The sequence below is a fragment of the Urocampus carinirostris genome, chromosome 11 (genome assembly GCF_059441175.1).
Source record: "Urocampus carinirostris isolate Australia breed hairy pipefish chromosome 11, RoL_Ucar_1.0, whole genome shotgun sequence".
NCBI lineage: Eukaryota > Metazoa > Chordata > Actinopteri > Syngnathiformes > Syngnathidae > Urocampus > Urocampus carinirostris.
In genome coordinates, this window is record NC_142359.1 from 4,479,906 (window position 1) to 4,624,084 (window position 144,179).

Sequence of the window (144,179 nt, forward strand, 5' to 3'; positions counted from 1 at the left end):
TAGTCTGTAGTTTGCAACAATCTGTGGTCTGTGCAGCCCTTTGAGACTCCTGGTGATTAAGGGTGTCACAAATAAACATGACTTGACTCGAGTCATCCTGAGGTTTTTGAGTTTTCCTTGCCCTCATGTCGGTTTTAGATCAGGGGATGGTGTCATAATAGTCTGTGGTTTGAAATAATCTGTGGTCTGTGCAGCCCTTTGAGACTGATTAAGGGCTATACAAATAAACATGACTTGACCTGCCATCTAGTGGTCAAATATTACACACTAGGGCTTTAAAATATCATATGGAACACTAGATGTCGCTGTTTTGTGTAGTAAAACAAAAACGACATATCCTCATCATGCAAATTGCAAAAAGAAAAGCACATGACGCAGCTTTCAGGCTAAATGCAATCGAGCAGTCCGATATAGAAGGAAACAGAGCTTCCGCACGCAAACTTTAATTTGCGAGCGTGAATTTGAATAAGGGAGCGTGGGACGACGTCTAAATGACAAGGTCTCTTTCCCATACTGAAGGAAGACGACTTTGATTATAAGAAGGAAGATGAGGACGGTTTACCATGTTTGCTGCAATAACGGTATGTTTTTTTTAACACAGCTGTTTACTGTGTTGCGAGCGTGTTGCTAGTAGCGTTTTGCTACCCTTCACAGGCACGGTTTGGGATGAAAGTTATATTATTAAAGCTTTGAAAACTCTCTCGGTGTACAGTCTTTCTTTGTAAATATGTGTAACCATGTATAATATGTATTTGCAACTGTATATTTTTGTAATGTATTTATTTGAGAAACTTATTCTGATATGTTTTGTATGAGAAATAAGGAGCGGGGCAAACACGGGCTGATGGGAAGTGGAGTAAAGGTGAGACGTGTTTGTGGACGCGGCCGACAATAGTGGATATATATTTTTCCCACCCTTACCTTTGGAAATATACACTTTTTTCCTTGGATTACTTTCAACGGGCACCCGGACTCTGCAGGTCTGCGTTTAATTTAAGTACCGGTATCATTTTACGTTCATTTTGCCAGCTGTGTTTATTAGACTGTATCGGGTTAAATTAGTGTTTGTATTGCCTTTTTTCAATGTGGGCGAATGCGGCTAATATACAGGTGCGACTTGTGTATGTATAAAATCGGTTCTCCTCCCGAAATGTGGTGGGTGCGGCTTATAATCAGGTGTGCTCTATAGTCCTGAATGTACGGTATATATATATTTTTTTTTTATTTTTTTTTTTACCTCGTATTCAAACTCATGTTTTGTTATTCTTACTAAATAAAAGTTTATATGTAACACTACGAGGCACTAAATATTACACACCGTCCCTTTAAATGTTCCCATACAAAAACCTACACGGCGTACACCATTTAAAATCACAAAATAGAGGGAAAGCATAGGGTAACTGTTACAATTCAATCCCTTTTTATTTTCCCAGCATTAAAATATAGAATGAATAACATACATAGGCAAAGAAAACAATGACATTCCACTGTACAAATTCATATAAAAATACACATTTACAATACTCGTTTTGCAAAGGTTGTCCTAAAAACATTCAGGTAAAACATTTACAGTGCAGGCAGCCGTTATCACAAGAAAAAAACATTATTTAGTTAGTTATTCTGCTAAAGTGTCTTTGCATATAAAAACCTATTTGTGGAGGGTTAAAATGCTAATGGCAGGTAAACCTTTATATGAGTTTTTTTTTGCCATTGAGCATCTTTCCATTGTTGTTGACCGCCAACGTAGGCCTGGCTCGGCTGGGTTGCAGGTGCTCGCTCATCAGTTTCTCGTACGTTTGGTGACTGGTCAACACTCGCACCAGCTCATCTGAGGAACGAGAGATGATCCAAAAACTCATTAATCTAAAGGTGGAGAAGAAAAGTTGTGTAGATCTGCAAATTATTTCATTAGAACATAAAAACTCCCATTAAAGGGGCAGCAGGGCGGCGCAGTGGTTAGCGCGTGTGCGGCACAGTTCTGAGATCATGAGATCGAACCTCCTGTGTGGAGTTTGCATGTTCTCCCCGTGCATGAGTGGGTTTCCCCTGGACACTCCGGTTTCCTCCCACATACCAAAAACAGGCTAATCAGCCGGTCCTAATTGTTCCTAGGTGGGAATGAGCAGGGTTGGGTAGGATTACTTTAACTCGATTACTTTCATACTTTTGGATTATTCCAATACCAAATATACCAATAAAAGACAAAATAAACTAAATATGAATAAAATGACTAAATTTTGTGCAGGCTTGGGGAGTAACGGAATACATGGAACGGCAAAAATTATGTTGGCAAGATTTATTTTCATTTCATTTCTGTCGCATTTTATGTTAGTTTTGCCGGTGATCAAAGAGATCAAAGCCAGGAGAGAAAGCTTACCACGTGTTGTGAGTCATCATTTGATTCATATTTAGTTTATTTTGTCTTTTATTAGCATATTTGGTATTGGAGTAATCCAAAAGTCATTGAAAGTAATCCAGTTAAAGTAACGCTACCCAACCCTGATTATAACATAAAAACTCCCATTAAAGGGGCAGCAGGGCAGCGCAGTGGTTAGTGCGTGTGCGGCACAGTTCTGAGATCGAACCTCCTGTGTGGAGTTTGCATGTTCTCCCCGTGCTTGGGTGGGTTTCCCCTGGACACTCCGGTTTCCTCCCACTTACCAAAAACATGCATGTCAGGTTAATCAGCCGGTCCTAATTGTCCACAGGTGGGAATGAGCGAGCGAGTTGTCTGTCCCTGTGTGCCCTGCAATTGGCTGGAAACCAGTTCAGGGTGTCCCCTGCCCACTGCCCGAAGATAGCTGGGATGGGCTCCAGCATCCCCGCGACCCTACTGAGGATAAGCGGTGCAGATAATGAATGGATGGACGCTGGATAGTTTCACCAGTGCACAGCACCTAATCCCAAAATAAATTAAACCGCTTAGTGCACTGCGTGGAGGGTAAATAAAAACAAAACACTATGCCTCTGAAAACACCACTGTCCCCTTGTGTATTGGAGTTTAAATTGCACTTGATTCTAGGAAAAAAAGGGGCGAAAAAAAGAAAAAAGTTCCTCGAAGTCAAACGTGCCGGCACGCCTCCAGGGGGATAGGTCCCACTATTTGAGGACCACTGCTGTTACTTTAATATTATTTACTTGCTGACGCCATCTTTTGGCTGAAATAATCATTGCAGCCTCTTTAAAGCTGCTTGCTTTGCGCGTGCAGGTATGTGCTTGAATAAACTCTTATTATCCACCTATCATTGTTCTTAGTTTTTTTTTCTTTGTGGTGGATCTGCGTGATGGCAAGAAGGGATGGAATCCATCACGTAGATCCTACACAAAGAAAAAGAAACAAAGGACAGTGATGGATGGATAGTTTAAAAAAAAAGTCAGTGAGAGAGAAGCCCTCCACTTCCCAAGTCCTCACAAATAAAATATGAAAGTTTGAGTTTGCTTTAGTCTTATACTTGTGGGCCCAGGTTGTGCTGATTTTTTTACACCCAATCTTATCTCTAGGCCTTATTAAGTTACCTTGATTTAACCAGCCGTTCGTGGAGATTTCACGGTAGAGTTCTTCTGTCTGATTCTGACGTAGGCCCAGCAGCGCCCCCATCAGGGAAGATAGTTCCTCAGCACTTAGGCTTCCTGTCCCGGTTTCGTCAAACAACTTGAAAGTCAAAGGACAGTCATTAATAGCACTGAACGTTTGTTTTGGGAATGTATTCATGCACTAGAACTACCCTTATAGTGCCATAATTGACATACAAGTAGGGCCGCAACTAACGATTATTTTTTTTTTCTGAGTAATCGAGTAAACCGATTTTTTTTTTTTTTATCCTATTTTTAATTTCCTCCTCCATTCAAATATGGAAGTTTTGGACGGATAGAAAATTAGAATATTCCATTTTGTGCACTATCATTAAAAAACAAGTGTTTGTCAAGAGGCAAACAAAAACACTACATAAAAATGTACGCTATACACCTGCAGATGTGTGTAAATAGTTGGTTTCTTTTTTATTCGTAATTAACGATGCCGTTTTTTGTGTACTGTGCCCAAATAAAAGCAACAAGCCTCTAAACTACATATGTCAAAACTGCCTCTCTTTAAAGTTGTAACTCCTGGCGTTACAGGTAACTTTTTATACGTTGTCTTATTGTACATTAAATGTTTTAATACAGCACTTTGAGTTGTATTTCGGTGTCTAAGTGCGATATAAATACATTTGGATTTGGATCAAGATCTTCATTTTCCTCATGTTGAGGTTTTTGAGTTTTCCCTTGCCCTCATGTAGGTTTTAGATCAGGGGATTGTGTCATAATAGTCTGTAGTTTGCAATAGTCTGGTCTGTGCAGCCCTTTGAGACTCCTTGTGATTAAGGGCGTCACAAATAAACATGACTTGACTTATCCTGAGGTTTTTGAGTTTTTCCTTGCCCTCATGTAGGTTTTAGATCAGGGGATTGTGTCATAATAGTCTGTAGTTTGCAGTAATCTGTGTTCTGTGCAGCCCTTTGAGACTCTTTGTGATTAAGGGCCAAACAAATAAACAGGACTTAACCACGTGCATTAAAATCTGGTTTCGGAGCGCCCTCTGCCAAACCAAAGTGCTACTACAAGTTTGTTGCCAGATTAGGAAGAAATTCAATGCGCTTTCTTATTTGCATTTGAATAATAGGCTGAGTGCCGCACAAATAATTTAAATAAATTGCTTTCAATAATCGATTTTAGCGATTAGTTGTTGCAGCCCTACATACAACTAGTGCACGGATCGCAATGTATTGAACGTACTTACATTAAAAGCTGTGCGCAGGAGCGACTTGATGTCCACCAATCCAGAGACGGCGGCCATGTTCAGATAGATCAGTCTCAGGTCCACAACGTTTTCCTGAGAACCACAAAACAGGGCAACATACACGTTAAACAAGGGGATCGATTGCCTGAGGTTAAGATTGTACTACTCTGTCCGTTGTCGCAGCGGACAATAGTGGATATATATTTTTCCCACTCTTAACTTTGGAAATATACATTTTGTTTCCTTGGATTACTTTCAACGGGACCCGGACTTTACAAGTCTGCATCATACGTTAATTACGGGTATCATTTTCCATTCATGATGCCGATTGTGGTTATAGGATTGTGTACTACTGACTTTTGGATTGTGTTGGTAGGAGGCTAGGATCTTGACTCAGCCTCTTGGCTGGGCACAAGTGTCTTGGCCTATTGGCTTTGTAGTGTATTATGTTGCGCTCTATAGTCCGGATTTTACGGTAGTTCACCCTGTTCATCCTGGAAGGGGGAATACCACTTGTGAGGTCCCTTCTCAAGGTTTCTCTTTTTCCTCACGCTGAGGATTTGAGTTGTTCCTTGCTCGCATGTTAGTTTAAGACCTGGTGATTGTGTCATTGTAATCCTGTACAGTCCTTTGAGACATTTTTGTGATTAAGGGCGTCATAAATAGATGTGACTTGACTTGACTTGATATGCATGAAAAATGTATTACAAAAGACTGTTTTGGGGTGTCCTTATAGTCCAGTGCGCCTTGTAGTGTGGAAAAACATGTTTCGTTTGATTTAGAACATCGTCTTGCTATACTCTATTTTCCTCACATGGCTGAAACTTCTCTCATTGTCGGCATTAAAGTGATGAAGGAAGAACACAACTATCAAAACATGCAAAAAAATGATTGCTTTTTACAGCAACAAATCAAACTTTTGGTACCTCAGAGTAAAGGTTGCAGATACTCTCTGCCGTCTGTAGGTGGGCTAGTCCCAGAATCTCGCCCAGATCTTCTGCTCCCACCAACAAAGGTCCCGTTTGACACCGGTCACTAATTCTGTCCAGCGCGGCTTCCAGGTCACTCCCTTGAAGACTGATGTGCAGAAATTGCAGTCGGTTATTTCTACTAACACGAAATATTCAAAATTTGTGTTCTCTTACCCGGCCTTGCGCAGTAAAGTCAGCGCTTCCCGGCCCGGTGACGGTATCGGGATGGAGAGACATCCGACTTTTTGTACCGGCACGCCACCCTCCATCACGTAGTTTGTTGGCGGAATTGCAAGAGCTCTGAAACACGGTGCAAAAACATTTTATTTTTATTTTTACAACTGCCAGATACGGCATTACTAATTACATTTGCTTTTATTTAGCGGTGGGTAGTACTGCATTACATTGACTCAGTTACATTTACTTGAGTACGTTTTGGGACCTATTATACTCCTACGAGTATTTTTTCAATCACTATAACTTTTGCTTTTACTATAGTAGGTGTGTGAAGAAGAGACTGTACTCCTACTCTGATACATTGAACCTGTTACTTAAATCCCCTCCACGGAAGTAGGCATCTGCTTGTCTCTGCATTTATTGTCAGAGACCTTGTTTTTTAAATTTTGATTTGATCAGTGACCTGAACAACCACCAGGTGGCGGTTGTGATCAGGATTGAGGAAGTTGGTTTTTTTAGCGTTCTGTATGCAGTGTATATAGCTGTAGCCTCACATTCATACATACATCTACATATATGCAATTGTGACATCGTTTTAAAATAGTCGCCCACTTTCTTTAGAACAGGGGTCCTTGACGTAGTGCCCAAGGGCATCAGTCAAGAACACCCGACGAACCCGTAGACAGGTTCTAAAAACGAAATTTCATTCCCAACTAGCATGATGTTTTAATGGATGACCAAACCCATTTTCATTGAACTTCTAATAATTACAACCCGGTAATAACAGTATTTAACTGTCATGAACCAGAACAGGATCAGGACGCAAACGCATGACGCTCTCACACAAGCCTTTTATTTTACGGGAAATGGGGAGTCAGGCACGTTAGACACCAGTCTGGTGTAGAAAGACAGGAAGCAAGAGGCCGACGAGATCGATACCAATTGCCCGAGTAGATATCAGACATATGGGGTCGATACCGGACAGGACGGACAGACAGGATTGATAATGAAACAGGATATTGAAAATAAACAAAACAAACAAGACGGGAACAAAAACTGAACAGACCGGATCTTGGGCGCACCCCCACCTCGTTCCTTCTATATAACTTGTAGTAAACGTTACGCGAGTGGGTTCTGTTTCTGTTCTGGTCCTGACACACGCATCGTATTGTTAATACAAAAACTGGAGTCGTATCATACAAAACTACCCCACTACAAAGTCATTGTGTTAAACCCAACTGCAAAAAACTGTTTTACACCAAAATAATCTAACTGCTTAATCAGTATATTTAGGCCCCGACTTAAAACGATAAAAGCCAATCCATAAACCAGTGAGCGTAAATAGCTGCGCAGCTTACTTGGCCATTAGCTTCTGGACATTGTCAGCATACAGGTTCGGGTCCTTCCTCTCATCCGGCGATGGATTGTAGACAGGCAGGAACTGTAGCGTAAAATATTTTGTTTTTATATATATATATATATATATATATATTGAAAAATGAAAATATGACTACAGTAATCCCTCGCTGTATCAGTTTTGTTACTTGGCAAATTTTCATCAGGCATTTTGCGCTGTACAGACTCTCCCCTACTTACGAAAAATACTTGGACAGTGCTGGGAGTTAGATTTTGTATTGTGCACCTTTTTCAGAGTACAGGACAGTACTGTAGTGATACTTTCCGCCACTACCGGCGTGTGGCGCTGTGAGAGCTCACCCAACATCCACCCCGAAGAAGAAATCCACTTCCTCTTCCTAGTTCGTGTATAAACATACTATACTGTATCTCCAGTGCGCTAAGAACTTTGACGTTTTTATTATTTAATATCTCGTGCATCCATTCAATATGGTTGGTGTAAAGTGTAAAGAAGAGGCGAGCCGTTCCTTTTGAAATAAAAATGGAATAAGAAAGCTTGATGTGGTTGAGAAAATTGTTGAATCGCTTTTTTTCGGCCACTCTCTAACACGGAGGAGGACATCTTGGAGCACATTTTCCAAAAGTAAGTTAAACTCAACTTTATATATCTTTATAGAGCATAGTTTATAAAATGTTTATTTTTTAGTACAAAACAATACAGGTTACTTACATAAACCTTAAACATACAAAATAAAGCACTGAAACAATTTACGAACAAATGAAACTTACAAACGATCGTCCGGATTGTTCGTAAGTAGGGCAGCGTCTGTATTCTGATTGCCTAAACAGTCTTTGTTTATTTTTCTTTGTGGAGGATCTGCACAGTGCAGCATGCTCGTCGTGTGCGGCCTAAAATCCCCTCTCCTCCTCCTGAATCCTCAGCAATAAAATGCTTCAGGTTCAGTCCTTTCAAATCAAGTTCATTTAACTGGCTTGTGCTGGACTTTTTTAGGTTTGGTCTTATCTCTAGTTTCAATACATACTACAGTATTCAATAAACAAAGGTTTGTACTTTGCAGGTTTCGACTATCGCGGGACATTTTTGAAACGCAAACGCCTGCAAAAAACGAGGGATTACTTTTATCCCCCTCACTCTCACCCACCTCCACAGTCATGTTAGTGTAAAATTGAGAGGTAGTGTGCCACAGCGCCTCCACCCTGTTGAACAGAAGACAGAAATCAGCGTCAGCCCTAAGAATCTGCATAATATCCATTATCTGCACTGCTTATCCTCAGTAGGGTCTCGGGATTGCTGGAGCCTATCCCAGCTATTCTCAAGCAGTGGGCTCATTCTCACCTAGGGACAATTTGGACCGGCCAATTCACCTGACATGCATGTATTTGGAATGTAGGAGGAAACCGAAGTGCCCGGAGGAAACCCACGCAAGCACGGGGGGAACATGCAAACTCTACACAGGAAGGTTCGATCTCATGACTTCAGAACTGTGCCGCACACGCTCATTATATTAAAAACTCACCACGTCGTCCCTTTGTACGTCCAGCGGACGGTATCCTGGAAAACAAAAACACATTGAATTGAATCTTTTAGAAAAGCTGTTCAGGGTGGAACACACTAGGTAGGAGGAATGGAAGGGACGGCGTGGGGTGGAGGGTAACGTCATGGTAAAAGAATGAAAATGCCCGTTTCAAGTACAGCCCCAACGGCAACACAAACCCCAAGAAAGATGAAAACTATGATAATTCAAGCACGTCCAAGAAATGCAAGTACTTGCACACGCGATATAGGGGCTTGACAGAGGCTGCAATAATTACACAAGCCAGGAGATGGCAGCAGCATTTAAAATATGTTCCAAATTCCCTACAGCTCTTTAAAATAATGCTAATTTGTATGATAATTCATGTTATTTTGCTTATTATACAAATAATATATTTTGTTCAATAAATTAATAGGGGGCGCTATATAATACACAATATCCAAACTAAATGTGAAAAATTAACAAAATATTTAAAATATATAAACAATTATAACTTAGTCCCATGCACAAGATAAATCAAGTTAGAGGCAAGATTGAGGCCTGCGGGTATTATAGCCCGAACCTGACAAATTAACTTGTTTTGCAGGACTGAGCCTGAAGTAAACCCCAAATTTCGTATTGTATTTGGGAGGACTCAGGAGGAGAGGTGATTAATGATAAATGAAAGCTCTTCGTTTGTAATCTAAGTTAAACACATCTGTGTCGGCAGTATCTACAAGTATTTTTTTATATTGTGTTAGTTTTTTTAATAAATGCGTTATTATTTAGTATACATTTTTATGAACAGAATAGGTTTTATGTGCGATATCTGCCGGTGGCGTCCCGCAACTGCGATCCACGAACGAGGGAACCTTCCAATATTTGTTTCTTTACCCTATGCAAAAGTCAATCATATTTTTTTTGTTTTTAATTAAAAAACAATTAAAATTGGCAACATTTTCTGATACAAAACCTAGTATATTAGGGCAGCATAAGCTCAGGAGGTACAGCGCTCGTCTTGGGATCAAGAGGTCGCAGGTTCGACACCCGGCCCCTCCGTGTTATATGCTTTGGGCAAGACACTGAATCCCTAATGCCCCCGATAAGCAGGTTGGCACCTTGCATGGCTGCATGGCCGCTATTGGTGTGTGAGTGTGTTTGTGAATGGGTACTGACAAAATTAAGTACTCACAAAAACTGGCATAAAAAATGCCCATTTCTTTTCAAATCAAAAATCTCATCGAAATTGCAATACTGGTTCCCGGCTCCTCCGTGTTATATGTGGAAGTGTCCTTGGGCAAGACACTGAATCTCTAATGCCCCCGATAAGCAGGTTGGGGCCTTGCATGGCTGCTATTGGTGTGTGAGTGTGTGTGTGAATGGGTACTGACAAAATTAAGTACTCACAAAAACTAGCATAAAAAATGCCCATTTCTTTTCAAATCAAAAATCGCATCGAAATTGCAATACTGGTTCCCAGTTCCTCCGTGTTTTATGTGGAAGTGTCCTTGGGCAAGACACTGAATCCCTAATAAGCAGGTTGGCGCCTTGCATGTCTGCTATTGGTGTGTGAGTGTGTGTGTGAATGGGTACTGACAAAATTAAGTACTCACAAAAACTAGCATAAAAAATGCCCATTTCTTTTCAAATCAAAAATCGCATCGAAATTGCAATACTGGTTCCCAGTTCCTCCGTGTTTTATGTGGAAGTGTCCTTGGGCAAGACACTGAATCCCTAATGCCCCCAATAAGCAGGTTGGCGCCTTGCATGTCTGCTATTGGTGTGTGAGTGTGTGTGTGAATGGGTACTGACAAAATGAAGTTCTCACAAAAACTAGCATAAAAAATGCCCATTTCTTTTCAAATCAAAAATCGCATGGAAATTGCAATACTGGTTCCCGGCTCCTCCGTGTTATATGTGGAAGTGTCCTTGGGCAAGACACTGAATCCCTAATGCCCCCAATAAGCAGGTTGGCGCCTTGCATGTCTGCTATTGGTGTGTGAGTGTGTGTGTGAATGGGTACTGACAAAATTAAGTACTCACAAAAACTAGCATAAAAAATGCCCATTTCTTTTCAAATCAAAAATCGCATCGAAATTGCAATACCGGTTCCTGGCTCCTCCATGTCATATGTTGAAGTGTCCTTGGGCAAGACACTGAATCCCTAATGCCCCCAATAAGCAGGTAGGCGCCTTGCATGGCTGACTCCCTATTGGTGTGTGAGTGTGTGTGTGAATGGGTAAGTGTGAAGCACATTGTAAAGCACTTTGGTAGATCTTCATTGACTTGAAAAGCGCTATAGAATTGCAGACCATTTACCATTTAACAGTTTTTCAAAAGTCAGCGAGAGAGAAACCCGCCCATGAATGGTAACAAATGACAATGTAAGCCCAACCCGGGCTGAAATTCAGGTCGGGCTTGAAGAACTTTCCTCGAAAACCAAGCACAAGTTCAAGTTCTACTCACCAATTTGTTGGGGTAACGTAGCAAAACTGGTTGGACCGGCACTCCGCATAAGAAAGCCCCTGTCAGGAACAAGAAGGAATGAATGGAGTGGAACATTCAACAAACACTGCGCCCTTTTCCCTCTTCATGCCAATCATTCCAGACCAACGCTCTCGGGCGTCGTCGCACAAGGACCGGATCGACCCGAACGGCTCGCCGGAATCTCTCCTTACCGGGTTTGAACTTGATCAGAGCGCTTCCGTTGGTGGTGGTTCCCTCGGGGAACATCAGCATCTGAGCAAAAATGGATTTTGAAGACGCTCAAAGCTTTCGAGTTTTGAGGGAGTCTCACCTGAGGCCAGTAGCCGTCGGATGTGATCCTTTCTGTGAGTTGGGCCACGGCCCTCTTCCTGGAATCGGGATCGCTCCTGCTCACCAGCACGGACTGGTTGAACTCCAAGAGCGCTAACACAAGAGAAACGTGGTTAATTTCAAAGAGTCCATCACAGTTCACGGATCCCTGAACCGCCTGGATCGTCAAGACACCACTATGGACACAACTCTAGAAAGTTTTCTTCACCCATGATGGTTCCAGCTCGTTTGTGTCGTGGTGATAGATAGATGTCTAGGTAGAGATGGATTGGTGTCTAGATAGAGATACATAGAGATAGATCGATGTCTAGATAGAAATGTCTAGATAGAGAGATAGATGTCTAGATAGAGAAAGATAGATAGATAGATGTCTGGATAGAGATAGAGATATAGATGTCTAGATAGAGTTAGAGATAGATGTCTAGATAGACAAAGATAGAAATAGTGGTCTAGATAGAGATAGATAGATAGATGTCTAGATAGAGTTAGAGATAGATGTCTAGATAGACAAAGATAGAGATAGATAGATAGATAGATAGATAGATGTCTAGATAGAGTTAGAGATAGATGTCTAGACAGAGTTAGAGATAGATGTCTAGATAGAGAAAGATAGAGATAGTGGTCTAGATAGAGAGAGATAGAGATGTCTAGCTAGAGATAGATAGAGATGTCTAGCTAGAGATAGATAGAGATGTCTAGCTAGAGACAGATAGAGATGTCTAGCTAGAGACAGATAGAGATGTCTAGCTAGAGACAGATAGAGATGTCTAGCTAGAGACAGATAGAGATGTCTAGCTAGAGACAGATAGAGATGTCTAGCTAGAGACAGATAGATGTCTAGCTCGAGATAGATAGATGTCTAGATAGAGAGATAGAGATAGATAGATGTCTTGATAGAGAGATAGATGTCTTGATAGAGATACATGGATGTCTAGATAGAGAGAGATAGATAGATGTCTAGAAAGAGTAAGATAGATAGAGATAGATGTCTAGATAGAGATAGATAGAAGTCTAGATAGAGATGTCTAGATAGAGATAAATAGATGTCTAGATAGAGAAGATAAAATAAATAAAATAAAAACAAAACAATATCGATTTAAATAAGCAAAATACACGAACCATGATATGTGTATTTTTTTGTAAAAATACACCTAAAGGAAGCTCACATAATTGTGGGCCATCTTGCAGCTACGGGTATCCAAAAACATCAAAAAGGCTAAAACAAAAAAAAAGGGGGAAGAAAAATAGAGCATTTTGGTCACTGAGTCTACGTAGTTTGTATTCTTCCTTGGGTCCTTGGGCTTTTTAGCACTCGTTTTCAGTTGCAATACACCATACACTGACATCTAGAGGTAAAAGAATACACACTGTCTCTTAAAGAATCATTATATAAAAAGTGTGCAAGAAATCAAGTTTTTTTTATTTTGTAGTAGTAAATTAACAAGAGTAATGTATGAATGATATGAGCCTTCTTTAAAGTAATTACTTTAAGATCATCTTGGGAAAGGAAATTTTATATACCAATAGTATCAGTATTCATAATTTGAGTTTTTAATTGATCTTGACAAAAAAAAAAAAAACGTTTTTAAACAGCCCTATTTCATTGTCAACAAACTACATAATACTATGCCTTACTAACTAATAGCAGCTGCCGTTAATCACAAGGGAAAAAAAGCAATGGCAAAGTAAAGCCATTAGTGAGCAGTGTCGACGCCGTTTTTAAGTAGAGTTGTTCGGAAACATGGCAACAATTTCAAGCATTTACAAGCACTTCATGTGCAAATGTGTATCTTTCGACTGATAACTCAAATACTGTGATATACTACTGTAAAATCTTGTGTATAACGCCCATAAAAATCTGGGTTCTTGAGGGTAAGTAAAATGCATAGTACATATAAATTCATGTGATATAGGCAAATAGTGAAGGCAACTATTTGGTCTTTCTTTGCAGCCTTGTACCAAAAAACCCAGGACCGGGTACCGGTCTATGGCCCAGTGGTTAGGGACCACTCTACTCAAGGGTATGCACACTTATACAACCTCATTTCAGTTTTACTCCTTCCAATCAAACTCACCTCCGATAACCGGCAGGCTTGTGTTCTCCGAGCGCGACACAACTGTCGGCAACTGGGTGCAAACCAAAACCAGCATGTCCAGAAAGGTACTGTGGGGTGCCACCACCAGTACGGGGGCTTCCTTCAGGGTGGCCTGCCGCCCTTTAACACGGAACAAAACAGATTTTTTTTCTTCAATTAAGGAAAATTTTGTCTCAAAAGGTGACCCATCAGACTCATTTACTATAGAGATGTGACGTCATTGAAGGAACACGAGAAAAAAATAGCGAAATCCCATTAACACAACATGTGAGGCTAGCTCTGAAACAGCGATTGTGGTGAACAGAGTTTCTCTGACCCCAATTTTTTGGATGATTATCATGAAAAAATATCCCTGACAGATATGCGATAAAAAAAAATAATTTGAACCAGTGGATATGCGAGTGATGAGGGCAAACTTGACATTTGCGATGAATAGAGGAGTGATTGTTTCCTGAACACTGACTAATAGCTCAAATTTTGGGACCTTCATCCAGAGCTAATTACCAGTCTCTATCCCTTTTTGCAAATAATTTTTGTTAAAAAGTGCAGTTTACTTGCCAGACGGGAACACCCCGGGCCATACTAAAGACCGAGTGAATATATTTACTGCAGTAAAATAGAAATGTTGTGCAGCAAATATAACAAACCTATTTTAGTTTAGGGCTGCACCAACCAATTGATAACATTGATTATTAAAATCAAAGAATTTCATAATTTATCCGTTGTGTCGCACGATTTATCCAAAACTCGGCGTATTACGAAATGATCAATTTACAGCACTTGGGATTCCCAGGCAGTCTCCCGTCAGAGTCCTAACCAAGCCCAACCCTGATCGGCGGGTTTATAGCGTATGGCATCGGTATGTGTTTTGGTTCGTTGTTAAGCTATTTGACAAACCCTTTGTATTTTTCATTGTTTTCTATTATAGAATATTCTGTTTTGTGCTTCATTTTAGATTCAGATTTGAGGGTGGGTGAAGAGTGTAAGGCAATGGGTGTGCCGAGCGGATTGTTCAAACGGAAGGATGCAAAGCGAGCATTGTATAAGGATGTGGTGGTACCGACAGTGATCTAGGGCTCAGGGGCGTGGGGTTTGAGAGTAAATGTCTTTGAAATGAGATGTTTGCATTGTATGTGTGGAATGACATGACTGGTTAGGTGAAAGAATGAGGAAGCGAGGAGAATAATTGGTGAAGTGAGAGAGCTTGCTGAGAAGGTTGATGAAAATGTTCTGAGTTGGTTTGGAGATACGAAAAGAATGGATGAAAGCCATTTAAATATAAGTATCTAATCAGTGTCTGAAACTCATGACGAAAAGTTAGCGGACACCAGGGCAGACAACTCTGAAAATAAAGTTGCCTGCCCCATTTTTAACAACTTGAAACACAATAAGACGACTCATCGCAAAAAAAGCCATTGTTGCGAAGTATTCAGGATGGATCATCAGAATATATAACAGAGCAACACTTTAAAATTAAGTTTATTATAAATCTACCGTAAATTCCGTACCCTAAGTCGCTACTTTTTTCCCAAATGTTCAGCCCTGCGGCTTATCTAGTGAAGCGACCAATTTATGTCATTTTTCTAGCGGCCGCTTATGATTTAGACCGGTGGAACACGTGCGTCGAGGACTTCAACTTCTTAGTTTATGCAAAAACTGTATATATGACCGAGGTTCTTTCAGATGGCGAGAATACGCCTCTTATTGCGACAGTTATAAGGAGGAAGATGAAGACGGTTTACCGTGATTTCTACATATACGGTATGTTTTTTTAACAGACCCGTTTACTGTGTTGCGAGCGTGTTGCTAGTAGCGTTTTGCTACCCTTCACAGGCACGGTTTGGGATGAAAGTTATATTATTATTATTAAAGCTTTGAAAACTCTCTCGGTGTACTCTTTGTAAATATGTGTAACCATGTATAATATGTATTTGCAACTGTATATTTTTGTAATGTATTTATTTTTGTATTTGTTTGAGACACATGCGAATTTTCACGTGCGAATAAAGAAAGAAGGGGCGGAGCAAACGCGGGCTGATGGGAACTGGGGACGGGTAAAGGTGAGTGTTTGTGAACGCGGGAGACAATAGTGGATATATATTTTTCCCACCCTTACCTTTGGAAATATACACTTTTTTCCTTGGATTACTTTCAACGGGTACCCCGATTCTGCAGGTCTGCATCAAATGATAACTAGCTTGCTCTGTTCTCTTCAAGTATCGGCCCGAGATCGCAGTACCTCCGGGAACGGTGCAATTACTCTCATAGATTCTTGGCGCTTAGGCTAGGACCTTGACTCTGTCCCTTGGCTGAGAGCAAGTATCGCAGCCTATTGGCTTTGAAATGTATAATGAATTGATTATAGATAATTGATAATTGCTAAGGGTTATAGAATAACAAACCTATACACCCCCCCCCCCTCAATAAAATTATTCAATCAAATTAAATCCGCTATTTAATGTGGACGCATGCGGCTATTATACCGGTGTGGCTTGTGTGTGTACAGAGTCGGTTTTCCTCCCGAATTGCGGTGGGTGCGGCTTATAATCAGGTGCGCCTTATAGTCCGGAATTTACGGTACTTATAACATTCATTGCATGTATATGACATCGCCATCTGTACCCGTCATCTTCATTCATGCCATGTTTGCGTTGCGTCGTCTGCTCCAAGCCACGTGAACTCCTCTTTCCACCATGCTTCTAATGTACGTTTACCTTTTGTAGCGTCATCCATTTTGTTACCTTCTTTTGAATCTTTCTTCTGGGGCTGAGGTTTTGGCTTGATTCCTAACCACTTCTCCATTTTTCTTGTGTTCTCTGTGCGTCTACTTTGGCAAATGCACGACCTTATCACGCTCGGGAAAGTCCGGAAGCCGAAGTTGTTGGATGAAGTCTTCTGATTGGGTGCCAAGTATGCAAATTGCTAAACGAACCGAAATTCCGAAATTTCCAAAAAGAACGAAGATTTTTATTTTTTATAAAGTTGTCGGCCGCCCGGGCAGAGACATTTTGTAAATTGTACGCTCGACGTAAAAGATGCACGTCGTTATTTCAGACACTGATCCAATGAAGAAGTGGTGGGAAATAGAATGAGAGGAAGGCCCAAATATGGTTGGATGGATGGGGTGAAACCTGCTCTAGATGTGAGTTTGGTTAATATAATGGATGCTAGAGTGTGTGCTAGGCGTAGTTAAGAATGACTAATATCGACGCAGTTTGAACTGGCTAACCTGGGCTGCCGGGTGGCCTGCTTGGGGAAGCGTGGGGCAATGTTCCCTGTAATTTTCCCCGGGTCTGAGCGTTCACACAAAGTCGGTGAGCAACGCTTGAAACAACAGTGAGCAACGGCAATCCCATGTGTGGCAACTAAGTCATTATCAAACATGTCCAAAACTTGACATCAAGTTACATTTTGCTGAGTTTCCGGCAATGCAAAATGATTTTTCTCTTTTGAATGAATTGACTCGTGTACGATTGCAAAGGTTGTACGGCCTACAAACGTCGTTTGTTCTTACAATTCTTTCACAAAACATCCATTTCTTTTTATTTACTGATATATTTTGTCGCATAATATTAACATTTTTGGGGGCTTATTGAGTCGGTTGTAAGATACAGAACTGTACTTAATCACATTTTTGAGTGGAAGTACAATGTTGGCAACAAGAGTCACTTCTTTTTTCCGTGTTTTTTTCTACTTTTTTTTTAATTCCTGTAAAAAAAAATCTCATCGTGTTTATTTTTCTTTTTGTTCTCTATTTACTTTTTTCCTACATTTTTCGTTTTTCTGGCTTTTTTCTAAATGTTTTCTTCTTTTTTTCCTTTTCTTTTTGTTTCTTTTTTTCTCAGCTTTTCACTACTTTTTCATTTTGGTATTTTTTTCTTTTTTGTTCTATTCACCCCTTCCTTTAAGTCATTTTGTGCATAATTTTACATAATTCTTGGTCACGTTGGGATTAAAGAAGCAAAAACAACTTGAAGAGCCGTTTAGAACCCAAAAGAGCCGGTTCCTTTCAGTGAGCCGAGCCGAAGAAGCCGGTTCCCCGACAAACTCTAACTTTACTCGACTTCAAAATACCACATTTAGGACACAACGTCAGGGGAACCCGTGTATTTTGACCTTCATGCACTGTAACTTTGACTTCTTAATGAGTAATTTTGAGCCCTGATTTTTGTGCGCTGGCTAGATTTTCTTGTGCGCTGAGAATGGCGTGGGGCATCGAATTGTATAATGCAGAGGGGGCAAACCAGCTTAAAACATGTCACCATATTTAGTACTCTGGAATATTCTGCAGCTCTAGCGACTAGCTTTTTCAGCTGATAGTGTTCCTCTCAATACGGCTCAGTTCAGGATGACATAAAAACACATTCCGTTTACAAATCGCATTCTCAAAAACGAATAAAAATATACCTATACAAAATATATACATTTTATGCAAAAAACACTATTTTCCTCTCATTTTGCATGTTTAAGAATTCAGGATTACCTTTAACCCGGACCCACATGAAGCCCAGAGAGAAGAAGACCGCCCGGCTCAGGAGCCAAACGGCGTGATGGAAAAGCCAATAGCGCCATCCGGTGACAGGTCGAGCACGATCCTTCGCAGACAGTCCGGCCAGGCGTAGGCGGGCCAGGGGCCACATCAGCAGGAAGAACAAGGTCACCAGGACTAAGCGAACTGGGAAGAGGAAGGCTCCTAGGACCAGACCCTTGGGTAGAGAGCCATCCCAATGACAGTTTAGGACTCTCATTTTGTCGTTATGAGTATTTAAGGTTGCAGTGACTAATTGACATTGATAAAGATTGATAATAGAAATAGTCGACAATGAAATCCATCCAAGCTTTTCCTCTATTACACAAAGAGAGGAAAAGGAGAGGGATGGAAAAGGAGAGAGGGCCAAAGAAAGAGAGGGAGGGAGCGTGAGAAACAAAAGAGATAAAAAGAGAAGTGGTGAGAGAGGGGGAATGAAAGGGAGCGGAAGAAAGAAATCCAAAAAGAAATAGAAAGACAGAAGTAGTGAAAAGAGAAAAGAAAGAGAAGGAAAAAAGGAAGTTAGAGCAAAAGAAGTTTAAGACACAGAGAAAGAGACAAAGAGCAACAAAGGAAGAGAAAAAGAGAGACACAGAGAGTGAAAGAGACGGAGACAGAATGGGAGAAAAGGGGTGGAAAAGAGTGAGAGAGAGTGAGAGAGAGAAAGAATTACAAGTACAGTGTCTTTGTTTGAGGCATCTGGCTTTGGCAACATCAAGTTGACACATGTCAACCTGCAGCTTGTTTTTCTCTTGTGCTTCTCTGAGTGTTGTCTCGCGGGCCGGATTCAATCCCCTAGCGGGCCTGACCTGGCCCGCGGGCCGCCTGTTTGACACATGTGCTCTATTATCTATATTTCACGTTGATCGTGTCTGTCTCATGTCCGTTCATTCTCATCATGCTGAAAATTTTGGACGTTCCCTTGCCCTTGTGTGGGTTTTAGATCAGGGGATAGTGTAATCTGTAGAGCCCTTTGAAAACTTCTCGTGATTAAGAGCAGGGTTGGGTAGGGTTACTTTAACTGGATTACTTTCAATTACTTTTGGATTACTCCAATACCAAATATGCTCATACAAGACAAAAGAAACTAAATATGAATAAGATGATTACATTTTGTGCAGGCTTGGGGAGTAACGGAATACATGGAACGGCAAAAATGATATTGGCAAGCTGTTTGGATTTATTTTCATTTTGTTTCCGTCGCATTTGATGTTCGTTTTGCTGGAGATCAAAGAGATCAAAGCCAGGAGAGAAAGCTTACCACGTGTTGTGAGTCATCATTTTATTCCTATTTAGTTTATTTTGTCTTTTATGAGCATATTTGGTATTGGAGTAATCCAAAAATAATTGAAAGTAATCCAATTAAAGTAACCCTACCCAACCCTGATTAAGAGCTATGCAAATAAACAAGACTTGACTTTAACTTGTCGCCAGACACGTTTTTCCAACAGAGTGGGGCATCTCTACACATATATATTATCTCTGCAGAGTCACACAAATGCAATAGAGAATGTCTCAAGTGGTAACATGCAGAAGTGATAGCGTCAACATCAAGTACGCGTACCCAAACTTCGGAAGCATTTAAGCCTGGATACGGCCAGTAAAACGACAATTTGCAAAGTTTACGAAAAAGATTTTGCATATCATGGCAGTACTCCGGTCACGCACCAACATTTAAAAGGAAGTATCGGACAGTCAAGTCCTGTTTATTTATTTGGCCCTTCATCACAAAGGTCTGCACAGATTATTGCAAACTACATACTATTATGACACCATCCCCTGATCTAAAACCTACATGAGGGCAAGGAAAGACGAGAATGAGTCTGACTCGCCTCGGTAAGATTCTAGTAACATTTAAGCCAACAGTTTTGATGACGTGATTTTACATTTCATACACATATATTCGGCTATAAAAGAGCTTAAAAGTCATGCCAGACTGTGCATGACAAAATTTATTAAATTAAATGTGTGCAGTCCGAAGAACCAACGTCAATTGTTAAAACATTAAAAGCGACAAATCTCACTTGTTGGAATCGTCTGATAATCAAACTGTTGAGAATCGTTTAGTACTTTTGTTACGGACGCTGTCTCATCTCATCTCATTAGCTGCACCGCTTATCCTCAGTAGGGTCGCGGGGGAGCTGGAGCCCATCCCAGCAATCATCGGGCAGTGGACACCCTGAACTGCTTGCCAGCCAATCGCAGGGCATACAGACATTGCAGTTGATCATATTTGTTTGATGAACTGAGTGTCGGGCCAGTTAAAAACTCATTTAAAGTGATTCAAGATCATTCAACAGCGTCACTTACCATTTGTGAACATCACATTACAGTTTGTAGTGAGCAGAAATGCTATGAGAGAGACAGAGACACACAGAGAGAGCCAGAGAGACAGAGACACACAGAGACAGAGACAGAGACAGACAGAGAGAGAGAGAGAGACAGAGACAGAGAGAGAGAGACACAGAGAGAGACACACAGAGACAGAGAGACAGACACACACAGAGACAGAGACACACAAAGAGAGACAGAGACACAGAGAGAGAGAGAGAGAGAGAGAGAGAGAGACAGAGACACACAGAGACAGAGACACAGAGACACACAGAGACAGACAGATAGATACTTTATTGATCCCCATAGGGAAATTCACAAATTCACTACGCCATGCCCAGTTTTTACTCATTTCTAATAGAACACACATAGCTAGCTAAGCTAGCTAGGCTGATCATCGTTGCATTGGAAATAGTCAGTTATTTCATCATTATTTTGAAAAACTCCTTGTTTATTGTGTCGATATTCTTTCGCCGACTGCTGTAACAAAAGAAATGTCCTCATTGTAGGACGAATAAAGAATCATCTGATCTCGATTCAGCTAAAATGAGAACTAATATTTGTTGATAAGAGTCATGGAATTGGGTGGTAAAAGGGTTGAATAACATACATTGGAGTCCCCACAGACTCTGCCGCTATGCTGCAAGTGACACTAGCAGAGCAACAGAGCAGCAGAAAAGGCAGGGGTGCTAGGAATGAACTGGACTGAACCATTTCAAGATAGTGGACCATTCCCGACGCCGCATTGTTTTTTTTTCCTGCACAATGATGACTATGTTTGCACCAATGCATATGTTGACTATTTTTTATTTTTTTTTGCACTATGATGACTTTTGCACCAAATGAAAAATTGCACGGTACCAACTGTATCACGATACCAACTGTATGTAACATCCTACATGCCGACATTTCTTGTGTAAATATCATGTAAATTATAACTATAACCTTATCTGTTCCTTTATCTTCTTGGCTTTTTATATCCTCACTGTGAATGTGTGAAACTGGAGTGTCATGGCCAATTTCGTTGTCACAATAGGTTAACCCATTTTGTAACAATGACAATAAAGGTCTGTTCTATTCTATTCTATTCTATTGTTCCCTTTTCTGTTTTGAATCATATTTAAGGCTATCCTGTCCTTTATTAAAGAAAAGTCTAATGGCTTGACTTTGCCATTGCGTTCCTTCCCTTATGATTAACGGCAGCTGCTATTAGTTTGTACGGCATAGTATTATGTGGTTTGTTGACAATAAAATAGGGCTAGTTTTTAAAATTCTATATTTTTCATCGGCTGGTTCTTGGTTTACAGGGATGAAACATGTTCACTTGAATTTATTTTTTAGTGTATTTCCCCGTCTCTAAAATGAGCAATTATTTATACTGCATTACCGAGCACCTCGTCTCCTTGGTTTTAGATAGAGCGTTTTTTGGATGCATTTTTTTAATATACCCATTTTTCTTGCGTGTTTTATCTTTTGCCCAGTCGTTGAATCAACTCCATGCTAAATTTAGGATACATTTTTTGGGTTTGAACAATTTTATTGACATTTTTAACAGCAAATAAACAATGTGAGGTTTGAACAATTTTTCTCGACACTTTTAACAGACAGAAGGGATCTTTTCTTCCTCATGCCATGAGGCTCTTTAACTCTACCCGGCAGAGTAAAAGCCCACATTAAACAACACCACCTACATTGCATATTACCGAATTTTATTGCAATATGTGTTCTGTGTAGCACTATTTAGATATTCTATATAACACGCTACAGTGGGCATTTGCACGTCACACCGGGTATTTGTATATTGTATTCTTTTTGCTTTATTATTGTATTGTTCTCAGCTCAGGGATGCTGCTGGAAATGTGAATTTCCCCCCGGGGATGAATAAAGTATCTATCTATCTATCTATTAAGCATATTCACAATTTCGTTATATCATTTGGGTGGTAAAAGGGTTGTTCTACTGAAAAACATACAATGGAGCCCCCACAGACTCTGCCGCTTTGCTGCAAGTGACACTAGGATAAATATCTGTCATGATCTGATTTTTGGATTAATCGTTTCAATAGTAGGTAAAACTATCATGAGTTGCAGCCTTTCTTAAATGACGCAAATAAGAAACCAGTTTTACTTAGAACGTGTCAGGAGTGTATTTGATTTGTTTTTACCCGGATTCTTTGGAATCTGCTCATCGTCACCCGGTGAAAGAAAGGATTTTTGGAGCCATGATGGGACTTGCGGCGCTCAAACTCTTCCATGACAAAATAAAAAAACCTCCAATTAAAAAAAAGGACACATTCGAGAAGAAGAGTCCAACAAAGCTTCGGTTTACGAATAATGAAAGCTTCCAGAACTCGTCAAACAAGCCAAGGGAACGTCGGATGACGACAACAAACACGTGTGAAATGAAAGGTGCGAACGCGCTGATGACGAGGGCGCGGAATACGCGGTCGTGGACACGCCCCTTTTCTGCGGAGTGGCCACGCCCCTCCGATGTCGATCAAGCGGTCGGACCGGTCTGAGGGAGTGGTCGGAAACCACCGGCCCGCGGACAGATACCGCCACACGGGAAGAAATACAAATTGGCTTATGCAGTAATTCATACGCTTACAAACTGTGGTATTTTCCCTTACAAAATACAAAATAATCTTACACCATATTTTTTTTCAAACGTGTTTATTTATGTAGTTTAACTTGTTATATTGTATATGTGTTTCGTTATGTCATATATATTGTTAACATTTTGTTGTGAGATACCGAGTTGCTCGACATGAATGAAATGACCTGCATTTATATAGCGCTTTTCAAGTCAATGCTTTACAGTGTGCTTCATATTTCCCAATAGCGGCCGTGCAGCCATGTAAGGAGCTAACCTGCTTATTGGGGGCATTAGGGGTTCAGTGTCTTACCCAAGGACACTTCGACATGTAACACGGAGGAGCCGGGATTCGAACTGCGATCTCTTGATCCCAAAAACGAGCGCTCTACCCCCTGAGCCACTGCCGCCCCTAAGGACTTGACTTGACATGTTTTTGAGTTTTTCCTTGCCCTCATGTAGGTTTTAGATCAGGGGATGGTGTCAAAGTAATCTGTGGTCTGTGGAGCCCATTGAGACTCCTTGTGATGACGGTCGTCACAAATAAACATGACTTGACTCATCCTTAGGTTTTTGAGTTTTTCCTTGCCCTCATGTAGGTTTTAGATCAGGGGATGGTGTCATAGTAATCTGTGGTCTGTGCAGCCCTTTGAAACTCCTTGTGATGACGGGCATCACAAATAAACATGACTTGACTTATCCTTAGGTTTTTGAGTTTTTCCTTGCCCTCATGTAGGTTTTAGATCAGGGGATGGTGTAATAATAGTCTGTGGTTTGCAGTAATCTATGGTCTGTGCAGCCATTTGAGACTCCTTGTGATTAAGGCCCAAACAAATAAACAGACTGAGCTACTTCCCCCTATGTACCAATCTGGAGCCGTCGTTCGGAAACCCCTGTTCTACTAGTGATCCCAAGAGCCAAGAAGAAATCCGCAGTTTCGATAGCGTTCTCCATTTGGGCTCCGGTGCTGTGGAATGCTCTTCCCCCTGAGATTGGATCTGCAACCTCAGTGGAAATGTTTAAATCTAAGCTTAAAACACACTTCTACTCTATAGTCAAGTCATGTTTATTTGTATAGACCTTAATCACAAAGAGTCTCAAAGGGCTTATGGGCTGAATGGGTAGAACTAGCTGGGATAATCTGTTGCCTCGTTAGCGATGCTACCGTGCAAAAAGGATTTCGGGGTTATTCTTTTGTGCCGCAATCACCTTCGAAAAATAGGCTGATTTTGCAGAGGCAAGGGCTGCTTTATACTTTAAACAAGCTGTCGCACCAGGTTTGACGGAAAACCTCAAGCTTGGTAGCGCGCTATTTTCTGTCAGATTCCCTGCAGTCTTGTTTAAGCGATCTAGTTTCATCAGTAAACCAAGGCATGCGTCTTTTACGTCCTGATTTAAGGGTTATGAATGACCTAGGTTCCCATCTCATCTCATCAGCCGTACCGCTTATCCTCATTAGGGTCGCGGGGGGGCTGGAGCCCATCCCAGCCATCTCCGGGCAGTGGGCAGGGGACACCCTGAACTGGTTGCCAGCCAATCGCAGGGCACACAGGGACAGACAACTCATTCGCTTATTCACACTTAGGGACAATTCGGACTGGCCATTTCACCTGAAATGCATGTCTTTGGAATGTGGGAGGAAACCGGAGTGCCCGGAGGAAACCCACGCAAGCACGGGGAGAACATACAAACTCCGCACAGGAAGTCTGGAGCTGGATTTGAACCCACGACAGGTTCCCATGACATGAACTGTGCCGCACAAGCGCTAACCACTGCGCCGCCGTGCTGCCCGACCTAGGTTCCATGTTGACAAAATCTTTGTGTTGTTTGATAATGCAACATCCATTTTGGCCTGTTCATCTTGGAAGGGAGACGACCTCATGTGAGGTCCCTTCTAAAGGTTTTGTTTTCCTCATGTTGGGGTTTTTGAGTTTTTCCTTGCCCTCATGTAGGTTTAAGATCAAGGGATGATGTAATAATAGTCTTTTGTTTGGCCATCCTTGCGATTAGGGCTTTATTAATAAACATGTTCTCCTTGGAAGTTCAAAATCCATTGATGTTTTTTCTCCTTATTTTGAGTGCCTACAAAGTTATTACCATGTCACTCACTAAAACCCTCCCCAAAACAATAAGAACAAAAAAGGATTCGTTTCAAATCAAAGATTTATTCCACATTTTATAAATTAAAGGTTTAGTGAGACATCGTTGACTGCTTTGCTAAAAAGATGTTAATGCCGGAAAATCGAAAATTGTTTTTGGAACGTGAGTCTACTAGCCAAAAAACAGCAGGTGATTTCAATCATTTTAAACATGCAGACAATATAATCCACCGTGGTTATTTGTTAATATCAAACACAAGACAGAGGAACACATGGCCAAAATACGCCATAATCCATGGAAAGCTCGGTCCTGCACCGGGGTTGTCTCAGAAGGCGGGACTTTTTAAGAGGGAGGCACGTGCGTCGCCTGCCTCACAACACCATTCCTCCGCCCATCATCTCCATCCTCTGTGAAAACACGAAAACATGAGCTTCAATTTGAACACCTCACGAAGTACACTTGTGTTCATATGATACAATCCCAATATTGGAGAAGTGTTTTGCAAATTTGACATTTAATTGTAATCATACAAAATATAAGGCTGCAACAAGTAATCGTGATTTCACTAGCATGCCCGTGGTTTTCTTTTATCCTAGGATGAAAATGGTGAAAGTAAGAAAAGGCCTGTTTCAAATACAGTCCAAACGGCAACCCAAACTTAAGAAGATGGAAAAAAAAAAGAGTTTATTCGAGCGCATCTAACATGGACACGTTCGTGCACGCGGCACACAGACAGCTCGACAAAGTCTGCAACAAGTAGTCGATTTTGTCGGCAACAATCGTGATTTCACATGCGTGCCCGTGGTTTTCTTTTATCCTAGGATGAAAATGGTGAAAGTAAGAAAAGGCCTGTTTCAAATACAGTCCAAACGGCAACCCAAACTTAAGAAGATGAAAAAAAAAAAGTTTATTCGAGCGCATCTAAGATAGACACGTTCGTGCACGCGGCACACAAACAGCTCGACAAAGTCTGCAACAAGTAGTCGATTTTGTCGGCAACAATCGTGATTTCACATGCGTGCCCGTGGTTTTCTTTTATCCTAGGATGAAAATGGTGAAAGTAAGAAAAGACCGCTTTCAAATACAGTCCAAACGGCAACCCAAACTTAAAAGATGAAAAAAAGAGTTTATTCGAGCGCATCTAAGATAGACACGTCCGTGCACGCGGCACACAGACAGCTCGACAAAGTCTGCAACAAGTAGTCGATTTTGTCGACAACAATCGTGATTTCACATGCGTGCCCGTGGTTTTCTTTTATCCTAGGATGAAAATGGTGAAAGTAAGAAAAGACCGCTTTCAAATACAGTCCAAACGGCAACCCAAACTTAAAAGATGAAAAGAAGGAGTTTATTCGAGCGCATCTAAGATAGACGCAGACAGCTCAACAAAGGCTGCAATGAAGATTTCAGCCAGAAGATGGCGTCAGCAAGTAGAATATTTTGAAGTTACGGACACCGCCTTCAAGTGAAAAAAAAAAATGGAATAATCGTATGATTATTAATCGTTTCAATGGTTAGTGACTAGTCGACTATTAAAAAAAATCAATAGTTGTTTGATGTGTTGGTATTTTCTGTGATTAAAAACAAGTTTAAAAAAAAAATAAACTTGTAAAAAACGTTTTTTTACTGTAGTAGTTAAATCATTTCAACCACAACTTAATTGTAAAGGTGGGGTGCTTTGTTTGAGGTGTGCTTAAAATGGTGAAAGTAGAATATTTTCTCTATAAAGTATGTGTTGACCAAACTGAGTTCAAAGAGCCTTTATAATTGTTGACCACTGCGCCTATCTGGTTTGATCCTACATTTACCAGAGCTGTTCAGGACTCACAACATATTAGGAAGCAGGAAAGCGGCAATGGATAAGGCTTGTGATTTTGTGCCTGTGCATTTCTGTTAGTGTAGCATGAGAGTGGTGAAAGTAAGAAAAGGCCTGTTTCAAATACAGTTCAAACGGCAACCCAAACTTAAGAAAGTTTATTCGAGCGCTTCCAAGATAGACACGTTCGTGCATGCGGCACACAGACAGCGCGACAAAGGCTGCAATAATGATTTCAGCCAGAAGATGGCATCAGCAAGTCAAATATTTTGAAGTTACGGACACCAAATTTGAGAAAAAGAAAGTAGAAAAATTGGATAATTATTGTTTCAATGGTCGACTATTAAAAAAGTTAATCGTTGCAAACCCTAAATTTCAGTTGAATTACTCTGCTTGATGTTTTGAAATTTAGTGTAATTAAAAATAAGTAAAAAAAAAAACGTGTAAAAAACGTTTATTTACTGTAATAGGTAAATCATTTCAACTATATTGTAAAAGTGGGGTGCGTTGTTTGAGGTGTGCTTAAAAACGTGACAGTAGAATATTTTCTCTATCAAGTATGTGTTGACCGAACTGAGTTCAAAGAGCCTTTATAATTGTTGATCACTGCGCCTATCTGGTTTGATCCTATTTTTATCAGAGGCGTTCAGGACTCACAACATATTAGGAAGCAGGAAAGCTGGGAGGGGGGCAAGGCTAGTGCTTTCTTGCTTGTGCATTTCTGCTGTGTAACATGAGAGTGGTGAAAGTAAGAAAAGGTATGTTTTAAATACAGTCCAACCCAAACCACGAATTAAAAAAAAAAAAAAAAGTAGAGTCTATTAAAGCACGTCTAAAAATCCACTCGCCACACAAGCTGCTTGACAGAGGCTACAACGATGATTCAGGCAAGAAGATGGCATCAGCAAGCAGAACGTTTTCATATTCCGGACAGCACCTTCAAGTGGTTGTTGTGGCAAATACACTTGCAAATGTAGAATAGACTTGCTTACATGTAGAAATTTAGAAAGACTTGCTTACAGTAGTGGGAAACGGTCGGGTAGACATCCTTGAAGATACTCTTGGCAGACATTAAGTTTCCTTGAAGATAGCGTGCAAGGGACGGGACACTCTGTACTTGATACGTGATACAGGACCGCCTTTTGGGGTGTACTCAATCGAAGCCTAATCGTCACTACCAGCTTTAAATACATTGTCATGTTCCTAGCTCTGTGAGATCTTTATTGACGCATCAATAAAGTGACATCTCCCTCCATAACGAAGCGGGCTCCTGTCTATTTCTTTTATCCACTTATGAGAAGACTTTCTCTCGATTATCGGACCTCCAATTTCTACAACATGGTACATTACCTGAGGCGGCTCGATGAAAGCTAGCCAATCGGACGAGTGCGTTGGCAGCAGCCCCATTGACTGACACTTGTAAATCGCCAGCGCGGAGCCCAGCAGGTTCCCCACCAAGTAGACCAGGCCCTGAAGCCACTGCTGGCTGGAGCTCTCCAAAAGCTTGAATGCTGTTCACAACCAGACAAACAGATAACGTATGACAAGTCACCTCTTTAGAAGAGAGAGGTTGGCTGAGAGTGAGGCACTCACTGGCGGACATGGACATTAAAGCCTGTATGGGTCTCCAGGCCATCATGCACACCATCATGATAGGAAAGATGGAGATGGTATTTCCTGACATGTACATAATGAAGAGGTTCATGGGGATCTGTTTGAGGGGCCCCAGCGCCACATCCCAACATCTCTGTCGAGGCAGAAGCGGATCAGTTAAAATACTAGCAAGATAAACTGGTAAGAAGTCTAACAATGCATGTTACCTTCTCCACCAGGTTCTTGTCAGTCTCCTGGATACTGGTGTCGGGAACAGGCTTTTCTGAATAGCCGATGGGATAAACGACGTCTCCCTGGCCGGCTTGGCGGTCGTTACGGCACCTGGAGCGGATAAGGAAGTTATCTCGATGAACTATCGATAGATTAATAGTTACACATTCAGGCCAACACATCAAACTAAGACCCTTTGAGTCAAGTCATGCTAAAACCGACATGAGGGCAAGGAAAGACACAAAAACCTCAAGATGAGTCAAGTCATGTTTATTTTTAACACCCTTGATCACAAGGAGTCTCAAAGGGCTGCACCGACCACAGATTATTGCAAACTACAGACTATTATGACACCATCCCCTGATCTAAAACCTACATGAGGGCAAGGAAAAACACAAAAACCTCAAGATGAGTCAAGTCATGTTTATTATTAACACCCTTGATCACAAGGAGTCTCAAAGGGCGGCACAGACAACAGATTATTGCAAACTACAGACTATTATGACACCATCCCCTGATCTAAAACCCACATGAGGGCAAGGAAAGACACAAAAACCTCAAGATGAGTCAAGTCATGTTTATTTGTGACACCCTTGATCACAAGGAGTCTCAAAGGGCGGCACAGACAACAGATTATTGCAAACTACAGACTATTATGACACCATCCCCTGATCTAAAACCCACATGAGGGCAAGGAAAGACACAAAAACCTCAAGATGAGTCAAGTCATGTTTATTTGTGACACCCTTGATCACAAGGAGTCTCAAAGGGCTGCACAGAACACAGATTATTGCAAACTACGGACTATTCTGACACCACTCCCTGATCTAAAACCTACATGAGGGCCCCAACTAAAAAGTATCACAATATTTGTAAAAGGGGTGACATCATTTTCAGGGTTTCTACAACTTTTTCATGGCCAAACTCAAGCACTTTTGAAAAACTTTTAAGGCAAATTGTCCAAATACAAATACACAGTATCTGTGATTTAAATATGCAATTTTTTATATTTTGTGTGTGCATTTTAATGACTAATTATTTTCAGACCTCGAGTAATATATCTGTAAACGTGTCAACATTTTTGAGACAAATCTCTCCCCATTTGTGTTGGGTAAAAATTGAAGCTTATATTTTCAGTTGCAGGAATATCTTCCCGTTAAAATTTACTGCAGGGAAACACTATCTTCATTTTTGTATGGCCAATAATAAATAACTGATACATAATCCTTGCACTATAACAAATTTCATAGTAGCTTGTTTGGGTCTAGCATGCACCTGTAGGTGCGACCCGTAGGGGCCGATGATGCTTCATAGTACAATGTCATACAAACTAATGCCAGCTTCTGTTAATCGCAAGGGGCGAAGAAGTCAAGTCATGTTTATTTGCGACACCCACCATCACAAGGAGTCTCAAAGGGCTGCACAGACCACAGATTATTGCAAACTACATAAGGAGTCTCAAGGGGCTGCTCAGACCACAGATTTTCGCAAACTACAGACTGTTATGACATCATCCCCTGATCTAAAACCTACATGAGGGCAAGGAAAAACTCAAAAACCTCAGGATGAGTCAAGTCAAGTTTATTTCTGACCCCCCTAATCACAAGAAGTCTCAAAGGGCTGCACAGACCACAGATTATCGCAAACTACTGACTATTATTACACCATCGCCGGATCTAAAACTTACATGAGGGCAAGGAAATGCAAAAGAAGAGCAAAGCCACCAGAGAGAAGTGTCTGACATTTTAAACAGACTTCTTACGGAGGTTGCAACACTTTCAAGCATTTACAAGCACTTGCCCCAAATTATAGCACGTTTCAATCCTTGAAAACACATTAAAATCCAAGCATCTTCAAGGATTTCAAGCACCCGTACAAACCTTGCATTTGGAACCTGTAATTTCCCTTTCAAATTTCAGTATGGCCATCACAAAAATAAGCGTTCACTTCGATCACTTCTTTACAAAAATCCAGCTATGCAAAAACCAACGCCAACGAGTTGATGCTACATCTGTGAAATTGACCTGGTGTTCCCTGAACTCAGCTCCAGAGCCCATTTCATCCTCCTGGAAGAGGCTCCTCCTCGCGTGGACAAAACTCCTCCTCCTTGTCCTCCTGGAGATGCCATGGCAACCAAACGGACTTTGCCGCAGGACTTCTAAAAATCAACCAAATAAACGCATACACACAAACAGAAATAATCAAAATATGATCAGTTATAAGTTGCATCTGCTTGATGGTCAAAATAGGAAAAGGGCCGTTTCAAAAACAGGCCAACCGAAACCCCCAAAGAGATGAAAAGAAAAAGTTTATTTCGAGTAGGTCTTAGAATTTCACCTACTTGCACGCGCAACAGAAGTAGCCCGAGAGAGGCTGCGATGTTGATTTCAGCCTGAAAATGGTGTCAGCAACTGGAATATTAAGAAGTCACGGTGCTCACATCATACCTGTCAACCTGTAGGTTTTTGCCGTACAAAGTACGTTTATTATGCATTTTAAGACGTGTACGACGTACGAGAAAATCTGTACGAAACAGGCAAATTTGTCAAAGATGGGTACTAACACGAAACCGCAAATCAATCAAGTCAAACGAGTTCGCCGCAGTATCCTCTATCTCGGTATCGTTTTTTTTTCCGTTGCAAACAAAGCGAGCGGTTTGATGCTACTGTGCGCATGCATCTGCCCCCTCGGATTTCATGTGGTAGTTATGTAGTGAAAGGAGGTCCTTCTCTTTGTAAAGAACCGGCTTTTTTGGCTCAACTCATTAAAGAGAGCCGGCTCACCAACGGCTCACTTGCTTTGATGCATGAAAAAAAGACAAGTTTGTGGTTATCCCTTTATCAGTATATTACCAACAATAATTTCATGCAGAAAATGAATTCATAATTTATACAAGATAATGTCTTGTTCTACTTAATTCTATTTGCATGTATTTTTCCTTCTACAGTGAACGTCCAAGCTACTTCATTTTCGAACTTTTTTTATAATTAACTTCATTCATGTCGAGCAATTCAGTATCTAATAACAAAATCTTAATTAACAATATATATGATATAGGGCAGCACGGCGGCGCAGTGGTTAGCGCATGTGTGGCACAGTTCTAAGGTCTTGGGAACCTCCTGTGTGGGTTCAAATCTAGCTACCGGCCTTCCTGTGTGGAGTTTGTATGTTCTCCACGTGCTTGCGTGGGTTTCCTCCGGGCACTCCGGTTTCCTCCCACATTTCAAAGACATGCATTTCAGGTGGATTGGCCGGTCCAAATTGTCCCTAGGTGTGAATGAACGAGCGAGTTGTCTGTCCCTGTGTGCCCTGCAGTTGGCTGGCAACCAGTTCAGGGTGTCCCCTTCCCACTGCCCGATGATTCCTGGGATGGGCTCCAGCACCCCCGCGATCCTACTAAGGATAATCGGTGCAGCTAATGAGATGAGATATATGATATGATGTACAATACAACATGTTAAACTGCATAAATAAACACGTTTGAAAAAAAGATTATTTTGTAAGGGAAAATACGACAGTTTGTAAGGGCATGGAGCCCTGGAGCTTGACACGTATGTCACATTGACACGTCAAAATTGACTGAAAATAAATTCAACATTGTTTCATTGTAAGAAAAAAATATGTAATTATCACTCGAGTTTAGAAGCACTATTGATCACTTTTGCTCGTTTCAGCGTGACGTCGATTAGCAAGAGCCGCTAGCATGCTAACTGTAGGAAACCCAAACAAGCACGGCAGGCCACAGTTTAAAACGACAACCTGCCGTTACACCCAAAACAAACCATGGAATAATAGTTTATACTACATTTACCTTTTAAACGTGTCCAACAATAAGCTAAAGATAGTTTATGGACGCTCGCAGTCTTCTTGTTGCCTGCTTGTTTCCGGGGTCACGGTGACGTCACGGGGTCGCAAATACTCACAGGGTCCCCTTGTGGTCTTTTGGGAGAAGTACTGATTCCTTCACATCCTGTTCGAATGGGAATTCCTTCTATTTCTGCTCTCTTTAGATTTTTGTTGCTGTTGCTTTAAAGCACGTATTGTCAATTAAATCCAACATTATGCAAAAATTTATTCATCATTTTAAACAAATGTATGATGCTACAACTGCAAAATTAGCTTGGGAATTCCGGCTCTTTCGGCTCCCAAACCGCTTTAAGATTTTTGTTGCTTTAATGATTAAAGTTTAATACAGATTGAATGAATCATAATGGAAAATTATTCACGGAATAAAATAATGCATTCTAAAAAAAGGCATTACACACTTTTCTCATTTGCTTTTTTTCTCTTTCTCCTTGGATTTCGTTCTTTCTCTCTTTCCCCTCTCTCACTATTTCTCTTTTTATCTCTTTTGTTTCCCACACTCTCTCCTGTCTCTCTTTTCTCTCTCTTTCTCCCTTTCTTTTTCCCACCCTCTCCATTTTTCTCTTCCTCTCTTTATTTCTTATTCTTTTCTCCCAGTCTGGCCCTCGAGAGAATGTTTGTTCTATCGTGTGGCTCCCGAGTTAAAATAAGTTTGACACCCCTGATTTAATATATATATTTAGTACATGCAGACACAGAGATTTTAGAAATCAAGTTGTATATACGTTGTGAAATAATCGTCTTTTGATCAATGAGTATTATTGTTTTTTTTTTTTTTAAATGAAGTGTTTTTTTTATCATCATTAGTAGGCGCTAAATAATGACAAGTTTCTTTAAAGTTTATCGGACTATTTGCCTATTGGTAGTTGATGGACTCATAAATGCATAGCGAGAATAGGTAGGACTGGTGTAGACACACTTACTGCAACATCCGTTGCAGCCTGGTCATCCTGGGAGGGGAATCACCTCATGTGGGGTACCTTCTCAAGGTTCCTTCATTTTCCTCATGTTGAGCTTTTTTGAGTTTTTTCCTTGCCCTCATGTAGGTTTTAGATCAGGCGATGGTGTCATAGTAATCTGTGGTCTGTGGAGCCCTTTGAGACTCCTTGTGATGATGGGCATCACAAATAAACATGACTTGACTTATCCTAATGTTTTTGAGTTTTTCCTTGCCCTCGTGTAGGTTTTAGATCAGGGCATGGTGTCATAATAGTCTGTGGTTTGCAATAATTTGTGGCCTGTGCAGCTCTTGAAGACTCCTTGTGATAAAGGGGGTCACAAAAGAAATGAAATGATCTGCATTTATATAGCGCTTTTCAAGTTAAGACTTCCCAAAGCGCTTTACATTGTGCTTCACATTTCTCAATAGCGGCCGTGCAGCCATGTGAGGCGCTAACCTGCTTATTGGGGGTATTAGGGGTTCAGTGTCTTACCCAAGGACACTTCGACATGTAACACGGAGGAGCCAGGATTCGAACTGCGATCTCTTGATCCCAAAACGAGCGCTCTACCTCCTGAGCCACTGCCGCCCCTAAGGACTTGACTTGATTTGACATGTTTTTGAGTTTTTCCTTGCCCTCATGTAGGTTTTAGATCAGGGGATGGTGTCATGGTAATATGTGGTCTGTGGAGCCCATTGAGACTCCTTGTGATGACGGTCATCACAAATAAACATGACTTGACTTGACTCATCCTTAGGTTTTTGAGTTTTTCCTTGCCCTCATGTAGGTTTTAGATCAGGGGATGGTGTAATAATAGTCTGTGGTCTGCAGTAATCTATGGTGCAACCCTTTGGGACTCCTTGTTATTAAGGCCCAAACAAATAAACAGGACTTGACTTAACACTGGCTCACAGAGGTGTTACATTCGCCAAGGACACATCACTATCGATTCACCAAAATCCTCCATCCTTATTTTTTATGACACATTTGATGTGTCGCAATTTGCACCGGTTAACAAGTAGTGTCGAGTTCAAGTTTGGACATCACGGCTCTATTTGTGCAAACATGACATCAAGTCAAATGCTAGTGCAGTTTTCATCGTAACATTTTCTCAGGTGCTCGTGGTGAAGGACCTGCGGCGTTCTTCCCCATATCCAAAGAAACGATCATTTGTACAGGCTGAGTTCCCGACTGTGGTATAAACACATGTAAGAGTCGCATAAAAGGCGCCGGGCGCGTTCCGGAAGAGAAAGGGGATCCACCCGAGCCAGCTCTTCCTCCGATAGGCTGAGGTAGCAACCCACCTCGGGACACGGCCTCACCAGCGGGACGTTGAAGCCGTTCTCACCACCTGGAGGAAAAAACAAAAAAATTGAACAGGACGGTCGATGCTGTTTACAGTTAAGTTTGAGCCTAAAACATACTCAAAAATTCACATTTTATTGGTGAGGAATTGGGAGGAAGAGAGTTGATTCATAATAAATAAGCAGGGTTGGGTGGGGTTACTTTAACTTGATTACTTTCAATGACTTTTGGATTACTCCAATACCAAATTTGTGAATAAAAGACAAAAGAAACTAAATGTGAATAAAATGATGACTCACAACACGTGGTAAGCTTTCTCTCCTGGCTTTGATCTCTTTGATCTACGGCAAAACTAACATAAAATGCGACAGAAACAAAATGAAAATAAATCCAAGCAGCTTGCCAACATTTTTGCCGTTGCATGTATTCCGTTACTCGTCAAGCCTGCACAAAATGGAGTCATTTTATTCCTATTTAGTTTCTTTTGTCTTTTATTAGCATATTTGGTATTGGAGTAATCCAAAAGTAATTGAAAGTAATCAAGTTAAAGTAACCCTACCCAACCCTGTAAATAAGTAAAGCCTGACTTCTATAAAAAAATCTAACTTAAACACCACGGTATAGCTAATTACATCTTTTATATTTCTGTGTCTGCAGAGGTTCCAACATTCACAGGTTTTGTTAAAGTCGACGGAAAAATGGTAAGGCCGTCCGTCATTTTGACTGGTTGAAAATAGGGCCATGAACTTCAGAAGCATTACGTTTTTGAGAATCAAGTGCTGCGCTTTACTAGAGAGAGAGGCAAAGAAGATCGATGATGGGTGGATAAGAATTTTAAAAAGCCAGCAAAAGAGGAGCCAGGGCCGACCCAAACATAATGATTGACATTTGAGGCCCAACCTGGGCCGAAATTCAGGTCGGGCTCCGACTAAGGGTTAAGTTCTGACCTATAAATATAAGGGTGGGAAGATCGGTCCTATCTATCTATCTATCTACCCTGGTCATATCCCTCGAGAGAGGTGACCGACAGCAAGACAAACAAATACAAAAACAAAGATAAATAAATAAATAAATAAAAAAGTGTGGTGTCGTAAGAGGCGACTAAAGTGGAGGGAGCGAGGGGACTGGGGATCCTGTCCTCTCTATCTCTACTCCCTAAGAGACAGCAAGGCAAAGAAAGGGGGGCGGGAGACCGAAAGGTCCTGCAAACCCTAGTTATAGGGTCACTAAACGTGAGAGGATGTGGAAGTAAAGCGACTGAGTGGAAGAAAGAGGCGATCGGAAGGATGATGATTAAAAGGAACGTTGATGTGTTAGCCTTGAGTGAAACAAAAATATAAGATCGGTCCAAATATCTATATTATCAGAACTGAGTGACTGCTAGGATCGAAACGATACTTTCGTCATGGGATCAATATACTTCCCATACTAACCATCAATATAATAATATTGGCAGTGGAAGATGCATAGATTATACCTTTCAACTTGGATCCAATTGTGTTCACACTATTTTTGCACAACTAACTTCATTTCAAATGAATGTGCAATGGGAGGCATTTGAGCTGTCTTGTTATTTTTCAGATTGTATTGGTTACACTATTTGCACGATGATTTTATTTTCAAATGATTGTGCGACCGTAAGTATTTCAATTGCCTTGCTATTGTTATGAAATATTTGTATCTGCAGCCTGGTCATCCTGGAAGGGGGATGACCTAAAGTGCGGTCCCTTCTTAAGGTTTATTCATTTTCCTCATGTTGAGGTTTTTGAGTTGTTCCTTGCCCTCATGTAGGTTTTAGATCAGGGGATGGTGTCATAATAGTCTGTAGTTTGCAATAGTCGGTAGTCTGCACAGACCTTTGAGAGTCCTTCTGATTAAGGGCGTCACAAATAAACATGACTTGACTCATCTTGAGGTTTTTGGGTTTTTTCTTGCCCTCATGTAAGTTTTAGATCAGGGGATGGTGTCATAATAGTCTGTAGTTTGCAATAATCTGTGGTCTGTGCAGCCCTTTGAGATTCCTTGTAATCAAGGGCCTCACAAATAAACATGACTTGACTCGACTCATGCTGAGGTTTTTGAGTTTTTCCTTGCCCTCATGTAGGTTTTAGATCAGGGGATTGTGTGATAATAGTCTGTAGTTTGCAATAGTCTGTGCAGCCTTTTGAGACTCCTTGTGATTAAGAGTCACAAATAAACATGACTTTACTTGACATTGCTGCTTTTTTTGGTTTGATCGTCTTGTCTTTTGTACTAAAACAGTTATAATATAAATATTTATATTTATTTGTTATTACTGTTTGTATCGTATTTTTTCATAAAAAATATTTTTTTATTTATTTTTAGTGCCTAAAATATTTTTTCTGTGTAAATCATAATTATAAACAAACTCAAGGGGGAAGGGCTCCATGAGTCAACGATCATGACATTTCGAAGCGAAGAGTATGGGTATCGACCCTGTATTCACTTGGATCGGATCGATAGCGAAATTCCCTAGTATTGCCCCGCCCCACTTGATGGGTTGATATTAGAAGGGAGGAGCCGAGGTTTCTAACCTTGGCGGTCGGCCATGCTGTCGAAAAAGAGCCAATCGGAAGGACGGTCCCCGTGCTTGACGAAGCTGACGTAGTGGCTGGTCTCGATGCACGTGACGGCAAATAGCGACATCTGCTGGCGAATGCAGTCCAGGGAACCGTTCCACGTCCCATCGGGGAGGCTGAGCTCCATCGGGGAGTGAGATGTTCGCTTCTTATGACAGTGAACCTGGCGAGAAAAACAGTTAACGGAGATTGTAAGGAATGTGGAACTTTCTTTCTCGCTGCCGCCATCTCCTGCTTTGTGTCCCAATCGCAGCCTCAGTCAGCTCGTTCATGATACGCGTGCGTGTACGTGCCTTTCTAGGACACGCTTGAATATATCAGGACCAATGTTCCCTGTAATTTTCCTTACGGGTCTGAGCGTTCACACAAAGTCGGTGAGCAACGCTAGAAACAACAATGAGCAACGGCAATCCCAAGTGTGGAAACTAAATCATTATCAAACATGTCCAAAACTTGACATCAAGTTATATTTTGCTGAGTTTCCCACAATGCAAAACATTTTTTTACTTTTGAATGAATTGACTAATGTATTATTGCAAAGGTTTTACGGCCTACAAAGTCATTTGTTTTTACAACAATTCTTTCACAAGATTTTCATTTTTTTTCTTTTGACGCATAATACTAACATTTTTGGGGGCTTATTTAGTCGGTTGCAAGATACAGGAGTGTATTTAATCACATTATTTCTAGTGGAAGTACAATGTTGGCAACAAGATTGACTTGGTATAATTGGAAATTATTTGAATGCAACACAAACTTTTTCTTCTTTTTCCCTGTTTTTTTCTAATTTTTTAAAATTCCTTTAAAAATTCTCATTGTGTTTATTTTTTTCCTAGCGGTTACTTTTTTCTTTTTGTTCTCTATTTACTTTTTTTCCTTTGTTACTTTCTTCTGTTATTTTATTTTTATTTTCCATCTTTTTCTCTTCCTTTTGTTTCTTTTTTCTCTCAGCTTTTCACTACTTTTTCATTTAGGTATTTTTTTCTTTTTTGTTCTATTTCCCCCCCTTCCTTTAAGTCATTTTGTGCACAATTTTACATAATATTTGGTCGAGTAGGGATTAAAGAAGCAAAAACAACCTGAAGAGCTGTTTGGGACCCGAAAGAGCCGGTTCTCTTTAGTGAGTTGAGCCGAAGAAGCCGATTCTCGAAAACTCTACTGACTTTACTTTTCAACTTCGTTCGACATTGACTTCAAAATACCGCATTTAGAAAACAGCGTCATGGGAACCCGTGCATTTTTACCTTCATGCACTGTAACTTTGACTTAATCCGCTTCTTAATTAGCAATTTCGAGCCCTCATTTTTGTGCGCTGGCTAGATTTTTTTGTGCGCTAAGAATGTGCAGGCAGTGCGCGATTGTGCACGCGCGTAGCTTAGAGGGAACATTTATCAGGACAAATAATTTTTACATGTTGAGTAAACTTCGAATATATTTGTGGATCCGAACAACATGTGTGTAAATATTTTTGGGACAAACCTCTCCCGATATCGGTGTTGGGTAAAATCTAGCTTAGATTTTCTGTGGCAGGAAGTTCTACCCATAACAATTTACCACTGGGAAAAGCCATCTTCATTTTTGCATGGCTCATAATAAATGTCTGATAGGTAATCTTTGCATTAATTGCCTGTTTAGGTGTAGCATGCACCAGTCCCATAAGACGCTTCATAGGAAAATTCCACCAACTCATGCCAGCTGCCGTTAATCATAGGGGAAGAAATGCAATTGCAAAGCGAAACTACCACAGAGCAGTGCGGCGTAATTTTCAAGCTGACTTATGAAACATGGCAAAAATGTTTACCCTGGATGCCCATGTCTAATCTCATTGCTTACAATTCTTTCACAACATTGTTATAATTGACAATAAAGACAATTAAATTCAGCTAGGAGCACTTTAAACAAAATTCAAGCACTGTTCAATCCATGAAAACACAAAATTAAAATTCAAGCATTTTCAAGGATTTCAACCCGTTTTAAGCTACACTAACAAATGGAAACAAACAAAAACACAGAGATGAGCGAGACGTTACTCCTATCTAATGTGTTCCACCCCAAACAGCTTTCCTAAAAGCAGACCCGTTGCCAGACATCAGTTTCAAGGGGGGCATATCTAATACAAAGTGACAGGTGTGGCTAAAAGTAAGATAAAAGATAGGTGCAGTGGAAAAAAGGGCTCTTTGAATTCAGTTTGACATCTTTTTCAAACCGATCTAAATTTAAATCTGATCCAAAGATCAACTACTTTATAAATCCAGATTTGTGTGTGTTTGTATGTGCTCCGAAATGGCTTAACTGATTTTCGTGAAAATTTACACAGTTTTACTTTAAATCTCAATGAGTGTCTTCAGCTAGGTTTCGTGTCAAGGCACCCCAAATAAATACCATCAAAATCGATAAACATCTGCTTCGGTGTGGTCTGAAACAGCCTCTGGCGGTCAAATTGGGTACTGCAGGTCCCGACCGCTGACTACTCCGAGCAGTCAAATCCAATCTTCTATTGGCCCAGCAACCCCGGGCCATTTTGCTTGTACTTAATATAAAAAAAATTGTACTTTCAACTTTTTAAAGACACCTCAAACGTCAAACACCACCTTTAGGAGAAAGACATTTTAGGGTGGAGCTTTTGTACCTGAGTGTTGCAGGTGTTGCAGTATTGCTTGAGGTGTCCCGGTGTGATGTCCTGGTCTCCATAACAATCCGCGCACTCCCACTGGGCTAAGGTCTGGCAGATGCTGCACTGCCTCAGAGCTGACATATGTAAAATATGAATGCAGACATATATAAACTGCTCATCCCCTTCCAATTCTTTATTGTAAATATGAAATGTGACTTACTATCGTCAAGCAGGTCAGTGATGTCCAGGCTGAGAGTGGGCTTGATGATATCAAACATCTTGAAGTCCTTCCCAAAGCGGGGCATTAGCAGAAAGAGGCAGGACGGAGCCTGTGGTGGAAAGCAGCGTGGCCACGAGAGGAGGCGAGTCAAACAAACATAGCACAAAAAATAGAGCCCTTTCCGGCAGGGATGAACCGGTAAGAGTTTGAATAGAGCGGGAAAAGATTTGAATGTTGAGTTGTATTTTTAGAGTTGCAATTTCCAAAAAACAACATGGCCAGCTGTTGTGTGTACCAGTGCACAATTCACAATCTTGAGGAACACATTTCTTTTGCAATTCCCAGAAGAAACTGGCCTTTTCAAAAGCACTGTAGGAGCCTGTGGCTGCAAACCATTACAATACCGAACTGGCATGTCTGCGTTTGCGGTTCCCATTTCAGAACTAGTAAGATGAAATGAAATGATCTGCATTTATATAGCGCTTTTCAAGTCAAGACTTCCCAAAGCGCTTTACAGTGTGCTTCACATTTCCCAATAGCGGCCGTGCAGCCATGTAAGGCGCTAACCTGCTTATTGGGGGCATTAAGGGTTCAGTGTCTTACCCAAGGACACTTCGACATGTAACACGGACAAACCGGGATTCGAACTGGGATCCCTTGATCCCAAGACGAGCGCTCTACCCCCTGAGCCACTGCCGATGTAATGGTTCAGATGTACTTGAATGCCAGAAGCCTAGCAAGTGTGAAATAGCGAAATAAATAGCGAAATATTGCCGACTATAGACTGTATGTTTGCTACTACCTGTGTTAGCTAGTATATCTTTTATCCTTCCGTCCATTGTGTGCACCACTTATTCTCAGTAGGGTCGCGGGGGTGCCGGAGCCCATCTCAGCTGTCCTCGGTTGGTGGGCAGGGGATAACCTATATTGGTTGCCAGCCAGTCGCAGGACGCACGGACACAGATAACCATTCACATGCTTACTTAATTTGGAGTCACCAGTTCACCTGCCAAGTACGTTTTTTGAATGTGGGGGGAGTGTACGGAGGAAACTCAAGCCGATAGGTTTTGATTTTTTTGATGCCTTCATAAATTAAATCAATATCACAATATCACATTTTTAAATCATTGGATTGTCTCTTTGTAATACTTAAATTTGTTTGATGAGTTGAAACTTTTGCGAGTAATAAATATGCAATAAAAAAAAAATCAGGAAGGGGGAAATATACTTTTTCACTGCACCGTACTTTGTGCTTATTTATTATTCTTATTATTTATATGCTCCTATCTCCGATCCACGATGTTTTTCTGTCAATAGGTTTTGGAGAGGACGTCGTTGGGCGTCGCCCCAAAATATACGCAGAGACAGAAATATGGCCCAAAGGGAACACACTTCAAAGTTCCTCCAAGAGACGCTGGGCTTTATACTGTGTTCAAAAACATCACATGATGTTTTTCTCTGAATCTAAAGTGTTTTTTTCTGACTCCGGCTCGCTCAGTCAACAACTTGTGACTTCTTGCATCAACATTATCTCATAATACCCTGCCAGATGTCTATTGTCAGCTCAAAAGCTGCTGACTAACAGTTAATCCACAACATAGGTTGGTATAAACTGAATTGTGTTCTGCCGTTCGATCGGCCGGACCCGTTCCAACCATGGACTCACCTCTGCCAACTTGAGTCCGCCGTGGAGGAAGGAGGCCTCCAGCAAGGTCTGCATGCTTGCGACCCTCATTGGAGTGAAAAGCGGCGCCGGCAGCAAAATGGAGGCGTCGGCGGGGGAGCCCGACGGGGGGACGTGAGGTGGGAAGACCTGGTAGAGGTGACACTCCTGCGGCTTTTGAGACAACGATCTAAGAGAAAGAAAAAAAAAAACTTGATATGGTTTCACTAGTGGTTGGCCATTTAGGCTTGCAAGGCCTTCTCTGCTGGCCTAAAAATATCTGAATCATGTACGTTATTTATATTTTGTTCATGAACGCTTATTAAATAATTGCAAATGGTCTTTCAAGCTTCCTTCCATTCCTTTCCCCCCGGTCGCGCTTTTTCTATATTTAAGCATTTAACCAATCTCATTTCAGCCATTAGTTGTTTCCAGGGTAAGAAATCTACCTGGAGGCCAGCACAATCAGTTTTGCAGGCTCTGTGGCATAAAAAAAAAGAATAGAATTGTCTTTTTGGTCTTTGGTATCAACGTGGGGAAACATTGTATGCAATGAGATTAGACATGGCACTCCAGCCTTCGCTCTGAAAATGCTGGTATACTAGTGATCCCAAGAGCCAAGAAGAGATCCACAGGTTCAAGAGCGTTCTCCATTCGGGCCCCGGTGCTGTGGAATGCTCTTCCCACTGAGATTTGCAACCTCAGTGGAAATGTTTAAATCTAAGCTTAAAACACACTTCTATTCTATAGCATATGAATAACCTATATTTTATGTTGACAAAATCTGTGTATTATTCCCCCTCATGTAGGTTCTAGATCAGGTGATGCTGTCATAATAGTCTGTGGTTTGCAATAGTCTGTGCAGCCCTTTGAGACTCTTTGTGATTAAGGGCTATACAAATAAACATGACTTGACTTGTCTTTAAAGAGAAAAATAGGATAAAAGACCGTCAGGATAAATTGTAGAGTGCTATGAGACTGGCCCAAGTTATAAAAATAGTGCAATGTGACAGCAGTGCAATGAAAAATAGTGCAATAACACTTAAAAGCAACAAAAACCGTTGGGCAGCAGGAAATAAAAAAATCCCAAATAAATCTCAAGCTATACATTTTCAGTTTTACGCGCTTGTTTAGGATGGTGATGGCCCTGAGGAAGAAACTCACTTTCTGAGCCTGTTCCTCTTTGTTTTAAGGGATGATTATTCGATAAATCATAGCAAATAATCATGAATAAGTATTTAATACATGTCGATAAGGCTGTCGCTTTAACCAAACAGATTTAAGTTGGCGACAGCATGGCTTTCTAGCAGGCGGTTTCACAAACTAGGATTGGCCACGGGGCGGTAACGGAGCTACACAACAAAAAGGTTGTGGAAAAATTGGGTAAAAACCTCTGCCAGAATACGACAGGTCTGCATGTATATAGCGCTTTTCAAGTCACTGTAGACATCCCAAAGCGCTTTACAATGTGCTTCACACTTACCCATTCACACACACACACCTGAGAGAGAACCTCTTGATGAAACACAACGATAAGAGTAATTGAAATCGTGGGGTGGATTTTGTGTACAATTGAAAAGGGATCTTTGGTGAGTAAAATGTGGCTATATTCCTAAATAATATTGCCATTTTCAGAAGCTATCACTGATGATTTTTTTATATGTGTCCTATCTGTAGCTCCACTGAAGGTTTTATAAAAAGTAGTTATTGAGGGTTGGATTGATTCAGACGTAGCTCTAGTGAAAGCCTAGGTTTAAAATGCCCGGCCCGCCACTGGGTTAGACGGATTACATCATTGGGTGGGGAACGAAGGGGTGTGGCCTTACCTTATCTTGAGGAGCGGCTCGACTTGTAGGAGCAGGAAGAGCTTGTTGAGGAACTCCTCTGGATCTGAAAAGACATTCAATTGAGGAGCGGCGTGGCGGCATTCCTGTCGAGCTGACGTACCTTTCTCCTGGTTGGTGAAGCCTTCGTCTTTGTTGGCTGCCTCCAGCAGCCGCCTTAGTGCCATGGTTTTGCTAGCGCAAACGTACCCTGACCTGCAAAATGGAACGTTGGATAGACTTCACGGTTGTTTAGTTAAATTCTTATCTATCCATCTATCTACCTTGGTCCTATCCCTCAAGAGGGGTGACCGACAGCAAGACAAGTGCATACAATAACAAAGAAAATAAAAAGGGAAAAAATAGCAAAAAACACACACTAATTTTTGGGGACCATGGCCAACCCAAATGCCCAAACACCCAAACAAGTTAAGCACCTCGGCACCCAAGTTGGTCATGCTTTCGTCCCTCCAGATGAAACAGGATACAAGAAAGTGACCATGTCACTCGGGTCAGGGTGACGCAACACACTCTTCTGTTCAACAGCAGGGCCCGACAACTTTCACTGGTTTACCCCTGCCGCATCATACAGGTGGCCTGCCAGTCCCTTAGAACACGTCCAAACATCCCACTATCCTTTTTAGACAAGTTAAATTCTTAGCTTATATTCTATTGTTATTGTTCCTAATTCACAGTTCTCCGGCAATATTAAGAGCAATACAAAAAAGTGTGGATTTGGAATTTCCAACCAAAATAGTGAGGATAGAGAAAGCGGCAGTCAAACCCATCACTTCCATTAACTTGTACCAGCTGATCTTTCCTCTCATCTCATAGTTACACCCCTAGTTGAAATGTAATACTTTTCGCGCATTTTTACAGCATTGGAAAACGTTAACAGTGTGTGTCCTGTTTTTCCTCCGACAGAAACTATATTGAAACAAACATATATTTCCCCATCTTTTTAATGTGTAAACATTTTTGAAAAAGCGGTAGGGAGCCACTCGGTAGGAGAAACTGTTGTGCATTATTGGAGTGGAGCTTGACATAAGGAGAACGCTTTAGTTTAAAACGGGAAATTCCCAGCTTGTTTCTCCCGAGTGTAAATGTCAGCGAATGTTATCAATAATCGCCTTGGGCTGCTAAGGAATAACATTCTTCTTTGCCAAGTTCTTCTTGGCGGGGAACATGCGGTCAAGCCGACCCCAACAGTTCTTGGAAAATTGGTAATTGGGAAAATCGAAAGAGGACAAAACATTCTGTCTGGTAGCGTGCATTTCGAGATAAACACGTGCGTCATCGCGAGGGGGACGGGCGAAAGTAATACGAGATGTATTATTAGGATATAAAAAGCCAATTGGCGCTGAAGACGATTGAGACCTCTGTTTTGTACGCTGATTAAGATAATTAAACGAGCTCTCCCTCTCACTCCAAGACTTCTCTGCATCTTGTTTTATATATTTCGGGGCATATTTCTCGGGCTGCTCCGAGAAAACCGCCGCATGGGCAAGGATAGAGGGATTGCGGTTTCAGACCAGGTTCGAAAGTAACACGCAGACCTGCGCAGAGGGTTGACGATCTCGCTGCGTAGCAAATCCTGAGCTTGACAGGATCTCTGGCCGTCCTGCGTACCGTCTGGGGGACAGAACAACAGCCAGTCGGCTGAATTGCAGCAGGCGAAAAGACTGCAGACAGCAAGACAGTAAGAACCACCGCGATCGACATTTCCGAACAGGGCGGATTTGGTCAGCGTGGCACCTGAATAGCGTGGCGTCCAGGTAGCAGGAGTTGAGGTGGCCCTGGATGCCCTTCTTCCAGCCCTGATACAGCTCCTTGGCCTCCTCCCCGTCAGGGGGAAGGGTGTTGTCCTCTACCCGCTCGCTGCCCCACTCGGCAAAACCTGAGCCGAAAAACCCGGCGTTACGCTCGGGACAAACAGCGTGGGGGGAAAAACCCGCTCACTTATGGAATTGCAGCGCTCGACTTGATTGACACGAGCTTCGGGAGCGGGGAATCGGGAATCCCGTCGACAGTTCCGGAGCTTGACGAAGAGCGCCTTATTGGGCGGACAGCGGAAGTGGCGCTCGCCCAGGTACGTGCCGTCGGACCCTGCCGGCACCTCCTCCTCCTGCGTGGGCAAATTTGAATTTGTCGTTTTTCATTCTGTTTTTCTGGACCGCAGCAAATTTTCCCGTAAAGTTTTTTACCAGCTCGATACCCGCCACCTCCTCGTTGACCCCCTTGACGTCCCCGATCCAACGGATCACGCCGTAAAACGGGGGGTCGTTCACCTCCACCATGGAGCCCACCTCCAGGTTTTCCCAGCTGTCGTCCGGGCGGGGCGCCCCATTCGTGTGCTCCTCGTCCGTCAGGTTGCTGGGTTTGGGAGGTGGCGGCGGGGGCGGGGGCAGGACATTGAATTGTGGCTTGGGGGGTGGTGTAGGGGGAACGGGTTTTGGGGGATTTTTGAGGGGCGGCATGAGAGACACCTTGAGGGAGGAGGTGGACTGAGACTCCAGGGACTGTTTAGCGGCAGTCGGGAACGCGGTCGGCGGTTTAGTGGCAGGTGGGGGGGGTTTGAGGATGGGCTTCAGGACTTTTGGAGGAGGGATGGAAGGATGTTGGGACTCTGTGGTTGACAACAGTATGAGGAGATTTATGTCTTTTTGAGCCCACGCTTTTTGTCACAGCATGGAGAACTCAACATTACACTTTCTCATTATCTACAGGGTGACCCAAAAAGATACGTACCCATATTTTATTCGATAAAAAAATCAATTTTTTAACGAATGTCTTTTCTGTTGCAGGACGTGAAAGGTGAACCTATGGATGATCATTTGCAGCTATAGTTGCCCTGAAAATAAGATATTCTCCCTGGAGACCTATTTTGCGACAAAATCATACCAGAGTGTACAGATTGTTTCGAAAGCGTTTCCATTGTCGCAACTTTTCATCAAATTCAACAAAAAAAAAGGCCCGATGATCCCGTGTTTGCTCATGGCCACCCAGGCAGTACATTTAACGGAATGAAGCGGCCTCTGAAGCACTTCTTCTGGAACCTCCGACCCCCCAAAAATGTTGTTTTTGCTATTGACGTACCCGGAAAGCAAAAAATGGGCTTCATCTGAGAACCAAACGTTCTTAAGAAAGTTTTCATCATTTTCAAGCACATTACGGAACCATTCAACCATTTTTACTCGCTTTTCCTTGTCAGCATCAGTTCATTTATGCTTTATTTGGATCTCGTATGGGCAGCACGGCGGCGCAGTGGTTACACGTGTGCGGCACAGTTCTAAGGTCTTGGGAACCTCCTGTGTGGGTTCAAATCCGGCTACCGGACTTACTGTGCGGAGTTTGTATGTTCTCCCCGTGCTTGCATGGGTTTCCTCCGGGCACTCCGGTTTCCTCCCACATTCCAAAGACATGCATTTCAGGTGGATTGGCCGGTCCAAATTGTCCCTAGGTGTGACTGAGCGAGCGAGTTGTCTGTCCCTGTGTGCCCTGCGATTGGCTGGCAACCAGTTCAGGGTGTCCCCCGCCCACTGCCCGATGATTGCTGGGATGGGCTCCAGCACCCCCGCGACCCTACTGAGGATAAGCGGTGCAGCTAATGAGATGAGATGAGAGATGGATCTCGTATGGGTATAGGTGCAAATCAGAAGTAAGAACACGCCGCAGTGACTCCCTTGTCATTCCGAGTTCTTGGCTGCGTCTACACACTGATTTCCTAGGGCTGCGTCCTACTGAGTCCCTTACTGCAGCAATGTTTTCTTCTGTCCTTGCACTTCCCCCTGTGGCTTTAGAACATAGGTCCACTACAGTTCCATGCTCTCTAAACTTCTTAATCCAACTAACAATTGTTGATTTTGATGGAAAGTTGCCACAATGGAAACGCTTTCGAAACGGAATCTGTACAATTTGGTATGATTTTGTCGCAAAATAAGTCTCCAGGGAGAATATCTTCTGCTGATTCGTCCAAGACATTTACAGGGCAACCATAGCTGCAAATGATCATCCATAGGTTCACCTTTCACGTCCTGCAACAGAAAAGACACTCGTTAAAAAATGGATTTTTTTATCGAATAAAATATGGGTATGCATCTTTTTGGGTCACCCTGTATATAATCTACTTTATAAATCCTGATTTGTCTGTGTGTCTGTGTGTGACTGCAAAAGAGCTGTTCTGATTTTTGTGAGGACTTACACAATTTAAGCTTCTGCGAGTGTCTTCAGACTTGTGTCAAGGCACCAAAAATAAATACCCCCCAAAAATCATAAACTTCTGCTTTCAAGAGCAGGTATGCTTTTGTGAGGTCTCTAACAACCTCTGGCAGCAAAATTAGGTCATGAAACTTCTTTCTACCAACCACTCCAGGCAGCCAAATTCAATCTTCCATCTTTAAATTTTATTTATTGGTCCCCTTACTCCCAAGGATGGTCCGGGGGGGGAAACAACAGACATAAACAAACCCAGCAGAATGACAATGAGAATAGACAATGACAGCTGACTGATTCGATGGGTTGGCGGGGCCTGTTGTTTAAAAAGGTAATGGCAGAGGGGATCAGGCTTTTCCCGAGGCGGGCCCTCCATAATCTTTTGTATCTTCAGCCTGATGGTATATACGGTCATATGCTTTTAGTCGTTGAAGGACATCATCTCGAGGTACGTTTAACTTTTGGGGAATTCTATAAATGGGGCGTCACTAAGTGGATCTCCACGTTCCCCGGTGGGGTCTGCCCCCCCATGAACCGCGATAATTTAAGTAATACTGTAGCTTTCACAATGCTGTAATTGCAATTAAAAAGATTAGAAAAAAAGTACCTGGGGAAACTTTTGAAGAAGGCAGCAGTTTTCCATATATAGCAGAAGGAATTTGGCAGAGCTTCTCTCCTCTGTAATGGCCGTCCCAGTTCCCTTTAGGTGTGTCCTAAAACAAAAATCGATTAACAGGTGCCAGTTTGAAACATCCTCACACTGAATGAAGCAACTAACCAGCAAGATGCCCACATGAATCAGAAATAAACCCTGACGGGGCAGCGGACCACAGAAGCGCACCTCTCCGCTTACGGGTGCGTCCTCCAAGGAGATGCTCACGCGATCACCGACCGCGAAAGGCAGCGGCGATGCGGGGCCTCGGGACGGGCGGTGAGGCTCCTGCTCAGTAAAGTCATCGGAAAAGTGAGATGGATGAGGAACAGAGGCCTGGGGGAGATGGATATGCCTGGGGAGTGGCTGGATGTGCGCAGGTCGAGTGTCACTGTGATGGTGGCTGACGGTGCTGCGGCGAGGAGGGCGTTCTCTTCCAGGTTCCCTTCCATGTTCCCTTCCCTGTTCTCTTCCCTGTTCCCTTCCCTGTTCCCTTCCCTGTTCCCTTCCCTGTTCCCTTCCCTGTTCCCTTCCTTGCTCCCTTCCTTGCTCCCTTCCCTGTTCCCTTTCGGGCTCGTTGCTGCTGGACCAGGATCTAAGCTTGATGTGGCTGACCGGCAGGAAGGCGGCACAGCCTTCGGGACAAGGGAAGAGACCGTTGGAATTGCAGCCCTTACCCACTGCAGAGCCCTGTCACCAAAAAAAGGGGATGATTTAATGAGCTGACCAATACTCCCAAAGTTTTACTGTATTGATGTGTATAAACCAAAGGTGACCAGTTACCTGCTGACCAGTTCTGAAATAAGCTCACCAGTGCTGGGCTAATATTTAGTTTACAGTAAAATGATATTTTTTAGGGGTTAACTGAGTCTATTCAACCGATAATTAACCTGGTAAAAACATAGTAATAACTTGATAAGTTGTTATTTTAGAAATGCACATAAAACATTCGCTCTAATTAACAGTAAAAAGTTGCTCTCGGCTTGAAAAAGGTTGGAAATCCCTTGTACAGATGTTAGTGATGGGTCGTTTGCGAACAAAACGGCTCTATGAGCCGGCTCAACTTCAATAAGGAGCCGGCTCCCTTCAAAAGACCCTTTCTCTATCTCTCTTACTCTTAACATTTCTCTTTCTGTTTCCTCTCTGTTTCTCACTCTCTTTTTGTCTCAGTAGTTCTCTCCTTCTCTCTCGTTGAAACACACACAAAATGAACATTCATCTCTGGTACTGTGACTAAAATGACTTTGATTACTAGGTAAAGTCTTTACCATAGCTGGTCCATTGGTTGGAATTCACTACTCTCACTGTCTCTTGGCCTCTCTCTCTCTTCTTCTTCTTCTTTCTCTCTCTTACCATTTCTTTCTGTTTCCTCTCTTTTTCTCACTCTTTTTGTCTCTCTGTAATTCTCTCCTTCTCTCTCGCTTTTTCACTCTTACCCTCTTTGCCATTGTCTCTTGGCCTCTATCTCTTCCTCTTTCTCTCTCTCTCTCTCTCTCTCTTACTTTTACCATTTCTCTTTCTGTTTCCTTTCTTTTTCTCACACTCTCTTTTTTGTTTCTCTGTAATTCTCTCCTTCTCTCTCTCTTTCCTTCTTTGCCATTGTCTCTTGGCCTCTCTCTTCTTCTTTCTTTCTCTCGCTCTCTCTTACTCTTACAATTTCTTTCTGTTTCCTCTCTTTTTCTCACTCTCTTGTCTCTCTGTAATTCTCTTCTCTCTCGCTTTTTCACTCTTACCCTCTTTGCCATTGTCTCTTAGCCTCTATCTCATCCTCTTTCTTTCTCTCCCTCGCTTTCTCTCTTATTCTTACCATTTCTTTTTCTGTTTCCTCTCTTTTTCTCACTCTCTTTTTGTCTCTGTAATTCTCTCCTTCTCACTCGCTCTTTCCCTCTTTGCCATTGTCTCTCTTTCTCTTCCTCTTTCTTTCTCTCACTCTCTTGGAGGCGCTCGTGATTAAACAATACGAGTGGAATTGCCTCTGGGTTGTTTGCCTAGTATGAAGGATTTGAAAGGGAGCAGTTTAAAATAGCAAAAAGTATGTGCTAGCAGCAAGATAGTGACGTTATTTTAGTCATCCAAATAAACAACAATAAAAAAAATATTTTGATTGTAAATGAGGTAAAAAAAAAAAAATCACTGTATATCAAAACGATAAAGGCTATTATAACACAGTAGCCAAATTGGTTGGTTAGTTGGATCCTTTAACCACTTGGCTCCTAGGACATTTACAAAATGAATTAATCCGGTGCAAAATGTTTCATAATAATTGCTAATATATCATTTAAAAACCCAAAAATCTCATGGGGCGTTTGGGAGCCGAAATAGCAGGCTCCTATCAGTGAGCGAAAGAGAAAGAGCTAGAATTCCAGAATGTGGTCTCATTTTTTCTCGGCACAATGTTGGCAAATGAAGGCAACGGGAATAGAACCCAGGTTGCGGACAGTGAGAGTAGTGAATTCCAACCAATGGACCAGCTATGGTAAAGACTTTACCTAGTAATCAAAGTCATTTTAGTCACAGTACCAGAGATGAATGTTCATTTTGTGTGTGTTTCAACACATGAAAAATGCAATTCTAATAGCATTGTACTGTATTGTCATTGTAAAATTAGCATTTGTCTCAGTCACCGACTACGACTGGTGTCTTAATGACATAAAAACAAAAGCCTTTTCATTTGTCATCTATATGAATTGTGATCCAGTTCCAGATCTATAGTTCGGTGTTCTCTTTTTTAGATTAAAAACAAAACCAAAAAGTACGTTATACGCAAATAAATGCGGTACTTTACCTTCAGTTGCACACCAAAATATTGAGCTCTGGACCCTTCCATCATTGGCCCGATGTATTTGAGTTCAGCTTCAGCGAGCTCGTCTGCTCGGTCCATTTGGACCCAAAGTGGCGTGCCAGCAGGCAAGTTGGCAAAGTCCAGCAACTTTTCACGGTTCCCTGAAGAAAGCAACACAACTAAGACACCTGTTTCAACTTTTTGTTTGTAAATTATCGGGCGGTTGATTTTCAGGACCGATATTTGGGAACTTGCAGGATATCAGTATCAGCATTTTTATTTATTCGACGGCTTGATTAAATATTTTTAAAACTGGGTTATTTAGGCTCAGATGCAGCCAAGCATCTCTCTCTGACTGGACAAGCGACCAGTGCGCTATATCTTTCGACTATTACCAATGTCACAATAGGCAGAAGAATAAACGCTAGAGTAAAGAGCAGCAGCTTTGCTAACTACCGAGTCCCGTCATGCCTGTGAATCAAAACTGCTGATAATATTGGAATTTTAAAAAGTCCGAGTTAGAAAAGCGTGTGTGTGATCAACATATAGCATAAAAAGAGTAGTTAATTATTTTAGCAGTGTCTGAAATAACGTCAGCCCGGACGCCCGGGGCGTAAATCTTTTACGTCGGGCGTACAACTTACAAAAGTCTTCGCCCGGGTGGCCAACAACTTTTTCAAGGGGGAAAAAAAAAGCAAAAGATTTTTTTTCAAATCAAGCGTTTGCCTTATTCTGATTTCGAAATCTTCGTTCGGTTTGGAAATTTCGGAATTTCGATTTGTTTGTCAATTTGCATACTTTGTAGCCAATGAGAAGCCTGCATCGAATAACTTCGTGCTTCCGGACTCTCCCGACATTATAAGGTCATGCATTTGCATATCATTTTCCAAAGGAGATGCACAGAGAACACAAGAAAAATGGATAAGTGGCGAGGAGTCAAGCCAAAACTTCAGCCCCAGAAGAAAGATTCAAAAGAAGGTAACAAAATGGATGACGCTCCAAAACGTAAATGTACATAAAAAGCATCGTGGAAAGAGGAGCTCACGTGGCTTGTAGCAGACGACGCAACGCAAACATTGCATGAATGAAGAGGAGTAAATACAGGTAGATGGAAAACAGCGATGTCATATACATGCAATGAATGTTATGAGTAGATATATAATAAACTTAATTTTAAAGTGTTGTTCTGTTATATACATTATCAATCCTTAGTACATTGCAACAATAGTTTTTTTTGCGATGAGTCGTCTTATTGTGTTTCCAGTTGTGAAAAATAGGGCAGGCAACTTTATGGCTGGGCAGGCAACTTTTCAGAGTTGTCTGCCCTGGTCTCCGCTAACTTTTTCTCATGAGTTTCAGACACTGGTTTTAGGGAAGCACGTTCAGGTGGAGACCGATACATTAGCGCTTGTCAGAAAATTAGTTCGTCCATCAAGCATGTGTGTTTGTGATCGAGAGCGAGCGTAAAAAGCATGCTCGTGTGGAAAGCGGAGTGATTAGCTGTTACCATAACGTTAGTTTGTCAATTTGGCTCTCAAACAGGAGTGCCCGCACTTTACAATTCGCAAGCTTTGTTGAAAATTTGATTGGTTTTTGCAATACGAATTTATTCGTTTTTTTTGTGATTGCTTAAAATGTTTATCAACCAGGTTTACCTGTTAGTTGTGTTACAATACTTTTCCTATTAAAGTTTTCAGAGAACTAATGAAGTTTTATTTTAATTTCTAACAAATATTCTTTGTTTTTTGCCATTTTTTAAACTTTTACAGTTCCAAATATCAGGCATCGGCCTCCTCTTATTGCTAATAATCGGTATCAGTCCATCCTTGGTAAATAACTTACGCAATAGGTCCACGCGAGTCTCTGGGGCAACAGGTTCCAAGAATCCAACAAGATCACTTGGGACTTCAAGCAGGACTCTTCTACTTAAATGTGTCCTGATGTCAAATTCCAGCATCTGGGTACAAACCGAACATGACGTGATCACAAAAACCATTCCTGGTAGCTATAAAGCAGACCTGGGCACTCCGGTCTTGGGGGACCGCATGTCCTGCATGATTTTGGAAGTTTTTCTGTTCTTCAGCGGATTCCAGTCACCAGGATCATCAAAGAGCGCCTGCCAGTGTACACCGTCCAATCCAAGCCAATATCCATCCATCCATTATCTGCACCGCTTATCCTCAGTAGGGCTGCGGGGGTGCTGGAGCCCATCCCAGCTACTTTCAGGCAGTGAGCAGGGGACACCCTGAACTGGTTGCCAACCAGTCGCAGGGCACAGGAAGACAGATAACTCAATCGTACACACCTAGGGTCAATTTTGACCCACCAATTAACCTGACATGCATATTTTTGGGATGTGAGAGGAAACCGGAGTGCCCGGAGGAAACCCACGCAAGCACGGGGAGAACATGCAAACTCCACACAGGAGGTTCGATCTCATGACCTTAGAACTGTGCCACAAACGTGCTAAAACCTGTGCCGCCGTGCTGCCTTCAAGCCAATATAAATGTTTTTTATCTTGTCTGAATTTATCGAGTTTGATTGCTTGAAAGCGGGTTAAATTTAGCCAGGCTCAGTTACTGTGGTGATTTATTCTCTAGAGCATGGGTGTCAAACATGAGGGCCAAGGGTTTTAACTCGGGCCGAGAGATAACACACAGAGAAGCACAAGAGAAACATGAGATGCAGTTTGATGTTGATGTTGACAAAGCCCGGCGCAGCTCGCATCGCAACAGGAGCTATATTACTTCCTCTTTTTTTTATCTCTCATTCTTTTCTCTATTTATCATTCTTTCTCAATATTTGCCTTTCTCTTTCTTCTTCTTTCTTTCTTTTCCCCCTTTTTTGTCAGTTAGTCTTTTCTTTTTCTCTCATCTCTTTCTCTGTCCCTCTCTCTCATTTGTTCTATGTCTTTTTCTCACACTCTCTCTGGGTCTATCTTGTTATCTCTCCCTTTTGCTTTCTCTCTGTCTTGTTCAGTCTGTCTTTTGTTCCCCATCTCTTTCTCTAGCTCTCTCCATTGAGCTCTCTCGTTCTTGCACGTTCTCTCTCTCTCTCTCTCTTGTCATCTGTCTCACTCTATCTCTACCTCTCTTGTCATCTGTCTCTCTCTATCTCTACCTCTCTCGTCACCTATCTCTCTCTCTACCTCTCTCTATGGTCACCTGTCGCTCTCTCTCTCTCTACCTCTCTCTATTGTCACCTGTCGCTCTCTCTCTCTCGATCGTCATCTGTCGCTCTCTCTCTCTCTATCGTCATCTGTCTCTCTCTCTCTCTCGTCATCTGTCTCTCTCTCCCTCTCTCTCTCTCTCGTCATCTGTCGCTCTCTCTCTTGTCATCTGTCTCTCTCCCTCTCTCTCTCTTTCTTTTCTCTCTCAATCTGTTTCTTTCACTGTCATTCTCTGTTTAATCTACTAGTCCGGCCCCCGTGAGTTTTTTTTCCTACCATTCGGCCCCAAAGCTCATACGAGTTTGACACCCCTGCTAGAGCAAGCCTGCTCCTGACCAGGCTAGCAACTAGGCTAAAATAATCCCCAGAGATTGGGCACTACTAGCGTCTCACAGGTGAACAATGAACTGGATTTACAGCATTTCAACGGATTTTCTTGATGTGTTGCATCATTTAACTATCCTACATTCAACTTTTACATGCGGGCTATATTCTATTGTCAATTCATGAAACTCTGTCGACTGTATAATAGCAAGAGTCATAAAAAGTAGTGAAAAGTTCTATGCTGAGCTTTTTGTGTTTTCCCTTGCCCTCGTGTAGGTTTCAGATCAGGGTATTCTACAGTCCGTACAGCCCTTTGAGACTTCTTGTGATTAAGGGCTTTCCCCCCCCAAAAAAAAGACTTGACTTTACCGTTTTATTGGTATGCCATTAGAAATGCTTGTCAAATGGTCATCGGAGCTTTGATGGGTAAATCATAGCTGTTATAGAGATTCCAAAGAGTGGTACAAAAACGTACCAAGATGGTATCATTGAAGTTTTTCTACAAGAAAAAACATAGTATGGATAGATGTCCAATTCTCATTCAGCTGTCCCCCCGCCAAAGAGAGAAGTGTGTTCCTTACGAAGAACCAAAATTAGAATTTGCAAACATGCAACCGATGAGGCCAAAATCCACAGGCCTGACTCATTCGAGCTGCGCTTAAATTTAGCCCGCATTTGACCATTCTTCGCACTGATTGGCTAGAAACGCAGACATTTGGTTTGACTCATCTGCTGTAGTGATCCTCACTGTTAACATAATAATGCACAGCCAAACAGGAAATTACCGTATTTTCCACACTATAGGGCGCACCGGGTTATAGGGCGCACCCCCAAAAAATAGTTTTTGGTCCTATATCTTCCATAGATAAGGCGCACCGGATTATAAGGCGCTACAATGGGAACGTCGACAAAACAGTCAGATAGTTCACTCAAACTTATTACCCCCTTAACGTTCCGAAAGCTGGCAAGAAAGCAAATACGTGTCGTAGACACGTGCGGATGCGGTGTCCGTACGATGTCACTCAAATGCATCATTTCAAATATCATTCGGAAGGTTAAAGTCTTGGGATTCAAGAAATGCCAACCATTCCTTAGTTTCTATTTTCTTTTTCGCTCGCAACTTTACTGTGCATATGACAATAAACACTTGGAATTGAGTTGAATTCACTCAACTCATCACAGCAACATCAAGATCGTTCTAAAACAAGATACCGGGAAAATATAAAGCCTCATAGCTCACCTAAGTTCTCACGTTCAATAATGATACGCAATCATGGTCTTCTTACAACCGTGAGTGTAGTAAATCCAGGAGAGTCAAATATTTACAAATACAGACTAATGAAACATGTTTCTTTATGGCGTAGTTTAGCAAGCTTGCTATTCCGTCATCTTTTTCGGCCAATTGCAGGGTTTGTTTCGGCCCTCTAGCCTATCCGAGGCTCCGAATAACTTCGGCCAATAGCGATCGATTCAACTGATGATTGACACATCTTTTTCGGCCAATTGCAGGGTTTGTTATGGCCCTCTAGCCTATCCGAGGCTCCGAATAACTTCAGCCAATAGCGATCGATTTAACTGATGATTGACACATATTTTTCGGCCAATTGCAGGGTTTGTTTTGGCCCTCTAGCCTATCCGAGGCTCCGGATAACTTCAGCCAATAGCGATCGATTTAACGGATGATTGACACATCTTTTTCGGCCAATTGCAGGGTTTGTTTCGACCCTCTAGCCTATCCGAGGCTCCGAATAACTTCAGCCAATAGCGATCGATTTAACTGATGATTGACACATTGGTTAGCCAATCAAACGGCGGTATATAAATCCCAGCATACACCGCGGACTACGCCACGTTCGGGGGAAAATCGAGTCGGCGGCTGTTGCGTAAGTTGCGAGACCTCGCGATTTAATATTGAGCCATATATAAGGCGCACTGTATTATAAGGCGCATGGTCAGCTTTTGAAAAAAATTAAGACTTCTAGGTGCGCCTTATAGTGCGGAAAATACGGTACTTCTACTGGTACTTGAACGCAGCGCCTCAAATGTTCATTCTATGCAAAATCCCAAAACACTTTCTCCTCGGATCTACACGATTCACATAGGTCCCCCTTTCTGACTTCGAAACAGTGAATTTCTCCACAAGGTGAGAGATTTTCATGCTTGATCATTCATATCACCTAAGTCGAAGTAGAGAAACATCCAAAATCATGTAGGACATGCCCTCCAGTGCCGAGGTCTACTATAGAGTAGGACTGTTGTTTTACAGACGGTACCTTGACAGACGCCAACTCGGATGTGCTCCTACTGGATTGTGTTTCCGAGCACATGGAACCCCGAGGCAGCAGGACGGTACCTTCCGGATCGACTTCGACATGTTGGTCGTGCAGCAGCAAGAATATTCTACTCGGCCGTCCTCTCCTTCTTAGGTCGGCTCCTGACATGTTTCGCCAGGTTACTCGTAGCTGTTCAACAGTGTTGAGGGATGCCTTTTTTTCTCTCAGAGTGTTTGTCGGTTCAAGATACCGAGGAGGCAGGATTTCAAAATGGAGGCTGAAAAAAGATGAAGATTTTCAATCAAGGTTTTATGTCATGATTTTTTCACCTCGACTCCCACCTGTCCCGTTTTAGCTCCCGTCTGTCTCCGGCTACCACCTGTTTTGATCCTGACCACGTCTGCTCTCCCGTCTCGACTTACGACCACATTTTTGATCCCGACCACGTCTGCTCTCCCGTCCCGGCTTACGACCCGTTTCTGACCCCAACCACGTTTTTGCTCTGCTGTCCCGTCTATCGGCCTGTTTTTCCGTTCTCGACACCGCCATCGCTCGCTACGGAAGATCCACTTCCAGGTTCGGATCACAATCCGAGTACGAGAGCAACTTGCTTACCGCCCCTAGCGAACACCGGATCGTGGGCGCAGCCCTTATCTTTCTTGTGAGAAACGTAACGCAATTGGGTCCTGTCTCCGTTCTGGTCCTGACAGTTTTATTACGGAATATATTCTGCGCATAAACCAACTAACAGATAATTCACTTTTGCAAAGGCCGAGGTGTTTTATGATGAATATATTACTAGTCAAACATAAACAGGGTGCGCTCACCTTTTTCACGGCCAAATTTAAGCACTTTCAAGGCCAATTTTTCCAGTACCGTCAAAGGAAGGAATAAAGCACCGATCAAAACTTTTTTGTTGTTGTTTATTTGGATGACTAAAATAACGTCACTATCTTGCTGCGAGCACATACTTTGTGATATTTTGAGCTACTCCCATCTATGATGTATGTTTTGTGTCAATGGGGTGCTATAAACTGACATGAATTCTGCCATTCTGCTTCGAGAACGCATGCACAGCTTGGCTACGTCCACACTTGTTTACTAACACAGGAAGGCGTTGGCTAATAATCACGTTTAATACAGAAAACGAAAAACGAAAGAAAATACTGTGTGTATAAAACGCAGGAAAATGAGCCAAATTTGGACTAATTTTAATGATATAGCTTCCAATCCTTCAATCTTAGAGACTGCTGATATTTTGTTTATTATAATTTATATTCTTTTGCACGTTTTTCAGAAGATCTATGTCTAAATTGATTATGGAATTATTTTCCCCATTTTATCATTTCTTTATACCCCTGAGGAGTTAATACTTTTAATTATGTGCATTTATTGTTTCGCATTTTCATGGATTTTGTGTCGTTGTTAGGCTTTAAATCTGTTCAGTGTGTAAAAAGCTAAGATTGAATGTATCTCGGTTTATGTTTTATGTGTTTTGCAGGGATCCCAGCAAAACCTTTGAAATAACTAATTATTCAATAATTTGGTGCATTTTATTGATAATATATCATGAAGAAAGCAAAAAAGTGTCTGGGAGCCGAAGAGCAAGTGTTCTAAATAGAGCTGTCTTCTTGGGTGAGACCAGTAGGGGGCGGTGAATCTTCACCTGACAATGCCATAATGACAAACCACCAGCGCAGGTGTGTCAGTGTCATGTTCATGCACTTTTTAAAAAAAACATTTTTTCATTGAGTGGTTTGTAGTTCGATCACATGACCCCGATTTTAGCTAACCTGCATTGGATCCCTGTTAGCTTAAGATGTGATTTTAAGGTTCTGTTGGTATTACACAAAATCATGCATGGACTTGCTCACTCATATCTTTCCTATGTTCCTGGCCGGAGCCTTCGCTCTGAAAATGCTGGTCTACTAGTGATCCCAAGAGCCAAAAAGAAATCTTGTTCGAGTGCATTTTCCATTCAGGCCCCAGTCCTGTGGAATGTTCTTCCCCCTGAGATTGGATCTGCAACCTCAGTGGAACTGTTTCAATCTAGGCTTAAAACACACTTCTATTCCATAGCTTATGAATAACCTATATTTTATGTTGATAATAGGTGTATTATTTGCCCTCATGTAGGTTTTAGATCAGGTGATGGTGTCATAATAGTCTGTGGTTTGCAATAATCTGTGGTCTGTACAGCCCTTTGAGACTCTTTATGATTAAGGGCGTCACAAATAAACATGACTTGAGTTGGCTTGGCTTGAGTCATAAACATGGCAACGGCAGCAGTTTCAAGCTTTTTCAAACACCTCACCCAAAATTCAAGCATTTTCCTGAGCTTGAAAACACAACATTAAAATTCAAGGATTTCAAGCACCCGTACAGACCCTGCATACAGTTGAGTGGAGAATCTACTGATGACTATCGTCTCTGGGGAAGTTATGCTCAAAACGCTCAACTTTTAATGAGGAAATCAATTGTATTTCGGTAAAACGGCCAAAAGCTTTAAATAATTAGTGTGTTTATACATCTCATGAACTTAAAATAATATATCCTGTCTTTTTTTGCGTAATTCACTCAAAAAAGAAAGATGATATTACAAAATAAAAGACGACTAAAGTTATAGACTGATTACGACTAAATAAATGAAATGATGTGTATAAAAAATGTATAGAATCAGTGACATAAAGAAATATTTTAACAGGTAAAGAGAATATTAGACTTGTGATTTAAGACTATTATTAAATACTAATCCGAGAAAAACGACGGGAAGGAAATTCCACGGGAAAATGTGTGCCAATCGTTTCGGTACGCTAGAAAAGTTCCCAAAACGTTTCGACTCATTTGTGACAACTATTGTGAAATATTCTCTATTTGAAAAGATATGAAAATTTTCTGTAGCTAAATTCGTTTATACGAAAAACTTACCGACTCAGTCAAAAGTTAGGAACTCACAACAAACCGACGGTAAATCCGGAAGCACGGTGACTGACAGCAGTGCCAACCAATCAAAAGTGGGAAAAGTTCTACGGCCAATCAGGTAGGGCATACGCGGGAAATGGGCGTTCTTTGCGGCGATCGATAGATAGATAGATAATAAAGATATAGATAGATAGATAGATAGATAATAAAGATATAGCATAGATAGATAGATAGATAGATAATAAAGATATAGATAGATAGATAATAAAGATATAGTAGCATAGATAGATAGATAATAAAGATATAGTAGCATAGAAAGATAGATAGATAGATAGATTAATTGCAGCAGTATTCTTGTGTTGAAAAATAAAATAATAAAATAAAATATATAGAATACAAAAATATCCAATACAATGTGTTGTTATAGAGTATTTAAATAGTGCTACGGAAAATACACACTAATAAAAATAGGGTAATATGCAAATGTGGGGTTTTACTCCCCCGGAGGGAGTTAAAGAGCCTCATGGCATGAGGAAGAATCACTGTAGATTTATTTTTGTATTGTTTTTGTATTCATTAGTAGGATCTCTGTCGTAGTGTTTCTATTGAGGCATTTTTGTCGTACTGTAGTATTTTGTAGTAGCACTGTGGGCCGAGTAGTATTTCTATAGTATTTATTTTTCCTTCTCAGAATGAAAGCAGAATTGTAGATGGTGTCCCTGTTTTAAACACTGAATATTTTGGAATAATGTTGTAGTATTTCTGTAGTTGTTTCCATAGAAGCGTTTTGTAGTATTCTGCAGTTTTTCTTAGTATCTCTGTAGTAGTTATCCGGTTGTAGTATTTTTGTAGTAATTATGTTATTGTATTATTTTCTGTTGTATTTTTTTCTTCTCAGAATGAAAGCAAAATAATAATAGGTCCCTGTTTTTAACCATTAAATTTGATATTTTTTTAATGACCCTTTTTTTTGTATTAATGTAACTGTATTTTTTTTGTATTTCTGTAGTTTCCAAGTGTTTCCATGGAAGCTATTTTTGTAATATTTCTTAATATATCTGTAGTAGTATTTATGTAGTAATTATCCTGTGGTAGTATTTTTTTCCAAGAAGCAAAATAATACATTGAGGTCCCGATTTTTAAGCACTGAATGTGATAGTTTTGTAATAGTTCTATAGTATTACTGTAGTTGTGTTTTTGAAGTATTTCTGTAGTACAAAAAGTAGCAGCTTGAAACAGGTTTGAGACCCCTGTAGATTTTCAGTATTTCCTTTATTTTTGTCATATTTCTGTCGTAATATTTTTGTAGTATATATCTTTTTTCAGAACAAAATAAATAAATACATTAGGTCTCTTATTTAAAGGACTAAATTTGATATTTACTTTTGTAATTTTGTTGTACGGACAACGGTGGCACAAAAACTATTTTTTTAGGACTAGTACTTTATTACTATATATAAATATATATATCTGTCACGGTTGCTATGGCACCCAATTGACCCCGCCCGTGTGGCGCCAGCTGCAGCTCATCGACAGATTGGCTTTCCGTCTATTTAAGCTCAGTACTCTCACTCTTCTTTTGTCAGTCCGTCAACAAACCTCTGCCCCGCAAGACGTGGGTTTCGACTCGGTCCTGTTTCCTGTTGGTATTCCCTGTCCGGTATTGTTCCCTTTTATTTTTGTCCTGTTTAATATCGGTTTCCTAGTTTCGTTCCCGTCTATTTTTGTCCTGTTTATTATTCTCTCCAGTTTTCGTCCCCGTCTAGTTTCTCCTGTTTATTTTCCATATCTTGTTTCATTATCAATCCTGTCTGTCCGTCCGGTCCGGTATCGACCCCATCTGTCCGATATCAACTCGGGCAATTGGTATCGATCTCGTCGGCCTCTGGCTTCCTATCATTCCACGCCAGACGGCTGCCTAACGTGCATGACTCCCCATTCCCGGTAAAATAAAAGGCTTGTGTGAGAACGTCACGCGTTTGGGTCCTGATCCTGTTTTGGTTCATAACATTATACTATCGTACTACTATACTTTGACCATTTTTGTTCGTCAGGCCAGATTAAAAAGCCTGCTGGGCCACATGTGGTAAGCGGGCTGTAGTTTGCCCACCCCTGCCCTACAGCCTTAAAACTGAAAAACAAAATGTATTTACAGTGTCCCAATATTATTTTGATCGAAATGAGCACACATCGTAGTACATTTTACTTATACGTTGACTGATATTTCAATTTCCATCGAAGTGCCACATAACCCAGTATTGGTGTTTGCACATTTTTATTTAAATAATAATATTTTCATATTATTTACAACATCCCTTTCTGAAAACTACAAAAATATACACAAAAATATGTATTTTTGGAGGGGGGGGGGGTGATTCTAATCAAATAAAGACTTCAGCATTTTTGAATTGCTTCCTACAGTCTTCTAAAATATGACAAAAAGGACAACACAGTCATGTGTGTAAATCTATTTCAGATTTACTTCAATGGTCCACATTTCGGTCATTCAGGAGTCAAGACTATCGATTCTGTGTTTGACAAATAAATATCCAAATCCAATGTTGAAATTATACACAATTGGTCTTCAACTTGTTAAAAACCATAACATTTGCTCAGCTAGTGGTAAGATCCAGCCTACAAAAATCTAGCCTGACCCGGGCCCGCGGGTATTATAGCCCGACCCTGATCGAGCACCACGATTCACTTGATTTGAGGGACCGAGCCTGAAGAAAACACGAGGAAATTCGGATCGGGCCTAAAAAAGTCAATCATTACGTTGGGGTTCGGGTCTGGACTCTCTCTTGTTGGCTTAAAAAGAAAGAAAAAAACACCCGTCGTTGTTCTTCCTTTCTTTTTCTTTGTGTCACGCGATAGAGGACTGCCCGAGAAACTAAAAACGGTCTGCATTTATATAGTGCTTTTCAAGTCGATGAAGACCTCCCAAAGTGCTTTACAATGTGCTTCACACTTTTCCCTTTTCACACACTAACCAACCGATAGCAGCGTCAGCCATCCGAGGCAACTACCTGCTATCGGGGGCATTAGTGATTCAGTGTCTTGCCCAAGGACTCTTCGAGCTGGGATTCGAACCGGCGACTTCTTGATCCCGAGACGAGCGCTTTTACCTCATGAGCCAATGCTTCTCCAAACGAAATATATCCTCCACCACGCGGCACACAGAGAAAAAAACAACAAAGAACAATGACAGGTGGATTATTTTTAAAAAGTCAGCGAGGGAGAAGACCGACTAAAACCCTAACATAATGATTGACATTTCACATTGACATTGAACACACTTATATTCAATATCTTAAAAATGACGTTGACCTCAGGAAGCTGTCAACGAGACATGTTGATGACTGTGAATTGTTTGTTGATACACTTGCAGCATCCATTATCCTGGAAGGGGGATTACTTTACCTCATTTCTTCTCAAGGTTTCTTCATTTCCTTATGTTGAGGTTTTTGAGTTTTTCCTTGCCATCATGTAGGTTTTAGATCAGGGGATGGTGTCATGATGGTCTGTAGTTTGCAATAATCAGTGGTCTGTGCATCCCTTTGAGACTTCTGTGATTAAGTGAGTTACAGATGAACATGACTTGAGTTGACTCATCCTGAGGTTTTTGAGTTTTTCCTTGCCCTCATGTAGGTTATAGATCTGTGGATGGTGTGATAATAGTATGTAGTTTGCAATAATCTGTGGTCTGTGCAGCCTTTGAGACTCTTTGTGATTAAGGGCGTCACAAATAAACATGACATGACTTGACTCATCCTGAGGTTTTTGAGTTTTTCCTTGCCCATATGTAAGTTTTAGATCAGGGTATGGTTTCATAATAGTCCGTAGTTTGCAATAATCTGTGGTCTGTGTAGCTCTTTGAGATTCCTTGTAATTAAGGCCGTCAAATTAAACATGACTTGACTCATCCTGAGGTTTTTGAGTTTTTCCTTGCCCTCATTTAGGTTTTAGATCTGTGGATGGTGTCATAATAGTCTGTAGTTTGTAATAATCTGTGGTCTGTGCAGCCATTTGAGACTTCTTGTGATAAAGGGTGTCACAAATAAACAGGACTTGACTCATCCTGAGGTTTTTGAGGTTTTCCTTGCCCTCATGTAGGTTTTAGATCAGGGGATGGTGTCATTATAGTCTGTAAACTCTTTGTAATTAAGGGCGTCAAAATAAACATGACTTGACTCATCCTGAAGTTTTTGAGTGTTTCCTTTCCCTCATGTAGGTTTTAGATCGGGGCATGGTGTCAGAATAGTCTCTACAGCTGTCTTGTGATTGAAAGGTATACAAATAAACAGGACTTGACATTTTAGGCTCGGTCTTAAGATCTTACCTCTATGCACAGCGTTAAAGTCCAAACCACTCATGTGGACCATTTAATTGCCGCAAAAACTTTCATTCAGATACGGAATCACTCATGGATCCGAGCATTGCAAAGTATGCATGTGCAAATACATAGTAGCGCGATCATTCAACTGATCAGGATTCTATTTAACGTCTCATCCCAAAACAACAGCAACCCATTTTGCGTAGACATCTTCGCTAGGGTTCCTTGTTCCTGTAGTTCTCTCAGGAACTAGGGTCCTCAAAAGTGCGGGTTGGATGGCTCTGTATTCACAAAGTACGTGGTCAGCTCCCCTTTGCCCTTGACATTGACGACACCTCGGAGCGTGATACTGTAGCCCACGCTCTGGACCACCTGGGCAGTCTCCTCAGTCACCTGCAAAAATTAGGTTAGAGGTATTATGGGACGGAATTCATTTTTCAGTTAGGCTCAGAACATGCAGTGTTCCTTCCTACAAAATTCATGCACTGTGTAAGGACTTCCAAAGCCAATTTTGACATTTCTCCAGTACCATTAGAAGAAATAGTCCGGTGTGAATCATGTATTTCCCAGAGCTGTCAGGACCAGAACGGAGACAGGACCCACTTGCGTACGTTTTTCCTCAGTTTTATTGGGAAGAAAGTAAAGGATTGCACACAAGATCCGGTGATCGCTGGTCACGGGGAGCAGGTTGCTCTGAACGCGGAAGTGGGACTTCCATGGTGGAAAAAACAGGTCAGTAGTCGGGACAGGAGAGCAAAAAAACGTGGTCGAGTTTAGAAAATGGGTCGAAGCCGGGAAACAGACGGGAGCCGAAACAGGAGTGAGTCAGGGTCGAAAAGCTTGCCTAGCGTCAACTGAAGTTGGCAGACGGACTGACCACAGGTGATGGAAAGACGGGGGTTTACATAGTGACAGGGAGCCAATCAGAGTCCGAGGCAATTGGCACCAAAGGGGTGGACCCAGGTGCATCACATCAGTAATCATGACAAGAGCCACAAATATATCTGCAATTTAGATATGCCTTGCATGTTCTTTCTTTCAAGCCATATGATTTTTAGATCTGGAGTAAATCCCTTCGTGGGACAATGTCATAAAAACTAATGCTAGCTGCCGTTATTCGCGAGGGTAGAAAAAATCCAATGGCAAAGCTCAGCCACCAGAAAGCAGTGTCGGCATCATTTTTAAGCAAACTTGTTGAGAAACATGGCAACAACTTCAAGCATTTACAAGTACATCACCAAATATTTAAGCACATTCAAGCCTTGAAAACAGAAAATTAAAATTCAAGCATTTTTAAGGATTTTAAAATCACCTAAAATGACTCAAATATGTTTCCAAAAATTGAGAAATTTTGTCTTAAAGTAGACTGATCTAGCTTGTTTCCTCTAGAGCTGTGACGTCATGGAAGGATCACAACACTTTCAAAATGGAGAATCCAATTAACACAACATGTGAGGCCAGCTCTGAAACAGACAGCGCTTATAGTGAACAGCGATTGAATACTACTCATTTCTGCTTGGAGAAACTGGAATTTTGCTGGGTTCACTTCCTTTTAGTTCGGTAATTGTGGCTTTTTCTCTGCGTTTGTCGCTGCGAGTGTGGTGGTTGGTATAATATTGTCTGGCTAGCCCCTCGTTACCGTCAAAACGGTCAAGGGCTTTCCTGTTTTGCTTGCTCTTGGTTGGTGCTCGTTGGCTGACCACCTTGTGTTGTTTGGCCAGCGCCCCTGGCGTTAGGGTTTGCCGTGTTCTTAGGTGTGTTTAATCCCGGCCAGCTTCTTGTTTGTAACCATAGCTGTTACCAGTTGTTGTTGTTGGCTCCTGGTTAGCTTGGCTGCTCACTGCGTGTTCTTTGGTCGGCTCGCCTGGCCTTAGGGTCAGGTATGTCGTGTGTCTTGGTTTGTTTATTCCCAGCCGGCTTCGTGTTTGTAACCATAGCTGTTGCCAGTTGTTGTTGTTGGCTCCCGGTTACCTTGGCTGCTCACCGCATGTTCTTTGGTCGGCTCGCCTGGCCTTAGGGTCAGGTTTGCCGTGTGTCTTGGTTTGTTTATTCCCAGCCGGCTTCGTGTTTGTAGCCATAGCTGTTGCCAGTTGTTGTTGTTGGGTCCTGGCTACCTTGGCTGCTCACTGCGTGTTCTTTGGTCGGCTCGCCTGGCCATAGGGTCAGGTTTGCCGTGTGTCTTGGTTTCTTTATTCCCAGCCGGCTTCGTGTTTGTAGCCATAGCTGTTGCCAGTTGTTGTTGTTGGGTCCCGGTTACCTTGGCTGCTCACTGCGTGTTCTTCGGTTGGCTCGCCTAGCCTTAGGGTCAGGTATGCCGTGTGTCTTGGTTTGTTTATTCCCAGCCGTCTTCGTGTTTGTAGCCGTAGCTGTCACCAGTTGTTGTTGTTGGGTCCCGGTTACTTTGGCTGCTCACCGCATGTTCTTTGGTCGGCTCGCCTGGCCTTAGGGTCAGGTTTGCCGTGTGTCTTGGTTTGTTTATTCCCAGCCGGCTTCGTGTTTGTAACCATAGCTGTTGCCAGTTATTGTTGTTGGCTCTCGGTTAGCTTGGCTGCTCACTGCGTGTTCTTTGGTCGACTCGCCTGGCCGTGTGTCTTGGTCTGTTAACCCATTTTTGGCTGCCCACCCTTTGTTGTACCATTACTGCTTTTACCTGCAATCAATGCCTAGGCATTCTTCACTAAAACTTCCAAAAAACCCACTCATAACCCCTTTCACTAACACAGAAAACAATATGGCGACTGACTTGCAGGCGTGACAGTGTCCCTCCGATGACGTCACAGCTCAAAATGTCCGTCTTCAAAAAGCATTACCTCAGAAAATGATTGGAATATACCGATGAAATATTTATGAATTTTAGACAAAACCATGTACAATTTCCTCACATTTTGCACGTTTAAGAATTTGGGAATACCTTTAAGCAGGACCTGAGCCAAGTTTGTGGCTAAATTATGGACTAACCTGAATCTTGTCCAGCACTCCAGTGCTGTCCATCCTACTGGCCACGTTGACAGAGTTCCCCCAGATGTCATACTGCGGTTTATGAGCTCCTATGACTCCGGCGATGACCGGGCCCTGGTTTATTCCTGCAAATGAAAAGTCAGTTTAACCCTGTGTCCACTAGGGTGCGACGTTGTGGTCAAAAATCGATGATAGAAATAGTCGACAACTGACTCAATTGTCGATTTTCAAACAGAGTGAGGGATCTCTACATGAGTAGGATCTCTGCAGAGAGTCGCTCATAGCGTCTCAAGCGTTAGCATAAATGTAAAGAAATAGGGGTGATAACATCTAGCACTGGTATCAAAACCTTAAGCCTGAATACAGTGAATACAAAGACTACTTGCAAAGTTAGCAAAGAAGACCTTGTGTATCATGGCAGTAGCTCAGTGACGCATGAACATTTAAAAGCCACAGTTGAACAGAAGGGAGTCTGACTCGCCTCGGTAAAATTCAAGTCACGTTTGAGCCCATACAGTTTTGATGACATGCATTGTTTTTGGTTAACGGGGATAAGAATGAATTTATTAGTTATTTGCCTGTCCCTCAAATAATGGATATTCATGTATCTATGTCTCTATGGCCTTGGGGGTATGGCGCCCGCCCTAAGACTGGGAGGTTGTGGTTCAAGCCTCGGCCGAGTCATACCTAAGACTTAAACATTGGTACCCGTTGCCTCCCTGCTTGGCGTTCAGCGTTAGGGGTTGGAATTGGGGGGTTTGGTCACCTAATGACTCCCAACACCTCAGTTGGGTTGAGCGAGGGGGCTGGGAATCCCCTCCTCTAAATCAATCTCCCAAAAAGAGTCAGAAATTACTCTAGCCACCTCCCACTAGGGGGATATGGCTGTGGTATATATACTGTATATATAATGTCTCTATTGACTTAGCGGTTATGGATAGATACATATTTATCTAATTTTTGGACATAATTAAATCAACTACATGCTAAATTTAAGAAAAAATCATATTTACCCGATTACCTGACGAATCGTTCCAGTAGTCTGTGACTAGTTGACTATTATAATAATCGATACTTGCAGTCCGAGTGTCGAATTCTGAATATAACATATGCCATTTGACCTGACTTGAAGGAACACTGTGTAACTGAAAATGAGTGCTACAAAGCACAAGGAAGAATATCAACTACGGAGAATCAAAGTGATTAAGTGGTATTTTTCTTTTCAGTTTTTTGCCGGGTCTTTCACAGGGTTTTTGTGGGTACCGTGGCAGCAGGATGGCGGACAATAATGGCAGCTTTTTTTAAGTTTATTCTGTTTTTACTATTGGATGAATGTAAAAGAGATTTTATAGGATACCGGTTCCTTATTTTGACTCACTGTTGTCTGTTGTTTTGACTATCACGCCGTTTTAAGCCAATCATGTTGCTGTTCTTTGATATCCGCACTCTTTAGGGCTGATCTGTTTTTTGTAACTTCGAAGATCTAAGAGAAAAGAGGAGTACTACGGTTGCCATGGCGGCCAATTGGCCCCCGCCCATGGGCGCCAGCTGAAGCTCGTTGACGGATTGGCTCCCTGTCAGTATTTAAACACTGTCCTGTCAGCCCCCTTTTGTCGGTCCGTCTGCAAATCTCCGTTTTTACACGGCAAGCCCTTTTTTCGCCTGTCCCGTGTTTTTGCTCTTGTTTTTCTCCCGCCTTGATCTGTTTGATTTTGACTTTCTCCGTTCCCGACACCGTCATCGCTCACCACGGAAGTCCCACGTCCGCGGCAGAACAACCTACTCCCCGCGACCAACGGATCGAGTGTACGCTCCTATCTTCTTCCCCCAATAAAACTTTGAGTAATGTTACGTGAGTGGGTCCTGTTTCCTGTTCTGGCTCTGACAAAAGAGAGCATTAAGAAGGGGATGGAATTCTCTTATCTATAAGCCCCTCTCCCGGCCTTCCTTCAAGTTCAAATTCCATTATTTTAAGTGTCTACTATATGTTACATTTAATAGCTTTTGATTCAAATTAATATGGATTTGACGCTTTTCTTTTACAACTAGGAGGCTCTAAATACCGCACAATGTCCCTTTAAATAAAATAACACATCACTGTCGACACCAATAGACTCACAGTGCAGAAATTGACTTACCGATCCTCAGTTTTAAGCTTCATTCAAATTCAAATTCCATTGATGTCTTCTCTCCTTATTTTGAGTGTCTACTAAATGTTACATTTAATAGCTTTTGATTCAAATTAATATGGATTTGACGCTTTTCTTTTACAACTAGGAGGCTCTAAATACCGCACAATCTCCCTTTAAATAAAATAACACATCACTGTCGACACAAACAGACTCACAGTGCAAAAATTGACTTACCGATCCGCAGTTTGAAGCTGTTGAAGGAGTGAGTGTTGATAAGCTCCAGGTTGCTCATTAAAGCAAAGGCGAACTCGACCATGGAACGCACGTGACTGTAGGACATGTCGCATTTCTGCAAAAGGAACCAGAATTGCAGATAAAAACAGCTTTCCAGAACAAGAGTTCGCTGGAACCGGTGTAGGATCTCTTTCATTTTTCTGTAAATATTTTAACTTATATTTCATGTTTTCATGTTTTTCCGGGATCCTCTCTAAAACATACGAAATGACTGATTACCGTAAATTCTGGACTATAAGCCGCTACTTTTCCCCCAAACTTTCAACCCTGCGGCTTATTCAGTGATGCGGACAATTTATGTAATTTTTACTAACGGCCGCCAGCGGCGCTCGAGTACAAAAGGTAAGATTTAGATCGGTGGAATATATGCGCCGAGGAAGACTGCAACAACATACCCTCATCATGCAAATTGCAAAAAGAAAGGCACATGACGCAGCTTTCAAGCTAAATGCAATCGAGCAGTCCGATAAAGAAGGAAACAGAGCTACTGCACATAAATTTTACTTTGCGAGCGTGTTTATGAATAAGGGAGCGTGGGACGACGTCTATATGACAAAGTCTCCTTCCCCTACTGGGAAAGACGACTTTGAAGACGTAGTCACAAGGGGGAAGATGAGGACGGTGTACCGTGATTTCTACAAGCTCGATATGTTTTCTTAACAGACCCGCTTACTGTGTTGCGAGCGTGTTGCTAGTAGCGTTTTGCTACCCTTCACAGGCACGGTTAGGGATGAAAGTTATAATATTATTATTAAAGCTTTCAAAACCCTCTCGGTGTATCGTCTTTCTTTGTAAATATGTGTAACCATGTATAATATGTATTTGCAACTGAATATTTTTGTAATGTATTTATTTTAGAAACTTATTCTGATATGTTTTGCACGAACAAATGAGAAAGAAGGGGTGGGGCAAACGCGGGCTGACGGGAAGTGGAGTAAAGGTGAGTCGTGTTTGTGGACGCGGCTGACAATAGTGGATATATATTTTTCCCACCCTTACCTTTGAAAATATACACTTTTTTCCTTGGATTACTTTCAACGGGCACCCGGACTCTGCAGGTCTGCATCAAACCTTAAGTACCGGTATCATTTTCCGTTCATTTTGCCAGCTGTGTTTTTGGACTGTGTCGGGTATGGGTCGATTTTGTGTTAGTGTTGCATTATTTCAATGTGGGCGCATGCGGCTAATATACAGGTGCGGCTTGTGTATGTACAAAATCGGTTTTCCTCCCGAAATGTGGTGGGTGCGGCTTATAATCAGGTGTGCTCTATAGTCCGGAATTTACGGTAATTACTCAATAAATGGGTGATTAATGTTTTATTATTATTGATAATATCCATTCATCCATTAACTGCACCGCTTATCCACAGTAGGGTCGCAGGGGTGCTGGAGCCCATCCCAGCTATCTTCGGGCAGTGGGTAGGGGACACCCTGAACAGAGACAGATAACTCACTCGCTTCACACCTAGGGACAATTTGGACCGGCCAATTAACCCGACATGCATGTATTTGGAATGTGGGAGGAAACCAGAGTGCCCGGAGGAAACCCACGCAAGCACTGGGAGAACATGCAAACTCAGCACAGGTAGGTTCGTATTGATCATATAGCATTAAAAAAAAAACATCCGAGGAGCCGTTTGGGAACCAAGCCAAAAGAGGCGGCATTCTAAATAGAGCCGTCTTCTTGGGTGCGACCAGTAGGGGGCAGTGACGCCTCACATGAAAACGCCATCATGACACAACACCAGAGTAGGCGTGTCGCATTGCTGTCACGCACCTTCTTTTCTTTCCTTTATTTATTGTGTAGTCTATAGCAGTGTTTTTCAACCCTTTTCCGACCAAAGTCAAATATTTCATTGTACTACCTCATAAGCAGATAATTAATATATAAAAAGAAGAAAATAATACTTAAAATAAAAAATAATGATGTGCTTTTTTTATGTTTTTATTTTTTACAACGCAATTTTTCACAACCGCTTTGTTAAACAAATTATTAAATGTACTGTGCTACCAGGGTTGGGTAGGGTTACTTTAACAGGATTACTTTCAATTAATTTTGGATTACTCCAATACCAAATATGCTCATAAAAGACAAAAGAAGCTAAATACGAATAAAATGACTAAATTTTGTGCAGGCTTGGGGAGTAACGGAATACATGGAACGGCAAAAATGATGTTTGCCGGAGATCAAAGAGATCAAAGTCAGGAGAGAAAGCTTACCGCGTGTTGTGAGTCATCATTTTATTCCTATTTACTTTCTTTTGTCTTTTATTAGCATATTTGGTATTGGAGTCATCCAAAAGTAATTGAAAGTAATCCAGTTAAAGTAACCCTTCCCATGACAGATAATTAGTACATAAAAAATATATAAAAATCTACTGCCACCTACTGATATAGATGACTATTACAGTTCCTCGTCTGAAGATTGCAAAAATACTGAATAATGACCTGCTTTTTTTGGAAAGATAAAATTGGGCAAATTACAGCGGCACACGAGACAAGGTCTCACGGCACACTAGTGTGCCCCGGCACACTGGTTGAAAAACACTGGTCTATAAGAATTCTCGTGCCGGCGTAATGAGGGGGCCCCAGTGTGGATGCTAAGGCTAAGCGGCTAGCGGCGTTATAAGCCTTCGGTACCGTCCGTAATCATGGTAAATGTGAACTCTCTACCAAATAAGACCGACAAACTGGCTGTGCTGGTGAAAAACATCAAAGCGTACAGGGAGTGCAGTTTTCAGTGTTTTACGGAAACGTGGCTCACGTCTAGCATCCCGGACGCTAACGTGGGGCTACCCGGAGCTACTTTTGGCCTAGCGTGTGACGTCATCCACTCCGCTGTTGCTAAACTACAACACAGCACCCCGAGGCCATCCTGTTAATAAACAACACAAGGATACTGCTGGAAGTGTGAATTTCCCTATGGGGATGAATAAAGTATCTATCTATCTATCTATAGGGTCAGACTGCAAAGCAACATGGCTATGGCCACAAAGTCAATCATTTTTAAGAAATTCACCCAAAATTCAAGCATTTTTCTAACCTTAAAATTCAAGCATTTCAAGATTTCAAGTATCCGTTCGAACCCCGTTTGCAGGAATGAGACATGTTCTAAACTAGTCCAATGACGACGGTAAAACCTCAAAAGATGTCTAAGTCGTTACCTTTCTGTCATCATACGATTGGGTCAATCCTGTGGCTGCCATGTATGTACTGCCAATGGTCTTTATCTTCTCCACAGAGGAAAATTTGGGCTTGGATAAAAGCTGTGCAGGAAAGACACATGCATTTAAGATGAGGGAAAAGAGTAGATAGGCAAAATACAGCAGAGCAATGGCTTAGTTTTGGTATGAATTTTAAAGTAGTTTTAGGGTGTCGGCTTCAGGGTTGGGTAGGGTTACTTCAACTGGATTACTTTACATTACTTTTGGATTACTCCAATACCAAATATGCTAATAAAAGACAAAAGAAACCAAATATGAATAAAATGACTAAATTTTGTGCAGGCTTGGTAACAGAATAGATGGAACGGCAAAAATGATGTTGGCAAGATTTATTTTCATTTGATCTCTGTCGCATTTTATGTTCGTTTTGCCGGAGATCAAAGAGATCAAAGCCAGGAGAGAAAGCCTACCACGTGTTGTGAGTCATCATTTTATTCATATTTAGTTTCTTTGGTCTTTTATTAGCATATTTGGTATTGGAGTATTTCAAAAGTCATTGAAAGTAATCCAGTTAAAGTAACCCTACCCAACCCTGGTCGCATTTTATGTTCGTTTTGCCGGAGATCAAAGAGATCAAAGCCAGGAGAGAAAGCTTACCACGTGTTGTGAGTCATCATTTTATTCATATTTACTTTCTTTTGTCTATTATTAGCATATTTAGTATTGGAGTAATCCAAAAGTAATTGAAAGTAATCAAGTTAAAATAACCCTACCCAACCCTGGTTGGCTTGTATGCGATGGAGGCTTATATGCGGGTAAAATGGCATATTTTGTGTAACAATGGGCTTATAGATTGATTTTAGAGTCCAAGGACACTAAAAGGCTATGTCCCCAGTCTAGTCCATTGACTTCAGTTACAAATATAAGTGAGAAAAATCCAATATCTTCATGGTTTTTCATCATTTCTGTTTTGCCTAATGATCATATTCCCCATCTAATGTCAGTTTCAGTTATTAGTGCATTTTTCACGTTTAAAATCTCTCAAATATAAGTGTGAACCTTCCTCTCTGTTACTCTTATAAGTTTTATAGAAAACATCTGCTGTCTATCTTTGATATAACAATATTTTGGAGGGAAACCATTCAAGGAAAAGAATAATAAGTACCACTCTCTAATCAACGTTTTTCTTTTATTTTACTGACAAGGAAAAGCATAACACGTCCACCCTGTTACGCTCAAAATATTGTAACAGGGTGGACTGTCATGAACTAGAACAGGATCAGGACCCAAACGCGTGACGTGACTCACACAAGCCTTTTATTTTACGGGAAATGGGGAATCATGCACGTTAGGCAGCGGCCTGGCGAGGAAAGACTGGAAGCCAAAGGCCGACGAGATCGATACCAATTGCCCGAGTTGGTATCGGACAGATGTGGTCGATACAGGACAGGACGGGACAGACAGGATTGATATCAAAACAGGATATCGAAATTAAACAGGACAAACTAGATGGGACGGAAAATTGGAGAGAATAATAAACAGGACAAAAATAGACGGGAACGAAAACTGGAGAGAATAATAACCAGGACAAAAATAGACGGGAACGAAACTGGAAACCGATATTAAACAGCACAAAAATAAACTCGGACAATATACCGGACAGGGAATACTAACAGGAAACAGGAAGCAAGTCCATGCATGATTTTGTATCCTACCAACAGAACCTTAATATCACATCTTAAGCTAACAGGGAGCCAATGCAGGTTAGCTAAAATCAGGGTCATGTGATCAAACTTTCTTGTCTTAGTTAAAAGCCTCGATACCGGACAGGACGGGACAGACATAAATTATATCAAAACAGGATATCGAAATTTAACAGGACAAACTAGATGGGAGTGAAAACTGGAGAGAATAATAAACAGGACAAAAATAGACGGGAACGAAACTGGAAACCGATATTAAACAGGACAAAAATAAACTCGGACAATATACCGGACAGGGAATATTAACCGGAAACAGGAAGCAAGTCCATGCATGATTTTGTATACTACCAACAGAACCTTAATATCAAATCTTAGGCTAACAGGGAGCCAATGAGGTTATCTAAAATCGGGGTAATGTGATCAAACTTTTTTGTCTTAGTTGAAAGCCTCGATACCGGACAGGACGGGACAGACAGAAATGATATCAAAATAGGATATCTAAATTAAACACGACAAACTAGACGGAAACGAAAACTGGAGAGAATAATAACCAGGACAAAAATAGACGGGAACGATACCGGAAACACAAGCAGGAAACCAGACCAAGTCAAAACCCTCGTCTTGCGGGGCAGAGGTTCGTTGACGGACTTAAAGGAAGAATGAAAGCACTGAGCTTAAATAGACGGAAAGCCAATCTGTCAAAGAGCTGCAGATGGTGCCACCCGGGGGCGGGGCCAATTGGGCGCCATGGCAACCGTGACGTGGACATTTGGCCTGTGTCATGTGTGAAGTAATTAGCAGTAAAATGATAAAGTATTAAACTGGCTTGACTCTAGCCACCTCCCACTAGGGGGATATGGCTCCGGTATATATATATATATATATATATATATATATATATATATATATATATATATATATATATATATATATATATATATATATATATATATATATATATATATATATATATATATATATATATATATATATATATATATATATATATATATATATATATATATACATATATACACATTAAACTGAATTAAATCGAATTTTTTTACATTGTTTGCATGAAAGTTAGCATGCTAATATGGTAGAATGACCCGTATATACAGCAATCGGTGGCAGTTGTTCCGACAGGGGGGGTGGCGGGCGTGTTCCGATTTCCTCAAAACCTACGCCCTTGCATCAGACGCTAATCATAATTCCACACACCTCATCAAAGTCGGAAATGATCTCATTGAGGAAACGTAAACACTCCAGCCCGTCCCTGTTGGCGCTGCTCTCGCTGTAGAAGTCTTTAAACTGCGGCACGGAGGCGAACATGATGCACACGCACTCGTACGACTGGCTGTACAGGTCCTGAAACCAAAACAAATACGTCACATTTCGCCATTTATATACACCGGACCGCAAAAATGAGCACAAACGAGATGGATAGGAGCTAAAAATGGGCGGAACTACATTCTTTGAAGATAACGCACGAAATATTTGACCAAGACGCAAGAATACGAGCTAAGGAGACTCGAAGTGATCAAAACACAATGTTATTTCCCCTTTTTTGCCTACATTTTTGCCAAGAAATAAACATAATAATAAACGTAAAACAGAAAAGCAAAGAAACGAAAAGAAGAGGAAAGAAAGAAAAAAAGTGAGAATAATGTGAAAAAAGAAACGAAAAGGACAACATGGTATAAAATAAAATAAAAACAAAAAAGGAAAGAAAATAAGAGAAATAAAAAAGGAAACACTACAAAAAGGGGAGGAAGTATAACAAAAAAGGAAAGAAAAGAAGAAAAAGAAGAGGGGAAAAAGGAAAAAGAGGTAAAATCCATAAAATGAGAAGAAAAAAAGGAAAGAGATGAGAAAGAAAAAAGCGAAAAATAAATAAAAGGAAAAAATGCTAAATGAAAAAGGAAATTGAAACATATGAAAAACCTAAAAAGGAAAAGAAAAGTAAAACAAAAAGGTAAAGAAAAGAAGAGGAAAAGGAAGAAAAAAGTATTAAAAACAAAAAGCAGAAAAAATAAAAATAAAACAACATGGTAAAAAAGAAAATGAAAACAAAAAAAACGTAAGGTAATCAGAAAAAAAGGAAACATAGGAAAAACCTAAAACAAAAAAGGAAAGAAAAGAAAGAAGAAAAAGCAGAGGGGAAAAAGAAAGATTCGAAAAAAAGGAAATTAAAAGAGATAAAAGCCAGAAGATGAGAAAAAAAGAAAAGAGGGGGAAGATAAAAGGGAAAAAATAAATAAAAGGAAAAAATGCAAAATGAAAAAGGAAAGCGAAAAATATGAAAAAACTAAAAAGAAAAAGAAAAGTAAAAGAAAAAGGTAAAGAAAAGAAGAGGAAAAAGGGAGAAGAGAAAAATATGAAAAACTAAAAGAAAAGGCAGAAAAACGATAAGTAAAACAAAAAATAAAAGGAAATAAAAAAGAAAAAAGGAAAAGGGGACACAAGTAATAAAAAATCAAGTCAAAGAGAGAAAAGTAAGAAAAAGGGAAAACAAAGAAGAAAAGATAAAAGGCGAAGAAAAAGGGAAAAAAAGAGTAAAATGACAAAAACAATACTTAAAATGAAAAAAAAAAAGATCTTAGAGTGGAACATTTTTTTCACTGTTCTTGTGAAAAAAAAAATCATTAAAATAATGTCCCAAAGAAAAAAAAAGAGAGGGATTGAGGGTAGCCTGGGAGCAAGAGGACGGCCAATTAATTCAGCTACCTCTAAGTGAGGATCATCTTGTGTCAAATAAATGCTCATTTCTCCATCACCCAAAATATTTGCTCCTGATACTTCATATATGTTTGCTAATCATTTCAATCAATATAATTTTTCCTTTTTCAAATGAAGTATTTATTTCACCACCAGGAGGCGCTTAAGATCACACGCTGTCCCTTTCAAGCGCGTCAATGTCTCATCTCATCTCATTAGCCGTACCGCTTATCCTCATTAGGGTCGCGGGGGGGGGGGCTGGAGCCCATCCCAGCCATCTCCGGGCAGTGGGCAGGGGACACCCTGAACTGGTTGGCAGCCAGTCGCAGGGCACACAGGGACAGACAACTCATTCGCTCATTCATACCTAGGGACAATTTGGATCGGCCAATTCACCTGAAATGCATGTTTTTGGAACGTGGGAGGACACCGGAGTGCCCGGAGGAAACCCACGCAAGCGCGGGGAGAACATACAATCTCCGCACAGGAAGTCTGGAGCTGGATTTGAACCCACGTCAATGTCTAAAAAATAAATCAAAAGACCTGGTTGCGAACAGCTTTTCCCAAGAAGAAGGAGGCCACATGGAGGGGCATGACGTTCTGCAGAAGAAGCCTGTTGACGTTCTCCACCGTCTCCATCTCCTCTTGCTCCAGCTTGAAGCAGTGCTCCAACAGGAAGTCCACACGGCAACCCAGTTCATCCTGAAAAGATTGAAGGGAGCATCGTTCCCTGTCATTTTCCTTACGGGTCTGAGCGTTCACACAAAGTCGGTGAGTAACGCTTGAAACGACAGTGAGCAACGGCAATCCCAAGTGTGGCAACTAAGTCATTATCAAACATGTCCAAAACTTGACATCAAGTTACATTTTGCTGAGTTTCCGGCAACGCAAAATGATTTTTCTCTTTTGAATGAATTGACTCATGTACTATTGCCAAGGTTGTACGGCCTACAAACGTCGTTTGTTCTTACAATTCTTTCACAAGATATCCATTTCTTTTTTTTCCCTGATATATTTTCTCGCATAATATTCACATTTTTGGGGGCTTATTGAGTCGCTTGTAAGATACAGAACTGTATTTAATCACATTTTTTAGTGGAGGTACAATGTTGGCAACAAGATTCACTTGATACAATTGGAATGCAACACAACCTTTTTTTTTTTTTTCCGTGTTTTTTTCTACTTTTTAAAAAAATTCTTTTAAAAAAAGTCTCATTGTGTTTTTTTTCCGAGCTGTTATTTTTTTCCTTTTTGTTTTCTATTTCCTTTTTTTCCTACGTTTCTTTCTTTTCTTTTTTTCTGGCTTTTTTCCTTCTTTTTTTCCCTTCCTATTGTTTCTTTTTTTCTCAGCTTTTCACAAAATTTGGGTATTTTTTTCTTTTTTGTTCTATTCCCCCCTTCCTTCAAGTCATTTTGTGCATAGTTTTACATAATATTTGGTCATGTTGGGATTAAAGAAGCAAAAACAACCGTAAGAGCCGCTTAGGACCCGAAAGAGCCGGTTCCTTTTAGTGAGCCGAGCCGAAGAAGCCGGTTCTCGACAAACTCTACTGACTTTACTCAACTTTGTTCTACTTCGACTCGACTTCAAAATACCGCATTTAGGACACAACGTCGGGGAACCCGTGTATTTTGACCTTCATGCACTGTAACTTTGACTTAAGTCGCTTCTTCATGAGTAATTTTGAGCCCTGATTTTTGTGCGCTGGCTAGATTTTCTTGTGCGCTGAGGGAACACTGGAAGGGAGGCTTGAAAAATTGCAGACACGATTTCATGCTGCTCATAGAAAATGTCGAAATGTAGAACTTTATAAATGGCATTCAAATATTATTTATAATGTTTTAAAACAGACCTGTCAAGCTTGAGTGACTAAAATTGAATGACAGTTAGAATTGTCATTGATATCAACATTGTCATGCCCTCACCTGCGCTCACTCGTTCAGCCCCAGCTGCCACTCGTTCCCTAATTAGTCCTCCTCCTATTTAAGCACGTCATTCTCGTTCACTCCTTGCCAGTCTGTCAGCGAACCTCTGCACATGCAGGGCAAGCCTTTTTGACTCCGGCTCCCGGTCTGTTCCCGACCTGTTTTTGTGTCCTGCTTGATTCCGTCCCGTTTCCTGTAGCGATCCCCTGTCCCTGGTTTCCCGATCGTCTCCATTTACCTGACTTGTTCCGATGTCTGACCACGCTCCGTTCTCCGCTCCCAGCTACCCGAAATGTACCGATCTCGGACCGCGCTCCGTTCTCCCCTCCCGGCTAGCCGAATTGTCAGTCCGTCAGCAAACCTCCGCACATGCAAGGCAAGCATTTTTGACTCTGGCTGCCGGTCTGTTCCCGACCTGTTCCTGTATCCTGCTCGATTGTGTCCCCTGTTTCCTGTATCGATCCCCTGCCCCCCGATCGTCTCCGGTTACCTGACTTGTTCCGATCTCCCCGACCACGCTCTGTTCTCCCATCCCGGCTACCTGACTTGTTCCGGTCCCAAACCACCCTCCGTTCTCCCATCCCGGCTACCTGACTTGTTCCGATCTCTGACCACGCTCTGTTCTCCCATCCCGGCTACCAGACTTGTTCCGATCCCAAACCACCCTCCTTTCTCCCATCCCGGCTACCTGACTTGTTCCGATCTTTGACCACGCTCCGTCTCCGTCCCGGCTACCCGACTTGCCTCCGATCCCCGACCACGCCAACATCGCGAGTTCTGATTGTCTCCCGATCAGTATTTGAAGCCAGTCCTGTCTGTCCCCTTTTGTCAGTCTGTCTGTGAACTTCAGTTAACACTAGGCAAGCCTTTTTGACCCTGACTCCCACCTGTCCCGTTTTTTGTTCCCGTCTGTCCCCGGCTTCGACACGTCTACTCTCCCGTCCCAGCTTTCGACCTCTTTTTGTCCCCGACCACGTCTACTCTCCTTTCCTGGCTTACAACTCGCTTCCGACCATGTTTTTGCTCTCCTGTCCCGGCGACTGACCCGTTTTCCCATTCCCGCCACCGCTCACCACGGAAGATCCACTTCCGCGTTCAGAGCAGCCGGCTTCCCGCGCCTAGCAAACACCGGATCGTGGGCGCAGTTCTTCCTCTTCCCTTTAATAAAACAATGGGTCCTGTTTCCGTTCTTGTCCTCACATTCAATCAGTTCTTAAAGAAACAGGATGTGAAAAACACTGCTGAGGACCAGTAAACAAAGAGGCCAGTTAAAAAGTAAGAGAATATTATAATTATTTCCTTTATTCTTTGATTATTTACATCGCGTGCTTCTCGGTTTTTGTCTGGTATTGTAATTCTAACAGGTATTTGTTTCATGTTCTGATTTATTTGAAAAAAAAAAATCATTTGCATTTCTTGGAACCGATTAACGATTCTACATTGAAAAGGCGCCTCTACTTACAAATTTTTTCAGGTTACAAATTCATTCCCGGAACAAATTAAATTCGTAAGTAGATATATACACACCTGCCTGGCCAGGATGAGGCAGACGATGTAAAAGATGACCAACCAAACGCCCGACATGATCTGAGGGTCCTTCAGCACCCCGGGCCTGCGGAGAATGCGCATTAGCGTGCAGTACTTGCAGGGAAAGGCAGGGGGGTGTCAAACTCATTTGCACAGAAACTCAACACCGAACAAGATAAACATTTGTTCTACACACTCGATTCAAAACAGACGGGAATATTATTCCAGAACAAACTTTACATATTTGTTCTACATAGAAATCTTTTTTTCAAGAGTGACTGCTTCTTGCAAACAAATTATGCTAACGGCTCCATGCTAACAGTTAAATATTGACAATTTATGCTAACAGCTACATGCTGAAAATGTATGATCATGTCTAATTGTCATAGCTTCATGCTAACTGCTAGATGCATGTGCTTCATGCTATCGATTATGCTAACGGCTACATGCTAACTGCTTCTTGCTTACAAATTATGCTAATGGGTACTTGTGAACAATTAAATATAAAGAAATAATGCTAGCAGCTACATGCTGACAAATTATGCTAACGGCTATATGTTAACGAGTTATGCTAACGGCTAAATGCTAACTGCTTCATGCTAAAAATGTACGCTAATGGTAACATGCTAATGGATACATGTTTATAAATTATGCTAACGGATACATGCTAATGAGTTATGCTAATGGGTACATGCTAAAAAGTGATCCTAACAGCCAAATCTAACTCCTTCATACTAAGAAATTATGCTACTGGTCACATGCTAACGGCTACATGTTTACAAATTATGCCAACGGCTACATATTAATGAGTTATGCTAATGGGTACATGCTAAAAAGTAATGCCAACGGCTAAATGCTAACTGCTTCATGCTAAAAAATTATGCTAATGGTAACATGCTAAAGGCTACACGTTTACAAATTATTCTAACGGCTACATATCAATGAGTTATGCTAATGGAACATGCTAAAAAGTGATGCGAACCGCTAAATGCTAACTGCTTCATGCTAAAAAATTATAGATAGATAGATACTTTATTCATCCCCGTAGGGATGCGACTGGTAACATGCTAAATGCTACATGTTTACAAATTATGCCAACGGTTACATGCTAATGAGTTATGCTAATGATTACATGCTAAAGAGTGATGCTAACAGCTAAATACTAACTGCTTCATGCTAAAAAATTATGCTAATGGTAACATGCTAACGGCTACATGTTTACAAATTATGCTAACAGCTATGTGAATTTCCCTTCGGGGATGAACAAAGTATCTATCTATCTATCTATATGTTAATGAGTTATGCTAACGGATACATGCTAAAAAGTGATGCTAACAGCTAAATGCTAACTGCTTCATGCTAAAAAATTATGCTAATGGAATCATGCTAATGGATACATATTAACAAATTATTCTAACGGCTACATATTAATGAGTTATGCTAATGGCTACATGCTAAAAAATGATGCTAACTACTAAATGCTTCATGCAACTCTTGTTTGAGAACGATCTTGATGTTTCTGTGATGAGTCTATTTTGAAACTAAATTCAATTTAAAGTGTTTATTGTCATATGCACAGTAAAGAACCCCGTTTCCCTGCACAATGAAATGCTTACTTTGCTGTCCACACAGTTGCCAGCAAAAAATAAAATGGAAATGTGATTGGTGACATCGTACACACACTGTTAAGGAGGTAATAAGTTTGACTGAACTATCTGACTGTTTTGTCGACGTTCCCATTGTAGCGCCTTATAATCCGGTGCGCCTTATGTATGGAAAATATAGGACCAAAAACTATTTTTGGGGGGTTCGCCCTATAACCCGGTGCGCCTTATAGTGCGGAAAATACGGTAATAGTCACTCGCTCACTTGGTGGTGTTGTTGTTGTAGAGCAGGCCGATAAGACAGGTCGAGCGATTGGCGTAAACGTGCAAAAAGAGCGCCAGGTAGACCACCACGGCCAGTGTCAGGAGAAAGGCCTTCACTGCCAAGCAGATCCTGACAAACACGATGATTCCCAGCATGGCCACCAGGCAGCAGTAGAGGTAGTACTGAATGGAAAAGAGAGACGTTTCAGAGCAGTTTTACAATTGCTGAAACATCAACAGGGGTTTAATCTGTGTTGGGACTAACGCGTTACAAAGAAACCTGTTCCTGGAACGCAATGACTGTCACAGTTGCCATGGCGCCCAATTGGCCCTGCCCGTGTGGCGCCAGCTGCGGCTGGTTGACAGATTGGCTTCCCTTCTATTTAAGCTCAGTGCTCTCAATCACCTTTTGTCAGTCAGTCAACGAACCTCTGCCCCGCAAGACGTGGGTTTTGACTCTGTCCGGTTTTTCCGCTTGTGTTTCCTGTCCGGTATTGTTCCCGTCTATTTTGTCCTGTTTAATATCAAGCTCCAGTTTCGTTCCTGTCTATTTTTGTCCTGTTTATTATTCTCTCCAGTTTTCGTTCCCGTCACATTCGTCAGTGTCCCCAAGACACATACACACACCATGTGGTTAGCACCTCCGCTGGTTTGTCCTGTTTATTTTCAATATCCTGTTTCTGTCTCCGTGTGCTATGTGACTGGCTGGCAACCAGTTCAGGGTGTCCCCTGCCCGGCCCCGCCCGTGTGGCGCCAGCTGCGGCTGGTAGACAGATTGGCTTCCCTTCTATTTAAGCTCAGTGCTCTCAATCACCTTTTGTCAGTCAGTCAACGAACCTCTGCCCCGCAAGACGTGGGTTTTGACTCTGTCCGGTTTTTCTGCTTGTGTTTCCGGTCCGGTATTGTTCCCGTCTATTTTGTCCTGTTTAATATCAAGCTCCAGTTTCGTTCCTGTCTATTTTTGTCCTGTTTATTATTCTCTCCAGTTTTCGTTCCCGTCACATTCGTCAGTGTCCCCAAGACACATACACACACACACCATGTGGTTAGCACCTCCGCTGGTTTGTCCTGTTTATTTTCAATATCCTGTTTCTGTCTCCGTGTGCTATGTGACTGGCTGGCAACCAGTTCAGGGTGTCCCCTGCCCGGCCCCGCCCGTGTGGCGCCAGCTGCGGCTGGTTGACAGATTGGCTTCCCTTCTATTTAAGCTCAGTGCTCTCAATCACCTTTTGTCAGTCAGTCAACGAACCTCTGCCCCGCAAGACGTCGTGGGTTTTGACTCTGTCCTGTTTCCTGTTGGTATTCCCTGTCCGGTATTGTTCCAGTTTATTTTCGTACTGTTTAATATCGGTTTCTAGTTTCGTTCCTGTCTATTTTTGTCCTGTTTATTATTCTCTCCAGTTTTCGTTCCCGTCACATTCGTCAGTGTCCCCAAGACACATACACACACCATGTGGTTAGCACCTCCGCTGGTTTGTCCTGTTTATTTTCAATATCCTGTTTCTGTCTCCGTGTGCTATGTGACTGGCCGGCAACCAGTTCAGGGTGTCCCCTGCCCGGCCCCGCCAGTGTGGCGCCAGCTGCGGCTTGTTGACAGATTGGCTTCCCTTCTGTTTAAGCTCAGTGTTCTCAATCACCTTTTGTCAGTCCGTCAATGAACCTCTGCCCCGCAAGACGTGGGTTTTGACTCTGTCCAGTTTCCTGCTTGTGTTTCCTGTCCGGTATTGTTCCCGTCTATTTTGTCCTGTTTAATATCAGTTTCGTTCCTGTCTAGTTTGTCCTGTTTAATTTGGATATCTAGTTTTGATATCAATCATGTCTGTCCCGTCCTGTCCGGTATCGACCCCATCTGTCCAATATCTGCTCAGGCAATTAGTATCGATCTCGTCGGCCTCTGGCTTCCTGTCATTCCACGCCAGACTGCTGCCTTACGTCTACCGACCAACGATTGGCGAATCACTGGCGTTTGGGTTAACGTGCATGACTGCCCCATTTCCCGTAAAATAAAAGCTTGTGTGAGAAACCTCATGCATCTGGGTTCTCCTCCTGTTCCGGTTCTTGACAATTACTGTATTTACCAGACAGTAAGTTTCGGAGCAGACCGTATATGGGCCTCGCCCCAAAATATACACAAGAAAGCAGAGAGTTGACGGAGAGTGAGACGTCGTTTATTAACATTCGTTAGCGTTCAAACAGCGTTCTCATTCGTCTAAGAGACAATCAGCTTTTTTATACCCTGTGTTCAACAGCATCGACCAGCGATGACGTGTTGTTTTTCTCGGAGTGTTTCGTCCTCTTTCGATTCTCTAAAATTACACGATTTCCCCGAAGACAGTTGGAGAAGTCGCCGTGACCCAGCCAATTTAGTTGATTCTATTTATTGCTGACACTAATGGTCAGGATTGTAACTTTGTTACATTTTAAATGAAGAAACAAATTATTATATTTTTCAGTAACGCGTCCAACACTGCATACAACATATGTTCCAGATAACTCACAGGCACAGTGTAAAGTCTGAGACCCTCCATTGCACTCCTCTCACTGATGTCAGTGCAGTTGTTTCCAGGGATGAAGATCTGAGGACAAACAAAAATGGATGAGTTGATTACAACGAACGTCTCTAAAAGTTTTACACCAGGGGTGTTAAAAAGGCGGCTCGCGACCCGCGAGAAAACATTCAGAGAAGCGCAAGAGAAAAATGAGCTGCAGGTTGAAATATGTCCACTTGATGTTGCCAAAGCCAGATGCCTCTCACAAACACTGTACTTGTATCTCTCTCTCTTCCTCCCTTTTTCTCTCACTCTCTATCTCTCTCACATTCACTCTCTCTCTTTCTGTTTTTTTGTTCTTCTGTGTCTTTTTACCTTATTTTGCTCTCTCTTTCTCTTTTATCTCTTGCTTTCTCCTTCTCTCTTTCTCTCCTTCTCTCTTCTTTATTTCTATTTGGATTTTGTTCCTTCTGTCTCTTTCTTTCCCTTCTCTCAATATTTGTCTTTTTCTCTCTTTTTTTGTCACACCCTCTCTACCTTTTCCCCCTCTCTTTCTCTTATTTCTTTCTCTCTCCCACTTTTTCTCTTATTTCTTTCTCTCTCCCTCTCTTTCTACTAGTCCGGCCCCCGAGAAGGTTTGTTCTATCGTGTGGCCCCAGAGTGAGTTTGACACCCCTGTTTTACACAATAAGAAAGAAAAAAAAAAGAAAGGAAGGAAAGAAAATAAGTAAAAAAGAAAAAGTGGAAGAAAGGAAGAAAGAAAGTGAGTGATAAACAGTGAAAGAAAGAGAGAGAAAGAGTTTAGTCATTTTGATTAAAAATATCCAGCGCGCTAAAAACTTTGACGTTTTTATCATTTAACATCTCGTGCATCCATTCAATATGGTTGATGTAAAGTATAAGGAAGAGGCGAGTCGTTTTATTTGAAATGAAAGTGGAATAAGAAAGTTTGATGCGGTTGAGAATAAATATATATATAAAGGCTTACAAAGTTGAGGATAGCCATCAGCAGCGTGATGAGCAAACTCAGGCAAACGATAAAAAGCCGTAGCGCCGCCCTGGCCGAACCACCGCGAGACAGTCCCGATATCCACTGCATGCGGGCCGGTATCTTGGAATTCCATTTCTTCAAAATGAACAAAACAAAAAGAATAAATAGGGAATGGTGAAATGTCAGTGGACATGTTTAATTGTAGAGTTTGATAAGCATGTAGAGGATACCGCCATATGTGGAAATACATGTATCAATAAATACCAACAAAATGAGTTAATGCGTATTGTAAACAATGTATGCTATACAAACTTATGCCAGCTGCCGTTAATCACGAGGAGAGAAGGAATGCAACGGCAATGCAAAGCGGACTTGTTGAGAAACATGGCAACAACTTCAAAAATTTACAAGCACTTCACCTAAAATTCCAGCACTTGTTAAACCTTGAAAACACAACGTTATAATTCAAACATTTGCAAGGTTTTCAAGCACCCGTACCAACCCTGATAATAAATTATACAAAAAAATGATAAAATACAATGAATAGATTTCATTTATGCCTTGTATTTAGGTATGACATGATTTATTTACGTGTTAATTTATTTATATAGCATATACAGTGGCTTGCGAAACTATTTGGCCCCCTTGAACTTTGTGACGTTCTGACACATTTCAGCACAGCTCAGCTCATCACCTTTAACATACCATACCCACAGTCAAACATGGTGGTGGCAGCATCATGGTTTGGGGCCAGCAGGGACAGGGAAGATGGTTAAAATTGATGGGGAGCCAAATACAAGACCATTCGGGAAGAAAACCTGATGGGGTCCGCAAAAGACCTGAGACTGGGATGGAGATTTGTCTTCCAACAAGACAATGATCCAAAACATAAAGCAAAAGCTACAATCGAATGGTCAACCCCAAAAAATATCAAAGTGTTAGAATTGCCAAGTCAAAGTATAGACCTCAATCCAATTGAGAATCTGTGGAAAGAACTGAAAACTGCTGTTCCATCCAACCTCACTGAGCTGGAGCTGTTTTGCAAGGAGGAATGGGCCAAAATATCACTGATAGAGACATACCCCACGCGACTTGCAGCTGTCATCGCGGCAAAAGGTGGCGCTACAAAGTATTAACTCAACGGGGCTGAATCATTTTGCACACCCACTTTTTCGTTTTTTTCATTTGTTAAAAATGTTAAAAATATCCAGTACAGTGTGTTCCACTTCATGATTGTGTCCCACTTATTGTTGATGCTTCACAAGAAATGACAGTTTTATATCTTTATGTTCGAAGTCTGAAATGTGGCAAAAGGTCACAAAATTCAAGGGGGCCATATAGTTTTGCAAGCCACTGTATCTGTAGGTATTTATTCCTCCATTGATTTCAACATACGGCATGCTCCGTCCTCCACATAAGCATACCTGGAAGTGGCCGCAGAATGCAATGGACAACAGAAGCACCAGCACAGGAAAGGTGGCGCTGTACGACACAGCCAGTTCAAAATTTCTGTAGGGGCAAACACACTTGTGAGACAATTGACCAGTGTTGGGAGTAACTCCTTCCTTGAACGCATTGACTTTTCTCGGTAACTGGTACTGTGAACTCAAACCTCCTTAAAACATGAAACGTTACTCCACTACTTCATAAAATCGGTTCACAAATGTAAACACCATCTAGTTTACAGGTGTCAAACAGGCGGCCCGCGGGCCAGATCAGGGCCACTAAGGGATTGAATCCGGCCCCCGAGACAACACTCAGAGAAGCGCAAGAGAAAACCGAGCTGCAGGTTGAAATATGTCAACTTGATGTTGCCAAAGCCAGGTTCCTCTCCAAGACACTGTACTTGTATTTATGTATTTCTCTCTCTCTCTCTCTCTCTCTCACCCCTTTACTCCCACTCTGTCTCTGTCTCTTTCACTCTCTGTGTTTCTCTTTCTCTCTTCCTTTGTTGCTCTTTGTCTCTTTCTCTCTCTGTGTCTTTTAATCTCTTTTTCCCTTTTCTCTCATTTCTCTTTCTCTCTCCGTACCCTTTGTACTTTCTTTTCTATTTTCTCTCCCTCTGTCTTTCTATTTCTCTTTGGATTTCTTTCTCCCTCTCCCTTTCTTTACCCCCTCTCTCATGACTTTTTATCTTTTGTTTCTCACGCTCTCTCCCTCTCTCTGTTTTTCTTTCTTTGTCCCGCCCTCTCTTTTCTTTTCCCTCCCTCTTTCTCTTATTTCTTTATCTCTCTTTGTCTTTCTCTTTAATCTACTAGTCCGGCCCCCGACAGAATGTTTGTTCTATCGTGTGGCCCCTCGGTTAAAATGAGTTTGACACCCCTGATCTAGTTGGTACCTGTTCCCCTTCGCTCAGGACGGAATAATGAACACCTTAGTCTACTAATTTAGCATGTTTGTATGGGCCGAGAAAGAAAATGGTCTGCATTTATATAGCAGAAATAAATAATAATAATAATAATAATAATAAAATACTGAAATCAGGGGGTCAGCTTATATTCACCTGGAGCAAGGGGGCGTGGCTTATACAGGAATAAGAAACTAACTCAAACGTGAGAACAGAATTTAAGGTGAAAGACTGCTGATTTTTGGTCTTTTTATTTGTAGAATGATTTTAGCAATACACCATGGCTGTGAGAATGGGAAACGTCTTGGACAATACTCAAAAATAGAGGGGTGTCAGGACCAGAACGAAGACAGGACCCACTTGCGTTGCGTTTCTCACAAGTTTTATTAGAAGAAAGAGAAAGGGTCGTGCCCACGATCTGGTGATTGCTGGACGCGGGAAGCAGGTCGCTCTGAACGCGGAAGTGGTATTTCCGTGGCGAGCAATGGCGGTGTTGGGAGCAGAAAAACGGGTCAGTAGCCGGGGCAGGAGAGCAAAAATGTGGTCGGGGTCGGGAACGAGTCGTAAGGCGGGAGAGGAGAGTAGACGTGGTCAGGATCAAAAACGGGTCGAAGCCGGGGGACAGACGGGAGCAAAAAACAGGTGGGAGCCAGGGTCAAAAAAGGCTTGCCTGGTGTAAATTGAGGTTCACAGACGGACTGACAAAAGGGGACGGATAGGAGTGGTTTTAAATAGGGACAGAGAGCCAATCAGAGTCCGAGGCAGTTGGCGCCAAAGGAGCTGGCACAGGTGATTCACATCAGTAATCATGACAAGGGGTAAATTTCCAAGTGGTTTGAAGCCCGTGGACAAAATGGATATGGAGTGTTCGTCTGAAAGCTCTCAAAATTGCAAGAGCTAAGAAATACGACGTTTTCACCGCTTCCACAGGTTGGTGTACACGTTTTTTAAGAATTTATTTTATTATGTGGCTATTTTTGTCATGATTACCGATGTGATGCACCTGTGCCCGCTCCTTTAGCGCCCACTGCCTCGGACTCTGATTGGCTCCCTGTCCCTATTTGAACCCACTCCTTTCCGTCACCTGTGGTCAGTCCGTCTGCGAACCTCGGTTTACTCCAGGCAAGCTTTTTTCGACCCTGACTCCCACCTGTTTTTGCTCCCGTCTGTTCCCCGGCTTCGATCCGTTTTTTGATTCTGACTGTGTTTTTTTGCTCTCCTGTCCCGGCTACTGACCCGTTTTTTTCGTTCCCAACCCCGCCATCGCCCGCCACGTAAGTCCCACTTCCGCGTTCAGAGCGACCTGCTTCCTGTGTCCAGCAACCATTTCCTTTCTTCTAATAAAACTGAGAGAAACGTAACGCAAGTGGGTCCTGTCTCCATTCTGGTCTTGACAATTTGAAGCAGTTTTAGGGGATGGAAGGGAGTATATACGGTAATTTGTAACTAGATAGTTACTCTCAGACTAACGTGCTACTTCAGGGTGTCAGTAATCCAGTCTGTAAAGCAATTACTTTTTAAATCAAGTAACTAGTCACGGTAATTCATGAAAGTACTTCTTTTCAGTAACACTTTTCAGTAACACTGCAAATGACAAAGAAAAAAACACTGGTGCCACTCACTTGTCTGAAACCAGCATCTGAACAGCGAAGAGGGTAACGAAGACCAAAACCAGGCAGCTCATGGACTGATGTAAGCCCTCCACCTCGGACAGGCGAAACTGGAACCATAAGTGAAACCAAAAAAATCATCCCATTTGTTTGTCCAACAGGAGGCGCTACATGCTAGGGTTGGGCAATACTGAGATTTTTGGTATCGATCCGCTAATGATACTTAATGCTTGAATATCACATCCTCATTAAATACTATTAAAAAACTACAATGCAAATTGTAACAATTAAAAATAAACAAATATATACCTGTAGATAAATATTTCTATGACAACTGTTTCTGATCAAAAGTCAAGAAATCCAACCCCAAAAAAAAGCAGCAATATAGCGAAAATACAAATATAAGTCGACATGACAACTACAATACCTTCCATGAACACAACATTTTGAAAATGTAGCCAAAGTGCAAATAGGAGAAAGAATACCATGTAAAAACCTTTAATGGTAGGTACATTGTGTAATATTTGACCACTGGATGGCACTGTAATGTCGAATATGACCGAAAACCAGTGGCAAAGGAGCACAGCGTAGCAGCAAGATGCCAGACAAACATGGCAGCGACTACTAAGTATTGATCCTGTTAGGTAAAAGAAATACACATTTCTCAACCTCTCAAAAGTATTTGTAAAAACTAACATAGGTATGATTGTGTCACGGTTGCCATGGCGCCCAATTGGCCCGCCCGTGTGGCGCCAGCTGCGGCTCATTGACAGATTGGCTTTCTGTCTTTTTAAGCTCAGTGCTCTCATTTTTCCTCTGTCAGTCCGTCAACGGACCTCTGCCCCGCAAGACGTGGGTTCTGACTCGGTCCGGTTTCCTGTTGGTATTTCCTGTCCGGCGTTGTTCCAGTTTATTTTGTCCTGTTAAATATCAGTTTCCAGTTTCGTTCCCGTCTATTTTTGTCCTGTTAATTATTCTCTCCAGTTTTCGTTCTTGTCTAGTTTGTGCTGTTTATTTCGATATCCTGTTTCATTATCATTCCTGTCTGTCCCGTCCTGTCCGGTATCGACCCCATCTGTCCGATATCCACTCGGGCAATTGGAAAAGATCCCGTCGGTCTCTGGGTTCCTGTCTTTTCACGCCAGACCGCTGCCTAATGTGTACGACTCCCTATCTCCCGTAAAATAAAAGGCTTGTGTGAGTAACGTCACGCGTTTGGGTCCTGATCCTGTTCCGGTTCTTGACAGATTGTTCATGTATTTTTGCCTTGTATTCGAATCAATGTTTTTTTTCTGAATGAAGATTTTCTGTATTACTAGGAGGCAATAAAAATTACACATGTGTCCCTTTATTGGTATAAAATCCCAAAATAAAGATACTGTATAATGATGTCAACAAGACAACAATACCGTATTTTCCGGACTATAAGCCGCACCCAAAACCCTCAAATTTTCAGAACACCTTTATAGAGCAAAATATACTGTTTGGAAATGAATGATGGAATCACCTCTGCCCGCTCATTTGGCGCCAACCGCCCCAGGTTCTGATTGGCTCCCTGTCACTATTTGAACCCAGTCCTGTCTGTCCCCTGTTGTCAGTCCGTCAACAAACTTCTGCTCCGCAAGACGTGGGTTTCGACTCGGTCCTGTTCCTGTTGGTATTTCCTGTCCGGTATTGTTCCCGCTTATTTTGTCCTGTTTAATTTCGGTTTCTAGTTTTCTTTCCGTATTTTTTGGTCCTGTTTATTATTTTCTCCAGATTTCGTTCCCGTCTAGTTTGTCCTATTTATTTTCGATATCCTGTTTCATTATCTATCCTGTCTATCCCGTCCTGTCCGGTATCGACCCCATCTGTCGGATATCAACTTGGGCAATTGGTATCAATCTCGTCGGTCTCTGGCTTCCTGTCATTCCACGCCATGACTCCGCATTTTCCGTAAAATTGAAGGCTTGTGTGAGTAACGTCATGCGTTTGGGTCCTGATCCGGTTCTGGTTCATGACATGATTATAAAATACTTCTACATACGGTAACAACTCATGAATAAATCGATTCATTTACATTTTCAAACCAGATTCTCTCATATTTATGAAATATGTTGTTTTATCCTCTGCTTTAATCATATGCGCCTTATATATAAAAAATACTTCACAAGGGACTATTTTTGAAGGTGTGTCTTATAGTCCAGAAATTAAGGTACCTTTCATTGCATAGATATTTGGATCGACCCTCCCACCCTTACTACCTGCTTCTCCAGCCGCACGTCATTGAACAGCAACGTCAGACAGTTGAGCCTCTTTGCTCGTCTCCTGGAGAAACAGTCATGAGTGGGCTAAATATGGTCAAACAAATATTGAAAAAAAAAAAAAAAAACCTACCCGGCAGTGTCCAACGTGTCCAGCGATCCCATGACGCAGTGATCCACGAACAAGCTAAGATAAAAAAAAAGAAAGGAATTTCTAGTTTTATTTGCAATGGCTATACCGAGGAAAATCCAGGTCAAGAGCATTCCCAGGGGCTACAGACCGTTTGAGACTGCTCACCGCCAGCATCAGCTGGTTCCAGTTTGCGCATGCAATTTACTACATGCAATAATACTAATAATAATTTTGCTGTACACTCTTTTTGTTGAAATGTTAATTTAAAGCAGTGTCTGAAATAACGTCCGCCCGGACGAAAGATTTTGTTTTCAAATCAAACGTTTGCTTTATTCCGATTTCGAAAATCTTCGGTTAGGAAATTTCTGTTTGTTTGGCAATTTGCATACTCGGCAGCCAATCAGAAGCCTGCTTCCGGACTTTCCCGAATGTTCTAAGGTCGTGCTTTTGCATATTGTTTTCCAAAGTACAGAGAACACAAGAAAAAAGGAGAAGTGATTAGGAATCAAGCCAAAACCTCAGCCCCAGAAGAAAGATTCAAAAGAAGCTAACAAAATGGATGACGCTACAAAACGTGAACGTACAATAAAAGCATGGTGGAAAGAGGAGTTCACGTGGCTTGGAGCAGAAGACGTAACGCAAAGATTGCATGAAAGAAGATGACTAAATACAGGTACATAATGATGGCGATGTCATATACATGCAATGAATGTTATAAGTAGATTTATAATCAACTTAATTTTAAAGTGTTGTTCTGTTATATATTCTGATTATCAATCCTTAATACTTTGCAACAATGGGTTTTTTGTGTTTCAAGTTGTGAAAAATGGGGCAGGCATTTTTATGGCTGGGCAGGCAACTTTTCAGAGTGGTCTGCCCTGGTGTCCGGTAACTTTTTGTCATGAGTTTCAGACACTGTTTAAAGTTACAGTAATTTACATTTTAAGTGTAGCTTCTGATCATCAACAGTTTTTCAATTTCATGCTTTCCGGACAAATGTCAACATGTTGTTCTCTTTTATTGATGTTCACTCTGTTTGTGTACTGTTACCCAATGCATTTTCTAATGATTGCTCCAACAGTAGACCTTTTTTCACCAAGATGCTTGGCAATTGCTCCGTTGCCCTTGTCAGCCTTGTGGAGGTGTACAATTTTGTCTCTGGTGTCTTTGGACAGCTCTTTGGTCTTCGCCATGGTACAAGTTCAAGTCTTACTGATTGTATGGGGTGGACAGGTATCTTTATGCAGCTAACCACCTCAAAAAGGTGTATCTGATTTAGGATCATACATGGAGTGCAGGTGGACTTCAAATGAGAGGACTAACGGGTCTTTCAGGGTCAGAATTCTAGATGATACACAAGTGTTCAAATACTTATTTGCAGCTTTATCACACAAATAAATTGTTAAAAAAATCATGCATTGTGATTTCTGGATTTTTCTTTTTAGTTTATCTCTCTCACAGTAGACATGAACCTACGATGAAAATTCCAGATCCCTCCATGATTTCTAAGTGGGAGAAACAGCAAAATAGCAGGGTGTTCAAAGACTGATTTTCTTTACTGTATGGACAACATGTGCAGTACTAAACTTGCATTGTCAATTCTAAGCACTATTTCCTGTATATGTCTATTTTCCACCTGATATTGGGCTATTTTCACTCTCTCACTCTTTCTCTCTCGCTCCCGTCAACTCTTTAAAAGATACGGCAATGATGGAGGATTGTCAGGTCATGTAACTTCTCCAGATCGAGATATATAAATAGTTAAATGTTCATACAATTTTGTTTAGGTTTGGTTACAAAAGACAGGCTTCAACTTATAATGTATATATATTATAAATCTATAATATATAATTTCCCTCTCTTGCTCCAGAGTCCTCAAAGATAAAAGAAATAGGGGTTTGCTTCGGGCTCAGTCCTGTAAATCAACATAATTGGTCGGGCTCGGGTTGGGTCGGGCTGTAATACCCAAGGGCCTGGGTCGGGACAGATTTTTTTTAGGCCCGATCTTACATCTACTACTAAAGTAGTTCTTGGATTGGTCCGATTGAAAAATGTGGTTGACTTTCTGTATTTTCATTTTTGCCTTAGCAATAAATCCTCAATGCTACATACCAGGATGGGTTGTTCTGCCAAGGTGGTCTTTCCTGGAGCAAAAAAAAACGTTTTGAAATTAGGATGATCGATCCATTCCGAAGTTGAAGTCGATAAGTGCAGCGTTGACGGTCAACCTACAGCCGATGACTGCTGCGGGACCACGGCGACGATCTTTTTGGAAAGCTTGGAGTGATGACTGTTGAGTTCGGCGAAGGGTCGGACGTTCCGCCACGACTGCAGATATTGCGACATACGCATGGAAGCCCGCTCCCTGTTCTCCACCGTGGCGAGGGGGCTAAGCTGGAAATCAACCATGGAGGAGGTCACGCTAAGGTGGTCCTTTTGATTTTTCGGCGGCGAAGGCTTAAATATGGTGTGAAACTGAGGAAACCTTTCCTGTGAAGTTTTTCATCGACATATTTAAAAGGTACCCATACCTGTCGCGCTCCAGGGCTCCATGCCCTTACAAACTGTTGTATTTTCCCTTACAAAATCCCAAAAACTCTTACACCATATTTTTTTAATATAAGTAGTTTAACATGTTATATTGTACTTGTGTTTCGTTATATCATATATATCGTTCATTAACATTTTGTGAGATACTGAGTTGCTCGACATGAATGAGGTTTATTATAAAAAAAGGTCAACAATTAAGTAGCTTGGACGTTCACTGTAGAAGGAAAAAATACATGCAAATAGAATAAGTAGAATAATACATTTTCTTATTTTCTGCATTAAATAATTGTTCGTAATACAGTAATCCCTCGGTTATCGCGGTTAATGGGGACCAAAACCACCCGCGAAAAGTGAAAATCCGCCCCTTCGAAAATGCTTAAAAAAATTATTTTATTTTATTATTAGTATTTTTTAGACCTGCGAAACTCTGAACCCGCAAACGTGGAACCGCGAAGTTTCGACGCCCCTTCAAAAATGCTTAATCTTTTTTAATTCTTTTTAAAAAAATTGTTTTTAATTTTATTATTATTATTTTTTAGACCCGCAAAGCTCTGAATCCGCGAACGTGGAACCGCGAAGTAACGAGGTCCCACTGTATACTGATTAAAGGGATAAACACAAACGTGTCTTTTTTCATTTTCTCCTTTTATACTTCCTTTTTTCTTAACTTCTTCATACAACAATAATGATTTATAATATAATGCATCAAAGCAATCATGAGTTGAGCCAAAAAAGCCGGTTGTAAAAAGAGACGGACTTCCTTTCACTACACAACTACCACATGAAATCCGATGTTTTTTAAGACCACATGTATTTCAAATTTACTCAATCAACCTCGCCTGTTGTTTTCAGATAAGAATGACTTACGGCATTTTCATTCAGGTTCGGCCATTGCGACTCGATGATTGTATCCAAAGAAAATTCAAAACAATGTTCTAATGTAGGCCCACTGCTCTGCTTTCGCTTTGTTCTCGTATAATCGGAATGATGCATGATGGGAAATCCCTAGGCGGCAGACGCATGCGCACCGTAGCATCAAACCGCTCGCTTCGTTTGCAACGGAAAAAAAACGATACCGAGATAGAGGCTACCGCGGCCAACTCGTTTGACTCGATTGATTTGCTGTTTCGTCATAGTCTGTGTATACCGGATGGTACCCATCATTGACAAATTTGTGTTTTCCCGTACAGATTTTCTTGTACGTCGTACACGTCTTAAAATGCATCATAAACGTACTTTGTACGGCAAAAACGTACAGGTTGACAGGTATGGGTACCCCAAAGCCATTTTGATTCCGAATGTAACATTTTGACAAGCAAAAACTTGAATACAGAGTGAAATCATGAGAAAACACATCTTGTAATGTTTCATGGTGGCATGGTGGCATGTGCAGCCCTTTGAGTTTTTCTGTGATTAAGGTCTATACAAATGACCTGACTAGGACTTTTGTCTCTGCCAACTATTGTGTCACCGCACCAAAGCTCACCGTTTGCTGTCCCTGGTGAGGGCTGTCCGAATTGTTGGGGTCCAACACCAAGTATGTTCTTCTCCCTTGAAGAAGAGGATCTCGACTGCCCCCGTTGCCCTCTTCCACCTGGTAGGTTCCGTTCAAGTGTTTCAAAGTCTCTTCAGATATGTGAACTCGCCTGGCGAAAAGGAAATACAGTAAAGCCTTGCTGTATCGTGGTTTACTCATTGTGGTTTTGTGCATTTCTTAGGTATTAGAGAACACACAGCAAATGCTATCACGGGGGTAGAGAGCTGTGTGTGTATGTTGGGTGGGCATAACATTCTGTATGCGCTACTGGTGTATGATATCAGTCGAATAGAAAGTAGGGCGAACAAGTCAACGTGTCCACCAAAAGCAAACTGCGAAGCACGGCAACAGCTAATATTTTAGTGGCTTGTTACATTGAAAACAAAATTCATCAATTAAATTAGACTCTGAGGAAATTCAGATGAGCGCCAAGAAATGGTGATCACCAGGGGGTGCTCCGTGGATTATTATCGGGTATTGACTGAGGCCATGTGGGGTCTAAAAAAGACCATTGACCTGTGGGAGAGCTATAAACATTGGCTAACGTTAGAAAATGCACCAGGCAAAGAAAGTTATTAAACCAGTTGCAACAGGGGAGATGAGCTATTTACATACTTACTCAATCTCGGTCACCCCCCCGTCTGCCTGTGTTTTGTCGAGATCACAAGACAAGGAAAAGTAATGGTATTTTGAGACAAAAGGACAAAAAAACAAAGACAATCCCCCTGGAAATCTATCAACACGTTTAAACAAAGACGGGAAGACTAAGAGGCGACATCAAACTGATTAGAAATACACACCTTGAGCAAATACGTTTAAGCCTACTTTACAGGCGGCCTCAGGAGAGAAGGCAATTGCAGTGCTGCAGGTCTGGCCTACTGCTATAGATACTGAACAACTCTTATAAGCTACCCCTACCAAGCCTGTACCTCACCAACAGCAGATTTGGTACCCATTAAACGGATGAGCTGAAGCTACAACTTACAGTAAACGGCTATATTTGGGACGTTTGTATTTTAATCATCACAGAGACCTGGCCTTATCCGAGGATCCAGCCTGTGGCTCTCGACATCGCTCTTTTAAACTGAAAGGACAAGCCCTTCAATTTTGTTGTACAATAGTAAAATGACAATAAAGACCATTTATTCATTCATCTCCAATTCTGTGTTTTTATCTGTAGATCTAACGTTGCTATTTTGTTACAGTCGTACATGTTATGTCATAATTACCGATGTGAATCACCTGTGCACGCTCCTTTGGCGCCAACTGCCTCAGACTCTGATTGGCTCCCTGTCCCTATTGAAACCCACTCCTATCTGCCCCCTTTTGTCAGTCCGTCTGCGAATATCTGTTTTTACACGGCAAGCCCTTTTTTGACCCTGACTCACGCCTTTCCCGTTTTTGCTCCTGTTTGTCTCCCACTATGAACAGTTTTGATCTCGACCACATCTGCTCTCTCGTCCCGAATTACGATCCGTTTCCGACCCCGACCACGTCTTGCTCTCCCAGTCCCGGCTACCGACCTGTTTTTTTTCTGTCCCCGACCCCGCCATCGCTCGCCACGGAAGATCCACAAGCCGAGTACGAGAGCGAACACCGGACCGTGGGCGCACCCCTTCCGCGTTCCTTCAAAAAAAGTTCTGGGTCCTGTTTCCGTTCTGGTCCTGACATGTTATACGTTACTAATATTTGATAAATAAATAAATGCTTCTACTTTGACAGTTTTGCCTATCGTTTTTTGGAATGCAACTCCTAAGAAAACCAAAAAATTACTGTAAAACATTTATCGCCTCCAATCGAAGAAACGCCGACATGGCAGTTTTGGACAAATGCACTCACCCGGGAACTCCTCCAGACTCCATGTGATTAGCCAGCGTGACGTCGGTCGACCACACGTCGTACTGCCATTTTTGTAGTCCGATCACACCCGAGAGCACGTTACCAGTGTGGACCCCGACACGCATGCTGATCTCCACTCCGGTGGCCTCTTGCAGTTTACTGAAACCATATGAACATTAAAAAATAAATATATAAAAAATAAAGAAATACAAAATTGAATGCACTGTTTGAAATCCATTTTTCAAAATAAAATAGATACAATTATTTTACTTTTTGTTTTTTCTTCAACCTATTTGCGGAGAGACGGGACTAGACAAAAGTGTAGTAGATCAGTAAGTGTAAAAACAAATGTTTAACATTGAAATCACATGACAAAGGCGAGGCTCACGGGCAAAATCTGGCCCATGAAAATATTTTCTTCGGTCCCTGAGATGATTTTGCCTCATTTTTAACTCACTTTTGCAAGATATAAAAAATAGGCTAGTGAGGATGCCTAAATAACACAGGTTTCTTTCATTTAAAGTACATATAATAAGAATTTTTATATCAAAAAGTCTTTTGTGTCTGTGGATTTTGTGTTTTCTTTTGATTATTGGATGAATGGATGCTCTAAACCAGGGGTCGGCAACCTATGACACGCGTGCCACTGCTGGCACGCGAAGGGTTAACCAGTGGCACGCGAGCGCACGGCAAAATAATGATTTTTTTTTAAATGCGCATTTTTACCTGAAATTTTGACATTTTCAGTTGCGCGCCGTGTTGTTTAGTGGCTTTACGGTAGCGCCCCTCCTCTTCTGCTCTGTGTGCGAGTGTGTGTCTGCACAGCGACTCGCAGAAGAAGAGAAATCCATGTTTTGACCCAGCCAAAGAAACACTGGTGCGCGATAAATGAATGAATAATGAGCGAAAAAAATCTCGTTCTTTGACTAACGACTGGGGGCTTGTGCAAAAAATGACTGTGCTGTTTGTGCATTATGCCTTGAGAGCGTTGTACCTCGCACATCAAGTGTTAAACGTCATTACGAGATGAAAAATGAACACGAATTCAAGGATGAGTCTGACATAGGTACGGCAAACAAACACAGACCTTAAAAACCTTTGTCACTGCTAAAACACCACCACTGAAGCAAGTTATCACATTGCTCACTGCATAGCAAAGCATGGAAAACCATTTATATCTGAGACCAAATCAGCTGTTATTTCTGTTGCACTTATTTTCAAGTAGCCTTCTGCCTTGTTGCTGTTATTTCAAAAAAAAAATTCATTGATGAATGGTATGGTAGCTGTCCATATCACTTGTTTTTGATTGTAGTTCATTGTTGATGAAGAATGACAATAAATATTCTGAATCTAAATCTGCTCTATTTATCTGATCATATGATATATATTTGTTTGCTTTTCAGTAGATTCAATTAAGTTCACTAGGCAAATGTGTCATTTTAAAAATGTTCAATAATTAATCAGTCTGGCCGCTTTTTCATTTGTCCCTGCAATCCTTTAGACAAAAGAGACAAAAACCGTCAATACTCTCCAAAAGGTTCAAGAAAAGCATTCAATTTACCTTGGGTTTTGGATTGGGATTTGATGAAATTTACATGAACGCTAAGGGGTTAAAATCCATTGATGTCTTCTCTCCTCATTTTGAGTGTCTACTAAACTTTAAAACTGTGGCAATATGGCATGGAAATGAGCAAACCTGATGGCGGTGCACATGTCCAGGCCCATCTGAACACAATTACTAGCGTGCGACGGGATCGGGTCAGGGAGTCCTGACACACAGTAGTAGCAGTCACCCAAGATTTTGATACGAAGGCATCCGTTTTTCTGCGGAGGGTGACATCATATGTTTGAAATAAGATTGCACAGTTTCAAACAAACATAAAGATAAATAAATGAAAAAGACATTTGCTACCTTGGCAATGTCGTCAAATCTGCCAAAGAGTTTGTTGAGCACAGCAACCAGCTCCTCTGGAGAGCAGCTGCTGGCCAGCTTGGTGAAGCCCACAATGTCCGCGTACAAAATGCTAAACGCACAAACAGAAGGAGAAAATGACACACAAATGCACTCTGTATATCATTATTTGTCATTTAGGTTGACATTGGATCATTCAGAAGTCATCAGGGAAGTTCTGTAGACAGTTGGCTGAGCTGAGAGAACAGGGGGGCAATATTTTTGCAACACCTACATTTGATCTTTTTTTGTAGATGTAATATAAAATGTTGAAAAACATTTGGTTAAACTTCATGATTAGGTCACTCATGTTCATGATTTTTGGAAAATATTTTCTGTTTTTAGCTCTAAGTTTGAAACCTGAAATATGGCAATATTGTCATGGCGCCCAATTGGCCACGCCCGTGTGGCGCCAGCTGCGGCTCGACGACGGATTGGCTTTCCGTCTATTTAAGCTCAGTGCTCTCACTCTTCCTTGGTCAGTCCGTCAACGAACCTCTGCCACGCAAGACGTGGGTTCTGACACGGTCCTGTTTCCTGTTGGTATTTCCTGCCAGGCATTGTTCCCGTTTATTTTGTCCTGTTTAATATTCTCTCTAGTTTTTGTTCCCGTCTAGTTTGTCCTGTTTATTTTCGATCATTCCTGTCTGTCCTGTCCTGTCGGGTATCGACCCCATCCGTCCGATATCTGCTCTGTCAAATGGTATCGATTTCGTCGGTCTCTGGCTTCCTGTCTTTCCACGCCAGACCGCTGCCTAACGTGCGTGACTCCCCATTTCCCGTAAAATAAAAGCTTGTGTGGGAAATGTCATGCATTTGGGTCCTGATCCTGTTCCGGTTCCTGACACATTTTGGTATTATGTGATTTATTTTAGATCATTTTAGTGGCATATATTTGCAGGTATTAAATAGCTATTTTTTTTTATACATTTATCATACCTGCCAACACTACCACCTTATGCTATGTTAAAACAATCAACCGCCTTTAAATTTACCCTAAAAAATCTTGATTACAGACTCGTATTTTAGTACACGACTGCTTTCGTTGTATGTTTTGCCTTTGTGCTGCTGCTAAGTCCATCCTTTCTTTTGTTTTTACTATCAGAAACCCGCAAAGAAGGCGGCTGAGGTTGCCAGGGCAGTTTATTTTTATTTTGTCTACTATTGTTGCGCACGGTTGCTTGTTATTTTGGCACACTGTTCATTGTTTTGACTATCACGCACTATGGTCTGTTGTTTTGATTATTATGCGCTCCTTACATCATTGTTACTATTGACCAATCATGTTGCAATTTTTAATTTCCACACCCCTTAGAGCTGATCTGCTTTTTGTAAATTTGAAGATATAATATAAAGAAGGTGTTGTTTGAATCCCTTATCTGAAGGATTTCACCCCTGTCTTCTGTGCAAATCCATTGATGTCTTCCCTCCCTATTTGAAATGTCTACTAAAGGGGCCGGAATAAACACTTTAGATTCTGAGAAAAACAGCACGTGATGTTTTTGAACATAGTAAAAAAGCCAGCGTCTCTCGGACGAATTTGGAACGTGACTTGGATGAATGAACGAATGCAATAAAGAGCGTTCCCTCTCTGCCATATTTCCTCTCTGCGTATATTTTGGGGCGACGCCCAACAACGTCCTCTCCAAAATAATTTTTGGAGAATCAGCGACCTAAGGAAGAGTATCAACAATTGGGAAACAAGTCAGCGAGGTAATTCATCATTGATGGTAATGCGTCATTTGACATTTATTTGATGAGTGGAAGTGGTTTATTGTTTTAAGAGAAAAAATGGAATTCTAAAAGTGAAGGTGGGGTTCAATTTAGTCATCGCTGAGACTTTTTAAATCAGCAAAATATGAAGTTAGATTTCATCTGATTGGACAGTTGCATTAAGGACAGTTTCTGCTAAATGGATGCTATATCTTTTATATCATTTTTTAACACAAGGATACTGCTGGAAGTGTGAATTTCCCTACGGGGATGAATAAAGTATCTATCTATCTATCTATCTATCTATCTATCTATCCACTCCCCCCATCCATCTATCTATCTTAACACCCCCCTTCTATCTATCTATCTATCTATCTTTCTACTCCCCCCTTCATCCATCATCTATCTATCTTACCACTCCCCCTCTATCCATCTATCTATCTTACCACTCCCCCTCTATCCATCTATCTATCTTTCCACTCCCCCCTCTACCTACCTATCTATCTATCCACACACCCTCTCTCTCTCTCCATCTATCTATCTAATCCCCCCTCTCTCATCTATCCATCTATCTATCTACTCCCCCCTCTCTCCATCTATCTATCTACTTCCCCCCTCTCTCCATCCATCTATCTGTCTATCTACTCCCCCCTCTATCCATCCATCCATCTCTCTATCTATCTACTCCCCCCTCTCTCCATCTATCTATCTACTCCCCCCTCTCTCCATCTATCTATCTACTCCCCCTCTCTCCATCCATCTATCCACTCCTCCCTCTATCCATCTATCTATCTATCCACTCCTCCTTCTATCCATCTATCTATCTATCCGTCTTTCTTTCAAACCCCCCCCCCCTCTCTCTCTCCAGTTAAGGATGGGATGAACAGAATACGTGATGAACTTAGTTGGAGTAAAGAAACATAAAACAAACAACTTTCTTACCAGTTGGCATGATCTATTTGTTTCTACATATGGCAGGATTGGTCCTCCACATTGCTATACCACTGGGTAGCGCTAGCCACAAATAATACCAGATGTGTTCACCATTCTCACAAACTCACAAGGGCAAAGTTAACAAAAGCCCATGCATCGATTTTGAATGTAAAAAATCCAACTTAGTTAAAAATAAAATCCCCATATTGACAAGCAGGTTTCCCACCCTCACCTGACGTCTTTGTGCTGCCTGATGTAGAAGCTATGGAAGTTGTCCATTTTGTTTTTCTTTGTACTTTCGCTCTCGGGCTTGGTCAGCCTGTTTATCACCTCCGTTTTCAACTCGATGGCGATGTATCGAGGTAACACCGACAACAGCAGACGCTCCTGGAACAGAAAAGGACAACAGTAATCTTGGGCAAGTTGATAAAGAGCTGTCGCTTTAAAAAGTCGTTACCTGGAACGCAATCGTTTTGGTCAGTAACGAGTACTGTAACGCTTTATTTTAGGAGAATTTGTAACCAGAAAGCTGTTACAACATGGTGGGTAACTCCGCTACTAAAAGCACATCATGGATTACAACGTTTAATTGTTGCTAACTGATCCTCCTTGGCTCACAATGTAACATAGAAAGGCAAGCATGTTCATAATTACCGACAAAGTACATCTGAATTCAGTTACAGTGGCACCGTCTCAACATAGAGTACAAGGGGACTGGATTTCTCCTAATGGAGATATTCTCCCTACCACATACACTCGCATTTAGGCCGTATTTACAACCATAAAATAAAACACTGAAAAAGGGGGGGTCAGTTAATATGCACATATTTGGTTGTAAATGGTAAATGGTCTGCATTTCGTTTTTCGTTGTGTGTCACAAGTAACGAATGGCAGCGTGTGGTGAAATGGCATGGCTTATACAGGAAGAACTAAATCAGTGGAGCAAAAGTATACAAAGAATTGACAGTAAATGTATTACTTGCAATGAAAAAAACAGTACCCAGAAATGGAGAAGGAAATATTCAAGTATTCCGAAGACAAAATGGATATGGAGTGTCTCAGCTACGGGCTGGTTTGCAAGATTGCACAAACCAATATATATGAAGACTTCAACGCCTCCACAGGTTGGTGTACACATTTTTTCTATTTCTTCTATTATGTGGCTTTTTTTAAATGAGTTTTAGAGGGTCGGCTTCCATGTGAGTATAAACGGTAATTTGTTGCTAGTTTTGTTGTGGAATACGGATAATAACTAATGATAAGGATGTAGGCTTTTGGTGAAGGTAGTGGGATGAAGAGGTCACAAGCTGATATGATGAGGAAGACCTTCACGAAATAGCTTAACTTTATTTGAGAACAGTATAAAAGCCAATGTTGAACATTTGGAACTTTGAACGTGTCCCGAATGCAATAAAGCACGTTCCCTTTTTGCCATGTCTCCTCTCTGCGTATTTTTTGGGGCGGTGCCCAATGACGTTCTCTCTAAGTTTCAGAGTAACGCACTACGTTTGGGTGGCATTAATCTAGGGGTTGACGCATTTCTCTAAGAAATGAAGTAACTAGAAGTAGTAAATAATTACTGTTTTCAAGCAACACGGACAACACCCATCACACACCTGCTGGTATTTCCTTATTTCTTTCTGGGAGCGGATGGCGCTGTATTCCTCTCTCTTCTGATTCGATATTCGCAGATCATGCTCAGTGGTCCAAAAGTGGAAGATCCCGATGCAGTTGACACAAAGGAAGAGAATGCCGTTCGCCACCAGCTGTGGTCGGAAGACGGATCGGAAGCGAATTCACAAAAACAAATGCGTGTTTTAGTTTTGTGCAAAATTTTTGAAAAAATAAAAAAATGGCACTCATTGAGAGCAATGACTAAGTGGACCTCTTTTGTTTGTCAATGTCATGGTTGCCATGGCGCCCAATTGGCCCCGCCCGCGTGGTGCCAACTGCGGCTTTCCGTCTATTTAAGCTCAATGCTCTCACTCTTCGTTTGTCAGCCCGTCAACGAACCTCTGCCCCGCAAGACGTGGGTTCTGACTCGGTCCTGTTTTGCTGTTGGTATTTCCCGTCCGGTATTGTTCCCGTTTATTCTGTCCTGTTTAATATCATTTTCCAGTTTCGTTCCAGTCTATTTTTGTCCTGTTTATTATTCTCTGCAGTTTTAGTAAATAGGTTTATTCCAGCTTAATAAGGGATATTGTAATCATAAGGGAGAAATTGGCTGAGGTTGACAAAAACAAAAGTGCTATAAAGCAGTATTTTGTCAAAGATCACTGAATAAATAGTTTCAGATTTTAAATATTTTGGTCAGGAACTTGTCCCATTCACATATTCAGAACCAAAACAACAAAGATGTAGTAAGTTGAATGTTTGGACTATTTTTTTTAGGAATGTTTAATATTCAAGAACATTGAAGTGGTAAATAAAAAAATGTATATCTTTTGATTTAGTACGTCATTATTATTATCATTAATTAAGGTTTTTTTTTTTGTTCTCTTGTGTATCGTTTCAGCAATTCCCAAAATTATTTTTCTCAATTTTTTGGATCATTTTATAGTTTTTCACGACAGGTACTTCTTTTTGAAACAGTAGTAACAAAAATGTAGAAAAACTCTCAAAAGCATAAACCAATTTATTAACTGAGCCACGTCAACTAAGAAATTGTACATCCTTATTAGATGACGTAGTAGTAGTAGTGCTTTCGTTACAGTTTTTAGACTTTTTATCTATTTAAATCTATTGACAATATATACAAGATCAAATCTAAATCTATTCATCTGAACTACTTTAAAAATCCAGATTTCTGTTTGTGTGTGTGTGCGTGTGCTGTTTTATGTGATTTATAGGCTCTGAAACGGTAGAACCGATTTTCATGAAAATATACACGGTTGTACTTTAGGCCTAGTGTCTTGAGCAAGGTTATAAAAATAAATATTAACAAAAATCAATACAAATCTGCTTTCATGTGGTCCCCCTGGCCAAATTGGCTACATTGCAACTCCAGACCACTCCAAGCAGCCCAATCCAATCTTCTATCAACCCAGCAATGCCATTTTGCTTGTTAGTTTATAAATCCCAATTTTATTTCTCTCTCATTGCAACTGTAACTAGGATGGACGTACCTGCACAACCAAGTCTTGAGTGTGCGGACTTGTGACCGGTACGTAGACACTGATGATGATAATGTGAGAAACGCTAGTCCAAATCCCGACCATGAGGGCCCAGGCGGGTGAGAGAGGCAGCACAGTGTACACACTCAGGGTCAGGAAGAGGAAAAAGGCCACCTGGGGATGAGGAAGCCAAGAGAGAACATGGAGTCAAGTAAAATATTCAATTCAAATACCGTAATTTCTGGACCATATAGGCACACCAAAAACCCCAAATTGGTCAGAAATTTGAATAAGAGCCTTAAAAGTTACCATATTCGAGCAATTATTGATCAGTCAATTTATCGCTGACCACAGTTGCTTAACAATAGTGGCAATAGGGTTTGAATTGCACAACCATGGTGGCAACAGAAATTGAACAATGGACCCTAATCACCGCTAGCTAAGGACATAGATGATTGGTCATAACTGCATAACATTGAATGCAAAGGAAAACGAACCCGGGTCACGGCCGGGAGAGCGCAAGATCCTATTCACGATACAACTTGGGACGCAGAAGACACATGAAATGGCATTAGACTTATCTCATTATCACAGTCGTGGTACCAGGTATATTAGAGAGAATGTTGTTTCATTTTTGTGATTAAGGGCTATACAAATAAATGTGACTTGACTTTTTCTCTGCTCAATCTAAGCATTGTAAGTGATAAACGTTTTGAATATGTGCGGCCATGCGTTTATATCTGTCAGGAGGACCGAAATACTTCCTACAAGGCAGTTCTCTTCATTAAGTTCAGAATGACCGAATTACTTCCCACAATGTCTTTTTCAGCATTCAGTTCAGGGTCTCGTGGTAGCCCAATACCTAATACCTTGTCATCTACAGTATATCCATAGTGGTCTAGATACACACGCATGCAATGTGCCCCATGCAGCACTTACTGGAATCTCAGTGATTTAATTAATAACCAGTGTTTCTCAACTGGTAGGTCAGGACCCTAAGGTAGGTCAGGGACCTGTTTTTAATGGGTCGCCAGCCTTTTCTTCAGAAAAATAATGCTATAAAAAAACGGAGGGTCAATTTCACTCCTTAAAAGTATATGGCTATAATGCTCTGCTTGATCTCTTTTACAATCAGCGCGTTTGAAAAGGGCTACATCTCATTTTATTGTGATTATGTTGGTTCATTTGCTTTTTCTGAGCGGAATAATGTGTCGGAATAACATTACTGATAAGGAAAAGGAAAAGTGGAAAACAGTGACAACAACGATTGAGTTGCAGATGGAATCGATTGCAAAATACAAAAATGGTGTACAAGTGTCTGCTAGAAGGTAGTAAATGGTTAAAAAATGATATATTTTTAAGTTTTTTTTTAACTGTTTTTGTTTATTTTTACCAGTATATTATTAACTATGTACGAAAATAATTATCGACGTCTAGGTACATGCTTTATTATACACATATTTTAAATTTGTTTTTGTATTTGGCTATTCTAAAGCAGCTTTAGGGGGCTGCTTATTGTCAAGACCAGAACGGAGACAGGACCCACTTGCGTTACGTTTCTCTCAGTTTTATTGGAAAAAGGAAAGGGTTGCACCCACGATCCGGTGATCGCTGGGCGCGGAAAGCAGGTCGCTCTGAACGCGGGACTTCCGTGGTGAGCGATGGCGGTGTTGGGAACAGAAAAACGGGTCAGTAGCCAGGACCGGAGAGCAAAAACGTGGTCAGGATCGGAAACGAGTCCAAAGCCAGGAGAAGAGAGTAGACGTGGTCAGGATCAAAAACGGGTCGAAGCCAGGGAAACAGACGGAAGCAAAAACAGGAGGGAGTCAGGGTCGAAAAAGGCTTGCCAGGAGTAAATTGAGGTTCGCAGACGGACTGACAAACAGATAGGAGTGGGTTTAAATAGGATTTAAATAGGGACAGGGAGCCAATCAGAGTCTGAGGCAGTTGGCGCCAAATGAGCGGGCACAGGTGCATCACATCGGTAATCATGACAGCTTATAAGCGATATAGGCTTATATGCGAGTATATATGGTACTTGAAGTCATTTTGGTTTTGCTGGTCTTTTTAAAAAAAAAATGAAGTCAAATGTATTCTACTATCTCATGGGTCACAGCTTGTCATCATGGTGGGTCATGAAGTCAAACCAGTTGACAACCAGTGGTCGAGTGGCAGGGTTGGGTAGGGTTACTTTCAATGACTTTTGGATGACTCCAATACCAAATATGCTCATAAAAGACAAAAGAAACTACATATGAATACAATGATGACTCACAACACGTGGTAAGCTTTCTCTCCTGGCTTTGATCTCTTTGATCTCCGGCAAAACGAACATAAAATGCGACAGAAACAAAATGAAAATAAATCCATAAAGCTTGCCAACATCATTTTTGTCGTTCCATGTATTCCGTTACTCCCCAAGCCTGCACAAAATGTAGTCATTTTATTCATATTTAGTTTCTTTTGTCTTTTATTAGCATATTTGGTATTGGAGTAATCCAAAAGTAATTGAAAGTAATCCAGTTAAAGTAACCCTACCCAACCCTGTTGAGTGGATAGGATCCGGCGGTCTCCCTGCCACCATCCAGGTTTGATTCCGTCAGGCGCACTGCATTTTTATTTCAATCCCTTTTCCCAACATTTTTATGCAATATCATTTAGCAACCTCAACAGCACGGCGGCGCAGTGGTTAGCGCATGTGCGGCACAGTTCAAGTCATGGGAACCTCCTGCGCGGGTTTAAATCCAGCTCCAGACTTCCTGTGCGGAGTTTGTATGTTCTCCCCGTGATTGCGTGGGTTTCCTCCGGGCACTCCGGTTTCCTCCCACATTCCAAAAACATGCATTTCAGGTGAATTGGCCGGTCCAAATTGTCCCTAGGTGTGAATGAGCGAGTGAGTTGTCTGGTCCCCGTGTGCCCTGCGATTGGCTGGCAACCAGTTCAGGGTGTCCCCTGCCCACTGCCCGATGATTGCTGGGATGGGCTCCAGCACCCCCGCGACCCTACTGAGGATGAGCGGTGCAGCTAATGAGATGAGATGAGATCATTTAGCAATGAAATTTTTCGATTGATCAATAAATGCACAAATATGGTAATGTGTTTACAATTTTGTCTACGTATTTTTCATAATGATAATAATACACATTCAAATTAGTCCGGAAATTACGGTAGATTTATGACGTCTCCCCACCTGCTCCCACGTTGTGACAGGTCCTCCAGTGAAGATGAATACCACGGCTGTGACGTAGAGCGTCCCCCATACGAATAGGGCCAGGGCCCCTGCACAGCGCCTCACAGTGGCCAGCCACGGAAGGCACACCAGCAGCCCGGCGCTCAAACTAAGAACCACACACACCACAGACAGAGCTCCCACGTGGACGTCGATGTTCTGCATGCAAAGTGAAACTTTTCAACTCGGTGTTGACATCACATGAGTACCGGTACATTCTTATAAAATATATCAAAAGTGGAAGTCAACCCAAAGTATTTACCGTATTTATTTGTGTATAACATGCAACCCTGATCTTTAATTAAAATCGGTCTAAAAATTAGTTTCACTTGGTCTCAGTTAAAGGTTGCAGTTAGATGCAACGGTAATCGAACCCGGGCCGCGGCCATCAGAGAGTTTACCCCTCATTACTGTACTAGCAGTGGTTTAGGTCAATGATTATTCTCTCGGCCCAGCCCAAAAATAACATTTTTCCCAATAACAACAATAATAATAACAAGCCCAATTCCACTGTGTAATCACTAGGCCGCTATATATTTAGATGACATCAGAAAAGGCATTAGATTGTATCTCATCATCACACTATTCTTATTCACAGAACCGCATTCTACAACAGTTTTTGGGCTGCACTCTTTCCCATGATGCTCCATTACAACACTGTTCAACATGGCACTATAAAAATAATGTGATGCTGAAATAAAATGGAGTGCCTTTTCCTTTGTCCTCTACAATCCTTGTGGCCAAGTGGTCAAGATTCTGGGTTCAAATCCCGTTGCATCCAATGTTGCGCAAATGACATCAGATCGATTAATTAATCATTGCCTATCTATGGTGAGATAGTACCAATAATAATAATAATAATAATAAGCCCAATTTCATTATGTAATCACTAGACCGCTTTAGATTTAGATGACATTGGAAAAGGCATTGGGCTGTATCTCAACATCACACTATTAACGGTACCGCATTGTACAACAGTGTTCTGGCTGCACTTTTTCCCATGATGCTCCATTGTACAACATGGCACAATAAAAATAGTGTGAGTTAAAATCTAGTGCCTTTTCCCTTGTCCTCTACAATCCTTGTGGCCGTGTGGTAAAGAATCTGGGTTCAAATCCCGTTGAATCCAATGTTGCGCAAATGACATCAGAGATATTTATCGATTAATTAATCATTGTCTATCTATGGTGAGATAGTACCAATAACAATAATTATAATAATAAGCCCAATTTCATTATGTAATTACTTGACCGCTATAGATTTAGATGACATATGAAAAGGCATTAGATTGTATTTCATCATTACACTATTCTTACTCATGGTACCGCATTGTACAACAGTTTTTGGGCTGCACTCTTTCCCATGATGCTCCATTACAACATGGTTCAACATGGCACCATAAAAATAGTGTGATGGTGAGATAAAATCTAGTGCCTTTTCCCTTGTCCTCTACAATTCTTGTGGCCAAGTGATGAAGATTCAGCGTTTTGGGTGCAAATCCCGTTGAATCCAATGTTGAGCAAATGACATCATAGATAGTTGTCGATTATATATCATTGTCTATCTACCAAAAACAATAATAATAATAAGCCCAATTTCATGATGTAATTACTAGACCGCGGGCAGCATGGCGGCGCAGTGGTTAGCGCGTGTGCAGGCACAGTTCTAAGGTCTTGGGAACTTCCTGTGTGGGTTCAAATCCAGCTACCGGACTTCCTGTGCGGAGTTTGTATGTTCTCCCGGTGCTGGTGTGGGTGCAGTTAATGAGATGAGATGAGAAATACTAGCCTGCTATAGATTTAGATGACATAGGAAAAGGCATTAGATTGCATCTCATCATCACACTATTCTTACTCACGGTACCACATTGTACAACAGTTTTTTTGGCTGCACTTTTTCCCATGATGCTCCATTACAACATTGTACAACACGGTACTATAAAAATAGTGTGATGGTGAGACAAAATGTAGTGCCTTTTCCTTTGTCCTCTAAAATCCTTGTAGCCAAGTGGTAAAGATTCAGCGTTTTTACCGCCATGATTCTGGGTTCAAATCCCATTGAATCCAATGCTAAGCTAATGACATCAGAGATAGCTATCGATTAATTAATCATTGTCTATCTATGGTGAGACAGTACTGCAAAACCTCGGTTCTCTCCGTCTCTCTCTTTGTGTGTTTCTATCTCTCTTTATCTCCCTATGTATGTTTCTCTGTGGCTTCCTTTCTGTCCCATGATGAGAAATCTTGTTAGCATTTATCCATCCATCCATTATCTGCACCGCTTATCCTCAGTAGGGTCGCGGGGGTGCTAGAGCCCATCCCAGCTATCTTCGGGCAGTGGGCAGGGGACACCCTGAACTGCTTGCCAGCCAGAGACCGACAATTCATTCGCTCATTCACACTTAGGGACAATTTGGACCGGCCAATTAACCTGACATGCATGTTTTTGGAATGTGGGAGGGAACCGGAGTGCCCGGAGGAAACCCACGCAAGCACGGGAAGAACATGCAAACTCCACACAGGAGGTTCGATCTCATGACCTCAGAACTGTGCCGCACACACGCTAACCACTGCACCGCTGTGCTGCCCTTGTTAGCATTTATCTTTGCTTAAATGTGTCTAAGAGAAGTTATGGTAAATGGTCTGCATTTATATAGCGCTTTTCAAGTCAATGAAGACCTCCCAAAGCGCTTTACAATATGCTTCACACGTACCCATTCACACACACACTCACACACCAATAGCGGCCATGCAGCCATGCAAGGCGCCGGCCTGCTTATTGGGGGCATTAGGGATTCAGTGTCCTGCCCAAGGACACTTTACATATACCGTATTTTCCGCACTATAAGGCGCACCTAAAAGCCTTTATTTTTTTCAAAAGCTGACGCAGCCGCCGACTAGATTTTCCCCCGAAGGCGAAGTCGTCTGCGGTGTATCCTGGGATTTATATACCGGCATTTCATTTCCTAACCAATGTGTCAATCATCATTTGAATCAGTCACTATTGGCTAAAGTTATTCGGAGGTAAAGGGGGCGGATCCTTTTTATCATTTACAGGCTCGCATAGGCTAAAGGGGCGAAACAAAGCCTGCGATTGGCAGAAAAAGATGAATGTGAATCACACGTTGGGTTGCACTACGGCATAGAGAAAACATTTTTTACTATTCTGTATTTGTAAATATTTTACTCTCCTGGATTTACGACACTCACGGTTGTAAGAAGACCATGGTTACGTATCATTATTGAACGTGATGGCTGCAAGAGAACTTAGGTGAGCTATGCGGCTTTATATTTTCCCGGTATCTTGTTTTAGAACGATCTTTAAGTTTCTGTGATGAGTCTATTTTGAAACTCAATTCAATTCAAAGTGTTTATTGTCATATGCACAGTAAAGAACCCCGTTTCTCTGCACAATAAAATTCTTACTTTGCTGTCCACACAGTTGCCAGCAAAAAATAAAATGGAAACTAAGAAATGTTAGGCATTTCTTGAATCCCAAGACTTTAACCTTCCGAATGATATTTGGAACGATGCATTTGAGTGATTGGTGACATCGTACAGACACTGTTTCCGTACATGTCTGAGACACGTATTTGCTTCTTTGCAAGCTTTGGGAATGCTAAGGGGGTAATCAGTTGGACTGAACTATCTGACTGTTTTGTCAAGGTTCCCATCGTAGTGCCTTATAATCTGGTGCGCCTTATGTATGGAATATATAGGACCAAAAACTATTTTTTGGGGGTGCGCCCTATAACCCGGTGCGCCTTATAGTGCGGAAAATACGGTAAGTTAAAAATGTTAGCGGAGTGCGTTAAAAAAGTTTTTCTATGGAACTTCTACCCAAACAATAATACTCCGTCACTCGGTGTTGCACTTACTCTTCCCGTTGTAGGAATGAGGACAATGATGGCCACGCAGAAAGCCAAAGACAGCACCAGTCCCGTCAACATGGCCGGCGTCTCCTCCACACACTGCAAACAGCCCCGGTGCACGGACCTGTAACAGCAGCTGACCCTTTCCACCACTCGACTTCTGGGTCTGTTCTCATGGTCCACGTTGCTCCTATCGGTTTCATTGAGTGAGCCGGGGTTCTCGGTCTTCTTGCGAGATTTGAAAGAGTGTTTGATTTTTGTCTTTTTGTTGGATGCTTTCTTTTTGACGATGGGTTTAACACCCACGGGAGCAGAGTTTGTGTTTTCCAAAGAGCTTCTACTGAGCTCACTTAAGTCACCACTGAAGGAAGTACTGGCGTAGCCGGGGCTGGAGTGAGTGCTACTGTAGTCCGAGTGGAAGCCGAGGTCGGAGTTATGAGAGGAGCTTGCCTCGGCGGTCCTGTATGATAAAGAATCCTTGAGCAGAAGCTCAGGTAGGGAGAGTCTGGATTGGCTTCCTGGCGGTCCTTCAATACCAGCAGCGTCGGAGATGTCGGCGAGTTCCAGCTCGTCGATTGCAGTTTGGGCCACGCCATCAGGTTGGGACGTTGTCGCTTGGTCAGGCTCCATCTTCTTTTGGACCCTCCGGAGAAGGTCTGCCGTTTAAGAAGCCGGACGGATTTGATCCTTAAGAAACAAAGTGTGGTGATTTCCAAAGAACAGGGGTCGGGAACGTATGTCTAGCGAGCCAGGTATAGCTCTTTTCATGAGTTAAACTGGAGATAAAATTCAATTTTTAATACATTTAAGACAGGAGTGCAATACTGTGTTTCTACCTCTAGGGGCAGAAGCGTTACCGGACCGAAAGGTTAGCGGACACCAGGGCAGATAACTCTGAAAAGTTGCCTTCCCAGCCATAAAGTTGCCTGCCCCATTTTTCACAACTTGGAACACAATAAGATGACTCATCGCAAAGTATTAAGGATTGATAATCAGAATATATAACAGAACATTTTAAAATTAAGTTTATTATAAATCTACTTATAACATTCATTGCATGTACAGTGGAACCTCTGTTTTCGAACGCCTCTCAGTTCGAACAAATCGGAGTCCGACCAAAAATTTAGAGAAATTCTTGCTTCGCTGTTCGGTCAAAAAAATCGTAGTTCGAACGCCGGTAATGCGTGAGTGCCTACGCTAGGGTGCGATGCTGAGCGGCGTACGGGTGTTTTAGCCCCTTGTTATGCCTCCGAAGAAAGTCAGTGCAAGCAGCAAAGTTGCTACAGGTGAAAAAAGAAAAGTAGTGCGTACAACTATTGCATTTAAGAAAGAAATAATGGCAAAATATGAAGGAGGTGTGCGAGTGTCTGATCTTGCTAGGGAATACAGCATGGCTAAATCTACGATCAGTACGATACTAAAGAATAAGGAGGCTGTGAAATCTAGTGATATGGCTAAGGGAGTGAGTGCTATAAGCAAGCAACGGCGGTCCACCTGCGCCTTCTGCTGACCACCACAAAGGTAAGAAATCCTATCCATAATTCTTTTCTTTATCCTTTTTTTTTCATTTTTACACGTTCATGTTAGCGCAATCTTTCGTACGGAAGATTACGATAACGCAAATGTACGATTAGCCTGGGTTAGCTTTATGATTACGTTGAACATTCAAGGTAAACATTCAGGGAGTTGGAACGGATTAAAATGATTTACATTATTTTTAATGGGAAAAATGATTTCGGTGATCGAACAAATCGGTTTTCGAACAGGGTTCTGGAACGGATTATGGTCGAGAACCGAGGTTCCACTGTATATGACATGGCTGTTTTCCATCTGCCATCAGTATGTACCTGCATTTACTCATCTTGATTCATGCAATATTTGTGTTGCGTCGGCTACTACAAGTCACGTGAACTCTTCTTTCCACGATGCTTTTAATGTACGTTTACGTTTTGTAGCGTCATCCATTTTGTTAGCTTCTTTTGAATCTCTCTTCTGGGGCTGAGGTTTTGGCTTGATTCCTAACCACCTATCCATTTTTCTTGTGTTTTCTGTGCGTCTACTTTGGAAAATGATATGCAAATGCACGACCTCATAAGGCTTTATTCATATTTAGTTTCTTTTGTCTTTTATTAGCATATTTGGTATTGGAGTAATCCAAAAGTCATTGAAAGTAATCCAGTTAAAGTAACCCTACCCAACCCTGCGTGTATGTGACACTGACCAGTGTTGAACGAAAACAGTGCTGTTGATCCTCTTTAGAGATCACTCAACCATCGATGGACGACGTCAAAGTCTTCCTGTGGCAAAAAAAAAAAGGGTCAGAGACATTAAAATAACACAGGCAAAACTCGTTCGTTCTATTATAACGACGCGGTTCGGTCGTTCCTCTATTTTTTGCTAAACTCGTTTGTCTGGCTGTTGACTCAATCGTTCACATGGTTCAGGTGTGTACTGGAATGGCATGACAGTGACGCACCCAGGACGGCACCTCAAACATTTTTCTGTCGCCACCTAGACAAGAATCAGACACCGTTGTCTAGATTTCTATCTATCTATCTATCTATCTATCTATCTATCGACCATGGTCATATCCCTCAAGAGGGGTGACCAGCAAGACAAACACATACAAAAAACAAAGAAAATAAAGGAAAAAGTAGCAAAAAAAAAAAAATCACACAAAATGTTTTGGGTCCATGGCCAACCCAAATGCCCAACACCCAAACAAGTTAGGCACCTTGGCACCTAAGTTGGTCATGCTTTCGTCCCTCCATATGAAACGGGACACATTTTACCTGTGCAAAGTAATGGGTCCCGGGGACTCGCATGCTGAAAAATCTATGGGTCCCAACAGAGATCTATGGGTCCCCAAAATTTTGTGGTATCGCAGTTGAAATTGTAAATCGGCGACAAATATATAATATAAATCTATACATTCATTCAGTTTTAATCATCACAGTTTATTGGTAATATAAATCAGTTATCACTTCAAGATTTTTCAGTTCACAACAATATTGTACATTATATAAAATATTTTTGCTGAAATAATGATATTAATCTATATTTTCATTCAGTTTGAATCATCACGGTTAATTGGTAATACAAAGCAGTTATCACTTCAAATTTTTCAGTTCTTATTTTCTTCGTGGTTTGCTGTCCCGCCATAGTTGTGATGCCTTCTCAAGGTCCAATCCATTATCATCTTCCTCATAGCGTCACCAGGAAAATAATTTAGTCCATTTTGGCAGAAAAGTCCTTTTCTTACTCGGAGTATTCTTTTGTTTATTTTCTTTCGTCGAATCGTTCGCTTCAAAACGCGTGTTTTCCTTGCCTTCGCGGTCTTCTGAAGAATTTCTCTGCCGTTTTTTCGCGCCGGAATTATTGCCGTTGTTACCACTTTCTGTATTATGTTTCGACTTATTACCGACACTGAATACATTTTGTTGATTTGCACCTAATACCAACTGTTTTTTCGGAGGCATACTTCTCTTTCACTCGACAACCCGCCACAACAATGACGTCATCTCGAAGCAACGATAACGAGACCAAAACAACAATGGCGGATCTGCCTGACGAAAAGTTTGGAGTGCGGTAAATCTTTGTTAAAAAAAAAAAAAAAAGGAATCGGGTAATAATGACAATTTGGTGTCAAAAACGTTGCGTCCCCAGCAAAAATCATGCGTCTAGGACGCAGGGACGCGGGCAAACCAGAACACTGAAGCGGCCGTGACACTCTGGTCCGCGTGACACAACACTCTTCTGTTCACAGCAGGGCCCGACAGCTTTCACTGGTTTACCCCTGCCGCATCATACAGGTGCCCTGCCCATCCCTTGGAACGTGTCTAAACATCCTACTATCCTTTTACAACACCTCTCCACTCATTCCCATCACCAACAAGTTGTTGTCTAGATTTACCATCATTTAATCGCAAAATCTAATGCTGTGAAAAAGTATTTGCCCCTTTCCTTGATTTAAAAGTTGATTTTATTTATTAAGGCACAAAAAAATCAAAACCTATCTGGCCCTCCGTGAAAAAGCAACCTACTAGCAAATTGGGCCACAATTGGCAGCAATAACAGAAATCAAACGTTTACGATAATGCATAATGAGTCAATTACAACGCTGTGGAATATTTTGGCCCATTCTTCTTTGCAAAATGATTTTGGGTCTTCCATATTGGAGGCTTTTCTAACTGCCTGTTCAAAGCCACACCATAGCATCTTAATTGGATTTAAATCCAGACTGGCCTCTCCAGAACCTTCATTTAAAAAAAAAATTGGGAGCCATTCAGAGGTGGACTTGCTGGTGTTTTTCGGATCGTTGTCCATCCCAGAGCGCTCGAGTTTGAGGGCACCAACTGATGGCCGGACACCAGATTTAATTATTCCGTCAAGCACAGCAAGTTATGCTGTTCCTGAGGCAGCAAAGCAGCCCCATTCAATCAAACCGCCACCACCATGCTTTACTGTTGGCATCATGTTCTTTTTCTCAAATGCTGTGCCATTTTTACACCAGTAACAGGCGGCACACCTTCCAAAAATTTCAATTTGTGACTCATCAGTCCTCAGAAGGTTTCTCCGAATGTTTCGAGGATAATCAAGATGCTTTTTTTTTTGTTTTTAGGATGTGGGAGTAAACCGGAGTGCCCGGAGGAAACCCACAGGCATGGGGAGAACATGCAAACTCCACACAGGAAGGCTAGTAGTTGTATTTGATCCCATGACCTCAGAACTGTGCCGCGGACGTGCTAACCACTCAGCCGACGCGTCGCTTGTGAGTGATAAATATGCACAAAAAACCCCCACAGAAACAGGAAAGTGGGAAAAAATTTTTTTGAATGAATGAATGAAAACTTTGTTTTGAACATTAAAATAAAAATAGAACAAAAACAATAACTCAACAACAAATTAATGTTACATAACACGTTCGAAAAGGTGTAGTAAGAAGCAGATGCCTATTTTCATCTTCCCTATTAAATGGACATTGTTTGATCTCATCTTGTAAATTGTTCCAAAGTTTGACTCCACACACAGACACACACATACTTTTCCTGGTGGTTCTCACCTGTGGGAGTTTGAATTTAGTATTTCACGGCACTCTATGAACTTAAGATGACAAATGACAAGCACACTGTTTGCTCTGTGTCAAAAATGATTCAGGACCAAGAAAACATGATTTTTGAAGTTTTGACAGTCGTTACCATGGCAACACAAGACTTCTCACATATGCCCTCTATCATGAATGTTATACACTCACTAGTCAAGCAGTTTTTAATGATATAAATAAATAAGCAGGGTTGGGTAGGGTTACTTTAACTGGATTACTTTCAATTACTTTTGGATGACTCCAATACCAAATACGCTAATAAAAGACAAAAGAAACAAAATATGGATAAAATGATGACTCACAACACGTGGTAAGCTTTCTCTCCTGGCTTTGATCTCTTTGATCTCCGGCAAAACTAACATAAAATGCGACCAGGATTGGGTAGGATTACTTTAACTGGATTACTTTCAATTACTTTTGGATTACTCCAATACCAAATATGCTAATAAAAGACAAAAGTAACTAAATATGAATACAATGATGACTCACAACACGTGGTAAGCTTTCTCTCCTGGCTTTGATCTCTTTGATCTCCGGCAAAACGAACAGCAAATGCGACAGAAACAAAATGAAAATAAATCCAAACAGCTTGCCAACATAAATTTTGCCCTTCCATGTGTTCCGTTACTCCCCAAGCCTGCACAAAATTGAGTCATTTTATTCACATTTAGTTTTTTTTGTCTTTATTAGCATATTTGGTATTGGAGTAATCCAAAAGTAATTGAAAGTAATCAAGTTCAAGTAACCCTACCCAACCCTGTCAAAGACACTCTTGCCAGCTAATAGTGATTTATCCAACTGAAATCATTCCCAGAGGCTTAATACTTCCTGATGAGCAGTGCCAAACCCTTTATAGTAGTTTTTTTTAAATTAAAAAGCAACTTAATGTACTTTTACGTTTTATGGCACGTGTTGTGAGTCATAATTATATTCATATTTAGTTTATTTTGTCTTTTATTAGCATATTTGGTATTGGAGTAATCCAAAAGTAATTAAAAGTAATCAAGTTAAAGTAACCCTACCCAACCCTGTAAATAAGTGTAAACTTGTTTTCAAGCTATTAATTAACATTAGTGGCGTAAGCATAAGGTGGGCAAATCGATCCAAATATCGATATTGAGCAAGTACTTGGATCGTATCAATGCTGTTGTCCTGGAATCGATTCAGCCTTCCCATTTGAACTTCTTATCATAATGTTGTCAGGGGGTAGTGAGAAATGTATCATGATCACGGATCCCTTAACCGCCAGGGTGTCAAAACCAGAACGGAAGCAGGACCCACTTGCGTGACGTTTACCACAAGTTTTATTGAAACCACGATCCGGTGTTCGCTAGGCGCAGGAAGCAAGTCGCTCTCGTACTCGGATTATGGTTCCGAACACGGAAGTGGATCTTCCGTAGCGAGCAATGGTGGTGTCAGGGGCGAAAAAACTGGTCGGTAGCCGGGACTGGGAGAGCAAGACGTGGTCGGAAACGAGTCGTAAGCCAGAACCGGAGAGTATACGTAGTCGGGAACAAAAAGGGGTTGTTAGCCGGGACGGGAGAACAGACGTGATCGGGATCACAACGGGTCGTAGCCGGAGACAAACGGGAGCAAAAACGGGACAGGCAGGGGTCAGGGTCAAAAAAGGATGCATTGTAACCACGGAAATTCGCAGACGGACTGACAACAGGTGACAGAAAGATGGGGGTTTGAATAGTGACAGAAGGCCAATCAGAACCCGGCAGTTGGCGCCAAATGAGCGGGCACAGTTGAGTCACATCAGTAATCATAACATTGGGCTGTCAAGGTGTCCCTTCCTGTGGTGTGTTTTGGGCAAATACAGCCTGGCAGCGCCCATCCCTCTCCAGGTTGACGTATACATACATTACACTTTTAAATTGGATCCAATTGTGTCTATATTTTATTTGCACTACCGACTTTTTTAGTTGTCTTGCTGACATTGGTATGCAGTGTTTAGTCCAAGTATTTCATTTTTTACAGCGTTACTATACACTGTAATATATTTTATTGTTTACACTTGTGCACTTTCTGACTTTATTTTGAAAATATTGAGCAATGGATTGTACTTTAGTTGCCTTGTTGACTTTGTAATACAGTGTTTGTATTTTTGTTCTGAAACAGGTCTAATAATTATTTTTAAATATCATTTTTACACTTTTAAAATTTACATTAATTAGTTATTTAATGAAAGATATACCGGTAACATAGTTAGTGCTTAAGCATTAGACTGTGTTTATTATAAACGAACGCAAGGGGGGTGAATTATTCAGTGATCATGACATTTCCAAGCAAAAAGTATCGGTCGATATTAGCATGTATTTACTTGGAGAGGATCGATACCAAAAATAAAAAAAATCTCCAGCCATTTTGGAAACTATGACGAGTGGTGACGTCACCAATTGAAAACAAACAGTAGGGAGCTTAATTGTTTAAAAGTGGCGTATATGTACATTAAATCACCATATTTTCAATAAATAAATAATCCGACTGGCGTGAATTCGGTTTTCGTTTGACCTTTTTCGTTTTTAATTCAAAATATAAATTGGACTTTAAAAGCGAGTAAAATGGGGTTAATTCGTCTTACCTCGTGACAAACGTTGACTTTAGTCATGGTCCGCTTTCGACTGGCCGGTAAAAAAGGATAAAGGAGCTCCTTTTCATATTTGTTGCTCCGAATATGAAATCAAGAAGGCTTCCTGGGAGATTCAACACCGGCAGATGTGAAAGAGGATTCCAGTACTGGCGCGCGAGTTGGGAGGGGGGAGTAGGGGAGTGAGTTTGAGTGCGCATGCGCACACTGCGCTAAGCAACGAGTGCTTCGGGTTACGAGCAGACTTTTATAGCAGGGGTCTCCAACCTGCATACCTGTCAAGGTACAGGGCCCTTACAAACAATGTTCCCTGTAATTTTCCATGGGTCTGAGCGTTCACACAAAGTCGGTGAGCAACGCTTGAAACAACAGTGAGCAACGGAAATCCCCAGTGTGGCGACTAAATCATTATCAAACATGTCCGAAACATGACATCAAGTTACATTTTGCTGAGTTGCTGGCAATGCCCAAAAAAATTTCACTTTTGAATGAATTGACTAATGTATTATTGCAAAGGTTTTACGGCCTACAAATGTCATTTGTTTTTACAACAATTCTTTCACAAGATTTTCTTTTTTTTTTCCTGCTATCTTTTGACGCATAATACTAACATTTTTTGGGGGCTTATTTAGTCGGTTGCACGATACAGAACTGTACTTAATCACATTTTTTAGTGGAAGTACAATGTTGGCAACAAGATTAACTTGGTATAATTGGAATTTTTTTGAATGCAACACAAACTTTTTCTTATTTTTCCCTGTTTTTTTTCCATTTTAAAAAAAATCCTTTAAAAAAATCTCATCGTGTTTATTTTTTCCGAGCTGTTACTTTTTTCTTTTTGTTCTCTATTTACTTTTTTTCCTTTGTTTCTTTCTTTTCTTTTTTTTCTGCCTTTTTGCTGAATTTTTCCTTCTTTTTCTCTTCATTTTGTTTCTTTTTTCTCAGCTTTTCACTACTTTTTCATTTTGGTATTTTTTTCTTTTTCCTTTAAGTCATTTTGTGCACAATTTTACATAATATTTGGTCGTGTAGGGATTAAAGAAGCAAAAACAACCTGAAGTGCCGTTTGGGACCCGAAAAGCCGGTTCTTTTTAGTGAGCCGAGCCGAAGAAGCCGGTTCTCGAAAAACTCTACTGACGTTACGCAACTTCGTTCTACTTCAACCTTGACTTCAAAATACCTAATTTAGAACTCAGCTTCAAGAGAACCCGTGTATTTTGACCTTCATGCACTGTAATTTTGACTTAATTCGCTTTTTAAATAGCAATTTCGAGCCCTGATTTTTGTGAGCTGGCTAGATTTTCTTGTGCGTGGAAAAGCTCTAGGTAGTGCGCAATTGCGCGCACACACGCAGTTTAGAGGCAACATTGCGCTGGATAGATTTTCCAGTGCGCTGAGAATGTGCGGGCAGTGCGCGATTGCGCACGCGCGCAGCTTAGAGGGAACGTTGCTCGTAGCTCGCCCTTGTTGCATTTTCGTTTGCCCCCCCCCCCATAGCAGGTAATTGCCTTGCATATGTGAAGTGTGAAGCACATTGTAAAGTGCTTCGGGAGGTCTTCAGTGACTTGAAAAGCGCTATATGAATGCAGAACATTTACATTTACTTGCAGGTTCTCGTGAAAAAGCGCCGCTGTGCCTTTAAAACAGCTTCTAGTTGCTTCACCTTTTCACAGCGTTCGTACCGATTAGCTTTTTTTCAGTCAGCATGTTTTGTCCGGCAGTGTTTCTTGATATTATTTATAGTCTTTAAAAACAGCTAGAGTCTCTTGGCAAATTAGGCAAATGCAGTTGTTTAGGTTTTGGTGGAAAATACAAATTTGACTTTGAGACTCTTTGTGATTAAGGGCTATACAAATAAAAATGACTTGACTTGTCCTGGAAAACGGCAGCCCTCACAGTCAACTTTTCTTTTTCTATTTACAGCCGCCATGTTGGAAATGGGGTGGGCTAAAATTACCAAAGAGAGCCAAAGGCATGGTGGCCAAAGGACTACTGCCATCATTTGGTGAAATGGTGATTTTCATTTATTTATTTTAAAAATGTATTTTCAACTGCAGTCAACAATACAAACCAGCAACATATTTTTCATTTTCATGACAGTGATCATGGCCCCTAACTGCCCCCCAGGGCAGACTTGGGCCATGCCTGGCTTAAGGCAAGTTAAATTCAAGACTTCAATATTTTTTTAATGCCTTTTGAGATGAAATTAATAAACAAGTAAACAAAAACTGCAATTTAATCATTAAATTAAAAAAATACATTTTTTTTTGCACACAATACATTGTGCGCCGTACACGTTACCTAGGCCAGCTTTTAGCCATGCCTGCAGTCCCTCCCTTTCTCCAACAGATGGCAGCATCACCCCATTTTCCAATCTCCCTCTCCACTCCCCTGCCCAGGTGCTCTCAATCATCATTAGCCTTATACTCCTGTCTTCCACTCCATGTTGTATACTCTTCTTAGTACTCTGCTCAAGATATTCCCTCACCATGGCAATAAGCTCCTCATCACAAAACCTACGGCGCCAGGTATTCAAAAATCGGGATATTCCTTAAATATTTTATTCTCAAGATTTTTCTAAAGTTATTCGGAGCCTCAGATAGGCTAGAGGGCCGAAACAAACCCTGCAATTGGCCGAAAAAGATGACTGAATAGCAAGCTTGCTAAACTACGCCATAAAGAAACATGTTTCATTAGTCTGTATTTGTAAATATTTGACTCTCCTGGATTTACGACACTCACGGTTGTAAGAAGACCACGATTGCGTATCATTATTGAACGTGAGAACTTAGGTGAGCTATGCGGCTTTATATTTTCCCGGTATCTTGTTTTAGAACGATCTTGATGTTGCTGTGATGAGTCGAGTTAATTAAACTCAATTCCAAGTGTTTATTGTCCTATGCAAAGTAAAGTTGCGAGCGAAAAAGAAAATAGAAACTAAGGAATGGTTGGCATTTCTTTAATTCCAAGACTTTAACCTTCCGAATGATATTTGAAATGACGCATTTAAGTGACATCGTACGGACACGGCATCCGCACGTGTCTATGACACGTCTTTGCTTCTTTGCAAGCTTTGGGAATGTTAAGGGGGTAATCAGTTGGACTGAACCATCTGACTGTTTTGTCCACGTTCCCATTGTAGCGCCTTATAATCCGGTGCGCCTTATGTATGGAAGATATAGGACCAAAAACTATTTTTTGGGGGTGCGCCCTATAACCCGGTGCGCCCTGTAGTGCGGAAAATACGGTACCTGTTGGACCCTAGTGTGATATCGCTCCTGTGTTAATTTCTCAAGCCCGTCAGGCTGCCAAAAATCCTCGGACCACCCGATGGACCCTAAACTCCGGGGAGCATCGTTATCTGAAGCCCGAGTCAAGGAGCAGAGCACGCTCCCGCCACTGGGGAAGTCCGTCAGGCATCCGCAAAATGATTGATTTCCACGACGCTTGACTGACATCGTAGCTCGTTTTCCCCTTCTTTTTAATGACAAAATTAAACACCCAAAGCGGAGTCCTCTTGATTATCCAACAGCTTTCCCCCCCCTGATTGTTATTTTTATAGTTAGACTCTTCTCGGCGCTGCGGCTAGTAGACAGGGGACTTAATTAGTGACTAGATCGATGCTTGGTGGCACTAAATGAAGGATGAGCTCCGCTCAGGCCTGACCACCAGGGATGTGGTGGATGCTAAACACCATCGAACCCTTACTTACCTTTTCATTTGCAACTTTAAGACTTTGCGTTTCGCGCGGTCGACTTGCGTTGTGTGCAGAGGTAGGTAGTACATTTACTTGAGTACCGTATTTTCCGCACTATAAGGCGCACCTAAAAGTCTTCATTTTTTTCAAAAGCTGACCATGCGCCTTATAACACAGTGCGCCTTATATATGGCTCAATATTAAATTCGCAAGGTCTCGCAACAGCCGCCAACTCGATTTTACCCCGAACGTGGAGTAGTCCGCGGTGTATGCTGGGATTTATATACCGGCGTTTCATTGGCTAACCAATGTGTCAATCATCATTTGAATCGATCACTATTGGCTGAAGTTATTCGGAGCCTCGGATTGGCTAGATGGCCAAAACAAACCCTGCAATTGGCCGAGTTTAGCAATGGCGTAGCAAGCTTAGCAAGCTTGCTAAAGTACACCATAAAGAAACATGTTTTATTAGTCTGTATTTGTAAATATTCTACTCTCCTGGATTGACTTCACTCACGGTTGTAAGAAGACCATGATTGCGTATCATTATTGAACGTGAGAACTTAGGTGAGTTATTCGGCTTTATATTTTCCCGGTATCTTGTTTTAATACGATCTTGATGTCGCTGTGATGAGTTGAGTGAATTCAACTCAATTCCAAGTGTTTATTGTCATATGCACAGTAAAGTTGCGAGCGAAAAAGAAAATAGAAACTAAGGAATGGTTGGCATTTCTTGAATCCCAAGACTTTAGCCTTCCGAATGATATTTGAAATTACGCATTTAAGTGACATCGTACGGACACCGCATCCGCACGTGTCTTCGACACGTATTTGCTTCTTTGCAAGCTTTGGGAATGTTAAGGGGGTAATCAGTTGGACTGAACCATCTGACTGTTTTGTCGATGTTCCCATTGTAGCGCCTTATAATCCGGTGCGCCTTATCTATGGAAGATAAAGGACCAAAATCTATTTTTTGGGGGTGCGCCCTATAACCCGGTGCGCCCTATAGTGCGGAAAATACATTAAGTTTTGTAATTCTCAGACTATTTTTAAATCCCTATGTTTTTACTTTCACTTCAGTAAATTTGAGAAGAAAAAAAGTGTACTTTTACTCCGCTACATTAGGCAAGTCTGTCTGTCTCCGCTAAGGCGCATTTATTTTGAGGCAGAACTTTGCCTGGCTCAACCGAGTTTAACCAATCAAACGTAGCAGCCTCGTCACGTGACCAGAACAAACTCTAGTGGGAGGGGAATTGTTTACGGATGAAACGGATGGAAAATGTCGCTTAGCAATACCGACTATGAAAACACAGAAGTAGAGAGCACCCCTGGCCTCACATCAAAAGCAGGTTCCCGTTAAAAAAGGTGCAAAACAGCAGCTACAAATGTCCACTTGACGTCACCCAAAAGCAACTGTAGTTGTAATCCTTTTTCTCTCTCTATTTCTCCATACATCTCGTTTTATTTCCTTTTTCTACACTTATTTCTCACCCTGTCTCTCTTTCTCTCCCTTTTTTCCTATTTCTCTCTCTCTCTTTCACGATTTCCTTCTTTTTTTCTCTTTCTGCTTCCCTTTCTTGTGCTCACTCTTTTCTCTCTTTTTTTCTCCCTGTACTTTTATATTCTTTTATTCTTTTGACACCTCTCTCACTTTTTTTCTCCTATACTTCTTTCTCTTTTTTGTCTTTTCCTCTCCTTCCCATCTATTGTGCTCTCTCTCTCAATTGTGATCCACTCTTTCGCTGTTTGTTTGTCTCTCTCTTACTCTGTCTGCCGTGTTCTCTCTCTTTTTAGAATAAAATAGAATATAATTTCTCTCTTTCTTTCTTTTTCTCTTTCTTTCTTTCTCTTAAATTTTCTCGTCCAGCCCCCGTGAGATTTTTTTAAATAGCACGTGGCCCCCAGCTAGAATGAGTTTGACCCCCCCCAACTCCAGAGCCTCATCTCATCTCATCTCATCTCATCAGCCGTACCGCTTATCCTCATTAGGGTCGCGGGGGGGCTGGAGCCCATCCCAGCCATCTCGGGGCAGTGGGCAGGGGACACCCTGAACTGGTTGCCAGCCAATCGCAGGGCACACAGGGACAGACAACTCATTCGCTCATTCACACCTAGGGACAATTTGGACGGGCCAATTCACCTGAAATGCATGTTTTTGGAACGTGGGAGGAAATCGGAGTGCCCGGAGGAAACCCACGCAAGCACGGGGAGAACATACAAACTCCGCACAGGATGTCTGGAGCTGGTTTTGAACCCACGACAGGTTCCCATGACATGAACTGTGCCGCACAAGCGCTAACCACTGCGCCGCCGTGCTGCCCCTCCAGAGCCTCATTTTATGTAAAACAAGTTTCACTTTTCGAGTATTTAAAAAAAAAAAAATCCACGTTTAAATATTAGTTCATGGACTTATATTTAAAGCAATAGTATTTTCAAATCAAAGGATTAAGAAAATAATGTTCACAATTAATAATTTTTTTATAAAAGTGGGATTTTAAAAAAATCTTGTGCTAAAAAATAGAAAGGGGTACACCCGACTGTACTTGCCCAAATGGATCCACCCGCCCAGGTACAAAATTGTAGTTGAAGAAATGACCACTAGGTGTCTCTAGTGTTACACTTTTGTGCTATGCTGGCGCTCAATTCTATTGGCTCAGGGAAGAACAAATGAGGTGGAGTTAGTACCTGTCCGGCAACCTCATTGGTTCAATAAAAAATATCAGGAGCGTGCAACCTCATTTTTCTTTTTATATATTTCAAAATAAAAATAATTTAACTGAGAATGTGTTCAAAAATCCCCCCCTTCGGAGTAAATTTCAATAAAAAATGTGAATAATAAGAGAAAGTCCTGCTGCTGTGAAGAATAAATAGAAGTAAACTCTCCTAACCCCCTCGAAGATCCATCCATTATCTGCACCGCTTATCCTCAGTAGGGTCGCGGGGGTGCTGGAGCCCATCCCAGCTATCTTCGGGCAGTGGGCAGGGGACATCCTGAACTGGTTGCCAGCCAGTTGTAGGGCCCCCTGAAAAATATTAAAAAACAATTACGAATCAAAACCTGATTATGGCTAAAAAATGCAAATGAATTGGAACAACTCACCATTAATTATTTTAATTCAATGTAATAAATCATTAAACGTAATTTGTCTGAAAAATTGTTCAAATAATGTATATTTCATTTAATACAACATTTTGATACAAAAGAAGTCATAATGAAAAAGCTCTTTATATTTATTTTATTTACTGTTCTACTACTGCCTCCCCTTGGTTTAAAGCAGGGGTGTCAAACTCATTTGAACTCGGGGGCCACACGATAGAACCAACATTCTGTCGGGGGCCGGACTACTAGATTAAAGAGAAAAAAAAGAGAGATAAAGAAATAAGAGAAAGGGGGAGGGAAAAGGAGAGAGGGCGGGACAAAGAAAGAGAAAGAAAAACAGGGAGAGAGCGTGAGAAACAAAAGAGAAGTCATGAGAGAGGAAGAAAGAAATCCAAAGAGAAATAGAAAGACAGAAAGAGAGAAAAGTGAAAAGAAAGCGCAAAGGGTAGGAAGAAAGAAAGAGAAAAGAAAGAAAAAAGGAAGTTAGAGCAAAAGAAGTTAAAAAGACACACAGAGAGAAAGAGACAAAGAGCAACAAAGGAAGAGAAAAAAGAGAGACACGGAGAGTGAAAGACACAGAGACAGAGTGGGAGAAAAGGGGTGGGAGAGAGAGAGAGAGAGAGAGAGAGACAGAGAGAGAGCCAGATGACGAGAGAGACAGACAGAGAGACAGATGATGAGAGAGAGAGCCAGAGAGAGAGGGAGAGCCAGAGAGAGAGAGAGCCAGATCACGAGAAAGAGAGAGAGAGAGAGAGCCAGATGACAAGAAAGAGAGAGAGAGACAGATGACGAAAGAGAGAGAAAGAGAGAGAGAGAAATGACGAGAGAGAGAGAGAGAGAGACAGATGACGAGAGAGAGAGAGACGGATGACGAGAGAGAGAGAGAGAGCCAGAGGACGAGAGCCAGATGACGAGAGAGAGAGAGAGAGAGAGAGAGAGAGAGACATGGCGAGTAAGAGAGAAAGAGAGACAGATGATGAGAGCGAGAAAAAGAGACAGATGATGAGAGCGAGAAAAAGAGAAAGAGGGAGGGAAAAGGAGAGAGGGCGGGACAAAGAAAGAAAAGAGAGGGAGAGAGAGGGAGAAACAAAAGATAAAAAGTCATGAGAGAGGGGGAAAAGAAAAGAAAGGGAGCGGAAGAAAGAAATCCAAAGAGAAATTAGAAAGACAGAAGGAGAGAAAAGAGAAAAAACAGCGTGAAGGGTATGAAGAGAGAAAGAGAAAAGAGAGAAAAGGAAAAAAGGAAGTTAGAGCAAAATAGGTCAAAGACACAGAGAGAGAAAGAGAAAAAGAGCAACAAAGGAAGAGAAAAAGAGAAACAGAGAGAGTGAAAGAGAGAGTGGGAGAAAAGGGGTGGAAAAGAGAGAGAGAGAGAAAGAGAGAGAGAGGGAGAAATAAATACAAGTACAATGTCTCCGTGAGAAGCACCTTTCTTTGGCAACATCAAGTTGACATATTTCAACCTGCAGCTTGTTTTTCTCTTGCGCTTCTCTGAGTGTTGTCTCACGGGCCGGATTCCTTCCCCTAGCAAGCCTGATCTGGCCCGCGGGCCGCTTGTTTGACACCTGTGGTTTAAAGGGATAATACACGTTTGCCAAGTGTTTAAATGAACCTCACGCTAAAATTAAGGGAAAATATGACTAAATGTTTCAATAGACTGTAATATCACAGTGTCTTATATTCCGGTGCGCTTTATAGTGCGGAAAATACGTTAATAATAATAGTGTAATACCGATTATCTCTTCATCCGGGTACTAATATCAGAGGTGAAAACTATTATGCTATATTTATACATTGCCTGAAAATGGCTTTACAACCAGGGTTAAGTAGGGTTACTTTAACTGGATTACTTTCAATTACTTTTGGATGCCGCTATGCCGCAAGTGACACTACCAGAGCAAAAGGTACAAAAATATTTTGCTAAAGGCTTTTTACTCTAAAATTCCGTTTTATTATAAACTAAATGTTTGTTTTAAGACCGTTTTTATGAATCAAATGTTCATTTTTGGCACTCTGGGGCTTCCATAATAACATACTGTCACTGTAATACACCGGAGCCCCCACAGACTCTGCCGCTATGCCGCAAGTGACACTACCCGAACAAAAGATGAGCGGGGAGGAGGGTCAGAGCAATACCAGGAATCAAATGGACTGAACCATTTTAAGGCAGTGGAGTATTTCAGACACTGCGTTTTCACATTTTTGTTTATTTTTTAGTTTTTTATGCAGCGTTTTTCATCATGTTTTAGCCTATTTGGCACTTTATTAAGGAAAAGAGATTTAAAAATGCGATCATTTTTGGGTGTGCTTGGGTTGAATTTGGGGATACTTGAGCACCCCCAAAAACGGGCTGATTACGCCCATGTGTCCTACACATCGTACACATTTTTTACTGGGTAAAAAATATTAAAATAGGTTTTGACCACTTTGAGTCTCCGTAGTTTGTATTCTTCTTTTTGCTTTATAATACTCTCGTTGCAATTTTGCGGTGGACCCAAACGCAAGGAGTAATCCAAAAGTCATTGAAAGATGTCAAGTTAAAGCAACCCTACCCAACCCTGTTTACAACTAATTTTTGATTCATTGAAAACTTCTGCAATACCTCAGATTACCACTAGAGGTCAGGCCACACCGGTAAATATCTCCATCTTTGCTTGTTTACCATACATCAAAACTCCCTTCTACGCTCCACTTTATCTCATGTATCATTCAATCAACTATTTATTATTTTAATGTGATTCATCGTTTAAATCTCGTTTATCAGCGCAAAGAATTTAAGAGAAAGCCGAAGAGAAAGGCTCAAGATCAAGCTTTGGCGATATTAAATGACTTTTGACCTTTATCTAAAGCTGTAGAATCTTTTTGTTTTTGCAGCCATATTGATCCTATTTGTGAGTATTTAGAAAGAACTTAGAGGCTTATGTGACTATTTTTTAATTATCGAACGCAGTTCAATGAATGACATTAAAAACAGGGACAAAGGCCCATTATATATATATATATATATATATATATATATATATATATATTTATATATATATATATATTATATATATTATATATATTATATATATTATATATAGGGCAGCACGGCGGCGCAGTGGTTAGCGCATGTGCGGCACAGTTCATGTCATGGGAACCTTCTGCGTGGGTTCAAATCCAGCTCCAGACTTCCTGTGCGGAGTTTGTATGTTCTCCCCGTGCTTGTGTGGGTTTTCTCCGGGCACTCCGGTTTCCTCCCACGTTCCAAAAACATGCATTTCAGGTGAATTGGCCGGTCCAAATTGTCCCTAGGTGTGAATGAGCGAGTTGTCTGTCCCTGTGTGCCCTGCGATTGGCTGGCAACCAGTTCAGGGTGTCCCCTGCCCACTGCCCGATGAATGCTGGGATGGGCTCCAGCACCCCCGCGACCCTACTGAGGATAAGCGGTGCAGCTAATGAGATGAGATGAGATGAGATATTATATATATATATATATATATATATATATATATATATATATATAGTGGAACCTCAGTTCTCGACCATAATCCGTTCCAGAACCCTGTTCGAAAACCGATTTGTTCGATCACCGAAATCATTTTTCCCATTACAAATAATGTAAATCGTTTTAATCCGTTCCAACACCCTGAATGTTTACCTTGAATGTTTAACGTAAACATAAAGCTAACCCAGGCTAATTGTACGTTCGCGTTAGCGTAATCTTCCGTACGAAAGATTACGCTAACATGAACGTGGAAAAATAAAAAAAATCAGGTCGCTTACAAGTCATTTAGCACCCGGGTCTCCACAACAAGTGGTGAGCGGTTCTTGGAAAGGGGGCTCCGTTCCAACACCCTGAAAGTTGGGCTCCGTTCCAACACCCTGAAGTTTACCTTTTTATCAATGTAAACATAAAGCTAACCGAGGCTAATCGTACGTCCGCATTATCGTAATCTTCCGTACGAAAGATTACGCTAACATGAACCTGTAAAAATAAAAAAAAGGATAAAGAAAAGAATTATCAATAGGATTTCTTACCTTTGTGGTGGTCAGCAGAAGGTGCAGGTGGACCACCGTTGCTTGCTTATAGCACTCACTCCCTTAGCCACACCACTAGATTTCACAGCCTCCTTATTCTTTAGTATCATACTGATCGTAGATTTAGCCATGCAGTATTCCCTAGCAAGATCAGACACTCGCACACCTCCTTCATATTTGGCTATTATTTCTTTCTTAAATGCAATAGTTGTACGCACTACTCTTCTTTTTTCACCTGTAGCAACTTTGCCGCTTGCACTGACTTTCTTCGGAGGCATAATTAGGGGATAAAACACCCGTACGCCGCTCAGCATGGCACCCTAGCGTACGCACTCACGAATTACCGGCGTTCGAACTCCGATTTTTTGACCGAACAGCGAAGCAAGAATTTCTCGAAATTTTGGGTCGGACTCCGATTTGTTCCAACTGAGAGGCGTTCGAAAACCGAGGTTCCACTGTATATATGTATAACGGGTGTAATATTAACCTTTGTTTTGTTGAAATTCCTGCTGAAATATGTTTGTATAGTTTGTGTATAAGTGTCCTTCAATGACGTGTCCAACAGCACCACCTGCTGGTATGGGGTAAGGTCTAGTTTAGCCTCTGATTTTATGCTAACGGTAAGCCACAACTTTTAATTGACACAACCACAAAAAAAAAAACACAACTGACAAATCTTGCAACATACACTGTAATGCACAGGTGTCAAACAGGCAGTCCGCGGGCCAGATCAGGCCCGCTAAGGGATTGCATCCGGCCCGCGAGGCAACATTCAGAGAAGCGCAAGAGAAAAAAAAGCTGCAGGTTGAAATATGTCAACTTGATGTTGCCAAAGCCAGGTGCTTCAAACAAAGACACTGTACTTGTATTTATTTTTCTCTCTCTGTCTTTCCCTCTCTCTCTCTCTCTCTTTTCCACCCCTTTTCTCCCACTCTGTCTCTGTCTCTTTCACTCTCTGTGTCTCTCTTTTTTTCTTCCTTTGTTGCTCTTTGTTTCTCTCTCTATGTCTTTTAACCTCTTTTGCTCTAACATCCTTTTTTCCTTTTCTTTCTTTTCTCTTTTCATACCCTTTGCGCTTTCTTTTCTCTTTTCTCTCCTTCTGTCTTTCTATTTCTCTTTGGATTTCTTTCTTCCTCTCTCATGACTTCTCTTTTGTTTATCACGCTCTCTCCCTGTTTCTCTTTCTCTTTCTTTGTCCCGCCTTCTCTCCTTTTCCCTCCCTCTTTCTCTTATTTCTTTATCTCTCTTTTTCTTTTTCTTTAATCTACTAGTCCGGCCCCCGACAGAATGTTTGTTCTATCGTGTGGCCCCCGAGTTCAAATGAGTTTGACACCCCTGCTGTAATGTAATCGGTGTTGTCAAGCTTATTTTTGTTTTGTTTCTGTCGCCATTTTTTGTTAGTTTTGCCGTACGTTGTACTCGACTAAAATGCTAATTCCCCTCATAGATGTTGAGAACCAGCGGAGGTGCTAACCACATGGTGTGTGTATGTTGTGTCGCTCATTGCAGGTAAATTATTCCCGTTTTTTTATACTCGTTATTGTAATTATTTCTATTTTCACAAATATATAAAAAGGATGATGTTGGTTGAAATTCAGATTGAAAAATATGTCGAGTTGAATTCATTGCAAAAGTTGAAACCACTACACGATCATTTGTTAAAAGCATCTTGTTAAAATGTATGTAAAAATTATTGTATGGTTGATTTTCTGAACTGTATTGTATGTCAACTGAAAAGGTTTGATGTTTTTCACATACAACAAAAGGAGCTGCATTGATGATATCAGCAGGTGGAATATCTTAAAGTCACACACACCACCTTTAAAGTCTTTTTACGAATTTACTTAATCTCCTCACAAACAATGTCACGGCCCCGCCCGTGTGGCGCCAGCTGCAGCTTGTTGACAGATTGGCTTCCCCACTATTTAAACCCTGTCCTGTCAATCCCTGGCGGTCGGTCCGTCTGTGAGTCTCTGTTTTTACACAGCAAGCCCTTTTCAACGCTGACTCACCCCTGTCCTGTTTTTCGTTCCGGTTAGTCTCCTTCTACGACTTGTTTTGATCTCGACCACGTCTGCTCTCCCGTCCCAAATAACGATCTGTTTTTGAACTTGACCACATCTTGCTCTCCCAGTCCCGGCTACTGACCTGTCTTTTCCGTTCCCGACACAGCCATCGCTCGCGTTCGGAGCGACCTGCTTCCTGCGTCCAGCAATCCCTGGATCGTGGCCGCAACCCTTTCCCTTTCTTCTAATAAAACATCTGCGAATCTTTGTTTTTACACGGCTCCTGTTTGTCTCCCGCTACGACCTGTTTTGATCTCGACCACGTCTGCTCTCCCGTTCCGAATAACAATCCGTTTTTGATCTCAACAACCACTGCTCTTCCGTCCCGGCTTACGACTCATTTTCGACCACATCATGCTCTCACAGTCCCGGCTACTGACCCGTTTTTTCCGTTCCCGACACTGCCATCGCTCGCTATGGAAGATCCACTTCCGCGTTCAGCGCGACCTGCTTCCCGCGTCTAGCAATCGCCAGATCGTGGGCGCAACCCTTTCCCTTTCTTCTAATAAAACGTCTGCGAATCTCTGTTCTTACACGGCAAGCCCTTTCTTGACCCTAACTCACGTCTGTCCTGTTTTTCGCTCCTGTTTGCCTCCCGCTACGATCTGTTTTGATCTCGACCACGTCTGCTCTCCCGTCCTGGCTTAGGACTCATTTACGATCACATCTCTCTCCCAGTCCCGGCTGCTAAACCGTTTTTTCCGTTCCCGACACCGCCATCACTCGCTACGGAAGATCCACTTCCCGCGTCCAGCAATCCCTGCAACCCTTTCCCATCCATCCATTATTTGCACCGCTTATCCTCAGTAGGGCCGCGGGGGTGCTGGAGCCCATCCCAGCTAACTTCGGGCAGCGGACACCGATTGCCTTTCTTCTAACAAAACCTATGAGAAACGTTACGCGAGTGGGTTCTGTTTCCGTTCCGGTCCTGACAAACATAGTTTCACTATATTGTGATCAATGCCACTAAAGACAATCCGATTCATTTCAATGTCATCTTATACAAGTCGAAAATAAAAAGCTTCCCGTCTATTTACCGTATTTTCCGCACTATAAGGCGCACCGGGTTATAGGGCGCACCCCGAAAAAATAGTTTTTGGTCCTATATTTGACATACATAAGACGCACCGGATTATAAGGCGCTACAATGGGAACGTGGACAAAACAGTCAGATAGTTCAGTCCAACTTATTACCCCCTTAACATTCCCAAAGCTTGCAAAGACGCAAATACGTGTCGAGATCACGTGCGGATGCGGTGTCCGTACGATGTCACTCAAATGCATCGTTCCATCATTCAGAAGGTTAAAGTCTTGGGATTCAAGAAATGCCAACCATTCCTTAGTATCTATTTTCTTTTAGCTCGCAACTTTACTGTGCATATGACAATAAACACTTGGAATTGAGTTTAATTTAAAAATAGACACTCCATTCCATCCATTATCTGCACCGCTTATCACAGAAACATCGAGTTCAGTCTGAAACAAGATACAGGGACAATATAAAACCCGGAGTAGCTCACCGAAGTCGTTGTGTTCATAATAATGTGCAGCCAATGTCCTCTTATATCCGTGAGGGTAGTAAATCCAGGAGAATAAAATATTTTCAAATACAGAATAGAAAAAAATGCTTTCTCTATGCCGTCAACCACGTGCTATACACATTCATCTTTTTTGGCCAATTGCAGGCTTTGTGTTGCCGTTTAAGCCAATGCCAGCCTGTAAATGATAAAAAGGATCCGCCCCTTGACCTCCGAATAACCTTAGCCAATAGTGATCGATTCAACTGATGATTGACACATCTTTTTCGGCCAATTGCAGGCTTTGTTTTGCCGTTCAAGCCAATGCCAGCCTGTAAATGATAAAAAGCATCCGCCCCTTGACCTCCGAATAACTTTAGCCAATAGTGATCGATTCAAATGATGATTGACACATTGGTTAGCCAATGAAACGCCGGTAAATAAATCCCAGCATACACCGCGGACGACTTCGCCTTCGGGGGAAAATCTAGTCGGCGGCTGCAAGTTAGTTGGAAATCTTTGCAATTTTAAAATGGATCCATATACAAGGCGCACTGTATTATAAGGCGCATGGTCAGCTTTTGAAAAAAACAAAGGCTTTTAGGTGCGCCTTATAGTGCGGAAAATACGGTAATTATAAGTGCTGAACGGAGCGAAGCACGAGGCACTCCATCCACGCTGAAGTAGACTGCTCTTCTTTTTGCGGCGTAATTAGGGATTTGTCAGGAAATCTGACCCTCTTAGGTAGAAATGACTTAATATAATAAGGACGACGGTGCGCTCGATTATTTATACATCAAAGAGAATCCGTCCGAGATGTGGGAAAATATTCCAGCAGCGAGGGGAGAAAAAGGAAGTCGGAGTGAGGGGGAACCAAGGGTGAGCTGCAAAACAAACAACCCCGATGAAGGGCTGGAGGAGAAGAATACAATACATTTTAATAAAAGTGATTTTTAAAAGGGGGGAGGGGAGAGGGAGTCACAAACTTTGCATATAGATTGCCATGGCATTTACAGCTGTCAAATTGAATTTCCCTTTAATTCTTCATGGCATTGGATGAGGAGGGCCCTGGAGTGCTGACAGACCTTTTTTTTGGGTGGAGCTTCAGGTAGCGGCCGGGATCAATAACGCGTCCTTATGAGAAATTACCAGTAATGCTATCGAGTATGCGTTCGGGCCTCCACGGGATAAAAGGCTAATGAAATGCCGTGGCGGCCATTAGATAACGCGCGGAATGACCGTAGGAAGACACATTCGCCGCAAGGCTGGAAGAGACGGATTTGGTTTTTAATCTGATTCCGAAACTCCGAGATGATCTTGCAACTCCACTGCCGAATGACGCGTGGACTCGATTCCCGATTCGAATTTTCATGAGAGCGGCGGTTAAAATCAATTACTGATAGACCTATAAACAGGGATGGGTAGGGTTACGTTAACTTGATTACTTTCAATGACTTTTGGATGACTCCAATACCAAATATGCTAATACAAGACAAAATAAACTAAATATAAATAAAATGATGACTCACAACACGTGGTAAGCTTTCTCTCCTGGCTTTGATCTCTTTGATCTCCGGCAAAACTAACATAAAATGCGACCAGGGTTGGGTAGGGTTACTTGAACTGGATTACTTTCAATGACTTTTGGATGACTCCAATACCAAATATGCTAATAAAAGACAAAATAAACTAAATATGAATAAAATGATGACTCACAACACGTGGTAAGCTTTCTCTCCAGGCTTTGATTTCTTTGATCTCCGGCAAAACTAACATACAATGCGAGACCAGGGTTGGGCAGGGTTACTTTAACTGGATTACTTTCAATGACTTTTGGATGACTCCAATACCAAATATGCTAATAAAAGACAAAATAAACTAAATATGAATAAAATGATGACTCACAACACGTGGTAAGCTTTCTCTCCAGGCTTTGATCTCTTTGATCTCCGGCAAAACGAACATAAAATGCGACCAGGGTTGGGTAGGGTTGCTGTAACTGGATTACTTTCAATGACTTTTGGATGACTCCAATACCAAATATGCTAATAAAAGACAAAAGAAACTAAATATGAATAAAATGATGACTCACAACACGTGGTAAGCTTTCTCTCCAGGCTTTGATTTCTTTGATCTCCGGCAAAACTAACATAAAATGCGACAGAAACATAATGAAAATAAATCCAAACATCATTTTTGCCGTTCCATGTACTCCGTTACTCCCCAGGCCTGCACAAAATTCAGTAATGTTATTCCTATTTAGCTTCTTTTGTCTTTTATTAGCATATTTGGTATCGGAGTAATCCAAAAGTCATTGAAAGTAATCCAGTAACCCTACCCAACCCTGTCAATGGATATTATTTTTGAAACACTCTTAATCAGACATACTGCATTTCTGAGTCAGTCGGCAATCCGCACGAAAACGATCGTCATACCGCAATCGAAGCACGACCTAGCCGCATGTGTACCGGAGCGACGCGCTCACATTAGCGGCAGAACATAAAGCGCTCGGCGAGACGGCATAACAGCCGAAATGAATATTGATACGGCGCAGCGTTGGCAGTAAACACTTGCCGCATAAACGCTTTGCTTGCTCGCTCAATGACGCGCGACCGCTTGCGCTGAATGTTTCATGACAGCGACTACATCATTTAGACGTCATTTGTCAACCGGCAGCTGCACCCGGACCCGAGAGACGGATGAGACCAACGCCGAGTTTTTGGGGAAGCGGGACGAAAGGAAGCGATTGATGAGGACTGGAAAGGCTCCGACCAGTGTTCCCTCTAAGCTGCGCGCGTGCGCAATTGCGCACTGCTCGCACATTCTCGGCGCACAAGAAAATCTAGCCGGCGCACAAAAATCAGGGCTCAAAATTACTAAGAAGCGACTTAAGTCAAAGTTACAGTGCATGAAGGTCAAAATACACGGGTTCCCCTGACGGTGTGTCCTAAATGCGGTATTTTGAAGTCGAGTCGAAGTAGAACGAAGTTGAGTAAAGTTAGTAAAGTTTTTCGGGAACCGGCTGCCTTGGCTCGGCTCACTAAAAGGAACCGGCTCTTTCGGGTCCTAAACGGCTCTTCGGGTTGTTTTTGCTTCTTTAATCCCAACATGACCAAATACTATGTAAAATTATGCACAAAATGACTTAAAGGAAGGAGGGAATAGAACAAAAAAGAAAAAAAATACCAAAATGAAAAAGTAGTGAAAAGCAGAGAAAAAAAGAAAGAAAAGGAAGAAAATAAAAGAAGGAAAATTTTAGAAAAAAAGCCAGAAAAAAGAAAAGAAAGAAATGTGGGAAAAAAGTAAATAGAGAACAAAAAGAAAAAAGTAACAGCTCGGAAAAAATAAACACAATGAGATTTTTTTTAAATTCCTTTAAAAAAAAAGGAGAAAAAAAACACGGAAAAAAGAAGAAAAAGTTTGTGTTGCATTCAAATAATTTCCAATTATATCAATTTAATCTTGTTGCCAACATTGTACTTCCACCAAAAAATGTGATTAAGTACAGTTCTGTATCTTACAACCGACTAAATAAGCCCTCAAAAATGTTAGTATTATGCGACAAAATATATCAGGAAAAAAAAGAAATGGATATCTTGTGAAAGAATTGTAAGAACAAACGACGTTTGTAGGCCGTACAACCTTTGCAATAGTACACGAGTCATCTCATTCAAAAGTGATTTTTTTTTATGCATTGCGGGAAACTCAGCAAAATGTAACTTGATGTCAAGTTTTGGACATATTTGATAATGACTCAGTTGCCACACCTGGAGTTGCCGTTGCTCACTGTTGTTTCAAGCGTTGCTCACCAACTTTGTGTGAACGCTCAGACCCGTAAGGAAAATTACAGGGAACATTGGCTCCGACTTTCTGAGGATTCGAACACGCGACGTTCGTGGGAAGTGAAAGGACGCTTCGCTTAGGGTTCGCTCATCTGTTACTAGAGTCAGTGAACAGATGTCGACACACCAACTGCAGCAACCTTACGAGCAGTGTCGGGCACGGTACTTTAAATAAGTAATCAGCAGGGTTGGGTAGGGTTACTTTAACTGGATTACTTTCAATTACTTTTGGATTACTCCAATACCAAATATGCTAATAAAAGACAAAAGAAACTAAATATGAATAAAATGATGACTCACAACACGTGGTAAGCTTTCTCTCCTGGCTTTGATCTCTTTGATCTCCGGCAAAACTAACATCAAATGCGACCAGGGTTGGGTAGGGTTACTTTAACTGGATTACTTTCTATTACTTTTGGATGACTCCAATACCAAATATGCTAATAAAAGACAAAAGAAATTAAATATGAATACAAGTGTGACTCACAACACGCTGTAAGCTTCCTCTCCTGGCTTTGATCTCTTTGATCTCCGGCAAAGCTAACATAAAATGCGACAGAAACAAAATGAAAATCAATCCAAACAGCTTGCCAACATCATTTTTGCCGTTCCACATATTCCGTTACTCCCCAAGCCTGCACAAAATTGAGTCATTTTATTCCTATTGAGTTTCTTTTGTCTTTTATTAGCATATTTGGTATTGGAGTCATCCAAAAGTCATTGAAAGTAATCCAGTTAAAGTAACCCTACCCAACCCTGGTAATTAGTTAAAGACACTCGCTACTTCTTCCAAAAAACAACTGAGTTAGTAGCTGAATTACTCTATAGTCAGAAAAAATAATAATATTTCTTTCAAGTTAAACGTTTCCTTTATTCCGATTTCGAAATCTTCGTCCGGTTTCGAAATTTCGGTTCGTTTGGCAATTTGCATACTCGGTAGCCAATCAGAAGCCTGCATCGAATAACTTCCTGCTTCCAGACTCTCCTGAGCATTATATGATCGTGCATTTGCATATCATTTTCCAAAGTAGACGCACAGAGAACACAAGAAAAATGGAGAAGTAGTTAGGAATCAAGCCAAAATCCCAGCCCCAGAAGAAAGATTCAGAAGAAGCTAACATAATTGATGACGCTACAAAACGTAAACGTACATTAAAAGCATCGTAGAAAGAGGAGTTCACATGGCTTGTAGCAGACAACGCAACACAAACAATGCATGGATGAAGATGAGTCAATACAGGTACATACTGATGACAGATGGAAAACAGCGATGTCATATATATGCAATGAATGTTATAAGTAGATTTATAATAAACTTCTTTCCTGCTTACGAACTTTCCTGAGCGTTATAAGCTCGTGCATTTGCATATCATTTTCCAAAGTAGACGCACAGAGAACACAAGAAAAATGTATAAGTGGGAAGGAATCAAGCCAAAACCTCAGCCCCAGAAGAAATATTCAAAAGAAGCTAACAAAATTTATGACGCTACAAAATGTAAACGTACATGAAAAGCATCGTGGAAAGAGGAGTTCATGTGGCTTTTAGCAGACGACGCAACGCAAACATTGCATGAATGAAGATGAGTCAATACAGCTACATACTGATGGCAGATGTAAAACAGCGATGTCATATACTCGCAATGAATGTTATAAGTAGATTTATAATAAACTTCGTTTGTTCTTATTAACTTTCCCGAGCGTTATAAGTATCGTTTTCCAAAGTAGACTCACAGAGAGCACAAGAAAAATGGAAAAGTGGTTAGGAAACAAGCCAAAACCTCAGCCCCAGAAGAAACATTCAAAAGAAGCTAACGAAATTTATGACGCTACAAAACGTAAAGCATGGTGGAAAGAGGAGTTCACGTGGCTTGTAGCAGACGACGCAACGCAAACATTGCATGAATGAAGATGACTAAATACAGATGACAGATGGAAAACAGCGATGTCATGTATATATGCAATGAATGTTATAAGTAGATGTATAATAAACTCGGTTTGTGCTTACGAACTTTCATGAGCGTTTGCATATCATTTCCCAAAGTAGATGCACAAAGAACACAAGAAAAACGGAGAAATAGTTAGGAATCGAGCCAAAACCTCAGCCCCAGAAGAAAGATTCAAAAGAAGCTAACACAATTTATGAAGCTACAAAACGCAAACATTGCATGGATGAAGAGGAGTAAATACAGGTATACATACTGATTGCAGATGGAATACATGCAATGAATGTTAGAAGTAGATTTATAATAAACTTAAACTTAAAGTTTTGTTCTGTTATATATTCTGATGATCAATCCTTAATACTTTGCAACAATGTTTTTTTTATTTTATTTTGCGATTTGTCGTCTTATTGTGTTTCAAGTCGTGAAAAATGAGGAAGGCAACTTTATGGCTTTTCGGAGTTGTCTGCCCTGGTGTCCGATAACCTTTTGGCATGAGTTTCAGACGCGGCTATAGTCAGAGTAGATAGTTACCGGGGAAAGTAACTATTTCCGTTAGTATAAAAAAAAAAAGAAAAGTGCAACAGTGTGGAACACAGGTGTCAAACAGGCGGCAACACACAGAGAAGCGCAAGAGAAAAACAAGCTGCAGGTTGAAATATGTCAACTTGATGTTGGCAAAGCCAGGTGCCTCGAACAAAGACACTACTTGTATTTCTTTCTCTCTTCATCCCTTTTTCTCTCAACCATTATCTCTCTGTTTCACTCCCCCCGTCTCTCTTTTTCTCTCTGCCTTTTTACTTTATTTTGCTCTCTCTTCCTTTTCTCTTTTTTCTCTCTTTCTCTCTCTCTTTTGCTTTCCCCTTCTCTCTTTCTCTCTTTTGTTTTCCCCTTCTCTCTTTCTCCCCTCCTCTCTTTCTCTCAGATTCTTCTTTTTCTTCTCTCTTTCTATTTCTCCTCGGATTTCTGTCTTTCTCTCGCTTTCTCCCCCTCTCACTATTTCTCTTTTTATCTCCTATGTTTCTCACGATTTCTTTTTTTATCTCTCTCCTTCTCTCTCTCTTTTTCTCCCTTTCTCTCTCTTTTGTCCCACCCTCTTTCTTTTTCTCGCCCCCTCTTTTGCACTTTCTCATTTTCTTTCTCTCTAATGTACTAGTCCGGCCCCCGAGAGAATGTTTGTTCTACCGTGTGGCCCCCGAGTTAAAATGAGTTTGACACCCCTGGTGTAGAATGATGCAAAGCGCTAATTGATGGAGAGAAATTCTAAATAGTGGCATCTCTTTTGCATTCAACAACAACATCCAGACAAGAAAACTAATTGGACTCACGCAGGGTCAAGCTGACACCAAAACCAAGAAGAAATCTAAAAACAGACACGGTGGGTGGTAGAGTGCCAGAAAACATCCAAAAATTATTCATTCGGAAAGAAGGGAATTATAACTTAAGGGGCTGTAGTGAATCCCAAAGGTGAGAACCACCAGGAAAAGTATGTGTGTGTCTGTGTGTGGAGTCAAACTTTGGAACAATTTACAAGACCAGATCAAACCATGTCCGACTATTCACGTCTTCGAAAATAAATACAAAATAACATTACTGGCGGAATACAGAGATGAAGAAAATGGGGTATGAGTGATACGAGAGATTGGGAATAGTGCGTCTAGAACAGGGGTGTCACACTCGTTTTAGCTGGGGGCCAAAAAATGCTATAAAAAAATCTCACGGGGCCGGACTAGTAAGTTTAAGAGAAAGAGAAAGGGAGAAAGAGAGAGAGAAAGAGGGGGAGGGAAAGAGAGAGCGAGAAACAGAAAGGGAGAAAGAGCAATAGTGAGAGTCAAACGAGAACAGAATTGAGATATAATACTTGAGAAATAAAGAGAGAAATAAAGAAAAAAAAAGAAAGAAATGAAGAGAGAAAGATAAAAAGAATGAGAGAAGTGAAATGACAGAGAAAGAAAGAGTAAAAGAGTGAGTAGGGGGAAAGAGACAAAGTGAGGTGAGAGAGGGATCAAAAAAGGGAGAAAAAGAGTAGGTGAGAAAGAAAGACAAAATAGAAAGAAAGAAAGACAATTACAGCATAAGTTACAGAGAGAGGAAATAGAAAGAAAAAGAGTTGGAGAGTGAGAGAGAAATAGAGAAAAGAGAGAGTGAACAGGAGAAAGAGAGGGAGAAAAAAATATAAAAGAAGAGAGTTGGAGAGAAATAGAAAAATACTACCACAGCTGTTTAGCAAGTGTTTACTGGCTTGGGTAACATCAGGTGGACATATTTAAAACTGCAGCTCATTTTTCTCTTGCGCTTCTCTCACTGTTGTCTTGCGGGCTAGATTTAAACCACCGGTGGGCCTGATCTGGCCCGCGGGCCGCCTGTTTGACACCTGTGGTCTAGAACTATGGTTAACTTTGTGTTTTTGTTGCTATTGTTATAACATAACTGTTATTATTAATAGTATTACAATTGTTGTTATATCATTGGTGTATTTAATAAGGAAGATGAAGGGGTAGGGAATATAAGCATTTACTTCTGACTACCCCTTTTCGAACATATGCACCGTAAATTCCGGACTATAGAGCGCACCTGATTATAAGCCGCTCCCACCACTTTCTAGGTAATTTGCCACTTTTGTTCTTGCATAAGCCGCACCCATGTATAAGCCGCGTACGCCCGCATTAAAATTTCTGACACGATCACAAGTTTGACCCAGCCCAGGCTGTAAGTTCCATGGTTGTAACTACATGGATAGTACACAATTCTAGAAACACATTTGGCATATTAAATAGAAAATGATACCCGTAATTAACGTAGGATCCAGACTTGTAAAGTCCGGGTCCCGTTGAAAGTAATCCT

General features: G+C 41.4%; 4 protein-coding genes across 4 annotated transcripts; all 4 read right to left on the reverse strand.

Annotated features, from left to right (window-relative positions):
• Positions 1 to 1,397: 1,397 nt before the first annotated feature.
• Positions 1,398 to 23,010, reverse strand: lpcat4 (lysophosphatidylcholine acyltransferase 4). Its single transcript, XM_088348389.1, has 14 exons — positions 22,753 to 23,010; positions 18,213 to 18,435; positions 13,709 to 13,849; positions 11,614 to 11,726; positions 11,495 to 11,555; positions 11,283 to 11,341; positions 8,820 to 8,854; positions 8,445 to 8,499; positions 7,284 to 7,366; positions 5,923 to 6,048; positions 5,704 to 5,854; positions 4,778 to 4,870; positions 3,517 to 3,652; positions 1,398 to 1,828 (listed from the first exon to the last, which is right to left on the reverse strand). Exons 1-14 carry the CDS (start codon positions 22,840 to 22,842, stop codon positions 1,689 to 1,691), a joined length of 1,506 nt encoding a protein of 501 aa, XP_088204515.1. The 5' UTR covers positions 22,843 to 23,010; the 3' UTR covers positions 1,398 to 1,688.
• A 2,315-nt stretch (positions 23,011 to 25,325) lies between these two features.
• emc4 (ER membrane protein complex subunit 4) lies at positions 25,326 to 32,895 on the reverse strand. Its single transcript, XM_088348277.1, has 6 exons — positions 32,732 to 32,895; positions 30,945 to 31,078; positions 28,917 to 29,031; positions 28,690 to 28,843; positions 28,447 to 28,607; positions 25,326 to 25,687 (listed from the first exon to the last, which is right to left on the reverse strand). The coding sequence occupies exons 2-6, from the start codon at positions 31,046 to 31,048 to the stop codon at positions 25,652 to 25,654; spliced, it is 570 nt and encodes a 189-aa protein (XP_088204403.1). The 5' UTR covers positions 31,049 to 31,078; positions 32,732 to 32,895; the 3' UTR covers positions 25,326 to 25,651.
• Positions 32,896 to 34,687: 1,792 nt separating this feature from the next.
• Positions 34,688 to 60,340, reverse strand: cyld3 (cylindromatosis (turban tumor syndrome) 3). Its single transcript, XM_088348051.1, has 17 exons — positions 60,291 to 60,340; positions 57,363 to 57,639; positions 53,439 to 53,553; positions 51,600 to 51,757; positions 48,941 to 49,504; positions 48,770 to 48,875; positions 46,155 to 46,576; positions 45,910 to 46,075; positions 45,706 to 45,847; positions 45,507 to 45,632; positions 44,075 to 44,166; positions 43,954 to 44,017; positions 42,131 to 42,317; positions 40,465 to 40,573; positions 40,260 to 40,378; positions 37,586 to 37,793; positions 34,688 to 35,076 (listed from the first exon to the last, which is right to left on the reverse strand). Exons 2-17 carry the CDS (start codon positions 57,528 to 57,530, stop codon positions 34,892 to 34,894), a joined length of 2,931 nt encoding a protein of 976 aa, XP_088204177.1. The 5' UTR covers positions 57,531 to 57,639; positions 60,291 to 60,340; the 3' UTR covers positions 34,688 to 34,891.
• A 2,400-nt stretch (positions 60,341 to 62,740) lies between these two features.
• Positions 62,741 to 121,290, reverse strand: LOC148356254 (adenylate cyclase type 4). Its single transcript, XM_088347390.1, has 27 exons — positions 121,148 to 121,290; positions 115,678 to 115,753; positions 113,463 to 114,143; positions 109,547 to 109,744; positions 106,369 to 106,530; positions 104,860 to 105,009; positions 103,476 to 103,630; positions 100,559 to 100,670; positions 100,343 to 100,470; positions 98,647 to 98,805; positions 96,757 to 96,916; positions 94,953 to 95,114; positions 94,833 to 94,864; positions 92,721 to 92,774; positions 92,588 to 92,651; positions 90,357 to 90,454; positions 87,812 to 87,896; positions 86,385 to 86,522; positions 85,406 to 85,483; positions 82,909 to 83,090; positions 81,040 to 81,124; positions 78,130 to 78,288; positions 76,090 to 76,236; positions 73,166 to 73,267; positions 69,942 to 70,056; positions 67,576 to 67,700; positions 62,741 to 65,010 (listed from the first exon to the last, which is right to left on the reverse strand). The coding sequence occupies exons 3-27, from the start codon at positions 114,084 to 114,086 to the stop codon at positions 64,876 to 64,878; spliced, it is 3,609 nt and encodes a 1,202-aa protein (XP_088203516.1). The 5' UTR covers positions 114,087 to 114,143; positions 115,678 to 115,753; positions 121,148 to 121,290; the 3' UTR covers positions 62,741 to 64,875.
• Positions 121,291 to 144,179: the final 22,889 nt, after the last annotated feature.

Bases quoted from the DNA above. Each gene is read 5' to 3' on its own strand.
- lpcat4 (XM_088348389.1), bottom strand. From the start codon at position 22,842: ATGGAAGAGTTTGAGCGCCGCAAGTCCCATCATGGCTCCAAAAATCCT. The intron at 18,436-22,752 runs GTAAAAACAAAT...TCTCTACCCAAG, and splicing joins GCAGATTCCAAAGAATCCGG to GGTCTGGTCCTAGGAGCCTT. The intron at 7,367-8,444 runs GTGGGTGAGAGT...TTTACGCTACAG, and splicing joins ACACTAACATGACTGTGGAG to TTCCTGCCTGTCTACAATCC.
- emc4 (XM_088348277.1), bottom strand. From the start codon at position 31,048: ATGGCATCTCCAGGAGGACAAGGAGGAGGAGTTTTGTCCACGCGAGGA. The intron at 28,844-28,916 runs GTAACATGCATT...CTGCCTCGACAG, and splicing joins ACAAGAACCTGGTGGAGAAG to AGATGTTGGGATGTGGCGCT. The intron at 25,688-28,446 runs GTAATGTACCAT...GTGTTTTCACAG, and splicing joins CTTTCATCGAGCCGCCTCAG to AGGATGGAGATGATGGGCGG.
- cyld3 (XM_088348051.1), bottom strand. From the start codon at position 57,530: ATGTCAGGAGCCGACCTAAGAAGGAGAGGACGGCCGAGTAGAATATTC. The intron at 49,505-51,599 runs GTAAAGTACCGC...TTTTGGTGACAG, and splicing joins ATTTTGGTGTGCAACTGAAG to GGCTCTGCAGTGGGTAAGGG. The intron at 45,633-45,705 runs GTGCCACGCTGA...TGCTGTCTGCAG, and splicing joins CTGGACGCCACGCTATTCAG to TCTTTTCGCCTGCTGCAATT.
- LOC148356254 (XM_088347390.1), bottom strand. From the start codon at position 114,086: ATGGAGCCTGACCAAGCGACAACGTCCCAACCTGATGGCGTGGCCCAA. The intron at 83,091-85,405 runs GTGAGTTATCTG...TTTTCCATTCAG, and splicing joins TCAGACTTTACACTGTGCCT to TACTACCTCTACTGCTGCCT. The intron at 76,237-78,129 runs GTCTTTTGATTT...TTTTGGTTTCAG, and splicing joins GAAAAGCTGTTCGCAACCAG to GACCTGTACAGCCAGTCGTA.